This window comes from Delphinus delphis, chromosome 2 (genome assembly GCF_949987515.2).
Source record: "Delphinus delphis chromosome 2, mDelDel1.2, whole genome shotgun sequence".
Lineage (NCBI taxonomy): Eukaryota > Metazoa > Chordata > Mammalia > Artiodactyla > Delphinidae > Delphinus > Delphinus delphis.
In genome coordinates, this window is record NC_082684.1 from 152,176,958 (window position 1) to 152,321,136 (window position 144,179).

The window sequence follows — 144,179 nt, forward strand, 5'->3', positions numbered from 1 at the left end:
ATTTAAAGTGATGAAAGGCAAGAACCAACAACCAAGATTACTGTACCCGGCAAGAATCTCATTCAGATTCGGCAGAGAAATCAAAAGCTTTATAGACAAGCAAAAGCTAAGAGAATTCAGCACCACCAAACCAGCTCTACAAAAAAATGCTAAAGGAACTTCTCTAAGTGGAAAACACAAGAGAAGAAAAGGACCTACAAAAAAAACCCCATAACAATTAAGAAAATGGTAATAGGAACATACGTATCGATAATTACCTTAAATGTAAATGGATTAAATGCTCCAACCAAAAGACACAGGCTGGCTGAATGGATACAAAAACAAGACCCATATATATGCTGTCTACAAGAGACGCACTTCAGACCTAGGGACACATAGAGACTGAAAGTGAGGGGATGGAAAAAGATATTCCATGCAAATGGAAATCAAAAGAAAGCTGGAGTAGCAATACTCATATCAGATAAAATAGACTTTAAAATAAAGAATGTTACAAGAGACAAGGAAGGACACTACATAATGATTAGGGATCAATCCAAGAAGAAGATATAACAATTATAAATATATATGCACCCAACATAGAAGGACCTCAATACATAAGGCAACTGCTAACAGCTCTAAAAGAGGAAATCAACAGTAACACAATAATAGTGGAGGACTTTAACACCTCACTTACACCAATGGACAGATCATCCAAAGAGAAAATTAATAAGGAAACACAAGCTTTAAATGACACAATAGACCAGATAGATTTAATTGATATTTATAGGACATACCATCCAAAACAGCAGATTATCCTTTCTTCTCAAGTGTGCACAGAACATTCACCAGGATAGATCACATCTTGGGTCACAAATAAAGTGTCACTAAATTTAAGAAAATTTAAATTATATCAAGCATCTTTTCTGACCACAGTACTATAAGATTAGAAATAAACTACAGGGGAAAAAATGTAAAAAATACGAACACATGGGGGCTAAACAATACATTACTAAATAACCAAGAGATCAATGATGAAATCAAAAAATACCTGGAGACAAATTACAATGAAAACATGACGATCCAAAACCTATGGGATGCAGCAAAAGCAGTTCTAAGAGGGAAGTTTATAGCAATACCAGCCTAACCTTAACAATCTAAGCTTAAACCCTAAGGAACTAAAGAAAAAAGAACAAACAAAACTCAAAGTTAGTAGAAGGAAAGAAATCATAAAGATCAAAGCAGAAATAAATGAAAAAGAAACAAAGAAAACAATAGCAAAGATCAATAAAACAAAAGCTTGTTCTTTGAGAAGATAAAAAAAATTGATAAACCATTAGCCAGACTCATCAAGAAAAAGAGGGAGAGGACTCAAATCAATAAAATTAGAAATGAAAAAGAAGTTACAAAAGACACTGCAGAAATACAAAGCATCCTAAGAGACTACTACAAGCAACTCTATGCCAATAAAATGGACAACTTGGAAGAAATTGACAAATTTTTAGAGAGGTATAACCTTCCAAGACTGAACCAGGAAGAAATAGAAAATAGGGACAGACCTATCACAAGTAATGAAATTGAAACTGTGATTAAAAATTTTCCAACAAACAGCAGTCCAGGACCAGATGGCTTCACAGGTGAATTCTATCAAACATTTAGAGAAGAGCTAACACTCATCCTTCTCAAACTCTTTCCAAAAATTGCAGAGGAAGGAACACTCCCAAACTCATTCTATGAGGCCACCATCACCCTGATACCAAAACCAGACAAAAGATACTACAAAAAAAGAAAATTACAGACCAATATCACTGATGAATATAGATGCAAAAATCCTCAACAAAATACTAGCAAACAGAATCCAATAGCACATTAAAAGTATCATACACCATGATCAAGTGGGATTTATCCCAGAGATGCAAGGATTCTTCAATATATGTAAATCAATCAATGTGATACACCATATTAACAAACTGAAGAAGAAAAACCATATGATCATCTCAATAGATGCAGAAAAAGCTTTTGACAAAATTCAACACCCATTTATGATAAAATCTCTCCAGAAAGTGGGCATAGAGGGAATCTACCTCAACATAATAAAGGCCATATACGACAAACCCACAGCAAACATCATTCTCAATGGTGAAAAACTGACAGCATTTCCTCTAAGATCAGGAACAAGACAAGGATGTCCACTCTCACCACTATTATTCAACATAGTTTTGGAAGTCTTAACAACAGCAATCAGAGAAGAAAAAGAAATAAAAGGAATACAAATTGGAAAAGAAGAAGTAAAACTGTCACTGTTTGCAGCTGACATGATACTATACATAGAGAATCCTAAAGATGCCACCAGAAAACTACTAGAGCTAATCAATGAATTTGGTAAAGTTGCAGGATACAAAATTAATGCACAGAAATCTCTTGCATTCCTATACACTAATGATGAAAAATCTGAAAGAGAAATTAAGGAAACATTCCCATTTGCAACAAAAAGAATAAAATACCTAGGAATAAATCTACCTAGGGAGACAAAAGACCTGTATGCAGAAAACTATAAGACAAAAAGGAAAAAAAAAATCCATTTTGAGTTTATTTTTGTGTATGGTTTAGTTTTCTTTTTTATGAATTTTAGAATTTTATTTATTTTTTTATATAGCAGGTTCTTATTAGATATCCATTTTATACATATTAGTGTATACATGTCAATCCCAATAGCCCAAACTATAATTCAAAAAGAGTCATGTACCAAAATGTTCATTGCAGCTCTATTTACAATAGCCAGGACATGGAAGCAACCTAAGTGTCCATCAACAGATGAATGGATAAAGAAGATGTGGCACATATATACAATGGAATATTACTCAGCCATAAAAATAAACGAAATTGAGTTATTTGTAGTGAGGTGGATGGACCTAGAGTCTGTCATACAGAGTGAAGTAAGTCAGAAAGAGAAAAACAAATACCGTATGCTAACACATATATATGGAATCTAAAAAAAAAAAAAAAAGGTGATGAAGAATCTAGGGGTAAGATAGGAATACAGACACAGACCTACTAGAGAATGGACTTGAGGATATGGGGAGGGGGAAGGGTAAGCTGGGACAAAGTGAGAGAGTGGCATGGACATATATACACTACCAAATGTAAAATAAATAGCTAGTGGGAAGCAGCCGCATAGCACACTGAGATCAGCTCAGTGGTTTGTGACCACCTAGAGGGGTGGGATAGGGAGGGTGGGAGACACAAGAGGGAAGAGATATGGGAACATATGTATATGTATAACTGATTCACTTTGTTATAAAGCAGAAACTAACACCACTGTAAAGCAATTATACTCCAATAAAGATGTTAAAAAAAAGAAAAATAATTTGACTACATTACATTTATAGATGCAGTTTGAAATGCTTAAAGGTATTTAATTAATCTACAAGCTTTAGATTATGGTTAAGAACTTGAGTTTTTTATTTCAGTAATTTGATTGATTTAGTATTTAAACTAATGTAATACTGGAATGACTTTTACTTTGGCCAAAAATCTATCCTTGTAGACAACCCCTCAATCCCTGTCCCAGAAAAAAACTTAACAAGAAACCACCTTTCGCATCAACAAGTTCACTAGCAGATTCAGAATTTAAAATATGGTAATAATTTATGATTCAAAAAAGCTTTCATAAAATTTAACCCCTATATATGATATGATGTGGGGGGATGTTCTCAGAAGCTTTAGGGAAGGAGCACTAGAAAAAAAATTTTCTTCTTCACTCATAGACAGTATATCTCAAAAGTCTACAGTAACCCCAATACGCAGTGGTGAAATCTTAGAATCATTTCCACTATGAGTTGGGAGCAATATCAGTCATCAAGTTCAATACCAGATTTTCTATTTAACATCATCTGGAGGTGCTAGACAATGCAATAATACACGAAAATGAAATAACAGTTATACAGCTTGGAAAAGAATAGTAAAATCTTAATACTTCACAAAATGTCTCATTTTCTACTTAAAAAAATTAAAATAAGTTACAGAAAAATATTAGAGCTAATAAGAGAATTTCATCCATTGCGGCAGCATACAAAATCAATGTACATTGTCAATGGCATCTGCAAACACTAATAAAAATTGGAAGACATGATTTTAAAAGATATAATGTAATACCAAAAACTATACATGAGAATACATATAACTAATTCAAAGAATTTTATATAGAATAAGTAAACATATTGAGAGGTTTAAAAGACGATCTAAGTGAATAGAGAGTGAATTCCATATGTGTCCTGGAAGAATAATTTTGTAGAGATTCTAACTCTCTCCCAAATTAGCTATAATTTCAATGCTATTCCAACCAGAATCTAGTAGGTTTTATTAGACATGTACCAATAAACACATGAAATGTGTATTAATATGCATATGAAAAATACAGGGCAAAATAATTTTTAGAAATCTACATCTGTGGGGAACTTACTGAGTGTCAGACACTTTCCTAAGTACTTTAAATATAGTAACTCTTTTGAATCTGTAAAACCCCTAGGAGATAATGATATCAACTACATTCAGAGGAGCTGATTGGTTAAGCAACTTGGCCAAGATCGAAGAATCAGTGTCAGAGCAAGAGTCTGAACTCTTTATTACTTTGCTTCTTCAGTAAACAAACAAAAATATGCAGCTAAGAACAATTTAAAGAAGAACAAAGGAAGACTCATTTCACAAAGTATCTATACTTAGTTAAATGCAATGGAAAAGAGACATCCTAGTGGAGGGATAGAAAAATAGACCAATGGGATAGAAATGAAAGCCATGAAAGGGACTCATTTATACACCAGGACTCCACACATGATAAAGACTGAACTACATGTGAGAATTTAAAGGAGGCGCCATTCACAAGTTGTCTGGGAATACCGTCTATTCATTAGAAATCCACATTAGATTAGATCCCTACCTTGCAAGGTGCAGAAAAATAAAACCAAAATAGACTAAAGGTCTCAATATAAACATACAAATTATAATGATTTTGAAGTAAAAGTAGGAAAGTATCTTTGTGACATTTGGGAAAGAAGAATTTTTTTAGGGAAATCTTAGAAACCAAATACTATGGAGAAAAATAAAAGATTGATAAATTTGATTTTATTAAAATTCAAAACATCTCCAAGAAAAAGATATAATAAACAAGCTGAATAAAATAGACCACACGGTAGAAAAAGATGTCTACCATCTATTTAAGCAAGAAAAGATTACTAGAAGAATAGACTGAACTCCTACAAATCCATAGAGAAAACTACATAGGAAAAGAGATGAAAAGGAGAGTAACAGAACAAAAAGTGGAATTGCTAATAAACTCATAAAAGGTGATGGTTGGCTTCATTAGTAATCAGAGATATATAAATAAGCCACAAAGTAAATACAATTAAATACCCAAAACACAGGAACAGATTAATGTCTGATAACAGAGTTTTGTCTCAAATGGAGGAAACAGGATTGTACCTTGTTTGAGGGGGTGTAAATTGGTACAATGGTCTCAGGCAGCAACTTGGCAATATGTGGGAAAGCTGAAATGCACATATGCTAACCAGCCATCCTTTAAGTTAATGGTGGACCTTAGAGAATAGTCCCATCCATGTTCACTACATGCACAGAACTACTCTTTGTAGCGGTGTTTGAGAGAGGGCAAAAGTGGAAACAACGTAACCATCACTTAGAAGGTGAGCACATAATAACCTGATTTATTCATACAGTGGCATTTCATACAGCAGCTAAACTAAATGAACTGAATCTATATTTGCTTAGCTAAATCCCACAATTATGAAGTATAGAGCAGAAAGCAAAGTTGCAAAAAGATATAAGCAAGAATAAAATATATATAACTTTTAAAAATTTCTGCAGTGTATATTATTTACAGATGCTTTTTCTAGGGACTAGAAGTACAGATGCAAATATAGGAAAGGTAAAACTATAATTCCAAACAGTGGTTAATTCTGAACTGTGATGGGGAGTGAAAAGATCATGTGAGGATTTTGTTTCATTTTTTAAGAACGATACAAAGATGTAAAAACTTGAAGGGATAAAGAGAAAAGGAGAAGGCCTATGTGTGTGTGAAATGAAGCAAATTGTTAATGATTTTTTAATCTCGGTGGGGGATACATAAGCATGTCTGATACTATTTTCTGCATTTTGGGGCATCTTTAGAATGCATCAGTAATTATAAAAAAATATGTAAACGGTTTATATCAATATACTCTAGAACTATATAAGTACTTTAGAAAAAATGTGAGGTTGTATGTGGGTGTATGTGGGAAACAAGTGCAATAGAATATATACAATAGTGCTGATTATACCAAATGTTCCTTAAATCTAGAACAGAGTTTCTACATTATTTTGATCTAAGTTTAATGTAAAATAATAATCTGATTTTATAGCAATTGCAAAGATCTTGGAGTATTAGTGTAACAGTTTTAACACATGCAATTGCTGCTGTCATTTCCATGGTATGCCTGGGCAAGATTTATTTTTGAAAAATGTATAAAGAGAGAAATATGAAATCCAGATGTATATAATGTGCAAATAATTTTAAAAAATAACTACAGCCTGCAAAAATAATATTTAATATAATTTAATAAAAAATGCTACTGAATTTTATTGAAAAGTGCTGAGTTTATCATGATGGAAGATTCACTGAAACATTCTGAGAAAGTACTTAAAATATTAAGTTTATAGGTATATATAATGTATAGATATACATGAGAAAGTGAGAATGGGGAGGAAGGGAGACAGGGAGGGAGGGATGAAGGGAAGGAGAGAGAAAGACAGAGAGACAGAGATTCAGAGAGAGGATGATTTGGAAAATTAAATGTGCTAGATTATATATTTTTAAAACCTCTTTGAATGCATCACATATTGGGCAGGAAGTAAGGACAGTCTTCAGAGGCTCCTCAACGACAACAGAGCAGGAATTCCAAGAGATGGGGAAGCCCAAACCAAAAGCTGCTTCAGTTATCATCAGAACCTGTGGTCTGCAGCAAGCACGGGGAAGGCATGGGGTCAGGAGATAGCCTGGGGCTTCTGCAAACTGAGAAGTGAGCTCGGCACCCCTTCCCCTAGCTTCCCAGGGCAGTCATCTCCTGGGTACCTGGAGAGTGACACCTTTAGTGGATAAACAAAACACAAAATGAAAATGGAGGCTTCCGGGAAAGCTGCTTCTCTAGATCTTGGAAACCCTATAACCTCAGGCTGGCTTTTGGTAGCAATACCAACCAGGTTGCTTGGCCTTCCTCAGTCAACAGAAATTGACTGGAGGCCAGAAAAGAAACTCAGGCAAGGCTTTATTGGGGCTCCCGTGCCGGCTGCAGGAGGGAGTGAAAACAAGTAACAGGTTCCCTTCCTCGCTCCCCAAGGAGGGGCGAGCTCGTTCCCTATATGGGGTGAAGGTAAGTGTGTGTCCAGGGGTCAGGCCGGAGTGGTGGCTTAGGTGGTGTGCCCACCCCTTTGTGGTGTTGAGTGCAGGGGGGCACGTATAGTACTCTGCTGTTGTTCTGACACACAGTTTTTGCTCCTGGCTCTTCAGAAATGGCAGTTGAGTTTTTTTGTCCTTTTGTATCTTTTGGGTCCAGAATTTGCCCCATCTGAGCATGCACACAGTTATTTTTAGTCCCATACAGTTTCTCTGTATTTTGTAGCTTGAGGAGAGGTGTGTTCAGCTGCAAGCATTACAGCACTGCAGCAAAGGGTTCCAGGTCCCAGCCTGTCTCAGTAATAGGAGCTAGAATTCCCACCTTGTTTCAGGCTAAAAGGAAAATGGGATTTTAATGTAAAGTAGTCCTGGGTTAAAACTGTGTATGTAGCGCAGGCACCTGGAAGAAGCAACCACAAATTCTCTCTTAAGGAAGGTACCCTAAAGCTCCATGAAGAAATAGGAAATGTCAAACTCCAAGCACTGAAAATATTTAAATTTTCCGACATAAATACATAAAAGAAGTCAGTCTAGAAGGTACAAAAATATAAATGAAAATATTAGCGAAGTGTAAAAGGCTGCTAAAATGAAACAGACTTGAAAAATAACCTACAAATTTTACAAGTAAAAAAATAACTGAGATTAAAAACTGATTGTAATTGACTTTAAAACCAAGTATGTGTGTAATCCAAGCAAAAATCTTAGTGACTTGGTAAGTATACTTGAAAAAAAAAAAAAGAATTCTCTGAATGTAGGCCAGAAACATGAACAAGGAGCATTTATAAAAAGGGGAAGGAGCAGAAGCACACATGACAGACTGAGAATGTCCAACGTATATCAAATTGGACTTGAGAAAGAGAACACCAAGAAAATGGTGGGGGAGACAAGGTTCAAAGACACAATTGCTGAGCATCTTGAGATGCAAAGCCAGTAAGCCCAGTGAACTCCCTATCTGTGAATACTGTAGACAAGCCATAGGGCACCAAAGGCAGTGAAGATATTTTATACTTCAGAATAAATAACATGAAAGACAAGTTCCACAGAGTAACGACAATGAAACAGATAGAGGACTTCTCATCAGCGACAGCTAATGCCAGAATGCAGCGGAACAGTCTCCTCAAAATGCTGAGAAAAAAATCTGTCAACCTGGAATTTTATACTCAGTGAACTCAAGAATGAGAACAAAATAAATAATATGTTCTTTTAAACAAAAACTGAGAGTTTATCACCAACAAACTCTCATGATAGAAACGTTTAGAAGAAAAGCAAAATGATTCCATATGGACAATGTGAATACTGTACAGGAGGTGTGGTGAGCAAAGAAGTGAAGAATGTGTGTAAATAGTTTACAAAGGCATCACTAGTACAAAGCAATAAAAGAGTGTCTAATTTGTGACATTAGAATATGACCAAACTATTTGAAAACATTGTATGAGTTGAAAAAGCTGATCACGGTTAAAGTAATTTAAGGTTCTTGAGTTATTTGAGAGTGTGGTATTAACAGGGCTCAAATTTTGACTTCATGAAGTAAAATGCACATGCTAAAATTCCTATGATACCCTTAAACAAACAGAAATTTGAATTTATAGTTTTTTAAAGGGTAGAGGAAAAATAGGGATAAACTCCCCAACTAATCCACACAATGGCTGCAGGAAGAAAAGTAAAACATAGAAAAAGCAGGAATGAGATAGTAGAAATAAATCTAACTATACGGTAATCACCATAAATGGCAAAGAACTGAGTCATCCAGTTAAAAACAAAGATTGTCAGGCTCGATTAAAAATATCCAGCCATATGCTCTTTACAAAAGACACACCTAAAATAAATTTGAAAAATTTGCATCGTACAAAACACGGAAAGCAATCCAGCTAGTGTGCTTACAAAAATATAAATAAGCAAACAATTAGATATCTAAAATCATTCTGACAAAATGCTATCTCAAGAAGAAATAAAAGTGTAAGTTATCCTGTATCATTAAAGAAATTAACTCAGTAATTCACAACATTTCCACCAAGAAAATAATAATCTCAGAGAATATTTTTGAGATCTACCAAACATACAGAAAATCTAATTCCTTTTAAAGAAATCTTTCCAGAATACATGAAAAGAGGAAATGTTCTTAAAGTATTTTATGAGACAAATGATGCCTTACTATCACAACCAGAATAATGCAATAGAAGTGAGGAAATGTGATGTCCAATCTCACAAGTACGTCAAAAAAAATGTAGGATCACCCCTGCAAGTTTTTTAACATAAGAAAAATAATTTAGGTAATTTACCACATCAACAAATTAACAGAAATAAGCCAAGTGATCACCTTATTAATGCAGAAAAAATATGTGATAAACTTGAACAATCACTCATGATAAAAATGTTAGCAAATTGAGAATAGAAGATTTCTTTAATCCAATAGACATTATCTACAAAAATCCCTGTAACAACCATCCTGTTTCATGGTGGAATGTAAATATTCCCTTTACTATCAGGTCATCTGTGCCCAAAACAAGCATCTTTGCTTTTCTCTGCACCATTGTTAGCCATTACAGTGTGATTAGAAAAATCAAAATTATGGGGATTAAAAAAGAAGCTACACGTAAGCTATTGTTTAGAAATCACATGATGGTTTTAGCCCAAAACACACACATATAATTGGGATTAATAAGACACACTAGCAGTGTTTTAAGACATAGAAATAACACAAAATGTCAGCAAAAACCAATACACAATGAGATTTTTAAGAATACCTTTTTTTAGGAAAATGTAAATGTATTAGGTATCTAAAAGTGAATTACTTTAGAAGATGTGAAATAATTATGGAGAATACTATAAAATCATTTTAATACAAAAAAAAACCCTTGAAAATATCTAATACATGAAGAGTTCTGCCATGATCTTACATATTTAATCCCGTAAAAAATTCAGTTATCTCCAAACTGTTCCCTAAATCAGTGTAATTCTACCAAAATTCCAGCCATTGTTTCATGAATTGTATATTCTGTTTGTCAATTTATATGAGAAAACAAAGGGCCAAAGATATCCAATACATTTCTGAAGAGGAACTAGGCTGGGGTGGTAGTGGGGATCTCCCTTCAACAGGCATCAAGAATTGACAGCAAGCTATAATGATGAGAAGAATTCAAGAACACTAAAATACACCATGAAAACAGTACAGAGGTCAGAAACAGACCAAGGCCTAAAGAGAAACCTAGGCCAGGTGCCACTGCAGATCACCAGGAAAAATCTGAGCCACTCAATAACGTGCTGATCATTTCTTATATAAGTGTGAAAAATATTAGACGTCTATTTTACACCATGCCAAAAAATATATTTTAGATGTATTAAAGATATGACCATGAAGAACAAATATTTAAGCTTTTAGAAAAAAAATATTTAAAAAGAAAATCATCATTTGTATCTCAAAAAGCGTTGCTATGGAAAACCACAGACCGCCTCTCCTAACTCTTGCTCTTCTGCTAGGGAATCAGGTCTAGATCTTATTATTTGATATCTTGCTGTAACATAGAGCTGAGTCGACAGAATAATTCTTATTCTTGACAATAATTCTTGTCACTTGTTACAACACTAACATCATATGCAATCAGGTGAGAGCAAGTATGTGCGAGATTTCTTCCTCTGATCACACGAGAGGAATAGCAACTGGGGTAGAGTGGGTTATTATCGGGTCTGCAGACAGACACCTGATGTGGCCTGGTGTTCAGGGCTGCTTTTACAACACATAGAGATATGAAGGCAATAAAGAATTTAAAATTCAACACTATCCATTCCATAGGAGGGATCTGAGATTCATGAAGCTCTATATCTGTTGCCAAATCATCCTTCTAATATCTTTTGAGGATGAGAACTTAGGTCATTTCTAAATTACAAAGATGAAATAGAAAAACCTGCACATTGAAAATGGCATTGAAAACATATTCAATGGTACCCTCCAAGTTTGTGTGGGTATGTATATGTGCAAACTTGGAAATTCATATTTGGCCTATGACAAATATGCTCTGCTCATTCAAATAGTTAATTAACCAGATAGGTACAAGTATTATTATATCATGGGTGCTGGGCAATCAAGAATTCTTAGAAGACAGCTGCACATGAAACTCTGTAGCCCTTTGCTGGAAACGCCAGGAATACAGATTGAAGGCTCCAATCACCCACAGCTGGCAACTCTATTCCTCTTCTGTGCAGCTTTCAAAAGGCATCAGAGCATCATGTATCATACTAGTCCACAAAATTACAGATGACATTAGAAATAATAATGATTTATGATATAATAAAAGGAAATCATTTTTATGAAATTTAACAATTTGTGTGTGTATTTAATCTTCAGCATGTGCCCCAAGCCCCTATAATCACTAATGAGAGTTATGTTTTGATGTCACACGGAAAACAGACCTTTGAGATTATACTGCCTGAGCCCTTAAGAACCAGTGGTGTCTTCTGAAAATAAAACAAACCAAAAGCCTTTTTAGCCATGCAATGCAAACTGGACAAAATCTTTAATAATTTGGGAATAAAATTATTTTAACAAATACTTTAAAATAGTTTACCAGTTAAATGTTTTTACGCGTGTAATGGGATATTTGGATGCAAGGAGGGTATGCAGTCAGTGGATAAAAAACAAGCATTTCATGTACTATTATTTAACAAAAACAAGGTTATTTTGATTTAACTTGTGCTATTTGTTAAATAGACTTGATTTTTAGAGCAGTTTTAGGTTCACAGCCAAGCGAGGTTAAGGTACAGAAACAGGTATACCCCCTGCACCCACACAGGCCCGGCCTTCCCCACTATCAACACTCCCCAACAGATGGTATGCTCGTTAAATAAATGACCCAACACTGCAACATCATTATTACTCAAAATCCATAGTTCACATTAGGGTTCACTCTTGGTGTTGTGCATTCCACAGGTTTTCACAAACATATAATGACATGTATCCACCATTATCATATCATACAGAATAACTTTATTGCCCTAAAATCCCTCTGTGCTCCAAGTATTTACCTCTCCATCTGTCCCTCCTACCTGGCAACCACTGATCTTTTTCCTGTCTCCATAGTTTTGACTTTTCTAGAATGTCATAGCATTGGAATCCTACAGTCTGTAGTCTTTTCAGATTGGCTTCTTTCACTTATGTATTTATAAATATGTATTTATAAATATGTATTTATATTTCCTCCATGTCTTGTCATGGCTTGAGAGCTCATTCATTTTTAGCTCAGAATAATAGCCCATTGTCTGGATGTGCCACAGTTTATTTATCCATTCACCTACTGAAGGACATCTTGGTTGCTTCCAAATTTTACCAATTATGAATAAATTATGAATCCATGTACAGGTTTTTGTGTAGACATGTTTTCAGCTCCTTTGAGTAAATACTAAGGAGCACAATTGCTGGATCATATGGTGAGATTATGTTTACTTTTGTAAGAAACTGCCAAACTGTCTTCCAATGTGGTTGCATCATTTTGCATTTCCAGCCGCAATGAATGAGAGTTCCTGTTGCTCCACGACCTCACCAGCATTTGGTGTTGTCAGTGTTCCAGATTTTGTCCATTCCCATAGGTGTGTAGTGGTTTGTCTTAATTTGCAATTCTCTCATGCCATAGGATGTGGAGCATCTTTCATGTGCTTATTTGCCAACTGTATATTCTTTGATGAGGTGACTTGCCTTATGTTTTAAACCCCTACATGATGCTAAAATGTATATGCCCCTTTCTACCAGCAATAATTCTTTATCATTTCACTGGAAATAGATACAAACTTATCTTAAAAACACCTTGCTGATCTTACACTCTGATAAAGCATACGCTTTATATAAAACGTTATAATGTTTAAAACACTTATATAAAGCTCACACTTTCCCACTGAAGATGTGTCTACAAGGGTAAACATCTTCATACTACTGGTAATTTCTTTATTTGACCTCAAAACATTCATGGCAACAATTGTGAAATTCAGATTACAATTCAACACCAATTTGACCATTCAAGAAAGTGATTCTGTATTAAGACCAAATTCAACTGAAAGACTAAATTCTGTCAAAAAAATGTACATTGCCCTTCATCCAAGCATTACAACATATTACTATGTTCAAGTAAAAAAACAGTACTTTTTGTAAATCAACTATACCTCAATTAAAAAAGAAAAAAAGAAAAAAAGAGCACTTCAGAAATAATTCAACTTAAAAATCTGAATAAAAGTTCCATTTAAAAAAAAACAGAACTAAAATTATAACAGTATTAAACATTGTTTAATGTAACACACTGACTAGTCAGTTTTACACCAACTGCTGCATATAGTACACCAACTGAGATGTAATAAAAAAAATTAGAAGTGGTTCTTTGCATAATTTTGATACAGAAACATACAGCTGACACCTTCTCTGTAGTATTCAATAACCTAGTATTAGAATTTTCATGCAGGAAAGACGGACTGAATTGCTGCCACACAAGGCAGCTGAGACCAGACCACTTCCAGTATTGTGGGGAACTTGCATTGTAACCCTGATATTGTAATAATCTACTTTAGTTACAGAACAAGGCAGATCTGTGAGACTCTATGGAGGATGATATTGTCTCCACTGACAGATGTCCTGGATCGAGACCCAGATGTTTTCACAAGAGGATATAAAGAAAGAGAACTGTTTAGTCTTGTGTGAATATCCATACATACATTGATCCAAGTAAGCCTCCTTGAGAACTCGGGGCCTTGCAGGAGAGCAGCCTCTCTCACAGACTCTGATTAGTTCAGTGTAGTTAATATCAATACATGTTGCATAGCTGTATAGTCACGTTTTCTTGTCTTACTAAACAGTCAGTTCTTCTGCTAACCAGTCTCATGATTTGTGCTGCCTAAGTTAGCCTGGATTCCAAGCAATTGAGTTAGTCTTTTGGTTAAATTGATTTTTCTACCAAGGCCGTCAGCCCTCTGCTCAAAAGGCAGAGGGAGGCAAGAGTCATTACTTAGAAAGGTCCAGGTAAAAACCCTTGTTCATAGGATAAAAATCACTTTCTGTATCTCTTTTGGTGGTTAGATCATTGAGATACATGTCAAAATATGAAATATTTGCAAAACATAAATATAGTGACATGTATTGCTAATATGGATTAAACTTTTCTAAACAGAAGAGTAGTGGCTATTCGGTAACCAATGTATCAGGAGTATTTTCAGAACATGAAGCTGACAATGACATATATGATAGGTCCAAAGGGAGGGATGAGTTACAGTGGACACATTAACCCTGGAAAAAGGTAATTAAAAGCTAATCACCCTGGTGATGGTGGAAAGGAAGGGCAGATGTCAGAACCATTTAAGAAATTAGCCATCAGGCTGGGGAACTCTTCAGATGTTCCTTCTTGGGGAAGAGAAGAAGGGTTCTGCATGACTTCAAACTTTCCACCTTGCTGGCCACGCACGGCAGTGCCTCCATATTTGCCTCTATCTCAGGCTGTGTTTCCACACAACAGGACCACGTGGCTCCCTGTACAGATGGAATTTTGTCAATTCTCAAATTGTGTGATGAATGCATGAAAAGAACCAACTTGCTTCCAAAAATTGGCTTCATTACTCAAACCACTGTTATCATAATCCTTAGGTATTTATTTTCCTTCTGATAAAAGGTAGTGGAGAATACAAAGGTATGTGTAAAGTAGCATACAATTCCGTTTTTACCCGTTAGAAAATTCAGATAACCTATAATGCTCCTGCCCTCTATAGCATGGTGCTTAACCAACTACCAACCTCTATTTTTTCAATCTAAATATTCTTAACTCCATCCTCCTTCATTTTTTCTGCCTTTGTCCTAAACTTGGCCATCTTTCCCAAGCACTGAAAACCAATTCTTATTTCAAGAAAGATAGGTAAGTCCTTCTATCCTTTTCAGATATAACACTGTCTTTTCTAGCATCTCTCTACACTCCTACTAATGAATGGGCCTCTGTTTCCTTCTAGATATTCAGCCCCCACCTGTAGTCCACTTGGAACTTTCTGATTTCCTGAGTGAAAGTCTCTGTCCTGGAAACGTGTTTAATATCACAGGATGGCAGGACTACAGCCCTGTATCAATTTTGTCAGTTCCCCCTCCAGAAAGAAGAGTGTGACAAACTGTCTCTGGCCACAGTGGAGGGCAGGGAAGACATCTCCTGATTCCAACTAGTCTGCAGTTTGCCTGAAACACTGGTTGCCTTTTAGCACATTCTCCAGACAAAATGTTCTTCATGGAATAATGCCCTCAACTTTCTGCTGGACTAAAGGGGAGTCCATTCCTACGAGCTTCGGGCCCTGTCAGGGGTGAGTGCACGCCAGCTGCCGCTGCCAGCCAAGGGTCTGCTCCACAGGAAACGCCTTGACAGAAATGGAAATAATCCAAAGGTAAACGGGTTTGGGGGAGAGGATGACTCACTCAGTAGTGGGTCTTTTGAGTTTGATATATTATGAATATTCATCTTAACAGCTATGAAAATACCATCTTAGCCAAGTGTCTGAGAGCCCACAAAGCTTGTTACACTATAGCACCATGTGCCTGAGAGAAACTGACCTAATTCTGCTTATTTTTCTTGTCTCAGTTTCCTTGGGAGTTGTATACGTGAGAACACATAAAATATGTTTTCTGTACCTTAAGACATTATTTGAAGTTTTATTTTGGGTATCGTGTAGACAAAATATCGGGATGACTGACGGAAACGTTTCTTTTCATTCAGACTAAAATATTCTATTTGATTGATCTTAGAGGTACCAAACAATTGAATTCCTAAAAAAATCATTTACGAAATCTCCAGGATGCAAAATGATTGACTGCATTTTCACCTTTAAAAGCTACAGTTTGTTTTCTTTTTTTACTGCAGTCTGTCTTTACTGGGGAGGGAATGATGAGAGGCGGGGCAGGGAGGGGGGCATCCAAAAGAGAAGTGAAGAAGAAGTGATGGGTTGACATAATTCAGAAGTATTTCATAAGGCACATAGACGATGAGCAATTTTACCAGCCGTAAGAGGTTATTAACAAGACTCTTCTGGAATAAAATACAGTGGTGCTTTTTGCAATATCCTCAGACAAGTAAAAATGTAGATTTGGCCTCATCTCTAAATCAAGTGAATATCAAAAGGAAAGCAAGCGACTGTGACAAATTCTGCAATGCCCAGTGTCAGCAACAGAACCCGAGATCCAATTCACTCAGTCATAACTACAGAGAAGGTATGAAATGAAATACACATTCCAAATAGGTCCCAGACCATCGAAGGCTTTAAAGGTAATCACCTAACCCTTCGTTACAAGTAGAAATCTAGCATGAATTAGTAAACTTCAGTATTTATTGCTCAGGGTTACTCCCCTGCTTAGAGTACATAATTGAATCAGAGAGTTTTGAAATTTGCAAGTTAATAAAAATGTGTGTTTATATCTATACCTTTCCCCAAGAGGAAGATTTGAAGAAGCATATCCTTGTAGATTAGAGACAATCTTTGTAAAGCTCCCTTTGTATTCTCTTTAATATATAAGAACTATTTAGCAGCAGAGAAAATGTTCTATGTGTACAAAAACAAAACCACAAAAAGGAAAAAAAGGAGAAATCTCTAAGCTAGAAAAAAATAAAGGCAGGAAGAAGAAGAGAAATAAAACAATAACAGTACAGTGTTGCATACATAATTAAAATGGTATAAATAGGGTTCTTAATATAGCATATTGGTAATTAAATTTTAGTTTCTGGCAGGTTTTACATGAAGATTTTTAAAATTATTTTTATTAATTTCATGGTAGAATACTAATTCTATTCTCAATCATAGATATTTACATAAAACTAGAGAAAAAACAAAACAAAAACCAATTAAAAATGATTTAAAATGTGTTCTACACCAAGTCTGTGTTATATCTAACATACCTTATATATCATATCATATGAATCATATTCTAATTCAAAATACCTTTAAAATATCATTGGTTTGAAAACTGTTTTATAAGTTTAGGCCCACCAAATCATGGTAATTGTTTTGATAAAATGTACTTCCTTACAGAATACAGTGGTTATTTTAAATACACGAAGATGCACACCCTACCCCCCCTCAAACATACTGTCTGTGATATTGAAAGTAACTTTAAAATCCCATAACATGTGATTACTTTAGACATTTTTGTGAGCCCTTTCTATAAGATGTTCTTGCTTTTGTTCCGATAGCTAATCAAGCTATCAGAGATTATAATAACCAAAAGTCAAAACTAAGCATTTCATGAGGATACGAAACAAATCTGTGTGAATGATCATGACGTCATGCACAAGATACAAAATTCTAGATTAACTATGTTCTTATTTTGGTTTACAATTATGTTATCACCACTGACTAAAATTAAAAGGACACACAATGTCAACAAGAATGGGAAGCACTGGAACTCTCAAAAATTAGCAGTATCAACTAAAACTGAACATATATCCCCTTCTGGTTCATTCATTTTACTCCCAGATACATATGCAATAGATGGGATACCTTTTGTCTGCCAAAAGCAGCCCTGCTCACAAAAGTCCCACAGTGAGATCAACCTCCATACTCATCTCAGGAGAGGGATACATGAACCTTTGAATATTAACACCGGAGAACACCCCACAAACCACTGTGGCTTGCAACAAGGCAAGCCTGACTAACGTCATGTTGAGACATTGTAGTCAGACACAAAAGCACACATTCCATTTCTATGAAATTCCAAAACAGGCAAAATCATTCTTTTGTCTAGAGATCGGGATAGAGGTTACCTTGAGGTGGGAGTTATTGTTGGGAAGTAGGGTAGGAAGCCGGTTGGAAGCCGAGGAGTGTCCCGGATCAGGATCAGGGTTATGGATCCAGGATGTACATGCCTGTAAAAGTGCATTGGGAGGGACCTTAAGATCTGCATGTAGTTGTAACTCAGTTAAATACACAAACACAGGAGTAAATGCCTGAAGGAATTAAAACAAAACAATAATCAAGGTTAATTTCGTGTGGTAGGACTGTGACTGGGGCTGGTTTCCTTCCCTATACTCTTTTTCTTCTCTCAACTTTTAAAATGAACACATACTATCCTACTTTTATCATCAGAACCAACCCATAAACATTTTTTATAACAGAGAAGTTGCCATAATGAGAGAAATTAAGGCAAGAATAAAACTTGCATTTTATATATTTTATAAAATTGATTCATCCTGTTCAAAGTCCAGGTCAGCATGTTTTTGCTCATTTTGTACTTGTCATTCCTAAGTTTTAATTTATGGGAAGGAACATGTATAAAGAGTGGCTTACTATTTAGTTTACAGAATAGATTTTTTTCTTTTTTCTAGAACAACATGTTATCTGTTTCCTGGAGGCCTTTTGTCTTTTTCAATGCATTCATAAAAACTGCCCCCAAAGATTTAACTCATATGGCTTCGGGGAGAGGTCTTTACTGAAGATGAGAAGGGCCGTGTTGTCTCTCTGAACGTCACTGTGGTTTGTTCAAATTGAAAACAGCTGTGCAGAGGAAATGGCTCTCTAATTAGAACAATGTGTGAAGCAAGCCAAGGGAGGTGGGAAGGGTGATTGAATAGCTCTTGAACCAAGTTCCAAGACTTCAGGATAAGTTTTGTGTCTATGGGCTGATGTTGAGCACACATCTGTTTCCACCCACTGTGGACTCCTTGGGTTCAGAACAATGGACTTTTATCCAGATATGCCTCTTGAAAAACTGCTGCCTCACCTGTTATGTTACTTGTACTTTTAAATTGAGATGTTTTACTGAGATAAGTGTAGATTCACATGCAGTTGTAAGAAATACTTTCCTCATTGTTAACATTTTGTAAAACTACAGTACAATATTATAGCCAGGATCTTGACATTAATACAACCCGTCCATCTTATTCAGATTATCCACATTTTATCTGTACTTGTGTGTGTGTGACAATTTTATCCCATGTATAGCTTTGTGTGTCCTCCACCACAGTCAAGAACTGAACACAAGGATCCATCATATTGCCCTTTGGTAACTATACCCACCCACCCCCCATCCTTAAACCTTGGCAACCACTAATATGTTCATTTCCCAAATTTTGTTATTTCAAAACTGTTACGTAAATGGAATAATGTGTATGTAACATTGTGGGATTGACTTTCTCCACTAACTCATCATAACTTCCTGGGGAGTCATCAAGTTGTTCCATATATCAATAGCTCATTACTTTGTAGTGCTGAGTAAATACTCCATGGAATGTGTGTTGTAGACCAGCAGTCTCCAACCTTTTTGGCACCAGGGACTGGTTTTGTGGAAGACAATTTTTCCATGGACAGAGTGGTCGGGGGATGGTTCAGGCAGTAATGTGAGCAATGGGGAGCAATGGGGGAGCGGCAGATGAAGCTTCACTCCCTCAGCTTACCTCCTGCTGTGCGGCCTGGCTCCTAACAGGCCTCTGACCGCTAGGGGTCTGAAGCCCCAGGGGTTGGGGGCCCCAGTTGTAGACTATTTAACCATCCACTTGATTAAATACATCTGAGTCATTTCCAGTTACTTGGCTGTTACAAAGAAAATTGCTCTTCACTTTTGTATACTGTTTTACCTATGAAAATAAGTTTTCATTTCTCTGGGATAAATGCCTGAGTGTGTTCACTGGGTTTTATGTTAATTGCATGTTTAGGCTTATACGAAATTGCCAAACTATTTCAGAGTGGTTGTGGCATTTCACATTGCCACCAACAATGTGGGAGTGATCCAATTTCCATACTTCCTCACCAACCTTTGGTATTGTCACTATTTATGTTTGTTTTAGCTGTTCCCATAGGTGTATAGTGAGTGACCTCTCATGGTGGTCTTAATTGGCATATTCCTAATGGATAGTGACATCAAAAATATTTTCATGTGTTTATTTGCCATCTATATACCTTTATCAGTGAAATGTCTCTTTGTGTCTTTTGCCCGTTTTTTGAACTGGATTCTTTCTTTTTTTGTTGTTTTTGGTTTTGTTTTGTTTTGTTTTGTTTTGCAGTACGTGGGCCTCTCACTGCTGTGGCCTCTCCCGTTGCGGAGCACAGGCTCCAGACATGCAGGCCCAGTGGCCACGGCTCACGGGCCCAGCCGCTCCACGGCACGTGGGATCCCCCTGGACCGGGGCACGAACCCGTGTCCCCCGCACCGGCAGACAGACTCTCAACCACTGCGCCACCAGGGAAGCCCTGGATTCTCTCTTTACTGTTGAATTTTGAGAGTTCTTTATATACTCTAGTTACCAATCTTTTTTCAGATGTGGCTTGCAAACACTTTCTCCCAGGCTGTATCTTGTCTTTTGATCCTCTTCACATGGGCTTTCATGGACGAATAGTTTTTAATTTTTAAGTCCAATTTATTAATTCTTCCTTTGAGGATCATGCTTTTGGTGTCAATTGTAAGAACTCTTTGTCTAACCTTCCTCAATCCTGAAAATTTTTTACTATCTATTTGTTCTAAAAGTTTTATAGTTTTACATACATTTCAGCCATTATTTCATTGACTAATCTTTCAGTCCTACTCTCTTTCTGTAATAATACAATCATTGGATCTTTTGCTAGTGTCCTGTAGGTCTCTGAGTCTCTGTTCCTTTTTTTCTTTTTCAGTCTATTTCTTTTGTTGTTCAACTTGGGTGAATTCTCTTGATCATTGCTCAAGTTCTTCACTCCTACCCTCTGTCATCTGCACTCTACTATCAAGCCTATCCAGCAAGGTTTTCTTTTTTGTTGTTTGTTTTGGTTTTTTTGCTGTTATTGTAACTTCTGGTTCCATAATTTCCATTTAGTTAATTTTTCAGTTTCTATTTCTTTGCTGAAATTCTCTTTTCCATCTGTTTCAAGAAAATTAGTAATTGATTATCTAAGCATTTTATGATGACTGCTTTAAAATCATTGTCAGGTAATACCAACATCTGATGTATCTTGATGCTGGAATCAGTTGCTTGTCTTTCTCATTCAAGTTGTGGTTTTCTTGGTTCTTGGGTTCTTGGCATGATGGGTTATTTTTCATTGTACTCTGGACATTGTCTTATGTTAGGAGATTCCATGTCCTATTTAAATCTTTTATTTTAGCAGGTGATTACCCTATTTAGATTTATTACACTGGTACTGACCTACTTTTGTGTGTTGTGCTTCCAATGACAGTTTAATTTTCAGAGCTTTTGGTGTGTCATTTTGGTAGAATTGGTTAATCTGATGCTACCGTGTTGTTCCTTCAGCCCTGGGGTTCCATGTTAGTTCAACTTCCTCTTACCACCTTTCAGAGTTCCCTTTCAGTTGTCTTTTGCATAATTTCCAGGAATTATAGTTGTACTTAGTGTGAAGAAGCAAGGTGAAACAAGTCTATGGCATCCTGTTCAGACTGAAAGTCCTAGCTGTTTGTTTTTGAAAGATAATTGATAGTTTATATATACTGAGAAAAATCCAATATCTATTGATGTTATTTCATGCGCTACCACAAAATGCTAATAAAAAAGTGTGGTCTCAGTACTTAACATATACAGTAAAGAAACCATGATGCTCCTTTTCAAAATCCAAAAACCTTGACTTTTGAAGTGTTTTTTCTTCTATTTTACACAACTTATTTTTCACTTATTTGAGTGCTGGGTGTAATGCACATAAAATGCAAAAGAAATGGAAATGAGTTTATTTTGTTGCTGCTGCTCCTTCTCATATCCTTCTTCATATATTAAATACGATACTGAATCCTATGTAAATGAAAATGCCCTGGATCAGTGGTTGTCAAGGTGTGCTTCCTGGATCAGCAGCATCAGTATCACCTGGACATTTGTTAGAAATTCAAATTCTCAATTCCATCCCAGAATCAGAAATTGTGTGATGCATGGTCTACCACCCAATGTTTTAACAGTATCTCTAGTTGATTCTGATGATGCTAAAGTTTAAGAACCACTACCCTAGACATTATTCAAACCTAATTTTCAAATTTAGTAATATTTTATTTTTAAAAAGAAATCATCAAATAAGCTTATTATTTAGGTGAGGCTACTCTCCTAGCAGATTATTTCTAGAATTAAAGATGTGTGATATCTGCAGAGGAAAGTGAAATATGCCATTAGAACTTTAATGTTTAGTCCATACAGACATGTGGACATCATACTTTTTCATATGTATATAGTCATTTAGCAAGTATTTATTGAGGACTACTATGGTCAAAGCACTGTTCTAGGCATCCAATACAGTCATAAAGAAGATAGATGCAACCTCTGCCCTCATCAAGTCTGTGCCGCTTGATATGCAGAGTTGTGACCTTTTATGAATGCTTTGACAGATTTAACTGGGCTATAATTTACTGCAAGTATTTTTACTGAGTTCTCAGAAGTGTTTTGGAAACTAAGATGGATTCTGTGTGAAAATACACAATTTTGAGACAACTATTATTACTTGAAAATGAGCGTATTATGGTAGATAGGAATAGTTTTCAAATTTCATGTAATCATATTCCTATTAATTTCGTTTAAACTCATTTCAATATGACACAGTTGCTATCATGGCACATGACTGGTTATGAAATACTGTCCATAATTATATTGCTCAAAAAACTTCAAATGAAGACAATTATAAAACATGATATTATCAACAAGAACATTTTAAAAGAATGATTTCTACAGAACTATTTTTCATCTACTTAGTCAAGATTTACATTCGCCATAACATAATTGGAATTTTTTGAGAGAAATGGCTACCGTGATGGAAAATTATCATTCCTTAGCATGACAACCTCATGGTGTAAGAGCTGTACTGTGCCAATACACTCAGTACATAAGAGTGTATTGTACCTTCCACTCACAATGGCTGCTTCATAGACTGGTGAAGGGAGTAAATAGAAAAGGAATCTGCTGAGAGCTGAAACATCTGATAATTAATATATTTCACAGACATCATATATTTTCCCTTAGTTTTGAGAGACCCATTAAGAAATTTAAAAAAGCAACTTGAAATACTTTTCCTTGGCAAGCCAGGCAAGTGGACAATTGATAACATTTCTCTACAGACTTACACCTATTTTTCGATTTGCCTTCTAACCTTATGTGCTAAGAAAAAGAGAGATTTTATTTGTTTCTTTTTTTTAAAAACAAACCTGTAATTATTTAAGGGGAAGAGTCAACAGACCTTACTGGTTGAGTGGACATGAGTGCTGAAGGCAAAGGAGAGGCCTGGGGGAGATGGGGACATTTCAGTAAATATGAGGAACAACGGGAGACAAGCAGTTTAGTGGGGATTGTCATAAATTCTATTTTGATCGTGTTGCTTTTGAGGAGCCTCTGAGACATCCGAGTGGAGACGTCAAGTGAGCATTGTGATCTGTGAGATGGCCCCCAGAAGAGAAGTCAGGGCAGGGAGTGCTGGCATGCTGGGGGTAATTGAAACCAGAGACTAGAAAGAACTGTTTGTTTGGGGGGAGCATGCAGGGAGACAGAAGAGGAGGGCTTGGATGGTCTTAAAGACTTCTTCATTCTGAGTCAGGAGGATGGTGAGGAGCCAGGAAGGGATATAAATAGGACCCTGCAGTAGGATGCCGTCAGGAGAGTGTGAAATTACAGATGCTGAGCACGGGAACTGTTTAAAAGAAACTATAAAACAAGAGACTGTTCTGAATAGTGCTGAAAGGGCTGGTTAGAAAAGCACCTCACCTCCCTCCACCCTTTTCAAAAAAATTCTCAATAGGCCTGACTTGGGTAGATTCAAGGAGACTGGAAAGGGAGGAAGTGGAAACAGAATAGATAAAACTTTCAAGGAATTTGACTTTGGAGATGAGAGAAGACAAAGAATGCTATCTGGAGATGCTATGGGTTAAGGGGAATTCAACTTTTTTAAAGGTAGTACTGCTTCTTGAGTTTGCTTTTTAATAGTATAACTGGCAAGTTCAGGAGACAGGGGATAGTGCAAAAAGAGTGGGGGAAAGTGAGATTCAGGGAGAGGGCTCTGATTTAGACATCAAAGTGCTCACCTACCTCTTTCATACAAAAGAAAGAGGGAAGCGTGGACACCAATGCAAGCATTTTGTAGACTTCAAAGAAAGCAGTGAGGTTTACTGGCAGATGCATTTATGTTTTCTTTTCTGTGAAATTGAGGATGAGATCATCTGTTGAGTTTGTTTTTGTTGGGAGATAGCTGAAAAAATGTGTAGAAGGTATTAACAAGTAATTTTGGAGTTTGGGAGAGTAATTTGCTTAGGGAAATAGAGTATGAATACGTGGCAGTGTCATGGTTTCAGTTGAATTTAAAAAAGAGTATATTACAAATCCATTGTGTAATATAATGTTGTGCATATTTTTATGTATATATATCAATGCGTGTATGTATACACACACGCATAGATACACACATGATTATATATATAAATATCATACTGCCTAGATGGATAATATCTATATATCTTTCTATGTAAATGTGCACAGAGAAATGTCTGGAAGCATTTGAATGCAAAGCATTGGTCAATGACATAATATGTTTACATGCATACAGACGACCTTCAATGATGCATTCGCATATCCATCTATGTGATAAAATTTAAGATAGTTTCACTCTATTTCTTGTAGTTTTATGCATTTTTGCACATTATGAATGAGCATGTACTGCTTGCTCACTAAGGCAAAGAAACAAGAAAAATATTCTGTAAGTTAAATTGACTATGTTATTGGTAAAATAACTGACTGCAATAACCTAACTCTATACCTTATAGTACTCATTCAAGTCTAAATATTCAGAGGGGCAATGTTTCAACAGGCCCCAGCCTCTTTTAGGAGCTATGGCATGAAACCACAGTGACATAGCTCCTATTTTATAAAACCTTACTTTCCTATAGTTCCCTTTTTACATACTGACACCAGAAAATATTTAATCAATCAGATCTCCTTTTTATGCTAGCTGCTACAAAGTACAGGGTCAAATAATTAATATCCATAGGATTCTCTGGCTCTATTTACCACAGCAGGTTGACAAAAATCTAATTCTGGGGTATAACTTTAGGTATTGGTCAAGAAAAGATTCTCTGATGTGTTCCAAGTTTGGGAAACTGTGGATGAAGTGGCGCTGAATATCAAGTCTGGGTCTTCTGGCTTTTTATTTTTACTTCCGGAGTTTTCAGAGCCTTTAAAAGGCTGAAAAGTAGAGTTTGCAGTATTTTCCAGGCTTCCTTGTCTCAGAAAGTGTCCGTGTGTGTGTGTGTGTGTGTGTGTGTGTGTGTGTGTGCGCGCGCGATGCACCTGCATGGGTACTGCCTCATGGAACATATTTAGCAAACTAGGGAATGCTGTTTGATACTGTATCTTAGTTTATACTTCTCCCTAAATTTTAAAATTCCTTCTATCTCAGATACTTTAAATTTTTGTTATCTTGCTTACTTTTCTGTAGACAGTTTAATTTTTTTTAACAAAGGAGAATAAGCAAACAACTTAGTATGTCATGATAGGATAGCACTTTTTTTTTCATACCAGTGGTCAGGATTATCATAACAAGTCTTCTAAAAATGACACTGTCTTTTAAGTGATTTTCAATCTCCATGATAAAACTGAATTATATAATATATAGCTACATATTGTGTAATTTGATTATGTCAATTATTAGATATGTCAAAGGGCAAACTTCTCAAAATAATCAAAAAATACTGATAAAGACTTCAAAGAGATGTGGAATTCAAGAATTTTCTATCATTTTTGATTGATGACTGCCTTGGTTATTTAAGAAAATAATAAATAAGCATAAAAATACTGTAAGTTGCAGTCCATTATTTAATCCTTTTAAATTAATTTAAGCATGCAATATTGGGTCATCAAATGATTTGCATTGAATCAATAAGGGGAAATCAAAGCATTGAAACAAATAGGAAAGAATGGACCCATGATAGCAACAATATATCTGAGAACTGACAACATTCTTCTTAGTCATCCTTACATGTTTAGATATAAATATAGACACAGATATAGATATATAGACATCTATATATAAAGAATACCTAAGTAGTGCTCAACTGGGTCCAATAAATATTTTAAGTGATTTTCAAACAGTCTGAATTTGGCAAAACAAAAGAAGTTTTAGCAGATCATTCTTCCTTGAATTTTATATTCTTTTGAATTGTAGGGAAAGTCAGTCCATGTGTTTCTGACTCTGAAACGTTTAACTCATCAAAACACTTGCTTTGTAAATAATATTTATTGCCCAAAACCTTTTGAGGTCTTATAATAAGTTCCCAACCCAAAAATTTCGGGATAGGTTTTACTCTGAAGAAACTAGTGAGAAAAAATGGTTCAAGATATTGGTTTGGAATATTTAAACCAAAGTTTAAAGAGTGAATTATTCTTGGAAAATTTTCCCCTAATATTATATTTCTAAATTATAGTCTGTATTAAGAAAATATACACATTCATTTTTCTTATTTCTGTAGATGATCTTCCTAGTTTATTCACTGTATGTAAGAATATACATTTTTAAGTTCCTGGAGAACATAAGATGGAAATAATGTCTAACCAAAATTATAGTTGAAAGGTAGAAAGGGACCCGGGAAAAAGCAGTAGAAATTATATGTACAAAAAATGAGATTTTAACATGTAAATGTATTATCCGTAAATCCAAGATAATTCTTAAGCAGTGGTCTTGCTTGAAATGTCTCATATCCAGATTTATGGAGCTACATCTAGGACTAAAACTCAGACATCCAAAAATGTTTGCTTAGTCATTTTTAATTTAAATATAGCCATAATTTAATATTTTATAAGCTGGAGGATATAATTATTTAATATCAAGCAAAAACTAATGCCCTAATTTTAAAAGAAATGAAGCATATAAGAAAGCAAGTATAGATTTAACAAATTTCTGGGTTAGCTAAATTCTGGAGAGATCAAATTGATTTAAAAGATGTTTCAGGCAAATGAGATGTAATAGAGTTAGGAAATTCAGACACACTAAAATGAATCTAAATTCATTTATTACTAGGCATTAATTACTTTAAAGAAGATTAGGTTTTGTTAAAATAGAAAGAACTATTATATTATGTTCTATAGCCTTACATATATTCATATATATTCCATGTACATAATATATATCTACATATATATATATTTTAATCTGACCTCCTTTCTTACATCTAATCAATATTCATAATAGAAAAATCTATACCTATGTTTATGTCTACACCTACATCTATATATGTAGACATACATGTTTATCTATCATATACATAAATCTAGGCATAACCATTTTTTTTTTTTTTTTTTTTTTTTTTTGCGGCATGCGGGCCTCCCACTGTTGTGGCTTCTCCCGTTGCGGAGCACAGGCTCCGGATGCGCAGGCTCAGCGGCCATGGCTCCCGGGCCCAGTCGCTCCGCGGCATGCGGGATCCTCCCGGACCGGGGCACGAACCCGCGTCCCCTGCATCGGCAGGCGGACTCTCAACAACTGCGCCACCAGGGAAGCCCTAGGCATAACCATTTTTTAATGGTTACATAATATTCTACAGTACGGATTGATCAAAATTGTTTTACTAATTGTTCCCTGTTTTAAAAAAAATCACCTTTTAATACACTATCTTATCAAAGGATTTTCAGAAATTTTGCTACTTGCACCTGTGAATAGTCTTGTAAATTTCTTCTCTTAACATGTGAGGTGGTTTTTATTAAAAATATTACCAGGAGTGGAATTGCTGTTTCGTATGGAATACAAATATTGTACTTAAATAGAAATGGCACATTTTGTTCCATACTGTATGTACAAATTTACTCCCGATAGCAATATATAAAATATCCTGTTTATCCGTACTCTCCTGTTATTTTCAGATTAAATTAGATGCCAAATGAATGAGATCTCATTGTGGTGTTGGTTTTATGTTCCTAACCACCACTGATGTTGAAAACTCTTTACATTTTTATTGCCTATCTGGGTTTTATTTTTTGTGAAATGTCACTACATATCTTTGGCCCACTTTTCTATTATATTTTTGTGCTTTTTGTATTAGTTTGAAGTATTTACATATTCTTGATGCTAATATTTTCTGTTGTGTGTATTGTGTACATGCCCTCATGGGGCACACAGTGCAGGGGCAGATTTTACATATCTGAGAAAAATGCTAATAAGAGAGACATGGGATTATACCAGATTATCATGGGGAGTTTGAAGTATTCAGGGAGGTCAGGGAAAGCTTTGTGGGGAAAATTACAATTTGGTTGATATCTGGGAGTGAATAGGGGTTAGCGGTGGAAGAGGAGAAGCAATTTAGGTAGGAGGAAGAGCATATACACACACTGGAGGTCAGTCAAAGCAGTGTGGGCACCAGGGGATGAGAAGAAGGGCAGCGGGGCTGGACCTTCGGGGTGAGGTATGAAGAAGGCTGCTTGTTCCTCAGTGGGCTGACCACACAAAACCCTAAAGCCATTTTAAGTGTTGTGGTGTTATCCTAAGATCAATGGGACATCAATGGACTGTTCTGATTGGGTATTTAACATCAAACTTGTGTTCTAAAAAGCTGCCTCTGACTATGGAATAGAGAATAGATTGTGAAGTGTGCTGCCCAGTGGCCCTGTATATCACTTAGAAGACTTTTTTTAGTAAGAAATGTTTGTAGGTTGACCTGTGCTGTAAGGATGGAGAGTGAGAGAAAAGAATGTATTAGAGAAAAACTATACAATGAAATCAACAGAACTTGTTTTAGTAGAAGGTAAATTTGGCTCCAGGATGAGATCCAAGTTCTAGGCTACAAGTGATTACTAAGAAACTTGTTACATTAATCACTTAAAAGGAGAACTTAAACAAAAATCTTTTAATTAAATTACTATCTGTTACTATGAAACTGATGATTAATGAAAGCATTAGGTGTCTAAGACTTCAGGCACCGGGTTAAGGATGTCTTCATTTGGACCCCAGATTCACCATTTACTCTCTCAAACCTCCATATCTCTTTTTGCCTGTACAATGGAGCTGCCAACCTCACGTCGTTGTTGTGAGAATTAAGTAATGAAAAAAAGTGCTTCATAGACATTTGGCACATCCCAATGAGCTAGATAAATATTCGTTATTATTGAAATTATTCCATTACTACCATTATTAACTGGGGAAAGCACTGTGATAAAAGTTAATTTTAAAAATACAAATAGAGGCAAGATTGCAGTTTCTATTGATTCAAATGTTATTACCGGGGTTGGAAATTCCCTCTCCTTAAACATGAACATGCAATGTAAATGGAGGATTTTGAGGGCTAATGGTAGGGAAATCTGTTTATCTTTGACATTCCCCAGGGCACTTGGGCAACTCTGAGCATCTCAACTGTTCACTTGTTTGCCTTTGGCTTACTCAAGGAACAAGGAAATCGTGAAGAGATGCTGTTTCGATTTCTTGGATTAACACTGTATTGAGCTGCATAATTATTATAGAGATAATCAGAACATAGCAGATTTATTTCTAGGATGAATAGAAGAACATGGATTTCCATATTAATTGGTAACATTTACTACAGATAACATATACTAATATTCACTTCAGATATCTTCCTGTTATTTCATTAGTCTAGAAATTAAACATTTTTTGTTGTTTTAAATCCTCAGTTTAGTCATCCTACTAATTTAAAATTGTACAATTTCAGCCCAAGTATTGTAATTGGTCACTATGGGGTACCAATCACTACTTGAGCTTGCAAGGTGAGAGCTATACCAAATACTTGATGCTAATATATGTGCTATGTCTTAATTCATCTTTTTATTTTAGGATAAAAAGAAATCAGGGGAAACGTGTTTGCCAATAACCCTTAATATATTTCTCCCTAGAGCAATGATTATAAGATTCCATTTCAAGGGAATACAACGGTATGGACACTAAGCAGTTCAAATATGTCAATCCCTACTAATTTGGTCAAAGTCAAGGATTTTTAAAAAAGGGAAAAATCAGTTTCTGTTGAATTTCCTTTCATGCCTCATTTTAGAAATTTGTAAAACTGTCTTTTGCTACCTCTCAGATAGTGAAATAACAATGAATTCTGCTCCAGGCAAGCTGCTTTCCAGGCCAACCTGTCAGGAGAGAGACAGACAGCTGAGGGTAATTCATTCTCGCCACTGGGTCTCAAGTGACTTGTGAAGGGATGTGGAATTTCTAAAATATAAATAGCATTAATTTACAGCAAGAAATAGAAAGTGTTCTTCATGTTTGCAGAGAGGCAAAAGATGAGCTGTAAGCAAGGGAAAGCTAGCCAGGTGGGATTTAAAAATTAAAATGCGGGAATTCTGTCCGATTCTAAAGGACACACCTTAATCAAGAATTACTTGGAGTAACCGATTCCTAGTGTTTTACAAGTCTTTTATTCCTCAAAATGATCTCAGTATGCAAATAAATCATATGCAAATGAGCTTTGGATGAAGATATGAAAAGAAAATATGCCAATGAAAATAAACTGAATGGAGAGAACTAGAAATAGCCAAAATAGGCTCAAACCTCTTTTTTGCTAATTAATTCAGCATGCAACTCACATTCCAGTAGTAGCAGAGAGACTGAGCCCACACTCAAACTGTCAGTGAATCCTAAACCAAAACTGCAGTCTGGGCTCTCATTAGGGTCGTGCTAGCAGAGCCGCACAATGAACTGACTTGCTGCCAGGGCACCAGTGTTCTCTCTTGCAGAGCTCCTGTGGGGAAGAAATCTGATACCACTTCACAGTGGCAAATGCTATTACTTCCAGTATTCATCCCACGGAATTCATCAATCTTTGTTTGTATTTCTAACACTAGTATATTGAAGTCCTCGGGAAAAATATGCGAAGATATAAATGAAGGCAAGACTCCAGGAAAGTTTCTTTTTTTCCTTCCCTTCTTTAGTTTTTGCTATTAATTCACATGAGAACGTGTCTCAGAACCGCTTGTCTTCAGTATGTCCTAGAACTAGCTCCCTTTGGGTTAATTTGGCAGAGATTACTGAGGGAAGAATCATGAAAACACTCTTTAGATGTGAATTTGTCATCAAGGACAGACCAACAGGATGGAGAAGTAATGATGCCAAGTTCACACCTGCTTGTCCCTGTGTCAAGGTAAGGCAACGTCATGGTGTCGGACTCTGGATGTCCATGGTCATTTCATTCAACGGGCTTTCCTACCCATGTCACATGAAGCAGTTTGGGGCAACACATTTCCAGTATCAATGGGGACTAAGACTTGGGCTGCTTAATGACCATAAAGAAGTAAACGCACAACTCAAGCCAATCTTGTTAGAATACAGCCTGCCCAGCTAGCAGGCTGGTAAAGAGTTCCCTTTCCTAGAAGTCAGGAGCCTGGTGTTAGTTAGCATGGGTATACACCTAACTACTCCAATCTTTTCCCATCTAACCCTTTAACTTAACTGCAGAAACTGGGTGTGCAATTTTATAAATACTCACAAAGCTGAATTTATTGCTCACGTTGTTAAATTTTTATTTGATTTTTCTGTTAAAGCTTTTATCTGACTATGAATTGCCTATTTCTCATGTAATTTTGCAATTACATACTATATATATTTAATTTTTCTCATTTTTCCTCAGTTGAGCAATACAAATTGATCCATAACTAAGTGTATTGATTTTTCTTCTGTCATGTCCAATCTGTTGTTAAACTCATCCAGTGACTTATTCCAGGATTATATTTTAATGGAGAAAATACATTTGTAGTCTGATAATATACTCTATTAGACCTGCATGTTCTATTGTATTTTTCTAATCTCAGGTTACAGCTTCGAACCCTGCAGTCTGTAGTCACACGTTCTGTTCAGGTGTGACATGGGTCAGACCGTGACATGACTTAGATTCACTACAGACACGACACTTGGCAGATGGGGGTCTCCCTGTCCTCCTCCAAAGGCTCTCCTATCTGAGGATGATACCCTTTGCCATCACCATCTGCCCTCTCCTGGTTATGAATGACACCAGTGTGTGACCATTAGCACCCCCAGTTCCCAGGGCAAGTCTTTTATCAATGTGTCTTAGTCCATTCTGTTACAGCTGCCCGAATGCACTGAGACAAGGATTAGCCTACATGTATTGAAAATTAAAATTACTACCATTTTCCCCATGAGACTGTGTCTTCGATGTCAGCAAATATATCTTGGCTGACTGTTCTCCACCAATGTACCCTCATCTATGGCACAAGATAGTTTTCATTGACTATTAGTTGAACAAATACTCTCCCTCCTCTGACCATTTTAAGAACATTGTCTATCAATGCTCTCACACCCATTCTTCCCTAATCAGCACAGATTGTGTATTCATTATCCTGTACCATACAAGGTGCCTAGCAGTTACAAAAATGTTGGAAGGTAGCTCTTACCCTCTCAAGGAACTTACTGGGTCCGGCGAGAACAGGACAGCCCTTGGCTCACAAAATGAGAAGTTTAGGGAGAAGAGCCACTGCAGGCATACCCGGGTTTAGCACCCGTTCATGTCTCTGACCCACTTCACCAGTTTGCCTCCTTTCCTGGCTCCATATGGCAGATTTTGGTATCATTAGTCTCCTATCTCTATGACAGCTAGTCCAGAGGAACAAGAACTTCTCTACTCAAAAAACACACATAAAACTACAGGTCTCAGGTTTCACCTGCCCTATGGCCTTGCCTTGCATATGTTCTTATCCTGAACCAACCACTCTAGCTCGGGGGCTGGACCACTGCTGACTGGTTTCCTTCAGACTTGTGCTCATTTCTGGATCCTGCCACCGGACTCCACACCACCTGTGAATGTTAGTGAGAATATGGTAGGCTGGTGTTTCAAGGACTCTCATGTGCTTTGTATTCACTTGAGAAGCTTATTAAAATGTGGATCCAGATTCAGCAGATCGAAGGCAGGGCCTGAGATTCTGCATTTCTAACAGGTGCGGATGATGTGATACTGCTGGCTGGTGGCCACCCTCGGTCCTAGAGCAAAAGAGTGAGGAAGTATTCCCAAGGAACAACTGGGAGATTCCTGCTCCAAGAAGTGGGAATGGATGGTGAGTGGCAAGAATAACAAAATGTGTTCAGTCTAAGAGCTGAGTGAGTTGAGAAGAAGGAGAGCTTAGAGTAAAGATGCCCAGAGTGCTTCTAGGCAGCGTCCCCTCCACAGCGTGGGCTGGAGAGCCAGCTGCCTGCCTGCCGTGGAGCCAGGGCTGCCACTCATAGCAGCAGTGACCTTGCTTCTCTGGGCCTTGGTAGCTTCCCCTGGAAAATTGAGGCAATGTCACTTTTATGTTATAGGGCTGTCACGAGGATTAAACGATTAATATTTCTAAAATACTGAGAACAGTGCTGGGCATACAGAATGTACTGTTAGTTTTCTCAAATAAAAATAAAGTTGGGGCTATAAAGAAGTAATTATCAGGGGTGTTTTTTAAGAAGTCAGTATCTAAGGCTGGAGGCAGGGAGGCTTGTGAGAGAGAGGTGACTGGGTCTCACCCCAAGGTTTCTGACTCAGTGGATCTCAGGATGCGCTTGAAAAATGGCATTTCTAATGAATTCTCCACTGATGCTGATGCTGCTTGTCTAGAGGCCCAACTTTATGAGCAAGTGGGCTGGGACCCTGGGTCTCAAACTTGAGTGCATGTTGGATCAGGGCCGGGAAACGGATTAAATACATAAGTGGAAAAGATCTTAAACTCTGTATAATGGTATAGTTTAAAGTCTAGGCAGCTGAGAAAATTATGCTGTGTCATGCTTTTTATTCCTCTAACAGTTTTTACCCCTACGGCTTCTAATGCACAGTGGTGGTATAGGACAAGAAATATGACAAAAAACAGAAGGACTTCCTTTGTATTATATAGACTTGAACTACCTTTTCAGATTTTAAGCTCAAGAAATAGAACTCTTTCCCCTGAAAATCCTGATGATTTAATATTTTATTCAGTCTTCTAATTTTGTAATAGAAGTAGTCTAATTCATCTCCAGGTGGGATAGACTCAGTAAAGGAATGGGAATTAGGAGACATCTCTTCCACTTAAATCTCGGCCTCCAGCTCGTGGCCTTGCATACACCACTCATCCCCAGGAGAGCCAGGGTTCTCATCTGACAAATGAAGAAGTAAACTTAATCATCTTTATATTTGACACCTCCTTTGGTGGCTCTCAAGACCCAGCAGTTCACTTTCTCCAAGAAAGACTCTAACTGTACAAAAGTAGAATTTGAGTAGCCCCTTCTGTTCCTACTCAGAAAACAGAAATAGGCTTTCTAGTAATAGGACCCTTGTTCTAATTTGGGCCATCTATGTTCCTCCCAGGAATTTGGAATTTACACTGAAAAACAATAGGTACAGATTTCTTGGCTGCACTACCATGGCAATGACAAAACCCTGAAGTGAAGACTTATAAGGTAGGCTGGTGCCCCTACACTTAAGGATGGGCTTTTTAAATTTCCCAAATCTCATCAAAAACCCTTTCCCTATACTAATTTTTTTTGATTATATTAACTACAGTAGAGTCTTTTGAATGCAACACAACAATAGCAAACTTTATTTCTGCGATCTCTTCGTTCTCTGATAAATTTTTGTAACTTTGAATATGGATGGATTACACTGAACTTCTAATAGCTGTAAATATACTGAATAAAGGAAATTATAAGTATGCATGATATACCATGGTCTTCATTAGAGCCTTATCCCATCCCACCCCAACTTTCCAAAGAATTCTTGGAAATATGAGAGGTAATTGAATTTTCCATCAAATATGGGATGGAGATTTGAGTACTTTTATGTAAATTTCAAAGGACAGAATGTCCTGAGAGTGTAAAGGTTTGGCAATAATCCACTGCAGTGGTATGCTGAATACATAATAAACTGGAAAAACTCCTGAAATCACCTCCACTTTTACAAAATGCTTTTTGGAGTGATAGTTCTTCTAACCCCAGTAACTTATAATGATCGTTTTCTTCCAATCCTAATGGCTTACATTTTTTCCCTAGGAGAGCTCAGCTTAGTAATCATTTTTTTAAATTTTTGCTCTATTTTTTAGTGTAACTATACCTCTAGGAGCAAGAATGTATCTTTCAACCTTTCTAAAAGGGACTCTTCAGGAAAATCCCAGGCATTATTGGTAAGTGGATGTAATTTTAAATAGTCAGCTAGAGAACACAGCATAAAGACCTAGAGAAAATAACATCAGATTTGTTAACAACTTGTTTGGAAAACTTGAAATTCTAACATGCATATAATGGAAGGAGGATCAAATAAAATAAATAAGCATTAATAGTCAAACAAACAAAACTCCTTAGTCCAAAGGGACTAGTGCCACCAAATAGATGCTGTTTTTTCTAGACCCTGTTACTCTCGTGTGTCTTATAAAGAATTCATGTCTCATTCCAAATCTAATTCTACCTCTTCTCTGTAAGAATCATTTGAAGAAGCTACATTAAAAACTGGCTGAACAAGAGAAGTGCTTATTGAACATTTGCTACATAAAAAACACAATGCTAGTTCTTATGGACAATAAAAATGAACAAACAAAACACTGAACATGACAGGTTTTATGTTCCAAGGCTTCACAAGCCATTGATAAATCCATGAGAAGCAAGAGAGGAAGCGAATGACCTCCACAAAGGTAATTTTGGGATTCAAGAGAAGCTGAAGTATTTCAAAGCAAGCATTTTAAGGATGAAAAGGGACTCTGACATACAGGTTAACAGGAAGGCAAAGGTTTTCCAAGTGGATGGAATAAACATAATTAAATGTGTGAAGACGAGAGTAGTTTCAAGGAGCTTGTGGGTTAAGACATAGGGTGATCCACTTAGAGTTTAGAACATTTGTACATGGCAGGAGCACGCATCAGAAAAGACAGGGAAGGAATTGCTAACTAAAGAGGATGACTTTTACATGATATGCACAGCAAGCTTCTGAAACAGCACAGGGTCAGGGGACAGTGAGTGTTAAGTGTACCTCTGGCAGTGCTTCCTTGCCTTGAACAATTCCAACTTACTATGCTAAGTCTTTCCAGTGCAGAAATAAACAGAAATAAACTCACAAGGATATGCTGTGAAGATCGGGGAACATTTCTATTTCTATCTATCCTTAATAGATCAATATTGAAATGTCCTTTGTAGGAAATCTGTCTCAAGCTGATCCTTCTTCTCAATCACAGTAACAGCCCTATTAGGACATGCCTATACACATAAATAAATCATAAATAAGTCATAAAGTCTTTAAAGTCTACCACCAAGGCCATTAAGATCTTTCTCTTTTGACCTTGGAGAAAACCTTTCTCCACAACAGGGATTCAGTCCCTGTTGTACAATGAGTGTGAATCATTGCTTAAGTATATACTAACAATCGAAATACTTTGAGTTCCAAACTTCAATCTGCTTTAGATTTGTTGTATTATGCTGGGAAATGCCTTTGCATTTCTCTTTTCTGGTTCCTCCATCACTAAAATGGTGTTAATAAAAGTCATCACCTGTCTGCCTTCCAGGGATGTTGTGAAGATAAACTCACATCTTTAGTCAAGCACGCAGCTAATAGAATTCTCAATAGTAACTGTATTAATAACCATGACAGCAGCAAGGAGACGTTATTATGCTGTGGGTATTATAATTTATTGGCCTGGGAACTCAACTGGAGGTCTGCAATTACAGAAATCTACGAGGAGGTGAAGTTTTCATTGGCACTCTCTTTGGAGACGTCTGTTTCTCTAGCTTTTCCACAGAGATTAGAAATGTTTTTCTGCATTTGGGAAGGTGGGGAAAGAGTTTATTCTCTCTCACAGCCTTACATTTAATAATAAATGATGGTACATCCTGCTTACATCCACGCATAATACACTTTTTAGGATAAAATAGACTGGTCACCTTATTTTTCTTAGTATTTGTCTTTTAAAACATTGACAGAAATTGTAATGGAATGCACACAGGATCGACCCATCTGTAGGCAGCAGGATTTGCTGAAGGCTAAAGCCCTATAGCCTTTCCTTGACATGCCTCCCGGTATGACATTTTCAGGATTCAGTCTTCAGGGATGGAGGCACTGTTCTGTGAGAGAGCCTCACACACTGGTAGGGTCTGTTGGGGTGGCAATACGGCCAGAGGAGGTGGGGAGGTACAAAGCTGCTCCACCTACGTGGGTCTGCAAGGGCCACACGAGCCAACTGCTCTAACAGACGCTCCCAGCAGCTTTGCCCAATACACATTTCCTTCCTGCTCATGTGGCTCTTCAGGCAGTGTCTCCAGGACAGCCTCCCTTGTGATGTTCCAGAGACCCAGACCCCTCTACTGTGTGCTGCTGCTCTCTCCTGTGACCCCGAGTCCTTCCTTCAGCCTTCAGATAGGGAAAGAGAGGGTGAGGACTCCGTGAGAAAGGTTTGGTGGCCTGACCATGAAATGCTAACATTCCCCAGGCCAGAGCTCAGGTGGATGACCATCTCTGACTTCGAGGGCAGTGGGGAAATAGTTCTTGCTGTGTTTCCTAAAGGTAATCTCATCAGTCTCTTTCACAGGCCCTAGGATATAGTAAGAGCATGTATAGGTTTTGCTGTCAGACAAACCACATATCTGGCTATTCTACTAGCCATGTGACCTTGGATGACTTGTTTGATATGCTACATAATAGCTGTCCACTCCTCTTTGCCTTCTCTCTCTCTCCCACTTTCATTTTTTTAAAAAATATCTCAGCCATTTTTTTCTTTTGGGACCTTCCTCATAGGGTAGTGTTGAGAATTATATTCAGTAAAGCATATAAAAATCACCACTGTGTCTGGGACCAGACATGCTCTCAAGGACTCATTACTTCCCATTATTTTTATGTACCCTGGAAATCTTTGGGGTGGTGGTAACCAAAGTGGGTCCAGACACCTGAGTTTCTCTCTTTGTCATATGACTAGAATGAGTTTAAAAAGTTTCAGACTTTTAGGCATCAAATAATGATGATATTAAATGTGTATTAAACTACACCCATGGTCCTGAAAGACAGTATGTAGAGAAAATTGGAGGCTGCAAAATTCAACTGTAGTTATAGCATTCCTTACATATGTCGTTTCCTTTCCAAATGTTTTGAAGAAAATGTATCAGTGTAAGGAAATGAGCCATTTTAAAATAATAAACTGCATGAGATCCTAGTATCTTTTGGGATTTGAGCTTATATGCTCTTCAGCCAGTCTATCTAGACTAATTGAATCCGCTTAATTGAGCTACAAATCTATGAGGATGAGTTCTTAAGGGATTTTCCAAACATCCTGCTTACAGATAAATCAGAATGATTACAAAGTAGTCCTTCTGACTGTGCTTGGCTGCAGGAGACTATGAAATGAAAAACAAGATGAGAGGAAATGTGCACACTCTAAAATATGGAAAAGAGTTGGTGCAGGTTCAGGATTAGCTGTGCACAGATGTTGCTGTTGGCTCCTGGTTAAAGAATGTTTTCTCACTTTAAATCTGAATGATGATCTTATGTCTCCTGGAAATGGGACATAGATTGAGATATTTTCCCTATCAATTGGCCTTCTTGCTCTACTACTAAAATGTTTAAAGTGTTCTGAACAAATAGTAATTAAAGATGCAATTCTTTTGGAAAGGAAGATAAGTCACAGAACCCTGAAGTTAATGTAATTTCTCAGCACACTTTATCATCAGTATTCTGAGATCTACCCACAGCTAAAATTCATGGAATGAAGCTTTCTGAATTTCAAAATGCTTATTATTCTACCAGAAAAACAAAAAAGAGATGTGGTTAAAAACCAGGTGTTAAGAGGCCAGCTGACATCGAAGTTTGGCTGTTCCTTGGCATTTTAAACACTATGAATGATGTAAACTCTGTTTTCTGAAAATGCTTCAAGGAAAAGAATTAGTGGTCTAATCTGATCTCTAACCACTACATCCTTCCCATTTTCATTCACTATTTACAGATGCAAGAAATGGAAGTCACGTATTTATAATTTGTCAAGCCAAAATATAATGAATTCCATTGTTAGATGAAATTTCATTTGTACACCTGAACAAATGACTTTGTTTCTTTAGCTTCAATATTCTGGGTTGTAGACTTTCCTATATTTTAACATGCAACCTAGTAATAAAAGAGATTAGTTTTTCTGCAAAATATTAATGTTGGTACATTTGAATATTCTATTTCTTAACAGTAGAATATTTTCTTTGAAAAATTAAACTTCAGTATCAAAATGGGCAACCTAAGTAATGGGTTTATAAAAACAGAATCCATCCTCTTCCCAAACACATGTTACCTATAAGAACATAAAGAGGATCTACACACAAGCTTTCCAAATAATTTTTTTTTACAGTTTATTTTAAATATTGATCATAAACCAGGTTGGGAAACTCATACCTGGCTTGAAGGGGATGTCTTTGAGACTTAAAATGTTCCAATGAAATATTATCCCCTGACACAGTTAAATTAAATTTCATAAAGTTCATCCACTAGCCTCTTGGCCTCTACTTCCAAATTTGTTTTATCATATGTACCATAAATTGAAAAGCAACAGGAAAAATCATGCTGAGCAGCTGTCCTGCTTACATAAAAATTATGAGAATGAAATTAACTACAGTTTATGATTCCGTTTCAGTCCTGATGATGAAGAAGACACATTATAAAGGAGATTTCCATTGCTGCCATTTACAAATACCCAGGAGGACAATGCGTTGATGGTGTAAAACATGTTCTCTACACACACATAAGTAAGCGGAATAAGGCATTTAGATTCCACAGACTGCCTATGAGAGGGACTAAAAGACCTTGAAAAACCAATGTTTTCTCACAAATTCACATAACTCCTTAAAATTGCCCCTATTACTTACAGCTTTGGCTCATATCATTTTAGGGCCTATGAGATCTTTAGTTTAAAAAATATAATAGCTTATATTTGTAGGGTGAATTGCATATAATGAAGCAGTTTCATACCTATTCTCTCTTATGATCCTCATACCTTAGTTTTATAAAGACAAGGGTGGAAGAGAGTTCCGTGGAGATGAATGGGCCCTGAAAAGCACATGACTGAACCCAAGGATTTTAATCTAGGCTGCTCTCTCTTTTATGATGACAATGATATCTTTACTCATATTTCATTGTATATATTAATGTATCTTATCTGGAAAAGCTAGGAAGGTTCATTCTGATGGAGGGAAAAAGGAAATAATGCAAAGCACTGATCCATGCCAAGAAAGACAGGCCAGTTTGAATGGGAAGCTCAGGAAAAGAGACAAGGTGACAAAAAGTAGAGGAGAAAGGACACCTTTCAAATACCCTGAACAAAATAATTCCACTTAAAACAACTAAAAATGCTGGAAGAAAATTTAAACACGCACACTCACACACACACACACACACACACACACACACACACACATTGCATTACTCAGTTGTCAAGAAAGTGAGGCATTCTGAAAAATGAAAACAAATGTAAAAATGTGAATCCAAGAGAAAGCAAAACATTGATTCTGCATTTCACTCTTAGATATCTGATAAAACCTGGTGAAATGAGTTTTGATTTAAAAGCTGAAGACAAAGAAGGGGCATGACCAAGGGACAGAGTCTGAGAGTACCCTAGAATCTACATCTCAGTATAATGGTGCTCTGGAGACAAACCTGACCCACAGATTAAAACAGGAAAAGGTCTTGGCCCAGGCTAGAGGAAAAATAAAATAACCTCTTAGAATTCATAAGACAAGCCAACCAACATATGAAACTAAGTTCTGAATTTACACCATCTATGTGGAAAACAAAACATCTCCCAAAGAAATGTATTCTTGCCCTAGGTTTATGGTACACACAAAAGAATGTGTTCTCCTGTTTGGTGTTAGGGTAATGCTGGCCTCATAGAATGAGTAGGAATTATTAATTCTGCTTCTATTTTCTGAAAGAGATTGTTGAGAAATGGTATTTTTTTCTTTAAATATTTGGTGGAAGTCACCAGTGAAACCATCTAGATCTGCTGCTTTCATTTTGGAAGGTTATTATTAATTCAATTTCTTTAACAGATATGGCCCTATTCAGATTATCTTCATCTCTTCATGGGAAGTTTATTACATTGTGTCTTTCAAGGAATTAATACATTTCATTTAAGTTATCTAACTTTAGGTCATAGAGTTGTTTATAATATTCTTTTATTATCCTTAATGTCCATAGGATCATTAGTGATGGCCCTAATTTCATTTCCAATATTAGTAACTTTTTCTTCTTGTTTAGCCTGGCTAGTGGATTACCGTTTTATTATCTTTTCAAATAATCAGGTTTTGATGTCATTGATTTTTCTCTGTTTTCCTGTTTTCAATTTCATTCATTTCTGCTCTAATTTTAATTCTTTACTTCTATGCTTTTTAAATTTGTATTCCTCTTCTTTCTCTTGTTTCATAAAGGAAGATTACATTATGGATTTTAGCTCTACCTTCTTTCTGATACGTGAATTCAATGCTATGAGTTTTCTTGTAAATATTGCTTTTGCTGCATCTCACAAATTTTGATGTTTTATTTTTAAATTCAAATTTCAATTTGACTTTGAAAAAGTTTAATTTTTATTTATTTGGTTTAAAATATTTTTAATTTCTCTTGAGACTTCTTCTTTGACCCATGTGTTTTAGAAGTGTGTTGTTTGATCACCAGTATCCTACGTTTTCCAGTCATCTGTCTGATATTAATTTCCAGTTTAATCTCACTATAAGAGTCTACTTTATACTATGTCTATTCTTTTATATTTGTTAAGGTATGTTTTATGCCACAAAATACGGTCTATCTTTGTGACTGTTCCATGTGAGCTTGAAAAAAAATGGGTAATCTGATGTTCTTGAAATCCAGCGGATTGATGGTGCTGTTAAACTATATCCTTACTGATTTTGTGCCTGATTTATCTGTCCATTACTGACTGAGGTGTCTTGAAATCCCCTGCTATAATAGTAAATTTATCTATTTTTCCTTATAGTTTTATCACCTTTTTTTTCATTTATTTTGATATTCTGTTGGTAAATGCATATACATTATGGATTGTTATGTCTTCTTGAAGAACTGACCCCTTTATTGTTATATAATGTCCCTTTTCTTTTGACATCCAAACGGTTTATTTACATGATATAAAAAGCATATTTTCAACAGTGCATCAAGTATCTGAGAATAACATTATTTTTAATAAAAACAAAACCTTCTGGAGAGACCCTCCCTCTTTCAGGTCAGGCAGCTCAAATGTCCACCATGTCTAGCAGTGCAGAGACATGGAGCTCAGAGGCAACTTCCACTTCCCCTGAACTTGGGATCAGCCTTTCCAAGTGCTTCAGAGATGTGCCTGTTGCCTCTGACAGCTGCAGTGGCTCCTGTCCTTTCATCCTGAGGGCTAGTAGTTGCAAATGTTTTCATCCCAGCTCCAATAGTCTAAGGCAGAGATGGCCAGAATCTGAGGAAGGTCAAGGGGAAGGGAAGTTGAATCTGTAAATCCTCCTGAGTTTTCAGACAACCACTGCTGAAATTGATCTTCAAACCTCTTTCTCCAACAGCAGATTCTGGACAGACGCTGGGTGGGAGCTCCTGGCCAGAGGCTCCACACACCACATTTTCAGCACTGGGAAGCCTCCCCTCTTGGCCAGGCTCCACACTCATCTTCCCTGAAAACTGTTTGCAGAAGGATGACAAGACTTTATCCCCAAACTCCCCTGACTTAGCTGTTGTGCCTTCTGTGTCTGGCTGGTACCCAGGACAAAGGAACATCATAGTCTTTCAAGCGATTTTTTAACAGAATATACACATATCTGACCATCTTCACTCAGTGCCTCCGATACAACAAAAAGCCAGAGGGCCGTCCAGTGCCCCAGCCTGTGGTTGATGCACAAGGCAATGACCTCCTCCTGTGGGATCTGGCAACCGAGGACCCTGCCTGAGCCAAGAGAGAGGCCTGGCAGGGAGGGGTTTGGGGGAAGGGCAGTGCATTTTTTTCCAGACTTACACTCTGCAAAGCGGGTTCTGACCTGTGACTGGAGGATGGGCTGCATCTGGCGAGAGCTGAGGCTCTGGAGGCACAATGGACTGGACAACCAGGGAGCGCAGGGGGGCCCAGGAAGCCGCAGGGCGGCAGGGCCATCCATAGAAGCCAACTACAGCCCGCCCCGGCCAGGCCGAGTGCTCTGGGGAGTGCTGGTGAAGGTGAAGAAGCAGCCACCTGCCCACCCACCAGTCCCAACCCAGCAAACTCAGTGATGGGCCAAGACAGGTCGCAAGCTGCTCGGAGGTCAGGCCAGCCCACTGTTCAACAGTTCATTAACGGTGTTGGGCTCCTGGGACGAAACCCGCCAGCAGCCTTTCTTCCGTCACGAAAAACCTGCCACTAAACTCCTGGCTAAGCCCATTTTCCTCGAATGAAAGTCTGGCTGCAAAGGGGCCCCGGGGCAACGGGAGACCAGGCGTCGCTCGGCCTGTGAAACCTCAGTCGGGCATTGGAAACCATTCGTGCCATCAGAGATCTCAAAACCGGCATAACTGGAAACCAGCTTACCTGAAACCAACTTCTGCATCATCAGAGCATCTTCTCCTCCTTCTCTTCTCCCCTGCGACTGCACCGGGCTGGGCGCAGAACCTCGTGTTTGCGCTGAGAAGAACGACATCCTGCAGAAGAGATGCTGGAGCGCCGGACACCGCGGAAACCCTGAGCTTTTACCACACGCTGCACTGTTTCTTCTCAAAATAAAATCTGACCAAATTGAAGTGGCCGCGTGGCCTGAACTGTTCTAAGGAACCACAGGAAGATGTTGAGAAACGCCAGGCGGCCGGCAGTCTGAGAGGACTAGCGGGCTTCGGCTTCTGACCCGATGACTGAGGGTTATAAATCCGGGGAGCACAAATCAGTCCTCTTCCCGAAGCAGCCTGCTCAACCCGGGAGCTCCCTTCACCTTCGTGCCCGGCACGCCGCCCGCTGCCCTGGGGCCACGGCCCAGCCGGAGGCGCAGGCTGCACGGCTGCCACACGGCGAGCCCCTCACAAAACCCAGGGCAGGAAAGGCAGCGGACTGACTTCCGATCCCCGACTTCCGGTCCGCCCTGCATACTGGGGCCCGGCGTGCTGGGTCCCTGCGCTCAGGTTCTGCTCCCCAGCCAGGCAGGCTTGGCCTGCAGTGTCTCTCGTTATCGCTGGTAATATAGATGAGATTTACTGTATGGAATTGGTTCACGTGATTATGGAGACTGATGAGGTCCACAATCTGCAGGATGGTCAACAAGCTGGAGATCTGGGAGAGCAGATGGTGTGGCTCCAAGTAGGAAGGCCCTCAAGCTCCAGACCCAAGAAAAGGCTTGTTTCACTTGGAGTCCCAAGTAGGTGCAAACGGCAGTGTCCCAGTTTGAAGACTGCCAATAGAATTCTATCTTACCCAGGGAAGGGTCTGCTTTTTTTGTTCTATTCAGGCCTTCAACTGATTTGAGGAGGCCCACCCACATTGGGGAGCACCCTCTGCTTTGTTCAGTCTGCTGATTCAAATGTTAATCTCATCCACAATCACCTTCACAGACAAACCCAGAATTATATTTGACCAAGTGTCTGGGCACCTCGTGACCCAGTCAAATTGACATGACAAATTAACCATTACATCATCTTTTTAAAAAAATTAAATTGGAAAAAGAAATACAAATGAAAGAGAAGAGGAGGAAATGCATATGCAGTCCAATATCAAATAGGTTTCTAGACGATGGCTTCTTATTCATTTCTTGCTTATTCAACTATATTTAGCCACATTTTACTGGGTTTATTTTCTTAATCCCACTTGTCATGCTATTCAATGAGCAATGACAATGTGCAGGTATCGACAACTGTTGAAATTGTGGTTTCAGTACTGAAATATGCTCTAATTTGAAATTTTTATATTAATCAAAATTAATTGTCAAGATGAAGTTCAACAGACATAATGGACATGTGTAAACTACCTGGTTTATTTTATCAAAGTACTCTATATATTTAGGGGTCTTTATATAACGTTTTTAATCTTGACCACCTGTGAGATTCTTTTTACAATACAATTTACACCATTTTGAAAATATTACAGTTGGGGATAGCGAGATGAGTAGGACAGGAGACCTACTTTTAAGAAAGCTTAAAATCGAATACAGGTAATGCTAAGGATACCACCTGTGCATATCATACACATGTTAAGTGCTATGGAAAATAATATTTTATAAAGCTAAGCTTTTTATAGAAATATTAATAAGTATGAAGTTTAAATTTTACTTGGGAAATCATGTTTTTGTTTAATCTTTGTAATATATCTATTATTACTCTCTAACTTTTTGGTTATTAGTTCTGTGTCTCAGCTGTTTATTTTCAGCTGTTTATTTTCACTCTTCTCCATTTTTTTCTGTTTACAATATAATTAAAGAGTTAATACAAACTATAGAGTATTGCAAAAATATATCTTAGGATTGTGGACTTAATCTTTTATTTAAGATATAGTCAGTGAAAGATTCTAGTTTGGTTGCTAAATTTTGTATGGTTAGAGCTTCATTCATAAAAGGAAAGGATTAAAGATTACTCTTTTAATTCATAAAATAGAAATTATTTCAAGCATACTTAATGTGTAAAGTGTATATAACAGAGAGGAAAGAATTCTAATTACATGCTTGACTTGAGGAACTTAATTTAGTTGCCTGAGAAAAGTTAGTTTGATAAAATATTTTTGTTGATGTAATTTCCACAGACCAACATGGTACTTTCACTCATAGACTGATTAATTGGTGACAACTGATATTTTTATTTTTGTTTCTAAAAAGAGTAATAATAGATATTTTAGATAATAACATATAATAGATATGTTACAAAGAATAAACAAAAACATGATCTCCCAAGTAAAATTTAAACTTCATATTTATTAATATTTCTATAAAAAGCTTAGCTTTGTAAAATACTATTTGGCTAATTGTAGTTCTGAATGAGAAAGTTAAAACACTGACTCTTCCTGGGAAAATATAGGAGGAAATCGCCATTGCCTGGGTTAGGTAAATATAACACATTAAGCAATAATCATAAAGTTTAAAGAAAAAGATGCATTGGTCTCCATTCAAACTAAGAAATTCTTTTTATTAAATCATGCCAGGAGCATGAAAATATAAGCTACAACATGGATGGATTTTGCTTCTAAACGTGACAAACTAAGTCTCTACCAGATAACCCTCTGCAAAATGCAACTGAAAATCTTGGACATAATAGGAAAAGCAACTACCTGAAGAGTGAACAGCAACAGAAAGACTCTGGTGAGGAATGCACTTTGAGAGGATTAGAGCCTGGGAGCTATCAAGGTTCTTTTGCTTGTAGCCTTGGGCCAAGTTCAGTCTCTGTAGCATGTACCGTCTTTCTGGCCAGAGATACCTGGAAAGTGGGGTTGGGAAACACTGAAAGCTGAAGAGAGGGGAAGAATCCCCCAAATATTTCTACCCACATCTCCGACTGACCCCTGAAACCACATTTATAGGATGGACTGAAAACATCTCGGCTAAAGACAAATGATCTGGGCTAAGACCCAGCTGCATCCTAAGGAATACAGTTTACAGCTCAAACTCAGTGAAGAAAATTATTTGCTAAAACATATGAAACAATATTCATCAGAGAAATCTTACAGGATTCAGAATCTCCTTAAGTTAATATTCATAATACCTAGGGTATAATCCAAGATTAATAGACATATGAAGAATCAGGAAAATAGAACACATTCTCAGAAGAAAATCAATGGAGTCTGATCCTGAGATGACCCAGATGTTTCAACTAATAGACAAAAATTTTAAAGCAGCAGCTATATGTATTTTTAATAAATAAAACATATTTTCAACGAATGAGAAAGAATAAGTATTAAGAAAGAAGTAAAAACAACGAAGTTTTATTTTCATTTCAAATGTCAATTCTGCAAAGAAAAGTAGAATTTATGGAATAAAATATTCACACACAATAAAATTGCTAAAATTAAAAAGCAGTTAACACTAAGTGCTGAGGAGGATGTGGATCAGGAAATCTCATACATCACTGGTGGGGATGAAAAATGTTCTGGAAGTTTCTCAAAAGTTAAACGTATATTTAACAAGTGACTCAATAATTCTATTCCTCGGTATTTACCAAAAAGAAATTAAACTATGTCAACAAAGACTGGTACATAGCAGCTTTATACTCAACAGCCTAAACTAAAGCCAACTCCAATGCCCACTAACGGAACAGATCCACAAACTTGGTCTCCTCACAATTATAATAGTATGCAGCAACAAAAGTGAGTGTTGGGCTTCCCTGGTGGCACAGTGGTTGAGCGTCCGCCTGGCAATGCAGGGGACATGGGTTCGTGCCCCGGTCTGGGAGGATCTCATATGCCACGGAGCAGCTAAAAAAAAAAGTGAATGTCTTACTTTTATTAATAACATGTATATCAAAAAAAATAACATGTATATCGAAAACACTTTAATGACTGAAGGTAGACAGATACAAAAGAAGATACGTTATAATTCCTTTAGTATCACTGAAACTGGTATTCAGTGATTCTGGTATTCAGTGATTAGTATTCTGAAACTGGCTAAACTGTTTTGTACTTACAGACTGCAAAGCAATGTCTACGTGGGTTTGGGATGGAGGAGCTAATAATGTTGTGAAGCACAAAGGGTCTTTGTGGGATGAAGCAGTGTTGTGTCTTTTTTTTTTTTTTTTGTGGTACGCGGGCCTCTCACTGTTGTGGCCTCTCCCGTTGCGGAGCACAGGCTCTGGACGCGCAGGCTCAGCGGCCACGGCTCACGGGCCTAGCCGCTCCGCGGCATGTGGGATCTGCCCGGACCGGGGCACGAACCCGTGTTCCCTGCATCGGCAGGCAGACTCTCAACCACTGCGCCACCAGGGAAGCCCAGTGTTGTGTCTTAATTGTGGCAATAGCAAAATATTTTAATAGGCAATCGAAAATATGTAGGGTTAGCATCAGAACTTACTCAACTGTTGACGAGTTATAGGATATTAAATTTAAAAATTTGTTTAAATGTTCTTAACCCAGGTTTCCTTTGCTTAAATGATAGAGAGTCTTTTCATTATTCTTAAAACCTGTCAGCATCAAGGAACATATTTTGTGAAATGCTGCTGTAGGGGGATAGAAAAATAACAAACCAAGGAAACTAAGTGTAAGCCCCTTACTCCCTTGTAGAAGATAGAGCAGGAATACAAATATCTCTATCACATTTAGTGCTAAGTGCTATAAAAAGATTTTTTAAATGTGCTAGAAATTTTAACAATGTATCTCCCATGTCCCTTCTTAAATGCAGTTTAAAGACACAAGAATGAGACCTTCTGAGCTAAAATTTCCCCTGGTAGTCTCTGTTTTTAATATAACCTACGTGCTAGAAATATTAACACCTTCCTAATAAATTTAGATATGAAGAGAATTCCCTTACAAGGAGAATTGTTTTGATATATAATTATTTAGTTGTAGGAATTTCAGAGGAACATAAAAATGTTGCTGAGTAGGTACAAAATTCTATAGGTTTAGAGACAATGACACGGACCCAATTTATATAATCCTGTATAACATCAAGGGAACTCTTAAGTTCTGTTTTGCTAATAAAGTAGAAGCTAAAAGGTGAAACAGTTTCACATATTTTCATGTCCAGCAGTCTAAATAAAACCTAAAGGAAAGATTGATCTGTGCTTTATGTTCTTCCCCCACCTTTCTCAATGTCCCTAACAGAATTGATTTATTTGAGCATCTAGTTTTTAAAAGAACAGTTTCTAGCAAAGCTTATGCCTATAGTAACCTTTGGCAGTTTGTCATTTAAAAGGCATGGTAACCCTTGACCAACAGATTTTACAACTGTTTATCTTTCTTTGAACCTTACACACATTGAACCCAATTTGCTGAGTAGGTGTGTTTTTCCCTTGTTCATGTTTTTAACACATTTTGCCTTCGTGGTGTTAAAATAATAGAGTTTCCCCAAACAACTATATTATTTTCATCACATAGTTTACATCGCATTATTTCAAGTCCTTTTTCCCATCCTAGTTTACCATCCTGAGTTTGAGCTGCATAGCTGAGCCAGCCTTAGGCAGGTTGCAAATCGCACACCAAAGCACCTGGGCCCAAGGTCACCGCTGACTGCAGGACCTCTGATTCATTCCTCACTGCAACAGCAGGGCCTGGGAACTCCTGCATTCACTCCAGTTCTTGACAGAGACTAAAGTAAGGGGTTCTTTCCAAGCATGCCATGATGTCCAAAAACTTTTGTGCATTCCTAAAATGTTGAACTGTTTGAAAAGGCTCAATAAAGAATGAAAAATCTATACGCACAAAAGCTAGCATTAGTTTGGAAAGACAGAACATTCCAGGGCTGTCCTGTTTCTGACTCTAGTTATTGGGAAATCTATGCCTCGTCATGGGAGTAATTTTTCTTTGCCTTGCTCCCACCCTCTCCAGCTCCTAGTCTTGAGTTATATACAGCTTGAGTTATATACGGCTTTGGTCATGGACTCAGAGAGACTCCATTACTGCAGACCCACACAGGCCACTGAGGCAGAAGTTACCACTCGCTGGGTCTTCCCTCCCTTATAACATTTAGTTTTCCTGTTCTTCTATAATGTACATGGAAGAAAGTTGGAGGAGAGTATCTGTTTTCACATTTTACACATAGCAAAGTATGATGAATGGCTGAGGTATTTAAGTTCACATAATAGTTATCAGCCATTCAAGGTATACGGTGTCTTGACTTTCTATTTAATTCCTCACTAGATCATATTGTTAAAAAAGACTCTATCATATGGTTTTCAAATCATTAAACTCAGAAAAAAATTAAAATATCCCAAAAAAATACTTGTAATTGTACACAGGAGATTCAACTGGCTACCAGAGTTTTAAATGCTTACTTGAATATTTTTGGCCATGTGTGAATATAAATTACATGCAAACGTAGTCTTTGTCATCAGAGTGAAATAGCTTATTATGACTAGGAGTACTGAACTAATTTGTTACATTTATTTTATTTTGTATTTTGAAGTTCATGTTAATATGAATGTTGGAATATAAGAGTCCTTGTAATTGGATTACCAGACTATCTGAGTATTAAAAAAGATGTGAAAAAATTGCTTCCAGTTCAATTAGGTTCAAAAAGATTTATTGAGATCCTGAAATATCAGACTTGCCAAAGGGGAGAACCATCTTCCAAACTCATCTTTCTTTTCTAAATTTGGTTGTTCAAAATCACTGCATTTACTGCAATTAATAAAAAATCTCTGGCAAGGCATAAGAGTGTTCCTGATGAAAGCTGCAAGCACTCTCCCCAAAAGACTTGGAATGACACTAAATTAATATGAGGGAGGAAAGGAAGAATTAATTAGTACATGATAGCAGAGCATTAGATGTTGATTTATTAGTCAGGACCAGCGTTAGCCGAGTTTAGTTTATAAACCTCAAACCGTATCCTTCCCAGGTTCGTTCTCATCACCACCATAAATTGTATATATATTAACTGATAATAATTTGTCAGAAACAAACATAAGGGGCTCTTAGTCAGATGGTGACACAAGTGTGGATGTGTATATTTCCTGTTATTAAAATGACCAGAGGAATATAACAGTGATGGGGGAAATTACATCAGCATAGAAAAATGAAGTTCCCTAACATAAGCAAATAAAAATAGAAACAAAGCAGGGCTCATAATATTATTGCCAGACATAGTAGTGTTCAAGGCAATAAACTTGAAAGGAATAATAAGGACTATTTTCTCTTGATAAATGTTAATGCACATGAAATGTGGGGTTTTCTTGGTATAACTAGATTTTATCTTTCCTATATTGCCGATTTTATAATTCTGATTAATTAGAATAAATGCTGACCTGAATACGTTTTATGTGTAATATTCAGCTAAAATGAGTTTTATGTGGAATATTCTGGTGCTTTAATGCCCCCTTTTTTGGAGGAATGGGTAATATTATTTTTTACAGGTGCAGAAGGAGGTGGTAGTGAGTAAGACCATTGAACTAAAGGAACTATGTACATGTTAGTCATTCACTACACCCCTTCACAGGTACAGAACAATGGGTTTTGTTAAACTGTATCACATAAATGCATACAGAAATCTATTTAATTGTTACTAGCAAACTTTACTGGGTCAATAAAATTGGAAAAATCTGAGAAAATCATAAATTGTTGTGCTAAAGAGCATGTAATAAAAAATGTAGGGCAAAATATTTATAAATACAAGGATAATATAGGACAATTTAAGCTACAAAATAATTAATGATAGTGATGAATTATAACTAATAAAATAAAACAACTATCCATGAGTCTCTCCTGATATAAATAATCACATAAATAAATAAATAGGAGAGAAGGGAAAACTGTGCCTTACAGTATAATTCCAACATATAAATAGAGAAGGAATGTGAAAATGGAAAATCACCATTTACAAACACCACACAATCAAATTTGTTTCAAGCAAAGATGATCATAGATGCTAAAATTAGTGGGCAAAAGTCTGAAGAGACACAGAGTATTTCCATGCTCTAAAAATGTCACTACACAAGATACGTTTTAATAACAAAGGGAGAAATTAAAGTCGTATTTTATCCAAGTTACCATAGTGAACATTATAAGAAATGAGAGATATCAATGCCCATACCTCGTGATGTGAGGCACTGAGAAGGGTACACAGTCTGTGATATTCTGGCAAAAACATACCTAACCTGAATTTAATCAGAATGAAACATCAGACAAACCTAACCAGAGGGGCATTCTAGAATATAACTGGCCGGTACACTTCAAAGTGTCCAAGTCCTGAAACACAAATGAAGGCTGATCAGCTTTCCCCGACTGGAGGAGATTAAAGACCCAAACAACTAATAGGAACAGGGGTCTGGGATCATCTCCTGGAGTAACAACAAAAAAAGAGCAACAGTTTAATAACTGACAAATTCAAATAAGGTCTGTAGATTAGTGGATAGCATCTTATTGATGTGTTACTCATAATTAAAGCAACCTCATACATTCATGCCGATATTCTCATAATATAATCGTATGATACACAGATGTAGCATTAGAAGTAATTTTAAGCCCTCTTCTACAAGAGAAACCAATACATTGAAAAACCTTACTCCTGTTCTTGGACAAGTTCAAGTCTTGTGGGTCTGTTTCTCCACCTCAATATGGGATCAATAACATAAATTTCTTGTTTTCAGTATCAAATATATAAAAATAAGTGCCATAGGAAGTTCTTGTAACACAGTAGCACTCAAAAATGATAGTAGGGGGCTCCCCTGGTGGCGCAGTTGTTCAGAGTCCGCCTGCCGATGCAGGGGACGCAGGTTCGTGCCCCGGTCCGGGAAGATCCCACATGCCGCGGAGCGGCTGGGCCCATGAGCCATGGCCACTGAGCCTGCGCGTCCAGAGCCTGTGCTCCGCAACGGGAGAGGCCACAACAGTGAGAGGTTCACGTGCCGCAAAAAAAAAAAAAAAAAAGGTAGTAGGCTCTTCATTTTTTCTCCTATTTATTATATTGTAAATCCTGATACCTCAATTTTAACTACAACCGCTTATGAGATCTTCTTGACAGTCAATTATTATTGAGAGACTGAATATGCAAATGAACAATGGCCAGACCACACATGACAACAGAAGTCTGACCCACAACCTCTGCAGAAATCACTCCAGGACTCCCAGACAGGGATGACGGCTGCCATCCATCATGTTTTTGCCACCATCTCAGGACCAACCAGAGAAAGCCAATGTGCTCCTTCAATAGTCACATACTTCCTTTTCCTTCCTTTATTTTGATCTTTGACTATTTTCTACAATTAAGTCTACTAACAATCCTACGTAGAGCATCAAATAATGCACACAATTTTTAACTGTTCTCACATTAAAAATATTTAATCTTTCATTTGCCTGTGGTTGTTTCCCCCCGCAGTTTCTAAAGACAAATTTTTCCCGTAAAACTATACCTCCGAGAAATCTGATGATGCTGGCATAGTGTTCTGGACTCTTGCTGTGGTACCACGGACAGCAGGATGCTCCTTTATTAAAAAATGTAGAGCTCGCTTGCAGCCACTCTCATAGCCAGAAGATCGAAAGCAAGATATTTTTAAACACAGGTTTTTATGAGACATGTATTTTATGGAATTACATTAAGACCAAATAATAAGAAAATCACTATGATGCTCTGAGCGTGGTGTAGATTATCCTGGCTCTGGTTGTGCCATTCTGTTGGCTTGACAGTACCACCCTGTGCATGTAAATATATGCAATGGTCTGTGGAGGCACCATGTGGCTTGGCATGCCAGTTATCACTCTTCCCCCACAAGATGTCTTATCTGGAAAGGTCACTATGGCAGGAGATGGGCAATTGGTGGGAATCTATGGTAGAAGAAGACTTCACGAATCTTTCTCCAACATTACAGCCTCCTCCTAGCACACAGCATCCCTTCCATAGACAGGGCAAACAGCAGGTACTTAACAGGACCCATCTGAAAAGCTGGCCCTAGTTTGGTTTTTGGTAGGATTAACCTAGATGTAAGCTTATGTTCCTGTTCCTCATTTGGAATTTTGTATGTAAACTTCGAAACAACTTCAAAAATGTTCATTTACATAGAGGTCAGATTTGTTGGATTTTTCAACCAGTTCTAGATTGCAATATCAACTCCCCTCAACTTGTGATTTTCCTCTCCATTCTGCCTCCTTGAACGGTCATCCAGTTCACAGAGAATCATATCTTTGGATTTGTTTTTTCTCTTTCTCATTGTCCAAATCTCGGTCCTATGTACATTCTTCTTCCTACTCTTTGCCTCCACTGCATTACTTACATTCACTGGGGACTAAATTTTACCAAGCATGGTCCAAAGTGCTGGAGATACAAAGATACACAATCCCTGCTATTCATAGTATCACAGTTCAGTCAGGAAGGTAGGCAAGGAAAGCAGCACCTACAGAGAAGAAGAACGGGGTCAAGGTGTACATAGGAGTGGAGCGTTACACAGATGGTGGGAACGTGTGGTCAGGCAGGTTTCCTGGAGGAGAGGCAGCTGAGATGAGCGTTAAAGGGTCAGTAAAGGATGAGGCAGAGCCAGCTGCAAGGAGAGGGACCTGCGTATGCACTCAGGGCCCGCACTTAGAAAGGACCCCTGCTTGGCTTAAAGCTCTGATGTCATCATCTTGAAATTCTTAGTCATTTTTGGCCAAGAGGCCCCACATTTTCATTTTGCATTCGGCTCTACAGATTATGTGTCTAGTTCAGGAACGAGGGAATACACATGGAAAGGCACAGAGGCATCAAAGAGCATGGTAAGCTGAGGCATGGCAGTGGGTTCAGTGTGACTGCAGGGAGGTGTGGGGGGGGGGCCTGACTGGGCAAAAGTTTGGTGAATAAGAGGAGAACCTAAGGTGAGGGCGGGCCACACTTACGGAGTGAGAAGAGGGCTGCACTAAGCTCCAGAGAGAATTTCCGTGTAAAGAGATAACAGGTAGAGACATCTGCAGAGGAGATAAAGGAAGTGTGTCCAGAGAGAAGGGAAGGGATAGGAAGTGGAGAATTGGTGAAGTGAGACAAATGAATTTGGTCTCACTTGAGAATTTGGGCTTGCCATATGGAGGATACTGAACAAGAGTGGACATAATTATAGGAGTAATAAGGAAGAAGTCAGGTTTCAGTGGGTTCGTGGCTATGCTGAAGGAAAGGAAGAGATTAGAGAGGGCAATGTTAGAATTACAGAAGAGGAAGGGAAGGGAACGATGATGGAGCAAGTTCCCAGGAAACAAGGCAGAGAGTCCTCATCCCCTTGGACCTAGATTACAGGAGGGGATCCCACTAGCATCTCCCCAGCATTAGCCCATATGTACATCTCTGACAGAGCGGCCTCATCCAAAGCCACATTCGGTGGTGACTCCTCTGTCATGGCACTAACTGGCTCCCTTGACTCTTTACGTCTCTACTTTCCTCATCTCAGCATAATTTTTATCCATCCTTCACACTGAGCCCTTCCAAAGACTCTTCCTAAATGATGAATTTTTCTCACGACTCTTATTGTAACTGTTACCCGTAGTTCATAATCAACTAGAGTGAACTATCCCTAATGTACTGCATTTCTGCTGTGCCCACTAATCCCTTCTGAGAAAAAACACACCATGTTTCTTTAGTCATCCTTAAGTTCTTCTGTGTCAGGCAACCTACCATCTTTCTTGTTAACACGGTTCAGAAACTGCATCAAGGTGCCCCCGGGGAGCAAGCCAACTTGTGTGGGCACCGCAATATATTTTAAACTTTTGAAGGAAACGCAGAGATACTTGACATCTGTCAAACACTGCTAAGATACTAGCTTCAATAATTAGTGGTTTCAACATGAGATCACACTATATTACTTTCAGTAATGTCACATCTTTGCAAAGCAGAGGTTTGGGTGCTTGCTGTGAAAAAAAGCATGTGCAGTGAAAATCAATGCAGATCGAGAAATGAGGATTAAGAAATTGTGCAATGCCCAACAGGTGTACATTTTCTAGTACTGAGTAAGGGTAGTTATTTAACTATAAAATAAAACTATTATTTATCTTTCAACTTACGTGTATTATTTTTTCTAATGGCCACTAAGTTGTTAAGACATAAACACTTAATAAGTTTTTTGGACTCAGCTACTTAGTAAACGGAGCTGTGTTTATTTTGGAATAGGGTAATGCAGACAGAGACACCAAGGCAATGTGTGGATTGACCAAGCTTGAGGATCTCTGCCCTGTGTTTTTAGACTAGGGACCCAGACTGAAGCCAACTGTGGCTCTCTGGCCAGCAGTCCGCAGTGGATCTGCTATGAGATCACAGTCCAACAGTGGAGAGAGCTGCTGAAACCAATCAACCCCAGCAGATCTGCTCTCCATAGGAGAGTCCACATGAAACGCACAGATGAGGACCCCGTAGTGGAATTGCCTTGGGATAGAGTGGGGTCAGAAAACATGGTGGAGAAGCAGGAGGCAGCAAGTGTTTGGACTGTAGCCCTGCCTGTAACTAACCCACCTTCAGGACTGAGCACCAAAAAAGGAAGGAGCTGGCCATTCCACAGTGGGGCAGACCAGTCAGGGACAGGGAGAGACAGGCAAAGACTGACCCCTAGGAGCAGCCTGTGTAAGCTGCTTCATTACAGCTGTCCTTTTACTCTGTGTGTGGACAGATGATGCCCCAGGTCCAGACCATGAAAGTGTCTTCTTATGTTTCTTTATAAATCTTTACATCCTTATACTAACTCCTCCCAACACACAGATCTGCTGTAGCTAGTGTGTTCTTGACCTTTGCAGTCCTCAAGAGCCTAATTATCATATTAGCACTTCGTATGTGTTGTTTTTTCCTTTAGTTGTTTTATATGTACTTTTAATTTCCTAAATTAAAGTTTTTGTTATCAGGAGACCTATTTTTATGTAAAACTCACAATATTAGCCACATATTTTTTATTATAAAATATGATTTAAAGTATAGCAGGCTGTGTACTTTTGAACCTTATCAATTCTGCTGCATTATTTTAAACATAAGAAAAATCGTGTCACTAAAAGTAAAACAAAAAGGCCAAGATGATATATAATGAGTCACATGACCACAATTCAGCCTTAAGGCTTTGATTCCAAAGCAGCGTTTCCACTGCGGCCGTGGGGTTAAATGTGCCTACTGAGTTGTCGCTAATTGAGCCTTAACCTCCGTCAAAGGTATCAACTAAAATCCTCTTAACTGAATGTAACATTATGTAATGTAGTGTAGAATTTGGTAAACGTGTCTTAGCCCAATAACACTCCATCCCATAAAATTAACGTTTCAATTGTAATACAAATTAAAATATTAATATTAAGAGGTATTTGCTCAGCATGGTTCCTAGAGCATTACCTGTTAAAATATGTATTGAGTCCCAGGGAGATCTACCAAGGGAAAATACCAGTTAAGTATCTTCTCTTTGCCAAACTTATCAAAATTTTTTATGATTCTCTGTTATTAAAAATATATATATATATACACACATACACACACATATATGTTTTCATTTTGTATGTTAACAAATCTTGTCATCTAGAATTTTTTGCCAGTTTGCTTATCATCTGCTCCATTATGTGTTCTTGTAGTCTGTGTATTCTTCAGAGAGGTTATTTTTCTTTAGAAACTCCATTGTCTGGTGGTGAAACGTATTATCCCCATGTTGTGGGAGCCAGATATTCACCGACCCGAGATCACTCATGATTAATGACACTCAGATCTGAAGAATGTTGGCTTTGCTTATTGGGCTCTTATGCTACTTGTGTAATTCACATTGTGTGTCCTGAGGGAGGGGAAGGCAAAGGCTATACGAACATTTATGAAGACATAAATATATCTGTTCTTGTAGAACTGTTTCCATTTATGTAGACTGGTATATATTTTAGATATCCATTTAATGTCTAATCATTGCAATAGTCTGTGAAACATCTTTCTTACATAGGCAGCTACGCATATTTGTTTTCATCTTGTGACTATATTGCTTAATTCTTTAAAATGTCTCAGGGTTGCGTTGTCAGAATACTGTGCGACTCATGTAATTTAAGTCATGTGTAAGGAACACATTTTCTAACATGCACTCAAGATGGATTTGTAGTTCAGCATGAAAACACAAATATTTATCACTTTTCTTCCTCCATACTCTCTAGGTGAAAATTTTTTCTCATGGTTTTTAAATTAAAAAATTCCTTACAGCTCTGTTAAAAAATGTAATCACTAGTTCTGCATAGGGCAAATAACCATGATTTATATTATGTTACCATGGATTGGTCACATTTTCCAATTTATTGATTTAATTATTTTCATTTCTAAACAAACTGGCCTGAGATTGAAACTTGATGATAATTTAAATGTAGTACATGCTGGGTGTTCACTAAGAGGATTGTAGTTTTTTGATCAAAATATTTTATATTAATGTATGGTTTTGACACAGTTTATTTGTTTAACAAGTATTTATTGAGTACTCATCTTGTGCAAAGCCCTGCAGAAGTGTGCCCTAGAAAACGAGTAAAACCTAAACCTTACCCTCAAGAGAGATTAAAGATTCATTGTGAAAATCAGCAGATACATAAAAACATACACAAGATTGAGTAATGACATGGAGACTGGGGCACAAAAGGAAAATGTTGTGTGTGATTGAGAGAAAGGGGATTCTGTGTCTACCAAGCTCTGAATTATAGCATCATTTAGACTATGGAATAAAATATATGTGTAATATAATATAGTGTATATGCATATATGTGAAATAATGTTCATATAATATTATATATGTATATTTTAGTTAAAATAAAAGTTTAAAATTATCAAAATTCTACTAGTCTACCAAAAATTGGGTTAATAATTTTGTATATTTCATTCCAGCCTTTCTCCTATGAATTTAAGTTTTACATAATTGTAATTGAAGGCAAAATGTAACTGTAATTCTTTAAAAACTATCATTGGTATAGTGTAAACATTTGCACAATGCTACATTTCTTCATAACCATCATTTGGAATGAGAGCATAACATTTTTCTTCCAGAGGATGTACTATATTTTTTCTAATTTTCTTCTACTATTATTTATTTTGGTTGTTTATAGAAGTTCACTCTTTTATATAGCTGGTTTTGAAAAACATATTCATGCATATAGTTTTGTCCCCTCTCAGTTTAAAGCCTTTCCTTAGAAGAAGTTCCAAAAAGTGGGACAAATGTTATACAAACTATTATTGAAGTGTCACTTTTAAGCTGTGTGCTATCCTTTACATCTTTGTGTCATTTAGAACATTTTCATAACAGAAGAATTTCAAGGAAACCTACCAAAGCCAAAATATGTATTTATGCTGGTAGATTTTCAGGGCAATGGTTCAGAACTGAGGGGTTTATACTGTGACATAAATTTACTCCCTAAAGAGGGCATTGTAAGTGAGCACTATAATTTTATGAATAGATTCATCTCATCATACAATTTTTATTATACTTTTAATATGTATAATGTTACATTTTTCTTTGGATGTCAGCATTATTACATGAATTTAAAAGTTTTGTGCTTTGAATTTTTAGAGTGAACATTTCAGTTCGTGTATTCATCTTTTTTTAATAAAAAGCTTCTTAAAAGTTTTTCTACAGCTGAAAATAATTAAATCCCTTCATAAAATTAAAGTGTGCAAATTCATTGGTAATACAAATAATTATTCTGCAGATGACAATGCGCAGAATCTTGTCTTCTTAAATTCCAGGTGTTTCTGAGCCTTACTTTCATCAGGTTAAACTCTTCGTAATTTAGAGTCAAATTTGCAAAGATAAAGCTGGTGGTTCCTCCTTGCAAACAAGTATATAATGAACCCTTATTTCAAATTTGTACAAAGCTTTTGGCTACTAGGTAACTTTCAGGGTCACTTATATTATATTAACATCAGGGAATTCCATTCTCCGTACTTTCATCTCTGGCACAGTGACCTTGTCACCAGGTGGCTTCCTGTAGAGAGGTGAGCAGAGACACCTTCTCAGTATCATTCAAGGACATGTTAAAGGTCTTAGAGCAAAAGTGGCCTATTTTTTCATGACGACATCAGTATGATCAAAGAATATGATTTATTTTTCTCATTAAGTACATTACCTTATGAATACTTCAATTGAGTTTCCATTAGTTGATTTGAATCATTAAATGTAAACTACAAGAAAAATTATTCTTTTAAAGCTCATTTATTTAAATTTTTAATAATCTGTCAATGCTTCCCTTCAATTTCAGATATTAACCCTTAACATTCATAAACTGAGAATGATTAGCATTTTCTTTAGAAGGGAACCACTCACACCACCGTTTAGATATTTTACTTATATAAAGTATTTTACCTAATTAAGTGCTTACTCATTAGCAATTATTCAGATGTCTCCAAATTCTTATAAATAATGCATTAATGACAAATGTAATTATTTCAATTAAAAAATAAAAACAATTCTGACATTGGTTCCCTAGTCATTTTCTTGGTTCTAAAGTGGCTCCAAATCTCCTTTGAAAAGTTTTTTTGTGTGTATTTAATATATACATACTATCAATGACCAAAACAACCAGAAGAACACTATTTTTACTTTGTTTTTTTCTGATTGAAATATAAAGTAGATATGCGATGTGGAGTTTACATGTTGGTAAATTCAGCATTTTTCTCATATTTCCCTTGTTCCTTACAGAGTATGCCCACAGTTTGGAGGTTGGTCTGCTCTGAGCTTCTTTTATTCCTTTGAAGGCATGAGGCAGGGAGAGGACATGAGTGTTTATAGTGTCACCGTAAAAGTTTTCCACTGAAATTATGCAATTGAGGATATGTGATTATAATTTCTGTCATTACCAATCTACTTACACATCACTTTCAGCTATTTCAAATCCAGCTCCTCTTTGTTTCAGTCCCTGCTGCCCGGCCTAGCCAATCAAAAGTCCAGTGAAGGAGGCCTGGCCATGGGCTCTGTGCCCAGGACAGAACTATTTAAATAAATAGGCAAATGAATCAATGAGTGAATGAATGGAAAAATGAATTGATGTCCAGGAAAAGCAGATTTCAGAACAAGGAAAATTATCAGGGATAAAGATGGCAATTACATAATGATCAAGGAGTCAGTTCTCTAAGAAGACATAACCATCATTAACGTGTATGTGCATTTGAGAGACATCAAAATACGTGAGGCAAAAACTGATTGAACTGCAAGAAGAAATACAGGAATCCACTATCCTAGGTGGAGACCTCGATACCCCTCTGTCAGTAATCGGCAACTCCGGCAGCCAGCATATCAGTGAGGACATAGCTGAACTCAACAACACCATGAATCAACTGGTTCTAATCAACATTGTTAGAATACTTCATCCAGCAACAGCAGATGACATATTCTTCCAAAACTCACATGGAGCATGTACCAAAATAGACCAGATACCAGACTATAAAACAGGCCTTAACAAATTAGAAGAGTATTAATTATACAAAGAATGTTCTCAGACCAATGTGGAATTAAACTAGAAAACAGTGACAAAAAGATAGCTAGAGAATACCAAAACATTTGGAGATTAAAAAACACATTTGTAAATAACACATGGGTCAAAGAAGAAATCCCAAGAGAAATTTGTAATGTTCTGAATTAAATGTAATTGAAAATACAGCTTATGAAAATATATGGGATACAGCAAAAAAGCAGAACTTAGAAGGAAATTTATGGTATTGAGTGCATATATTAGAAAAGAAGATCTAAAATTCAATAATCTAAGCTTCTACCTTAGGAAACTAGGAATAGAAGAGCAAACTAAATACAACACAAGCAGAAGAAAAATGAAGAAAAATTACAGCAGAAATAAATGGAACTGAAAATAGCTTTATTCATTTATAACAGCTTTATAATTAAAAAATTGGAAGCAAATAAGATGTTCGTGAATGGGTAGTTGGATAAACAGAATGTGGTACATCTATGCAATGGAATATTATTCAGTAATAAAATAAATGAGCTATCAAGGCATGAGAAGACACAGAAAAACCTTAAATCCACATTGCTAGTCTAAGAATACAGTATGAAGATCCATATGTGGTAGGATTCCAACTATATGACATCTGAAAAGGCGTAACCATGAAGATTAGGGGTTGTCAGGGGCTGGGGGAAGAAGGGATGAGTAGGCTAAACAGAGGCAGCTTTAGGGGAGTAAATCTATCCTGTATGATGCTATAAAGGTAGATATATGGCATTTGTCAAAACTCCTACAACTCTACGACACAAAAAGTGAACCTTAACTATTTATGGACTTTGGTCAATGAAAAAGTATCAGTATTACTTCCTCAGTTTTAGCAAAGGCACTGCACTCATACAAGATGTAATAATCAGAGAGACTTTGTCAGGGATGGGGGAGATTATATGGGAACTCATTTTGTTTTCTGTACAGTTTTTCTGCTAAAACTGCTCTAGAAAATAGTCTTTTTAAAATACTCATTGAACTCTACCCTTAAATGGGTGCATTTTATGCTTTTAAAATTTTACTACCAAAAAAAGGTGATGTAAACACTTGAAAAAAAATGAATAATGACTGAATAAACTTTGACCAATTCTGTATAGCTCTTCTCTCAGTAACATTTTTACACTATTTCTTAATAATCACAGGCTTTTTGGTGAGGGGGGTGGGCGGGGGACAGGAATATGGAAAGGTTGATATATAGAGTTTAAAAGAAACTAGAACAAAGATGGATAGGAGCCGTACAAAAATTTTAAGTAAAAAATTAGCTGCAGTTAAATAAAGAGAAAAAAACTATGTGCTTCACAGGACTCTAAAGGATTTGTCAAATTTTGAAATAAAATCTCAGTGTGGAAATGTAAGGAATAATTAATACTACTAATTTAAGCAGTAACTATATCAGAAGATGCAGTTAAACGTTCAGAAAATAGAAGTATATCTCAAGTGAGAAAGAACCAGGATGAATTTCTCACTGGAAGTAGTTACAGGAGCAGTGAGTGCGAGTTTGGGAACAGAAGTGCTGGATTCCTTTCTCATACCACAGTTTACGAAGTAGATTTGAAAATTGTTCAAATTCTCTGAGACTCAGTTTCTTATCCATACAAGGGGGATAGTCGTAGTAGTTGCTCTTAGAGACATTTGAAGATTAAATGACATATAAAACATTCGACACATCTCTTATTTTAGTACAAAGTCAGTAAAATGTGTTATTATTAGTAGTAATATATTATCAGGAGTATTTCTTTTAATATGTTCCCCCACCCTTGAGATTTCAGGAAAGAAAGGATGAACCTTGTAGAGGTGGTTAGCAAGGTCTTAAGACATGTGTATCAGTAGTGATTATAATGCAATTGGCATACTAGGTTTATAACACTGAGTTTTTCTGTCAGTTGTTCCACTTGAACTTGACCAGCATGATTTTTAAGAACAATGATTTCTCACCACATTGCAGACAGTCATGATTTTTAGTTATTTATATTCAATGACACCTTAAATGCTATAATATATACATTTAATTTCAGACTTATAGAAACATTTTAAGAATAGTACAAAGAATTACAAAAAACAAACAAAAAAAGAATAGTACAAAGAATTTCCAAACACCTTTCACTCCAAGTCTCCAAATGTTAACATATTACTACAATTGCTTCATCCATTTCCCCTTCTCTCTCTACACATACGTGTGCATATTATTTTTCTGAACTGTCTAAGAGGAAGTGGCATATATGATGATCCTTCTTCCCTAAATAATTCACTATATATCACCTGAACACAAGAGATTCTTTCTCAAAACCACAGTATAGTCATCAAATTCAGGAAATTAGCATTGATACAGTAATACTACTAATACACAGACTAGTCCAGCTTTGGCTAATTGTCCCTGTAAAGTCCTTTATAAACAAATAAAATCCAAGATGATTGGTTTCATTCAGTTGTCACGTCTCTTATGCATCACTTAATTTGGAAAAGTTGCCAAGTCTTTATATATTTCAATATACTGATGTTTTACAAGGATATTAGGCAATTATTTGTAACACGCCCCTCAATTTGGGTTTATCTGATGTTTTCTCGTGGTTAGATTCAATTTACGTATAGGCTTTTGGCAGGAACACCAAAGAAATGGTACTGAGTTTTGCTCAGTGCATGAATGTAAACACGTCACATAGGTTTTTCTTGTTGGATAAGATACTTTATGTAAAGAACTGGGAAAGCATTCCTTACATGTAAATATGATAGCTACTGCTTTTTTCTTCTAGGTTTTATTTCACATTTATGTAGAAATTTCATTCTTTCACATATCAGTCACAGACACATACTCTTCTATTGTATATTGCATGAGAAATTTATTTTCATATTTTATTTCAGTTGTAATGAGAGAACATGATTAGAGAGAATGAAAAAAAAAGTATGTTTCAATACAATTATTCCATTCATCTTCCTGTTTCTCAGGACAAATGTTTCTGCTTCGTTGAAGTCACAGGTTTCAAACTGAATCTAAAACAGCTCCCACTGAATTTGCTCTGTTGGTGTTTAGACATCTTGTTTTCCTTATCTTTACTCTGGTTGATCAAGATATTTCAATACTATTATTTTCAGAATGAACTGTAGTTAAACAGCGTTTATCTTTTGGGCTTTATGTTAATTCCGCAATCGCATGTAATCCCGTATTAGAATTTGCAATTTGAAGATTGCTATTTAAGGTATGTTGAACTCCTTCATAATATGGATGGGCACATAAAACATGTATATTCACATTACAACAAAACTGATATACTAATTAGGTTTAAAAATTTTTATATGTTAATGATACAGATAGTAAAAAATAGTCTTACCATGTTTGTAGTAGAAGCCCAATTAAGACATTTGGAGTCAATGAGAGAATCTAGAACAAATGCAAGACACATTTTCAGTGCTCAATATATATTTTTCAAATACATAAGCAAATGGAATAAACAAATAAATTACATGGTTAATCATGTTTAATTTCAATTGAGCAATAATTTTTCATGGACTGCAGCCAGGAAAATATTCCATAAGAAGAGATGTTGAGAATAGTATACGTTGACATTAGCAAACTCACTAAGAACATATAATTTTAAAAACTTTTAATCTTGATTTTTTTCTATTAGTTTATACATTCTTTTAAGGCAAGAACACCTTTTTATTCCACATTTATAGGAAAAATGTAGAAAGTATGAACTTCACATTTGTTAATAAGATTATCATAGAGGATTATTTGATAGCTGGGAACTTTACACAAAAATAAAGATTCACCATACTAGATCTAGGTATTTCAACTATGGCATTTTTTAGATTTCCATTTTTTTATTCTTTAAGAGTTTTTATCGTGAGCTTCTAATACAATTACAACCTTAGTAATCTGGGCAAAGCATATCTATGTTTCTACTTCATCTATTTACATATCAATACTTAAAAACAATTTAAATGTCTCTTGTGTTATTATGCCTAGAAAACAGACATTGAAATCAAAGTGTGCCTTGTTTTTCAAGTAAAACTGACACAAGTCTTACCAAGTTCTTAATTTTCTCTGTGTGAGTTAAAAATGCCACAGCACATAAAATCATGTGAAATTTGGACATAATGGCTAATACATAATTTAATATTTTTTTCATTAGAAATCAATTTTCATTTTAAATTTCTCTTTTACTGTAAGGAAATACTATTCTCTGGCTTCTCTGGAATAGCCTGCTGGTTCTGGCCATGGATGAAATCTTGAAACTCTAATTAAAATTCAGTCACTGAATTGTGAGATTGGAGGAAAAGTCCAACATTTGCTCCTGTTTCCAGTGGCAAATTCCATCTTTAATTGTCCTGACCTTTTCTTGACTTGTGACTCAATATTCAAGTCATACACCATATTTTTTAAATGTAAATTTCTGTAGTCATCCTATTTTAAACTATCTTTATAATGAACCAAGTACGAGTTTTAAAAATCTGTACTGTGTGGAGAAAGCCACTATCATGTTTTGACAAGAAAGTAATGAAACAGTTCAACTGTTCATTTTGTAGTTGATTCATTGAGAAAATCAACACACTGGCAGGCTTTCCATAGCCGATTAAATGCCACAGCACATAAAATCATGTGAAATTTGGACATAATGTCTAATACATAATTTAATATATATCATCTCCAATTCCATGCCTCATCCTGTTTGTTATGAATTGATAACGCTTGTATTTAAATGGGCTTCTTTTTTTTTTTTTTTTTCGGTACGCGGGCCGCTCACTGTTGTGGCCTCTCTCGTTGTGGAGCACAGGCTCCGGACGCGCAGGCTCAGCGTCCATGGCTCACGGGCCCAGTCGCTCCGCGGCATGCGGGATCCCCCCGGACCGGGGCACGAACCCAGGTCCCCTGCATCGGCAGGCGGACCCTCAACCACTGCACCACCAGGGAAGCCCTAAATGGGCTTCTTTTTAGAAACTCTGTTGGAATCATGAATCACAATTAGTATTTTTCTTATCAGAGCATCAGAGTAGTTGATGGTCAATATTGTCAATCTCCAGTCCAACTTCAGGCAAGAGTCATGTGACAGGAAGTACTATTAAAAATAGCATATTTAACTATCCGCTTCCAAACAAGGGCGGAGCCAAATTACCGCAAAGATGGTTATGTTCTTTATGCTTTTTGTGAAAAAAGAGAAACATTTGTTAGTGTTTTGAACTAATAGTTAACATAGTTTTGAAAGATTTTTACACCAACCAATGTAATACTTTCTTGAAAATTGAGCATGTTGCTCAGTTTAGTTCTCAATAAACAAAAGGAAATAAAAAATCTGTTTCATCTGAACATTTATTTTCAATAGTAAAATCTACCAGCCTCTCCATATTGAAGCATCTTTTTGTTCCCCTCCTTTCTTTTCTGCCAGGCTTTTCCCCTCTGGCGTCCACTCGAAGTTTCTCTATATTTCTAGCATTGTCCAAAACCTAAGAGTCTTCCCCAAATATCCTCCCTTTGAATAAATGCCTCCAACCACACACTGAAGAACTATTTCGCATTGTATTACCTCAAGAACTTGGGAATCAAATGCAAGCCTCATAGCCCCTCTTAGTTTTGTCTATGGGACTAGAACTAGAAGGTACTGGAGAAAGTTGTGGTGGTCTCACACAACTCACTGTACATATTAGAGTCAAAATCCATATAGATTGGTTCTTGAACTTTACTCCACCTTTACTCCAGCTCAGGAATACGCCAGTAAAAACTCTAGTGTTCGTAATAGTCATCAGTTTACATATGGCAGGAAATTCCCAGATGCTGTTTTACAAAGGAAGCACAATTAGATACATTCCTTACATCATGGGCAAAACTGTTTACCTAAGATTAGTTGTTGAAAACAAAGCATTTTTTGATCTTATATAAAATAAGTGTGCTGCCTCAGAAGGATGTGGTGTTAAGCGCGATACAGATGCTAGGGAATGAGGGCAACCACAGAGCTCAGAACACTGCAGACATTTGCACTCATGGATAACGTCTCTGATTTGACTGGCCGCATAGCTTTTATTTATGTTTGCTCTCTTGAAATAATTTGATTTTTAGTTTTTAGATTTTCCTAATACACTTCCACTAAATTGAGACAGATTTGGAGGAAGAAACCATCCCCAGTTAACCTGTGGCTCCTTAGCTGCTAATACAGGATCTGGTAGCCAGTAGGTACTCAATACTTGGTGATTCCAGGAATAAAATGCATTTTAAATACACTAAAATGTTTTTTTTTCTAAAAGCATGATAAAATATTCCAAAAATCTTTTAAAGATCACATTTTTTGGTAAAGCATGCTGTAAAAATGTATGCACGATGTGTGAATTCCATTTATTTGTAAGCATCAGAGTTTTGAAAAACTCATTTCTAGATCTTCATGAAGTCTTCAGTCAGACTTTGTTTGGCACACGCTTGGTGTCTGCATTCAGATGTGGCCATAAAATGGTCGTGCACAACCTCCACCAGCGCTGCCATCAGCTAATTGCCACTTCAATCAGCCACCTGTCCCCCCAGAAGCTGAGCCAGCACAAATGGATGCTGGCAAATAAAACATGAAATTTCCTGAAGAGCCACAACAAGCAGGAGACATGTCCCTAGACCCAAATCATGTGGGTCTCATCAAAGCATAGCGTAGAATCATGAAACAGTAATAACAATGCAATATTAGCTCTGAAATCTAAATACAGTCCATTGCCTGTCAAGTAGACACACAATTTAAAAGGTAACATTTACTATTGTTAAATAAATATCAAGCATTAACAAAGTAAAATTAGCAGATTGAAACTCAAATAACAATTTTAAAACAAAAATTCTTTGGAAACGTTAAGCTTACATTAAATGAATGAATAAATGCAAACACGCATGAGATGTGAGGAAAAACAATGAATCCATCATATGAGCATTTAATATATGCCCAGAATGTAGAATATAATGCCCTTAATTCCAAAGTAGTATTAGCATCTCTGTTAATGCTTTCTAAAAAACAAGCAAATCTGTTACCTTGTATGAATTATTCAGACGATATTATAATAAGTTTTATCCTCATGGCAGGAAGAAACACCTTAGATTTCACAACCACTTATAATCATGACTCAAAATCTCAATGCTATCCTAAAGGCACAATGGTTTGAATGGCCAATTATCCACGTGTAGAATTTCTCTTTATCCCTCTCACCAGCTCAAACTTCAGCATCCCAAAAGAGTACTTCACAGAATGGAATGCCCTAAAATGAGATATTCTGCCTATGTTTTAGGGGTCACTTAATGGCTTTGCAAAAAGTACTTTTGACTCTGAACTATTTTTGCCTTATGTGCTGATCTTAAATTTTACCTTTTTAAAATGGGAAACACCTGTGTTTTTAAAAAATCTCCAAATTTTCACTGGTGAAAGTCACAAGATTCTAAAGTCAATTATTTTGAATAGTTTAATTTTTAAATTTGTATTTATTTCATTTTTTTTATTAAAAATGGGCAAATGTAATGTGTTTCTGGTAGTAAAATGGATGATCAGTAATATTCTTTTAATTTAATTTTGACCAACACACATTACAACTTCTGAGTTTTTTCCTCTGGAATTGCAGAATTATGGCTCCCTTTATATAGTGTTTTTATACTGTTTAACCTTATACAGCAAACAGTATCTCTCATGAGTTGCATATTCTTTAGTTGCTTTATGTAGAACTGGGACTAAAAACACCTATGTCACTGGATGTAGAGAGACAAATTTTAAAAAGATAAAACAGCTGACTGTTTAAAAAAGAATTCGATTTCTCACTCCCTTACTTTTTTAGTTGAAGGATGTATATTGGAAATCAGTGCAGATGAAGTCTTTCTAGAATAGCATCATATGAAAAAACAAGAAAAAATGAGCTTCCCTAATATTAATGAACATCAGTAGAGTGCGTATTATTTTAACCAGTCATTGTTCAGAATGGTTTACCTTAAATGCCTTTTTAGTCTTCAGAGCCTCCCTATGAGATAGAATATTAACACTGTCCCATTTTACAGAAGAGACAAACGAGGGACAAAGAGAAAAGACGGGCCCGAAGCCACAGAACTGGATTCGAACCAAGGGGCCTGGAGGCAGGGCCATGGATGCAGCACCTCCTCATCTCGATACTGACTGGACGTCCAAGATAAGGAAAGTATCACTGTTTCAAAATGTTGAGGAAAATCATGAGAATCAGAATCAGTGTTTCCTTCTCGACAGTTCACCATTCCGTTGTGGTTCCTTTTGTACTAATCCAGGCAACATTGCTTTCCGGTTAGTATCATGCCGTGGATTCTGAAAGATCAAAGCATTTCAGAAATTCTGAAGCCCCATAGCAATGTAATCTCCTAGGAGAGGGATGGCCAGGGACAGCCTGAAAATTCAAGCAACCCCGCTGGGAAAAAATGAGAAATGATTACACTGGGCACAGGGGAAATGCCTTTGGCCAAAGTATTTCGTGTATACACAAAGGACAGATTACACCGCCTATTGCTCCGTCCAAAGCAGCACTCGCTGAGACACTCAGCTTCTCCACTTAGATGAGATGAAGAGCTGCGTGAACTCAGCTGGAAGCGAGCCCATTGGTTCCAGATGGTGTAGACAGTTCAGTCCTGGCGCTCCTGAGGCAGTGGCAGCGCACAGGGTTTACTCCAGGAGAAGCAGTAGGTGTTTGCCAGGGCGACCTTTACTTCTTTGGTGTATGAACAAAAAGCACATCAATTTCAGGAACTATCTCTGCTAACAAAGCAGAGCACAGACATGGGGTGATTATCTGCGCAATCAAGCTGAAAAAGTCTGCCTTTGACTCAAAGACGGGTTATTTTGAGCCCCGTCTTTAATAATCTGTTCAATCGCTTTGCTAAATTATTTCACTTCTCTGTAGAGCAAGCAATAAGAAGTTATTTGCTTACTTGAGGGGTGTGTGTGTGTGTGTGTGTGTGTGTGTGTGTCTGTTTAATGGTAGATGCGTCCCTATACTGAGTCTGGGTGCACTGTGAACATCAGGATGAATTGTGCCCCGGCCCTCCGGGCTGTAAGTCCTTAGAGACAGAGCCACAGGCCAGAAGGACTGCCATGCTGCCCCCCATGTGGTGTTGCTCCCGCCACCTGTGTGACGACCTCTTGTGGTCACCAAGCACATGGTTACAACCACTGTGTGTGGGTTTGGTTTTTTTAGCTGTTTGTTTGCATTTTTAGTTTTTCAGCTTTACTGGGGTAGAAGTGACAAAATTGTAATATATTTATAGTGTACATCATAGTGATTTGATATATGTATACATGAAGGGATTCCCACCATCCGGTTAATTAACACATCCATCACTTCATATATTTATCCCTTATTTTGTTGAGAACATTTAAGTTCTACTATCAGCAAATTTTAATTTTACTATACAGTGTTATCTACAATGGTCCCCTGTTATACAGTAGATCTGTTTTGTAGCATTGTTTTTTAATTGAAGTATAGTTGATGTACAGTAATATTATATAAGTTGCTGGTACACAATATAGTGATTCACAATTTTTAAATGTTATACTACATTTATAGTTATTATAAAATATTGGCTATATTCCCCATGTTATACTATATATCCTTGTAGCTTATTTTATATCTAATAGTTTGTACCTCTTAATTCCTCCACCCCTATATTGCCCTTCCCCGCTCCCCACTGGTAACCACTAGTTTGTTCTTTATATCTATGAGTCTATGAGTCTGCTTCTTTTTTGTTATATTCACTTGTTTGTTGTATTTTTTTAGATTTCACATATAAGTGATATCATACAGTATTTGTCTTTCTCTGTCTGACATATTTCACTTAGCATAATGCCCTCCAAGTCCATCCATGTTGTTGCAAATCGCAAAATTTCATTCTTTTTTATGGCTGAGTAATATTCCATTCTCTCTGTGTGTGTGTGTGTGTGTGTGTGTGTGTGTAGCTTCTTTACCCATTCACCTGTTGATAGACACTTAGGTTGCTTCCATATCTTGGCTAATGTGAATAATGTTGCTGTGAACATTGGGGTGCATGTATCTCTTCAAATTGGTATTTTGGGGTTTTGGTTGTTGTTTTTTAAAAATATATCTCTTAGGAAATGGAAGGAATACTTCATGCACTGATGGAGGTGTATTTCTTGCTATGGGGGGAGTTTAAACAGTGACTATAAGAGCTTCAGTGAAGAGAAGTAAACATCCGCTTGGAGGGATGGAAAACTGACTTCCCTAGTCTGTTCTGATTCCTAGATCTCTGTTTCTGTACTTTCTGTTGGCAATATGCATATTAGTGCTACAATTTTTAGACTCCAGAGCAATAGTTTGGAGATTGATCATATTACGGCAGGTAGGATAAAAGGCCATGTAGCCATACCTGGACTGGAAAATTTGTTTGAAATTAATCACAGAACTTTTAAGGTAAGCAGACTTTTTAGGAAAATAAATAACGTGATATTACTGATTGTAAATGGATGTTGTCTGTGCATATATGCAAAATAGTTCTTGCTAATGGCTTCGGGGTCATTTCAGTCAATTCCTAAGGTTTGGCAGATCATAATTCAATTTCTATTTAGTGTTCATTTTGACATATTTACTGGCTGTGTGAATTTAGACAAGTTATTTAATATCCATGATCTCAGTCTCCTTGAGAATGGACTGGGGAGACTGGCACCTGCTGCCTAAAGATCTTGAAGGTTCCAAGTTTTATCTATGTCCACAGTACCTCTGGAATACATGTAGTCAATAAAGCTCTATCCCTGTGAGTATGATGGTCTTCAAATCCATTATTATCTGCTCCTAGCTGATCACTGTAAAAATGAGGGAGTGTCTCAAGATATTCTGCCTTGGATTATAGCTCAATGTATTTTAGTAGAATAGTACTTCTCAATTCAAAATAATTTACTTTGCCTGATTTGTTTCATTTTATTTCCCAATACTTAAACTCTTTTGTTTTTCAAATTTTATATTTGCATGTATTTCTTTGTCCTCTCCATTAGTGAACAGAACACAATTTATTTTGAGAGAATGCTATTTATGGATAAAACATTGAGACTAATACATTTTTCTCCTTTTTAAATGAAAAATTATTTATATCTTTTTGATTGTGTACAACTCCTTATGCAACATTTCTGCTTATTGTTGAAGATAAAAGTTTCAGCTACAATTATTCTTTATAATTTCCTTTCTCCTTGGCCAAATACCAAATTTGTTAGATTATGATCACTTTTTCTATATATAATACTAATTTTCAGCTATTAAGATCCTAGTTATGATGAGGTAAATTACTATTCAATACTCATCTTTTTTTATTCAGTTTCTCCTGTGAAGTATGATATTCACTATTTTCATTATGCAGGTAGAAATTTACTTTTAAGGATATAATCATTTATTTCCTTTGATCCACTTCTTAATAGGCATTGGTAGCCTCAGGGTATTTTTTTCTCATTCTATTTCTCTCAAAACGTGTTGTGTCTATTAAATCTGCTTCTCAGTATCTCTCAGATTCTCAGTTCTACAAATTCCCTCTTACTGAGCAAAAGATCAAAACTTTCTTTCCTGTGTGATGACTTAAATTCAGCAATGGGGACTTCTCTGGTGGTCCAGTGGTTAAGACCTCACCTTACAATGCAGGGGGTGCGGGTTCAATCCCTGGTTGGGGAGTTAAAATTCCACATGCCTCAGGGCCAAAAACCCGAAACATAAAACAGAAGCAATATTGTACCAAATTCAATAAAGACTTTAAAAAATGGTCCACATAAAAAAAAAAAAAACTTAAATAAATTCAGCAATGAATTTTATATCATAATTTTCTTTGCTTATTATATATTCACGGTGCTATAAAATAAAGAAATAGGAAAGAGAATTTCTTGCAAAACCGTTAAGTTAAAATACAAAGTAATAATCAGTCCTTACCAACAAATCAGTGATGAAAGGGGAGCACCTCTTCCTTTTCATAACTGTGGAGACTGGAGAATTGGACTCCCAGTTAATTGTATGTCTCCTGTCAAGTCCTTCCCTTTAAACTGATGCTTTACAGGGGACTACTGAACTCTTCCCTGGACATCACAAATCTAAATTAACCTGAAGTACAACAGAGGTTTTAGGAGTTATATCACAAGTCTGGAGGAGAATTTGAAAATATCTCTATTTCAGGAAGCCTTATCTTAATTATTTTCTTATCAGTGTAAGCATAACATTTTCAAACAATGAACGAGAAGCCTAAAACTTAAATACATATCAGCTGGCTGCTCCTGTCCATCTAGTTCCCTCCACAAAATTCTAGACACCCGTCCCATCCCCCACCCCCGGACAGAGAGGTTTCTCTAAGTAGCATTTTGCTTTCCCATAATGCCATTTACTAATTCTACCACCATAAACCTACCATAAAATGATCAAAATTGCTCTTTTATACAATGAAATACTGCATTACATGGACTGGCTAAACTCATGGGTTAGAAAATGGAAACAGTGCAACTCACCGTTTGGCTCATTGGTGAAATACAAAATACGTAAATATCCATAACTCCCAAAGCAAAACAAAACAAACAAAAAAGAAAATAATTGCAAATGCAGGTTTATTAACTTCTTCAGGGAAGGTCATGGTAATGCTACTACAATGGATGGAAGTAATACAGGCAATTATCCCATCCTATCAGAAGAAAAAAAAGTTAAGCAAGTTGTCTAACTGAATTGACTGGTTAGATGACTAATTATTACTGTTGTATTTAGACAGACCCATAGGAATAGTTAGGAATTCCTAACATTCCATTTAGACTGAAGAGACTGAATAATGTTTCTTCCCTTTCCTGTGGTTAGTGCGTTGAAAGCCAAGTAAAATATTAAACTGAAAATTCTCTTTAATCCACATCCTTTACACTACATGATTCAAATGAAATGACCTCTTTGCAGATCTGGTCTCTCAATTTAAAATAAAGGCAATGAGGGCTTCCCTGGTGGCACAGTGGTTGAGAGTCCACCTGCCGATGCAAGGGACACAGGTTCGTGCCCCAGTTCGGGAAGATCCCACATGCCGCAGAGCGGCTGGGCCTGTGAGCCATGGCCGCTGAGCCTGCGCGTCTGGAGCCTGCGCTCCGCAATGGGAGAGGCCACAACAGTCAGAGGCCCACGTACCGCAAAAAAATAATTAATTAATTAATTAATTAATTAAATTAAATAAAGGCAATGAGATACCTATTCTGTTCCGTGTCTTTCAGTTGAATAGAAGGTAAGCCAGGGAAGGGGGACCCAATGGCAGATTCCAGAGAACTGGGACAAGTGAGTGCTCATCAACGATTGTCTGTTAATAAACCACCTGTGATCATTGTTTACAAGTTTAGTCTAATTCCACAAATGTAGAATAAAAAAAATTCAGAAACACACTTTAATTTTTAACTCATGTTAACAGAAGAAGCAAAAGCACATACTTACAAAATATCAGCAGTACCATAAGATGGATTTAATTTTAGTGCTTATGGCCCTTTTTTAGTATTAAGTTAGCATAATATGTTAAATTTGTTTATTTAAAAAAAACTAGTAAGAAGACAAGCCACAAACTGGGAGAAAATATTTGCAAAAGACACATCTGAAAAAGTACTGTTACCCAAAATATAAAAAGAACTCTTAAAACTCAACAGTAAGAAAAAAAAAAGGATTAAAAGTGGGCAAAAGACCTGAGTAGTCACCTCAACAAGGAAGATATACAGATGGCAGATAAGCACTTGAAAAGATGTTCCACATCATATATCATCAAGGAACTGAAAATTAAAACAACAAAGAGATAACACTACATAACTATTAGAATGGCCAAAATCCAAAATACTGACAAACAGCAAATGCTGGCAAAGATGTGGAGCAAAAAGAACTCAAATTCACTGCCGGTGGGAATGCAATATTGTGCGGCTACTCTCAAGACTGGTGGGGTGGCTGGATAATATAGTAATTCTATTTATAATTTCTGAAAACTACCCTATTGTTTTCCATAATGGTTGCACCATATTTACATTCCTGCCAATAATACAAGGGTTCCAATTTCTCCACATTCTCACTAACACTTGTTTTCTGTTTTGTTTTTTACAGTCTCCGGACGCGCAGGCTCAGAGACCATGGTTCACGGGCCCAGCCGCTCCGCGGCATGTGGGATCTTCCCGGACGGGGGCACGAACCCATGTCCCCTGCATCGGCAGGCAGACTCTCAACCACTGCGCCACCAGGGAAGCCCAAGTTACTCAGTAATTTAAAGCAAATCCCAAACATCAGATCTTTCATAGCCATCCTTGTCTTCTAAAGAGATTTTTCTCTTTTCAACATGCAGAAATCCCATGTTATTTCCAGGTATTCAAAATATAATTCATCCATACCATTAATACTTTGTAAAACTACCCAATTGGATGTGGAAACATTTGTAATAGCTATAATATTTTTAATAAATGTCTATGTCTTTTAAAAATGGTACACACAATACATTTTGCTGAGTATAGAAGCTGGAACCAATGAAATTATGAACAAATTTTTCTTCCCATGGCAGTTTAAGCAGTTCTGAGTCTCATGACAATTTTGAAGAGGATGAGAATAGGAATGTTTGGTGATAATTGAAACAGATCATGTCTCATTGTTTTCAGTTTCATGTCAGTTTCGAAAATGAGGGGATGCCAAGGTCTGAGGTTCTCTGGTCATAGGGAAATCCAGTGTGCACTCCTGTCCTGAAGGATTTTAGGGCTGACATGATTTCCTTGAGAATTTTCAATTCCAGATTACCATTTTACAAATGCATATTTCTATTATATGTCCATGTGTGAGTTTTCTTCCTATTTGGTAGAAAATTGAGGTAACATTTAAATATTTTAATCTAAAATTACTGTATATATTTTTTCATTTTGGAAGCAGGAAGAGGAAAGAAGGAAAGCAGTAAGGGAGAAGGTAACTTTCTTTCACAATTCCAGTAGAGCCTTGTAATTCAAGATTTGTGAAAACTGTAATCTTAAAAAGTTTCAAGATCATGAAAGACAAAGAAAGTCTGAGAAATATTTCACACAGAAAGAGACTAAAGAGATAGAGCAATTTAATGCAGCATGTCATCTGAATTGGATCTTCTACTTTCCCAGGGGATATTGGAACAGTTGGCAAAACTTGGATGGGTCTCTAGATTAGATGGTGATAATATGTAATGTTAATTTCCTGATTTTGATGTATTTTGGTTATGTAGGAGAATGTCTTTGTTTGTAAGAAATACCCACTAAAGTGTTTAAGTGGGATGGGGCATTATGTTGGCAATTTATTTCCAAATGATTCAGGGGAAAAAAAAAGAGACTCTTTGCTCTAGCCTTGCAAATAACTTTACATTTAAAATTATTTCCAAGCCACAAATTAGACAAAAAAAGATAAACTAAAGTTATTTTATTAGACAAACAAAAGAACAATTTGCAAAAACAGTGGAAACTTTTATTTATCAAAACTTTTAATTAAAAAAGGGAAGGTGATTTATTTCATTCCAAGGCAACTAACCTGAAGTGGTATTATTACATACATTTATTTTGACTTTGTATTTTATAAAGTCTGCAGATGTCTAGGTCAGAATTGTCTGATAAAGGAAAGACATTTATTAGGTATTTATTCCATGTTGAAAGGTGATAAAAAGGTTGACTATTCTGTTAGAAGTTACTTAACAGAAATCTTGATATAATATCTGTGTAATTCTTGTTCCTTAAGAACATCTTGTATTAAAGCTTTATCACGCAAAGCTCAAATGAACCTTGGAAGAGAGATACCAAAAAGAATATTGGGCTTCCCTGGTGGCGCAGTGGTTGAGAGTCCGCCTGCCAATGCAGGGGACACGGGTTCGTGCCCCGGTCTGGGAAGATCCCACATGCCGCGGAGCGGCTGGGCCCGTGAGCCATGGCCACTGAGCCTGCGCGTCCGAAGCCTGTGCTCCGCAACGGGAGAGGCCACAGCAGTGAGAGGCCCGCGTACCGCAAAAAAAAAAAAAAAAAAAAAAAAAAAAAAATATATATATATATATATATATATATATATATACACACATTTAGAAGTGTTGTGAGCATCAGAGGAATGCTATAGTCTGTCGTAGATAATAGGAAAAAAAGTGTGGTGCTTAAAATAGGTGATTCAGATTATAGTAAATTAGCAATTTTCCATAGCTTGGGGTGAGCATGATAAAACCTTTCATGACAAATGCACGCTTTCATTCTTACTTACCACCAAATACTAATTCACAGTCACTATTAGACAGCAAAAATTATTTGATGAAGACATTGCTTAGCCCATCAGAAATGTGTTACTCAATTTTCTAAAGCTATTAGTGCTTTGAGAGAATAAATCCCTTGAGCCTTTTCCAGTTTCTCCCGTGTTGGTGTATTTACGTCACGTTTTGAATTACTTTGAAGCTATTCAGATGTTTTAGTCGCTTATAAATTTGCTTTCCTGAACATTTGTTTCTGTGCTGTTCATTGTGACGGATGTGAGTTTTTTGAGGATAATTTAAAACGTGGGATTACTTATTGATTATTCTCATGGTCATTTGCACTCATGATTCCACGATAATTCTTTGTGCACAGAACCCTTTTGTATTTTACTTACAAGTTTTTTTAAAAAAACATGTTTATTTATTTTCAGAATGAAACACTTGGAGAAGAAAAAAGCAAACCCGAAGAGCAGATGCTTTGAGTGATTTCAGAGACCCATCTGGAATGAAGGGTCTTAGCGAAGACAACCTCTATATGTCTGCTTCACACTTCTCTCTGCAGCTGGCTTTGCCTGTCTCACTTAAGGCTGTCAAAAGCTTCCAGCATGGTAAGGATACAACCTTGAGAAAGAAATTGCATCGGTCTCTTAGCCCAGTTCTAAAGTCCTTGGGAATGAGCTGTGATTAGCCTAGTCTAAGTCAGTTCATTGCAGCCAAAATGCAAGACCATTACACATGCTGGGAGTCACCCATGTGACCATGTGAGTTTTCAGAAGGGTCAGTTCTCAGTAAAAGGATTGGGGGAGGGGAGTGGGCAAGTAATCCAGCAATTGCTTGTTATAATTATGATGGAAAACAACATTAATAATTATGGAAACACATCTGATTAACTAAAACACCAATTTAATAGCATACCCAAAGCTCTATTTGTATTAAAAGTAGATTCCTATCAGGACAGAACATCTCCAATTCCACATTTCTTCAAAGTCAAAGTTAATTTCAATGCTCATTTGAGTATATATATGGTACCACCTCAAAAATCTGCAAGAGACCAAATGTTGGATTTGATGACCCGGAAATTCATACCACAAAGCACAGTCAATTTTGTCTTTCCATTCCTCTCCATCCTAACAGAGAGCAACATCTGGATTGAATTTTTGTGTGTATATATATATATTTATATATAGTTTTATATATATATATATATATGTATAGAGGCTTGGAATATAATAAATGTCAGAACTGGTCTGGATTTGACAAGCAGAGCTAGAGATCTGAGTTTCCTAAAATTACAGCATGTACCTTCCTAACAGTCTTTGTAATTCATTCCAGAGTTCAGCTGCCCCCTCATGAAGTAAGCCTGGCATGATTTCTAAAAAGACCCTTGTACAAGGATGACCTCAATTGTGAGTGAGGATTTTGAAGTACATACCACGCTTTCAACAGGAAAATACATTTAGAGTGTTTATGGGGACAACTCTTCTCCACTGTATTAGAAAGCAGATTCAGAGCAGAATGGGTCTCATGCAATAGCACCTAAGCAGGTGTAACACTGGTACTAATACTTCTGTGATGTTTCTGTCGGTGCTGTTTCTACACAGAAAAGTTACATGCCTTTACTGGGCGTGCTTGCCATCACGAATGGATACAACTTCCAAAATCAGCACCTGTTTCCTCTCTCCTCACGGGCTTTGAAATCCTACTAAATCTGCTGCCAATTTCCTTTCTTTTTTTTATACTCAGTGAAGTGGGGAAGTAAGGTGATAACAAGATAAAATAAATGAGAAAAAAGAACCTCTCTTTAAAATAATGCTACCTATTTTTGCTAAAATCAGTACTCTACATGTATTCTCATTTATATATTTTTTATTTCAAATTGGAGCAAATATTTCAGTACAGTAGAATTTAAGTTAGAATTTTTAAACTTTAATACAGTATTAAGAAGCAATATTGGATTTCTGGAAGTGTCAACCTATTTTCAGGTTTGACTAAAAACCTATTAATTAAGAGGAAATGCAAAAAAAGTGTCATAATATAGTACCTTGAGATGTTGAAATAGATTTGCAGATCCCCCAATTCATAAAATCACAGAGTCATCCATCCAGATCCTTTGACTTTTAGCCTTGCATTTGAGCTGTGTATTCAAAGCAAGAGCTGTTTTTGGAAGATTCTTCATGGAAGACCTTTCTATTACTGAATTCCTGGCAAAACTCTGGGCTTCCCAAGCATCAGCAGAGCATCACTTCCGTGTGTAGCTTGTGTGATTTCTACTCCAGGATAAATGTATCTTTTCAAGTCCAAAGTGAAGATAATAGCTTGTTACCATGCCCATATCCATAGACAAACTTTCTGAAACTAAGGGGACTCTGGTTAAACTTTAATTTCTATGATTATATTATTGTAGGCCCTATATTCCATTTTTATATGCCCCTAATTTTATTTCAAATATATATTAAGGACCTCAAATGGGAACAATTTTAAAACGAGGTTGTCGACGGTCAAATTAAGTCAGCATCATGAATGCATTAGGACTTTCAAGACATTTTCAGACAGCTGAGTAGGTTCCAGATCAACAGTAAAATTAAATAAGACGTGTATGAGAAAATGTGGATTGGACAGTGAGCTATGATAAGCTCCAGAAGTCTCTGGCTGTCCACCGCAGCTTCCGTCTTCTGAAGCAGAAGGAGGTGGACGAGGCTCGGTGACTTCCCAGCCATGGGAGGTGAGGGCACCTTGCAGTGTAGTAACGGTCTCAGGACTCCACTTTTAGAGTGAGCCAGCCTGACCCGGCCGCAGTTCTAAATGAATCCACTTGGAGAACTTGGGCAGGTTGTACGGCCTCCCTACCTCTAATGTGGAAACAGTAATTGTACTGACCACCCAGTGTCATTTCGAAGTTATAATGAAGTAATGCTTGGAAATCACAGTGTTAGACACGTAATGCATGTGAAATAAATGTTCACTGTTGTAATTATTTTGAAAGTCCCATTCTCATCTCCTCGGCTGGCTGGCTCAGAGCTCCTCAGAGATAGGCCAGAAGCAATACACCATCAGGCTAACACCCCGGGTCAAAATAGGATGCACTTTCCTATAAAATGACCTTACATTGTCAAAGCAGCCCTGAAAAACATCAGGACTCAGCTTCCACCAGATGAATTCAGGGAGTTCCCTGTATTCTTCCCCCAGATTGTCGACTTAGTCAACAGTAAAGAAAGGTCAAGGGATAAATGTGTGGGTCATTCTTCCAATCTCAGAAAAAAAAACCAAGCTCAGACGACAAGAGTAAGGCCCTACTGCTTTTGAAAACAGTCATATCCCAGAAGGTAGATTGTGCTAAAATAATAAAGGTCAGATGTCGAAAGTTTCTTAGTCCTTGTAGTGACTTGACTTAAAAAAAGTATCTGCTCCTTCTTTTGTCTTTCCACAGCCTTTCTGAGCCTACCTGAAAAGAAAAGATTTGGAGTCTTGGTTGGGAGATGATCTTTTCCTCAACGAAGGACCCGATAGATAATCCCTAGATATGTCAGATCTGCTCCAGCTTTGTCAGGTCATATGCAAAATAAATAGGTTTTCTCTGTAAGGCCTGATGTGGAAGCTGAGGGGGAAAGGAGGGTTAGGGAGGGTGTATAAACTTGCCTTTTGTTCCCTCCTTGGTGATATGCGAACTTGGCTTTGGAAGATAGACTTCCCAGGGCCATGCAGTAAATTCATACTCTGTAGGTGCCCACAGCTCCGGACCATCTTGAATTCCTCCATTTGAAATGCATGTTGCAAGTCTCAGAGGTGAAGTGCATTTCATCTTTTGATCCAGGTATTTCAGTTCACTGAAGCCCTGCCACCTGCAGAGAGAAAACATCTCACCAAATCCTCATTGGAGCTCCAGTACATACAGGCTGGTGTCTCCCTGTTAAAATAAGCAAATTCTTATCAGTCAGCATCTGTTTCCCTTTTTTTTTTTCCAAGAGCCTGTTTACCAGATTTTTCATTGAGAGACTTCCCCGTGGAGTATAATTCACTTCGTTTTTGCTCATTCATAAGATTTTTTTTTATATATCTCCCAGCTGCAACTATTTTAGGCACATTTCTGAAGACATAATTGAATGTGAGTCGTTTGAGTGAAGCAGAGCTGCAGTGCAAAACTGAGGCAGTCTGAGCTCTTTTGAAATACAGTAAATGGACACAATACGTATTTGTTGGTATAAGTACGTGATTCATTTGGTGAAGAAGTTTCTCAATAATGTCTTCTTCACGTCTATTCAAAAATGAAGTGGATTGTTTTTTAATATGCAAATGTCTGGAAAAGACTGTTTAGTTTCTTTTTTTCCTCCAGAAGTTGCCAGTGCAAGGAAAATAATCTAGACAAAGTAAACTCATCACTTTCATACAACACAAAATCAAATCTCTATTGCCAGGCGTTCCCATGGCAACTGCCTTCCTAAGCAAACTTCTCGACAAAATATACAGCTGTTATTTTATCTCGTTGCTAAGTTCCCTTGACAAAACCACACTATAATAACCACTCACATATATGTGGTTAAAGGGGATAAAGCTCCCATGGGCCTCACATAGCTTATCTTTTAAATGATAACTTAGGAATTCGACCTTCCATCTTCAGCACCATATGGGTCTTTTTTATTTCTTTGCCTTGAAACTCTGCCATATTAGGAAAAATCCATACAAATCTTTAATATATCTTACTGTTAGTTGTGTGAGTAGAATTTTTTCTTTGTTTTTTTTCATTATCTAACAATGGAAAAGTATTTTAAATTTCCAAATTTTCATTAAATGAGATGATGATGTGTTCTAACATTTTATATCTACACAGTAAATATGTATCTATCACTATTTATTCTCATTTTTTAAGCATTAGCATGACTGAACTAGTCTTTGGGTACCAATTATTCTGCCCGTCTCTAGAGAGGAACCAGTAAGAAAATTGAACTCATTTTATCAAACTGCCAGGAGAGGGGACGGACTACCTATTACATGTCCAACCATAACATATTTTAGCACCAGCACAAGCTGTAAATAAGCCAGAAGAAAAATAGGCTCAAGCCCTAAAGGAAAGTCAGATTGCCATGAAATATTCAGTGAGATTCCCTTCTCTCACTAGTGAGGCGGCCCAGGATAGCAGGGGAGGGATGTTCCATATCTCGTAGGAGGAGGTCAATGAATGACGTCCCCTTGACAGTAGAGCTCGGGGCAGTGACACTATTAGCCTGCTGCATTTCTCCATTACTTTCCTTTGAAGTAATGATCTTTTTTTTCAGCTTAATTTCACTGTATTTGACAAGAAAACTGGTTGTTGATGCTCCTTAAGATTATGCTATAGCTTTCAGAAAGATTCATTTTTGGCAGTGTTAGAACATAATATTTTATTTGCAAATGAGAGCCAAAAATAGCTTATCCCCACAGTGTTTTCATAGAAGTAAAATGCAAGGAAAATCCTGGTTGTAATTCCTTATCTAGGTCAAAGTTGGTCATCGAAGCCTCTACTTTCATTCTGGAAACGGACAGAGTGGCATTTTCCCTCCACAGTCTGTCTCTGGATCCATACCTATATGCATAAATTAAAAGGGACCCTAGTAACTTCATCTTTCTGGAAATACACATACACACACACACATTAGCTTTGTCATCGTCTCACATGGATTAAGGTGAAATCATGGTTTATATGAAGGACAAACCTACCTTCAAATTCACATCTGGATCAGTATTCTTTCAGATTCTTATTATTTATTTATTTATTTATTAGTTTCAAGTGTACAGCAAAGTAATTCAGTTATACATATACATGTATCTATTCTTTTTCAAATTCTTTTCCCATTTAGGTTATTACAGAGTATTGAGCAGAGTTCCCTGAGCTATACAGTAGGTCCTTGTTGGTTATCTATTTTAAATATAGCAGTGTGTACATGTCAATATAATAATAACATTTATATAATTTATATACTATTGTTATATAATATTTACACACTGATAATATATTATATACATACTATAATATTCTCCCATGCACTTCAGTGACATTGGAACCTTGACAGGAGGAAGCCCCAGTCCTAGTGAGCAACTCCACTGTGATGCCTGTCAGGTTCTGCAGGAAACTGTTAGAGAAATATTCTGGAATTGTGTCTATCCATCTCCATTAATTCCAGAATGCAACCTCTTCCTCATTGTAGAAATTAGAAGTTTCCATATTTAAGAGAGTTAGGATATTTCAGAGTATTTCATAACTCTGTTTCTGACCACAATTTTACTATTATCAATGTAGTCTAGAATTTATCAATTTAACCTGTAATTTGACCGTTTATTTCCCAAATGCTACATCACACAATTTCCAAAAGTATAAATTGGCTCAGGGTTTTCTCAATTGCTTGTGTGCCCTCCACTATACTCAATAACAATGCAATCTTTCATTCATTCATTCATATATTCATCCAGTATTCAGTACGAACTATGGGAAATACAAATGACAATAATCCAGGGTCCTTGCCTAAAATTACAACTTAGTTGAGAAGGTATTATCAGCAAATATAATGCAAAGAGAAAAACACTCTCATAAAGTGATGAGTACAGTGCTGGAGAGTGCCACAGGAGAGACTTTGAGAACACTCATGGAAGATGAGACCTAAACCAGGTGTGATGGTTAAGTCAGATCTCAATAGACACAGAGAGAAGATGGCACTTCGAGGATGAGAGAGCAAAAGCAAAGTGGTACCAAATGTCAGGAATATTCAGGAAGAAGAGTGGAGTCCAGTGTGGCAGGATATAGGATGTGCGAGGTTATGGCAGAAGACAATGCAGAAATGAAAGGCTGTTTCCAAATTGTAGAATGACACAAACACCAGTATCGTGTGTGCAGTGGGGATCCATTGACTGTTTTTGAGGCATGAAAAGTCCTGAAATATTTAAGCACTTAAATGCAGTAGGAAAGGCGATCAGAGTACCTGAGTTGAGGGCCAAGGCTATGGAACTCAGTGAGGTTAAAATGATGCCTATGGGAGGGCCCTGGAACTGATAAGAAGAAGGTTTCGATTAGAATGGGTTTGAAACCCACAGCGGTTTGTTACTTGTGTTTTCTTGGCTGGAACAGAGATTGAGGGAGTCACAAATGTAAAAATATTTCTAGTTTTGATATTTCTCAACAGTCCTTCCTAGAGATAGTGTACACTCAGAATGAGAGCATAGCACCTGAAATAAAATGAAATATCAGACTATGTTTCACCTAACATCTTTCACAGACCATTGGTGATATGCACACCACCCCTTTAGAAACAGTTTACTGTTGTTTCCTTATACTGCAATTCACATTTTATGCTTAGTAGCTTTTGATGTGTGTATATGCTGGTTCCCCCAAATAAATGATCAAAGGAAGATAAATGTCCTGATTGGGAATGATCACTTGGAACCTTGATGCCACAGCATAAGTTTTAAGGGGAATATTAATGAGTTCAGAATTGGGAATTTTGAGCTTTGTCATATAGGCAAGAGAAACATGGAGATAGGAGAGAGTTGAGTATTTGGGTCTGGACTCATGGAATGAATATGGTTGAGAATAAAGGTCACCAGCTTTAATAATTGTATATATTACCTAACACGAAGTCTTATACATAGGTCATCATTAAATGCTTTGACTGCTAATAACATCAGTAAAAGCTTGTGGTTCTCTAAGTCAGTTTTAAGCATTGATGTTTTATTGATTCAGAGAAACTTCATGTAAAATCTCTGTTCAATGACACAGTACTCAAGATGTAGACATTTACAACCTCAGAATAGTACCCTCGAGAGAAATTTGCCAAGAACTAATAATCGAGATGCTATACAGTCAGCCAACTGTGATCTTTTTTAGACAGTAGAACCATGAAATATGTTTCCTATTTCAGGACCTACAATAAAGATTTTTTCACTATTGTAATAGGAAATAATTCTGTTCACTACATAGCATGTCAAGAGGAAATTTATGTTTGAAAAATATTTCACATTCTGTGTATTTTAAAGAACATCTAGATTCTCATTTAAGGCATTGGAAATGTGCAATGTAATAAAAAATAATAAATTCATATTAACCTTACTGTTACTTTTTTCCTAAGGGAAATTTAATAAATGTAAAAGGGATAATGGGGAACCATTCATGCTCTTCCTAACATTAATTAAATTAGATGAAGATCAATTAATGAGATATAAATATATTATAAATATATTCATGTATGTTTAATATACTTTTTTTAATATGATGAGTGTAGGAAATCATTTAGATGCAGTTGGTTATGGATACAGAGAAAAAGTTTCTCAAGGCAATGTAGAAAATGAGAAAATGAGATGGACATATGAGACAAATTGAGGAACTTATTGACAATCTAGTTTCTAAAAATAATTTAATGATAAAAGTAGTGATATTTTTATGGAAAAATATATTTTCTATATTTATCTTCCATCTATCTATCTATCATCTATCTATCATCTACCTGTCATCTAACTATCTATCATCTATCTATCATCTATCTATCATCTATCATCTCTCTCTCTCTCTCTCTCTATCTATCTATCTATCTATCACCTATCTATCAAGACTTGCATACAGAAAAAACAAACCCTTGGCAACCACCTCATAGATACACATCCAAGGACATTCAAGCATTTATTTTCCTCTCGGTTTCCCAATTCACACTCTTCACTATTTAGAAGTAGGAAAACTGATACCTGGATCCCTCAGCTGTTACCCTCACCGGTTGTGTGATGCTAGTCAGGCCTCTCCTTCCTGTCATATATAAGGTTAAATTCAACCTCATGCGTTGAGGGGTGGAGAACACCCTGAATATGTTTAAATGAATTCTAGACAGATGTTTAAATGTGATTTAGTCTTCATTGTATTTGCTCCTACTGTTCTTCTTTTATTTCTCTGAATTTAATTCTCATGGCATACATTTAAAGTAGATGGCCAGGGCTTCCCTGGTGGTGCAGTGGTTGGGAGTCCGCCTGCCGATGCAGGGGACACGGGTTCGTGCCCCGGTCCGGGAAGATCCCACATGCCGCGGAGCGGCTGAGCCCATGAGCCATGGCCACTGAGCCGGCGCGTCCGGAGCCTGTGCTCCGCAACAGGAGAGGCCACAACAGTGAGAGGCCCGTGTACTGCAAAAAAAATAAAAATAAAAATAAAATAAAATAAAGTAGATGGCCAATACATTCAGGTTTGGCAATGAGGATGCATAGAGAGTATCATTGTTATAAAATAAAGTGAAAAAAAAAAAAAAGCAATAGATTCTCATTAGCAAATGGTTCCTCCATGGGCAAGTAGAAGACTGACAAAAGGTCCATAGCAGTCCTTGTCATAATAATTAATTAAACAGATAAAATAAATATACTGGATGAAATAAACACTTTCAGAATATTAAAACAAATGTCAAAAGAAAGAGTGCATGAGCAGGCAGAAAGGTAGGTGCCTGGAGTTGTCTCTCATCCTCCACAGCCAAATACTTGCAAGCCCTGCAAGGAGCCTGCACACCCCTTTCCTCTGCTGCTTAGTTCAGAACATCACTCTTCCTCTTTGCCTCTAATCGCACCATTTCGTCAGCCTTCTAACTAGACAATGAATGTCTTTTTTTCCCATTACTTTTTAAAAAATGACTCATCACTATTTAAAACACTTAAACAGACCCCCTTCCTCCGGGATGGAACCCATCCCCTCTGGGTGGCTCATGAGGATTTTCATCATCTGATTCCTGGAATTCCTGCCACTCTAGGTGGAGACCACATTCTCCAGCCTTACTGAACTAATTACTTCTCACTGAGTCTATCTTCATTTCACATCCCTATCTCCTCCCACTTAATGTTTACTCTCCTTCTTTTTCCAGGTAACTCCAAGGTTAAGACTCAGTTCATGAGTCACACATTCAAAAAGGGGGTTTGTGCTGTCTGTTCGTTTGAACACCTCTTTTAATGGGCTTATGTGCGTGTATATGCAAGTTTATCCATATCAGCATTACAGTGTACAACTGACAAATCACGGTGTTAGAATCAGGTGGGTTCAGATGCAGACAAGAAGATGGAGTTTTGTGGTTTTATGATGACTGTGTTCAAAGTTGATTCATGGTCTATTTTTTAAGCCTCGGGTTTCACCTCACAATTATGTTATAGATTTAGAAATACTTTGTTGTGATGTTTTCACTGTTATACATGATTGTAATATAGTACCAAGAAAAATTATTTTTCTTTGAAGGACTATATCTGAACAAAATCTAGATGAGCATTTGTTTCAGTATAACAAGTCTAAATTGAATTTTTTGTCTTCTTTTTCTTTCCTTCTCATTAATTTGACTGCACATCAGTGAGGAGTGTGTTTAAACAATCTAAAATAAATAAATTAGTTGTTTGGATTAATTTGGGAAAAAAGATGAAAAAGAAGGCGATCAAAGCAATAGATGTCCAAGAGTACATAAACAAAAGAAAACAAAGAAAGTTGGTGAAATAATCAGCAGGGTTATGCAAGAAATAGAGAAAAATCTAAAATAACTAGGAAAAAACACAGAGCCATATATTTGATATGAAGAAAAAATCTGAAATAAAAGCAAACTGTATACAATGAGAAAACTTAGAAAATGGAAAACATTGTTAATGTAACAGTGACAAAATTCTGTTCTCTCACAGGATAATATATAAAATATTTAGAAGATATTTTCTTAGTAATAGAGAGTGGGAAATAGAACAGAATTTCGTTTTGGCTTATTTTTAGTTTGAATAAGATGTGACAAATTTCTTCTCTTAATTGTTTTCCAGGATATCTAGCATTCATGGTCAGGGATAAATGGCAATTTGTTGTTAACTTTAGGTGTTTTGTAATTTATATCTTTCCAGAATATCTAAGTGTCTCTTAATGTTCCCATATATGAATTGTATATGACCCCATTCAACACCCATGATCACATATATTTTTCAAAGTGTTATTAACTGATAAATCTCTGGAGACAAGAAGAAAATGGGACACAAATTGAGTGCTTAATTAATATATTTTTATTGAGTGAATTTTATTTTATGGTCATACTCATTTAATCTTTGACATTAACAATAGTAAAGGCAACTCCCAGAAAAATAAAGTAACAAAACCACACTTCTTTTTACTTCTTTCCTGAAAAGAGATAAGATGGTCAGGTAATTTTATTTCTGTGTGATGAAACAAAAACACTACTCTAAGCATGCCCAGGAGATTTTCCTGTCATGAGTCACATCAGTGACAAGGCATTGTACCTTTAAGAAATTGATTAGTACCAATCACTTCAGAAAGACAGTCTGTTCTTCGTAAGGGCATGTTGAACTGGACAGTAGTTTTACTGTTGCCCGGGGTTGCCCACACTTGCCCCACGTGTCTTCGAGGGATGCTTTAGTTAAATCTTAAAGCACATATTCTGTTCTTCTGTGAGAGAGTTATTGTATGTTTATTTATTTATGTAATTTTTGCTCGTTCTAACTTAGATGTTATATTTTTTGCTTTGGATGCACGTAACAGATATAACTCACACTAACCCAAGTACAAAGTGGGTTTAATGTAAGAATGCCTGAAGACGGAGAAATTCAGTCTCATTCAGGCATCTCTCAACAGAGACAAATCCAACTCCTGAGCTACATTTCCAATTTCAGTCTTGAAAAACATAGCCAATGAATCGTGTGGTCCAGTTCATCTTTCTACCCATGGTCATAGCGTTCCGGCTGGTCTGCTTGTTGGATGCCCACTCCTAGTGCGATCCACTGAACCGAGGGTGAGTTCATTCCTGATGCATAAACTATGGCTGGAAAACAAGAACAGGTGCTGAATTTAATTCTCATGGCATACATTTAAAGTAGATGGCCTTAGCAGGTTGGCCTTAGAGAAGAATGTGAGAAGAACACTTCACTGTCATGTATATTGAATACTAGAGGTGGCGTGGCTAGTACTTGTTGAGTACTTGTTGATGAGATATACCCATTTTATTCACTCATCTATTCCACAAATATTTGTTGAGTTCTGCTCTCAGCAGGCATTGGATTAAAAGCAGGCAAGCCACCTACTTTCCTCACTCCTACAGTGTTGAGTAGAGGCAGATATGAATCAACTAAAATATGATCAAGATAATTGCAGATGGTGATCAGATGTATAAGGAAATAAACAATCATATTATGAAGCAGGGTCAGCAAACTTTTTCTTTAAAGGGCCAGGTAGCAAAGATTCTAGGCATTGCAAGACATATTCTCACTGTGTCTGCTATTCCACTTGGTCATTGCAGGGTGAAAGCAGCCGTAGGCAATATTAAAAAATTAGTGTGGCTGCATTCCAATAAAATTTTGTTTATGAAAACAGGCAGTGAGTGCAATTTAGCCTGAGGGCCATAATGTGCTGACCCTATGTCATAGAGAATAACAGAGTGATGGTGGCTCTAGATAGTATAAAAAGAGACCTCTCTGAAGAAGTAATATTTGAGCTACTTTACAAAAGATGAGAAGGAACCAGTTATAGGTAGGACTGCAGGAATTGCTCACCAGAAAGAGTGACATGGTAAAGGCCTCGGAGGGAAAGAACTTGGAACATTTAATGAAGAGAGAGGAGGCTGGGATGACTGGAGTTTAATGAGAAACTGAGAAAACATTATAATTAAGTTTTGAGAGATAGACAGATGTCAGCTTATGTAGCTCATCAAACTGGAGACAAACCTGAATAACCTGTAAGAATCAGAACCAGGTCAGCCAGAACTAATGGGCAGTCTTCCTGGGGCATTGATATGTATCGGTCTGTATGTATCCCCCTTCCTGTCCCTTCATAGGATTCTAATTCCTTGGAAAACAATCGGATTGTCGTTTAGTATACATGTTGAGTCACAGTCTACAAGACTGCACAGAATGGAGGAAAGGACATTTCCCAAAGTGAAACTGAAGGAAGGATATATGGTGGGCTTGCAAGAACACAAATGCATACCCACTGCTGCTCTTTAGAGAGTGCCCAGAATGGTAAAGAAAACTTTGATCTTCATTATACTTATTTAATATTTATTTAACCCTTATTGATTAGCAGATGAAGCCAGAATGATGATGCACTGAACCATTCTTTATTGTTAAATGACTTTCTTTATCCCTGAGACTATTCTTTGCTCTGAAATATATGTTGCTTGAAATTATAGCCATTTCAGCTGTCTTTGACTCAGTAGTGCCTTGGTCATGAATAATTTTTGTATCCCTGTAAATATTTTTGAGCTGTGTCCCAAGATGCAGTTTCATTACTTGGTCATAGTTCAATCTTTTGGAATCTCACTTTTGATCCTTGTTAGGTAGGACCAGTGTACCATTGTTTTTCTAGGTCTAATTTTCTCCCACTCCTTGAGGGAAAACCCTGATGATTATTCCACCCAAAGCCTTGTGAATAATAAGATTTTCTACTTTGGTTTTGGTGAATAGGAAATATTTCTGACTCTGTGTGTTTTCAGAGATTGCTTTTTCTAGACCTCGCAGGTGGTTCTTTCCCCAGCCATGAGTCCTTTCCTCACCACTTGCACTGATGATCAATACCCAGCGGAAGTTCAGGATGGACCCTCTGCAAAGCACCAGAGCTGTCTCTCTGTCCACCTGTCCTCTGGTGCTCAGTCCTGTGTACTTGAGCTGCCTTGGCCTCTCCAGGTTTTGTTTCCTTAACTCGGGCAGTAGGTCGCATCCCTCTGCCTTCCCATCTCGAGTTTCAGTCTGGAAACTGTCTCTAAGCAATAAAGGACAGCAATCCCGGAGCTTACCTCATCTTCTTCCTTTCTCTTTAGGATAGCTCTACCGTGATGCCTCCTGCCCTGTTCTTAAAAACTGTTGCTTCTCATGTTTTGCCTATTTTTAAAATTGCTTCAAGAGGGAGGGTCAATCTAGTCCCTGTTACTCCATCTTGGCTGGAATTAGAAGTCCTCAGTTGCTATGATTTTTTTTCTCAATTTTTCCATATATACCCCCAGGCACTTTCATTTGTACACATCAGTTCCTAGGTGATCACATCATGACTTTTAAGGAATCTTGTAATCTGAAAAGTTTGAACAGTTTCCTAGAACTCTCCAAAGGTGCTGTGAGACCAGCATTTAGATTCCAAGAGGGAATTAATGAATAATAATGTTATTTATTGATATGTTTGCAAAAATATCACTTCTAGGTTAAGAGAACTTTTCATTTTAATAAAGAATTGAAGATCTTAAAAATGCAGATGTCAGTAATTATTTCTATAATACCTGCTTGAATAATTTATTTAATAACGTTTCTTTTGGGTCTTTTATACGAGTTTGTATAGATGACAATTTTGTCTTAAAATAAGAACTCCCTGGGCCACTGTTTGAAAATGGATGGCACGTCTATTATATGCTTTATCGTAAGATAATCCAAATTGATAGTGCAGGGGAATATAAAGATGTACATTTTGTAAGAGTCAACTCAGTGTCTCGAAATTCCTTCCTCTCCAGCCCTCTTACTTCTAGCATGAGGTGGATGAATGCCTTCTCCATGGAAGAACGGAGGTCATTTCTCATGGTCAATCTAAAAAAAAAGTATTTGAAATCGTTGAATAAATTTTAGAGTGTTAGAACTAGAAGGTATATCAGCTAATCTAGCTGGATCATTGATTATGATATATTTTACCTAGTAAGCTTATAAACCACAATGCAGATTTTAATAATTAAGCAAGAAAGAAATTATTCAATATATCATCAAATGTAACATTCCATCATGCATCTATATAAATTATTGAATAGCTCCAGGAATGGAATTTTTAATAAATTATATTCAAGGATACCATGTTGGTATCCTCATAGGAAATAAAAGTGTTTAAGACAAATTAAAAATTTTTAATTTTTGTGCTTTTTTTTGTAGGCAATACACCATTTTTTAAGAAAGTGATGATGTGATACTGATCAAGGAGCTCTATTTTAATGATTTTTATTGGTATTGAACACATTTGATAATTTCACCTTTTATATATATGTATATATATCTTCTTATATATATACGATATATATGTATTTTAGAACATCAAAATAAAATTACCTTGTTATTTTGAAATACTTTATAACTTTTATATGTTATACCAGATGTTTAAATATATATTATATATACTGTTTACTTCTCAAATGTTATTATATATTCATCTCAATTTTCAAATTAAATAAATGCATTTTATTTATGCATTTATCTTATGCAACTTACAGATGCATCCAAAATATTAATTAATCGCATGGATTTTTGCCTATGTGTCAGTTAGCTATTGCCATAAAATGTCATTTAAGACACCATCCCTAAATTTAACTCCTTACAGCAGTCATGCATGGTTATAGCCAAGGCTCAGAAGACACGCCAGGCTTGGCCAGGTGGAGCTGCTGGTCTTGACTGGGCTCTATCACGCATCTGGTACTTAGCTGCGGATGGACTGGTCAAGGTTGGGCTGGACTGCGGTGTTCTAGCTCCCTTCCAGGTGTCTCTCATTTTTCTTCTGGAGTCAGTAAGCTAGTCTCATGAGAGTGCAGGGCAGTGGCAGAAATGCAAGAGAACAAGCTTGACTGTTTCTCCTCAGCCTGTCATTCTCTCCCTGCTGTTCCCTCTTCCCCCTCCCCCCCTTCTCTTTCTTGTTCTTCTTCTTTTTCTCTCTCTTTGTCTTTCTGTCCGTGTCTCTCTATCTCTGTCTCTCTCTCTCTCGATAAAATGACATTTTATTTTTCTGCTAAGTTGACAAATTCAAGTAAAGATGATAGCTTTTAGCCTAAGCATTTAAGTAACATTTTAATAATAATTTTTAAAACTCTCCCTTCAAAGATTTTCTGAAGTAACACAAATTTATTGTATTACTTACCAAGGGTCGTTTTGGCTCCACTCCACCCGTTGCTTCAAAAGTAATGACTTAAATGAATCTTGCTCTGTACCCATGAGCTAGTCAGGTTCTGGAGGCACATCAAAATGTCTAGCTTGAGCTGCCGGTAAACTGTGTTTCATGTGACTGTGCTGACCTTTGCCCATGCAGGTGATAATTTGCTGTCTTTATTTTTATTTTATTTCTGATGGATGCTAACTACAGCCAACATATATGATACCAAGTTGCTCTTTTTGAAATTGCTTTCATTTTTCAAAAACCTAATTGGCATCACAGACATGTTTTCTTCCCAAACTCCTTCTCCAGAGTTCCAAGTATATACGGTCCTACTCATTAGTTCAGGAGTCTCTATTTGCCACTTAAATTTCATACATTAAATTTTTAAAAAGCACGGATCATTGTATTTTTTTTTTGCTATTTTACATTTTTCAGGTAATTTGAGAAGACATACATGGATGGTTACATTAAAAAAAAGATTCCTCATTTTAAAAAATTACTAATAAACTTTCACCTGACTAGAGAAATTAATAAGAATTTTGTATAGATAGGCTGATTTTCTTCTACCATTTAATTTTCTTAAAGGGTTGAACATAATCATTTGCCTGGCAAAAATTAATACAAAGGAGTTTTGCTATAAAACTGCTAAACATAAGGATAACTCCTTTCATAGAAACCTCTTCAGAAACACGTAATAATTTTCTTTCACTTCAGAAGATATTGTGTTGGTGATATTTCAGTGAGGTCACTTAATAGTCAGTGGCTTTGCATTCCCAGTATCCCCCCTTCCCCCAACCAATAACAAAAGCAAAGTTGAGTGATTAAGTGGTTACTTTTAAGGTATTTCAATTTACTTTGAGCACCAGTGCTCAGATACTAATTAATCCGATCAGGCAGAAATAGAGTAAAGGATACTTTTAACATATAGTCATCTCATTAGACCTTTCCTAGAATTCATACTGATAGACATGTGCTATATTGAACCTGAACAAAAGTTCCTTAATTCATTGTTTGCAGAGCCGTGGTTTATATCCCATTCCAGATATTAGATTTGCATTGCAATTGAATGAGGTATAATCCTGATACATGGACTAAACTGAAACTAATGTTTAGTGAACTTGTGTTACACATTACTGCATTCTGCTCAATTCTTTACATCTACTAATTCATTTAATTATCATTATAATTCTAGGGTACTCCTCTTTTTGCAGATGAGGAAACTGCAGACTGGAGAGTCCAAATTATTGGTCTATCAAAACACAGCCAATAGGAAGTAGTACTGGGTTTTCAACCAAATCTGCCTAATCCAGGAGTCTGCTTTCTTTCTTTCTCTCTCTCTCTCTCTTTTTTTAAATCGAAACTTTCCCTTTTATTCTTTCCTTGAGTGCACATATAATGCTTGGATTTGTGGCAGCCTTCATGTGGCCATACAATAAGCATGAGAATGAAAAGCCGATATGCAGAGGATGGTAGTGAAGAAGATATAAAGAGTCTGGATCCTTGACTGCATCACTAAGCAGCTAAACAAATACCAGCAGCCACTTACCACCAGATTGCTTTCTTTCTATTACGTGCTGGGACTATAGTGACATTTGCTCTTCAGTTCTTTTATGACTGAGGCAAGAAAGCCTCACAGAATAGAATTTTCAATGGCAAGACTCATGGGCCTCTTACTCCAGCCTACACTTTCCAGTTTTGCACCTGTGCTGGTCACAGTTTACCTGCTCAGCCTCCTGCACCACGTCTCCCCCCACAGACCTCTGAGCCTCACTTCCGCCTCATCTCCCGAGCTGCTGGGCAATGGAAATGCCACCCACACATCTCACCTGACCACCAGCCTCTCTCATCTTCTCCTTCAGAAAGGGTCCAAATTATTTATCCACAGCTCTTTGTTCTCGCTGCTGACATGACAATTAGGCATCTTGAGGACAGTGACCAGGTCTCAAGGTGTTTATGAAGTTCCTCTCAGGGCATGTGATAGTGACTTAGTGCCCCCAGGAAAAATAAATGTAGGACTAAGAACTAGAGACCTCAAATTTCAGTTGGACAGTAACGTACTGTATTCTAATATTGTAGTTACACTGCAGTACAGTGTGAACTGCTCCGGTCTGCTCACACGGGGACTTGTTTCCATAGTAAATCTTGCAGTGCTATGCGATCCGCGGTTGGTTGAATCTGCAGATGCAGAACCAGGGATGCAGAGGAGCCAGGGATGTGGAGAGTATATGCGGGTATCCGATTGTGTGGAGAATCAGTGCCCCAACACTCAAGTTGTTCGAGGATCAACTGTATATAAATATACTATAATATATAAGTTGCCATAATTATAATAGTATAATTCTATACTCACACAGTATAATTGTATTCACTTTCATTTCAATCACTCTCGTGGGCCCTTTCTTACTCACCATGGTACGTGCTCTCTGTGCAATGTCCGGTTCACCCATCACATCAACACTCTGACAAGTGTCAATATCCCCATTTCACAGATGAGCTGGAAGATTAGCACATTAAGTGAAATTGCCACTGACACAGAGCTCCTCAGCAGGGAAGCAGGGATGTCTGATCTAAAGCTTAAATTCTACTCCACTGAGTTTCGCTACCTCCTGGAATAGCAAATAGGTTCAGGGATGTCAAACACCAAACAGCCAATAGCAATGGTAGCAGTTTACTCCCAGATCCTGCAAGGCCAGTATTTATTTTACCTCCTCAGGGTGGCCTTCCTACCATGTATATCCTTGTAAGTCATTTAGAAGATGCTGGCTTGAATTATTGTCAAAGGAAAATGGTTCTCAAAGGAGCAGAAATTTTTTCTTCCATTTCCAACTTAGCAATCAAGATATTCCACAATCAAGATGGTCCGGGCTAACATTAAAAATCTATATTTCACTTATTTGTATTTATGTATCTTTATGTAGACCCGAGCAACAGTATTGGGGAAGCTAGAACGTAGGAAATCTACAGTACAGGCATTTTGAAACTTGTATTTGCCCACGGGCCAAAAAGAATGCAGCCACTCTCATCACTCACGTTTTTAATGGCTTGGCTCCTATTTGGAGTTTGTGCTATAAAGTGCAAGGTCATCTTGTCACTCTGACCTTGATTCTAGTTTTCAAACCTAGTTTTAGAAAGTTGCTTTGATGGGAGCCTGAACTATTCCATTACAGAGATTTCCACCTATAATTTCTCCAATAAAACGACTTCAAATGAATCACAGCCATTCTAACAATTTGTGGCCATGCCCCTTTGGCCATAATTCAGAACATAGCACAGGGCTGTCACATGACTCTAAGGTTAACTATTTCTTTAAATATCAGGTCAAAAAAAGCAAGGGCTGCGTAAGGATCAGGATGGACATACTCATTTAGGCAAGCAGGAAAAGTTTTTATAGAGAATTAATCACTGCTAATAATTAATGATTCACACATGCATTAACTTTGTGATAAACCTCAGCCTTGCTTTGCCAACAAATGATAAATCACTTTAGATGTGACAGAGTCATTAAAAATAGATTGCTACTGTGTCTATTAAAATTTCCATACTGTCCCTTTGTATTTGATTATCTATTTTTTTCCTCCAGCAGTCACTTCAGAGTATCAATTGATTTTTTTATACATTTCTTGTAATATTGTTTGTAAACAAGGTTACTAAGAAGGTTTTAAATTATACCAGCTTTTTCCTTATACGGTTTTAGATCTGAATAAAAAACTATCACTATGAGTGAATTCCTTCCTAAGAGCAGCTCACAAGAAGCTGAGAGGATGTGATGGTCACCACTGACCCAGCAGCTCAACGATGTGAAATCCCACGTCTTGGTGACACCCTCAGCTCTCTGGATGTCACTACTTCCTGGTCCCATCAGAGCTGTGACACCTTCAGGCATCACCTCTGTGTTCAAAGCAGGAAGAGGTGGAGAACTTTGCCAGCCTCGTCTCCACATTATATGGGCAAAGCAAGAGAAGCAATGCTTTTTCCAGTAAATTTCTATTCCTTTTTAGGACCAGCATCAAGTCTCTCAGCCACCTGGTAACTGAAACGTTTAGAAACAGTTTGCACAGGCATGGTGAAAATAATTATTTTATTCATTCAAATATGTGTTTAGGATCTACCACGTGCCAGCCACAAGGCTGTCTGTAGCCTTACCTAGATGACCCTTGGAAGCTTTCTCAGCTTAGGGGTCTGTGAGGACCTTGCTTTCTTTGGTTCAAAGTAGTGACACTGAGGGCTTACACATGGAGATCCCATAGAGGCCAACGTGGGAAAATGAATTATTCATGACCCTGCATTAGTGTCTGGGAGGAAGTTGAGAATGTTAACTGTAGGATTAGATGTGTGGCTTTAAGTACAAAGCAGGAGTACAAGCTACATGACTGAGTCAACACCTTGGTGACCCAAGATTCACGTTCAGTTTTTCTACTCAAAAGCAAAACTGCAAAATTGGCAATTTCGGGTGCAGGTTTCAGACTTCATCTCAGTTTTTCTGACTCTCTGACTACATCTCAACTTCTTCACCAGTAGTATATATTGCTTAGTTATTTATAAAGGAATACAGAAAACTTAGAACAAGTTAGCAAAGCTATCAGAAAAGCAGATGCTAAGAACAACATTCGACTGTATTATGGACTGAATGTATCCTCCCAAAATTCATATGTTGAAGACCTAACCCTCAATGTGATGGTATTTTAAGGTAGGGACTTTAGGAGGAGTTAGATGAGATTAATGAGTGTGGGGCCCTCAGGGTAGGATTAGTGACCACACCTTATCTTGGACATCAGCTTCCAGAACTGTAAGAAATAAATTTCTGTTGCTTTAAGCCATCCAGTCTGTGGTGTGTGATAGTAGCCCCAGCTGCTAATATAGGCTGGGTTAGATAGTCTCTAATGAGACATGCAAAGACCATCACGGTTTGTTTGGGAAGCTTTTTTTTGTGGTTGCTCTTGTTCCTTTAGTCAACAAGTGTGCCACTAAATGTTAGCCAAGCAAGTGTATGCGACTTTCTACACAAGCATATAAAAGAGAAGCATCCTTCAGGGTGGGCTCGAATTTTCAATCCTAATGAAAGAGAAGCTACTGATTAAGGAAAGCAGCCTATGAGAGCTGGTGCCTGCTTTATAGATACGTGGTTAACATTTAAAAAAATTGATCCATTAGTGTGGCTTGATTTAAATAACAAAAGTTGGATGAGTTTCAGGGAATGTTTGGAATAAATTAGGAGGGGAGAATGCATGTTTAAAAAAATAGTTTTATTTTAGATATTAATTGTAGACATCTTTGAAAAGGAGTCATCATTCACTTAATACATATTTATTAAGCACCAGTTATGCACAAGGCACTGTTTCAGTGTCTGGATTTATCGTTAAACAAAATACAAAGATATAGCTGAGGGAGACAGATGATAAATAATAAATATGAAAATGAGTAAATTATGTACTATATTATAAGTTAAAGAAAAACTAGTAAAGCATGATAGGGAGATTAGTATTTCTATGGTAGTTATGATGTTGAAGAGAATGGTCTTATTGAGAAGGTGAGCTTTGAGCAAAGCCTTGAAAAGGTGTGGGATTTGCCAATTGGGTGTCTTGAGGCGAAGGCAGAGGACCAAATGCATGTAACGTAAATTGTACGAGTTATTGTAACCACATTTATATTGTATGCAGTCTACTGAGAACCCCATTAGAAAGCTATGGAAACCAGAACAACAACAAAATTTAATTTTCAAAAATAAAAATTTGATTAGGAAGCTAGATCAGACAACTGAATTTTAAATGACATCTAAGAAACATTGTGCAAGTATTCATGCTTTCAATTTCCGCTACACTCAAGTTCCATGAGTGTAAGAGAAATCCGTCTACTGGTACCACTCATGACCAATAATTATTCTTCTTTATTTTGTCTTTAGGGAGGTATACTGTAGACATCATGGGTGTTTAAACATTTGGTTAAGGTAGAAACATAGAATTTTGGAGAAGAAAGAAATGCAACAGTTACACTTATTTTACAAAGGCAGACTTGTTACCTGCTCTTATGAAGAATACATTCTAATAGAGAAGATTGACATTAATCATATAGTTTCTGTCAAGGGTGCATAATGCTTGGAAGGGAAAGAACAATTGTTATATGAAATTGTACAGTAATGAAGAAAACTTCACAAGACAGGAAAAGCTTCCCTGGATATAGATCTGCCTTAAAGTCTCATGGAAAAAAGGGTAATAAATAGCTAAGAGTTTTAGGATGGCAACTGCAGAGAGACGATGGCCTCATGGCAGAAGCGAGCCTGGTGTGCTCTAAACCCTAAGAGGCTCAGCACTGCTGTAGTGCAGGGGTGAGGGGGCAGAGATACCAGATGGAGCTAAAGGGCAAACAGGGGCCAGAGCTGGGAATTTTGCTTTATTTTTCTCTAAAAGTAATGACTGGCCATCAAAGTCTGTTAGTGGTGGACTGGAGTGTCTCAAACTTGCCTTTTGGATAGATGCTCTGATTGAAGAGTGATGAATGTTTTGGAGAAGGTAATGAATTAAGAGGGTGAAACCTATAACCTAAGGTGGAGATATTAACAGTTCAAACTCAGGGAGCAGTGGAGGGAATGGAGAAAAGTTGACAGATTTGAGAAATGCGTAGGAGAAGTAAATCCAGAGAGGTTTTGTACATGTGGTGTGCAAGGGAAAGGATGATTTCAGGTCTAGGATGCTCCAGATTTCTAGCCTATGGACCAGGATGAAGGGTGGAGCTGCTGATGTAGGGATTGCCCTTAGCTGATGGCCGGGCCTTGACCAACCAGACTCTAGGATCTTGTGGACCTTTGATGGCTTAATGGTCAGAGAAGATGGTTAGTGTATGCAGATGTGTCTAAAAACCTTTGGAACACACTGAAAGCAATTGCATAAGTCGCAACACTAAAGCCCATCAGGCCAGGATCAGAGGAACTTGCTGGAATGAATGGGTTTTATGGGAATCTCCCCGTCTGTGCTGCACTAAATGTTCCAGTTTTCTATCCTCTTTCCCTGTCGAGAACCACCTTAAACATTCCTCAGAGGACCAAATTCCTAGGAGATGAAGTGAAACTAAAAAGAAAAAAAATTCAGGACCCTGAAAGCTGTGGATTTAGTGGGATCGGCATGTGCATCTTTGCAGGCATGTGTCAAAACACAAGTAGAAACCAAGCTGCCGATTTTCCTCATTAGTAGATATTTGGAAAGTTAATCTCTGATTTTGATTAGGGGAAAGGAGGGAGCATTTGAAAGCCCCATTAGCCTTCAGTTGAGGTGAGATGCAGCCCAAGTAAGCTTACTGGTTAGACGTTGGTGGGTTAATCTGGGGGAGAGTGGGAGCTGCTTTTAAGGATTCAGTTGGGTGGATGGAATTAAATTTGTAACGGTATCGCCAGTGTAAAGTGTTGCCATTGGATTTAGGATATAAAACACACCAATATTTAATGCAAAGCATGACTAAGTCCATTTTGTCTGATCAGAGTTCAGCAAACACACTGCAATTATTCTAAGATCAGTAATACGCTGCTATAAATAATTATATGATTAAAGGAATGAGTGTTGATTATAGCACATTTGCATTTCTTTCCGAACTTTTAGTGTTGGAAACCAATAGATGACTGGATGCCAGTCCTCAGGACAGGGGTGACCTTAGCCGGGTCCCTCACTCCCCGTGTCCACAGCTTGACCATCTGTAAAATGAGGCAATGATGGCACCTCTCTCATGAGATCGTCATCAGGTCTGAGACAATGAGGAAAACACGGCAGCAGACAGCACTGACGATAGAAATGACAGCCACATACGAAATTTAAACTTTGTAGGAACCTTTTTAAGAGCAGAGAAAAAGACATCCAGGTGAAATTAATTTTAACGTTTGCTTTGCTTAACTCAATATATGCTACCATTCAACACATAATGAAAATTAAAATTATTGCTATATTTTACATTCTGTGTTTTTCATACAATGTTTTCCAAATCCAGTGTGTATTTTACAACACATTTCAGTTTGAACTAGACACATTTCAACTCCTCTGTAGCCAAACATGGCTAGTGGCTACCCTATCACAAACTTAGAACCATGCCTGGGGCTTAATAGGAATTAGCTACTAGTATTTTATTTATTTTATTTTATTTTAGCTAATATGTCCTTGCCTAAGTTGATGTTTTAATAACTTTTAAACACCCTAAACTTGTAGTGTAAATATTACATAGTTTTAAATTCCTTCTATGACCTTCCTTCTTACATAAGCACACACACACAAACACACACACAACTTTTAAATAAAAGGGGTTTTAAGTTATTGTTTGTATTTTCTTAAAGAGAAAATAAAATTGAATTCTAACTTAACATAAATGAATTTGTCAAAATATCAATGTGGAATTTTCATCACATCTGAAACTGTGGATTAAAAATTTTAAATTTGAGACATTTCAGAACAACTAACATTTCACTAGAGGGAGTTTTAGGTCCCCATTTTGAAGAAGTAGAGTTATTTGTATAGAGTAACTATATTGAGCTAAAATTTCAGTAGATAAATTTAGCATTTATATATTAGTTTGAAAATGTTTCATCCTAGAGGAATTAAAATATGCTTATGATACTTTTGAATGGAAATGTCAAATAGGTTGGCTTTTTCTGCATCACAAATATGTAGAAAATAATTTTTCTCTCTGAGACAGGTATTTTTGTCATTGTTTAGAAGATCGATAGCCATTGGTATTATTCAAGGTAAATAAACACAGGGCTTTTTTTTTGGACTGCCTCTTTTGACCATCCAGGACCTGTCCAGCCTGAGCCTGAAGGGCCATCAGAATGTCCAGGAACAGGTCAATATCCTTACCTGAGGGCAGCTCAACCTTAGAGTTAAGGGAAAGATAAATGCTCTCTGGATACATACACATTCAGTTGAAGAGCATTTTCCAAGTAAGAAAAGTAAGGATGTTTGGGCCTGATCAATAATAATGTCATATTGTTCATATCATCTGGGGGAAGTTTCACTGGGTCCCCAACTTGCTTGTCATTTCTGGTTCTGTGCTAGTGGGCTCTCTCCATAGTTCAGGTTTTGGAATGGAATCAAGATCCTTGGACGATAATGCCTCAGTCTGACTCTCATGTTTAAGAATGAGTGTTGGCACGGTGGGGTGGGTGGCAAAGCTGAGACTCAAACCCAAGTCTTCGTCCACTTAGTGAGGGGTCAGTCTCTCCAGTGCTGCCAAATGCATCCTGAACTGAGGTGTGATATATTTCAGGCTGTGTGTGTGTGTGTGTGTGTGTGTGTGTGTGCGTGAGCCTGGGGATGGGAACGGTGTGGGGTTGCATCTTAGTCAGCTCAGGCAAAGTACCATAGACTGGGTGTCTTATCAACAGCAGACATTTATTTCTTACAGTTCTGGAGGCTGGGAGTCCTAGATCAGGGCACCCGCATTCTTGGGTTCTGGTGAAGGCCCTCACCCCTCAAAGACCTCACCTCCTAGTACCATCACCTTGGGGGTTAGGTTTTAACACATGAATTTTGAGAGACAGAAACATTCTACAGCAGGTGGGGACAAGACCTTTAAGGGTTAAAATGTGCTTCAGAACAAAAGGAATAGCACACGTCAAGAAACGGTGAGAAAGCTGTGATAAATAAATATTACAGGCTCCAAGAAAGTAATATAAAAACTTGTCATTTTCATAATATTTTGGTTCTGTTAAATTTACCTAGATATCTTCAAATGATCCAATTGACCACAAAAGCACTAATGTATACATTTTAATAAATCGAAATGAACTCAAGTTTCATAGAAATTGTCTCCAACAGATGCATCTGCCATAATACACAAGTGTCGGCTGATACTTGAGACCTCTGTCTCTACACTGCGAATAAGAACTCTTGCCTGTCTAACCAACCATGTGATTGTGGGAATTAGAAGTCTCCCATGTGGCAAGATGGTAGATTCTTTTTAGGGAGTTCATGAAATTTAAAACTGCAACCATAAGACCATCAATTTGAGCTAGGAAGAATGGAAGCAGCTTCCCAAAGAAGCCAGCCTGCCCGTCTATTAGAGTATTTATTTGGCCTTTGGATTCCTAATTGTGTGTGCAAGACATGGAAAAACCTGACAGCAGTTTAGGGAAAAGCAATGAAAATGATGAAGGGGCTGTTTGCATTGATTTATGAAGACACGTTAAGTGACTGCAATATGAATAAATGTCCTCAATGACGACTGGGGAAAGACAGAATAAATGTCTGCAAAAATCTGCTGGGTGTAAACCCTGAAAAGGGAGATAGATGAGGATGCAGAGGAATGTGATAAGGAATAATGAGATGGAATGGGGAGAGTTTCCACAAAAAGAAATTGTAGTCATTTTCTTCTCCTGAAAATTGTCCATCAATGAAGAAGCTCGATACCGCGATTAGAAGCTCTCAGACTAGACACAGTCAAGGCTGCGGAAATATATTGTAACAACGTGTGCAAGTGAGTGGGGAAGGCGGTTGATGTCTCTGCCGGGAGAGAGAGGAGCCGGGCGATCGTGCTCACGATGCAGTCACGCTGGATCCACGTTTTCTTCTCTCTCCTGCGGGAAAACAAGCAGGGACTGAGAACTTCTGGGTCTTGATTCTGCCTCGTGTACCTGCACTTCTCTCTGGACTCCCTTAAAGAAGCACAGAGAACAGCTCTGCTAAGCAAGCAGCCTTGTATAAGGTTACTTGTTTTTGCAACGCTCACTCCTCTGACCCAAGGGCGTGAGGCGTAGTATTAATGAACTGACATAAGGTTCCTTTCTTTTTTTCACTCGTATCCTCTCTCTCCTGTCCTCCCACTCTGAGGTCTGAGTCTCTGTAAGAAATAGAGAGAAGCTAGGGGAGGGGGCAGAGCATTGGACTCAGAGTCTCCTCAGCCTCCTTAAATAAAGTGGGGAGCGATGTGGCCGATAATTTCTGACTTCAGCGGAGACAAATAATGAAGTTTCAATAAGGCCTTAACAATTAGCATCGTAACCACCATCGCGTGGGAAGCGAAACGTTAGATTAGTTACGCTTGTAGGAAGTAATCAGCTAAGAATTACTGCACTCATTTTTAAGTGATCATAGAATTACCCTGTTTGCTTCTATTGAGACTTCAACTGAGAATCCCAGCCCGAGTCCATACCACAGCCAAAAAAGGGCAAAGTATAATCATTAAAATGTAGCTTTGGATTCACTCTTAAAATGAAAGCGTGATGATTTAAAAAGAAGTTGTACTAATGTCTGTTTAAATGTTTGTAGCTTATGAGGAAAGACGAAAGCAGCCTCTACATCAATCAATTTGTAGTTAAATGTTTTGAGCCAGAAAATTTTGTAGAATCCAGACAGGTCATAATTCTTTGTCACATTTTGCTATCAACTGTGACCCTAGCAGGAAACTTTGAGCAAGTAAATAACTAAAAGGTATCATTTCTCAGATGGCTTATACGAGCCAAGATTAAAATGGGAGATTCCCTCGTCGGTGAGATAATCATCAGCTGTATGTTGCCCAGAGTTATTGGATTTTGCATTTTTTATATTTACCATTTTTATTCTTAATATTATGTTTCTATTATTTTGTCCTGTGGGTGGGATAGTTGAATGCATAGTGGTCAACATTTTTCCTTTAAAAGGTAACTTTCACGGTTTTAAGAGTGTTTCTAAATAAGCTAGAAGAAGACATTATGAGTGAAATACATATGGTTTTCTAAGAAAAAAAGGCATTTTAGAATTTGTTGTGAAACAGGAAAACGTGGGGAATCACTCTTATGGAATTAACCCCGGGGAAAAAGCATTTACGAAATTTAAAGGAAACAGATTCTAACATGTACAACATGAAGTAAAAATACAAAACTATTTAGCCATTTTTCCATCTACCCATCATTTATCCTCAGTGATGATCTAAAGCTATTTAGTTACCAGTTGCTCTAAAGCCCATATGACATTCATTTTGAACTTTTAGGTCAGGAAAACTTTCCCTTGCAAGCCAGAAGAATCCTACTTTCATGTGAACTCTTGGGACAGTATACGTGCTTATGCAGAAACTCTCCTTTAATTTCGCATGACTATCTAATTAAATGAATGAAATCCACTTACATTTAACCATATAGTTTCCAGGGATTTGAAATCTTGCTCAGGGCTCTTGAACTTTAATTCAATGTCTGGCTATATTTAAGTCTCTGGTGTGATTCTCTGAGTGTCTACATATCTAAGTTTGTGAATGAAAAGAGACTTGCTTCTATACAAATGAAAATGAAGAATTGATTTCTTAATGCCTTGAAAAGTCCAGTTCTAATATTGTTGAGCTCTATTTAATGTCCTTAAGTAGATGGATAATCAGCCAGTTTGCTACGTCAGATTATAAAATATTCTTTTTTTTAACTGAAGATTTTTTAAATTGTATATTCTTTATTTTTAATTAATTAATTTTTTAAACATCTTTATTGGAGTATAATCGCTTTACAGTGGTGTGTTAGTTTCTGCTTTATAACAAAGTGAATCAGCTATACATATACATATATCCCCATAACTCCTCCCTCTTGTGTCTCCCTCCCACCCTCCCTATCCAACCCCTCTAGGTGGTCACAAAGGACAAAGCTGATCTCCCTGTGCTATGCAGCTGCTTCCCACTAGCTATCTATTTTACATTTGGTAGTATTTATAAGTCCATGCCACTCTCTCGTTTCATCCCAGCTTACCCTTCCCCCTCCCCGTGTCCTCAAGTCCATTCTCTACATCTGCATCTTTATTCCTGTCTTGCCTTTAGATTCTTCAGAACCTTTTTTTTTCTTTTTTTTTTTTTTTAGATTCCATATATATGTGTTAGCATACGGTATTTGTTTTGCCCTTTCTGACTTACTTCACTCCGTATGACAGACTCTAGGTCCATCCACCTCACTACAAATAATTTTGTTTCTTTTTATGGCTAAGTAATATTCCATTGTACATGTGTGCCACATCTTCTTCATCCATTCATCTGTCAATGGACACTTAGGTTGCTTCCATGTCCTGGCTATTGTAAATAGAGCTGCAATGAACATTGTGGTACATGACTCTTTTTGAATTATGGTTTTCTCAGGGTATGAGCCCAATAGTGGGATTACTGGGTCATATGGTAGTTCTGTTTTTAGTTTTTTAAGGAACCTCCATGCTGTTCTCTATAGTGGCTGTATCAATTTACATTCCCACCAACAGTGCAAGAGAGTTCCCTTTTCACCACACCTGCAGCATTTATTGTTTGTTGATTTTTTGATGATGGCCATTCTGACTGGTGTGAGGTGATACCTCATTGTAGTTTTGTTTTGCATTTCTCTAATGATTAGTGATGTTGAACACTCTTTCATGTGTTTGTTGGCAATCTGTATATGTTCTTTGGAGAAATGTCTATTTAGGTCTTCTGCCCATTTTGGGATTGGGTTGTTTGTGTTTTTGATATTAAGCTGCATGAGCTGCTTGTATATTTTGGAGGTTAACCTTTTGTCAGTTGCTTCGTTTGCAAATATTTTCTCCCATTCTAAGGGTTGTCTTTTCACCTTGTTTATGGTGTCCTTTGCTGTGCAAAAGCTTTTAAGTTTCATTAGGTCCCATTTGTTTATTTGTGTTTTTATTTCCATTTCTCTAGGAGGTGGGTCAAAAAGGATCTTGCTGTGATGTATGTCATAGAGTGTTCTGCCTATGTTTTATGCTAAGAGTTTTATAGTGTCTGGCCTTATATTTAGGTCTTTAATCCATTTTGAGTTTATTTTTGTGTATGGTGTTAGGGAGTGTTCTAATTTCCTTCTTTTACATGTAGCTGTCCAGTTTTCCCAGTATCACTTATGGAAGAGGCTGTCTTCTCCATTGTATATTCTTTTTTTTTTAAATTAATTATAATTAATTTACTTTTGGCTGTTGGGTCTTCGTTTCTGTGTTGGGTCTTCGTTTCTCTGTGAGGGCTTTCTCTAGTTGCGGCAAGTGGGGCCACTCTTCATCACGGTGCACGGGCCTCTCACTATTGCGGCCTCTCGTTGTGGAGCACAGGCTCCAGACACACAGGCTCAGTAATTGTGGCTCACAGGCCTAGTTGCTCCGCGGCATGTGGGATCTTCCCAGACCAGGGCTCGAACCCGTGTACCCTGCATTGGCAGGCAGATTCTCAACCACTGCGCCACCAGGGAAGCCCTCCATTGTATATTCTTGCATCCTTTATCAAAAATAAGGTGACCATATAAGCGTGGGTTTATCTCTGGGCTTTCAATCCTGTTCCAATGATCTATATTTTTGTTTTTGTGCCAGTACCATACTGTCTTGATTACTGTAGCTTTGTAGTATAGTCTGAAGTCTGGGAGCCTGATTCCTCCAGTTCCGTTTTTCTTTCTCAAGATTGCTTTGGCTATTCGGGGTCTTTTGTGTTTCCATACAAACTGTGAAATTATTTGTTCTAGTGCTGTGAAAAATGCCAGTGGTAGTTTGATAGGGATTGCATTGAATCTGTAGATAGTTTTGGGTAGTATAGTCATTTTCACAATGTTGATTCTTCCAATCCAAAAGCATGGTATATCTCTCCATTTGTTTATATCATTTTTAATTTCCTTCATCAGTGTCTTATGGTTTTCTGCATACAAGTCTTTTGTCTCCTTTAGGTAGGTTTATTCCTAGGTATTTTATTCTTTTTGTTGCAGTGGTAAATGGGAGTGTTTCCTTAATTTCTCTTTCAGATATTTCATCATTAGTGTATAGGAATGCAAGAGATTTCTGTGCATTAATTTTGTATACTGCTACTTAACCAAATTTGTTGATTACCTCTAGTAGTTTTCTGGTACCATCTTTAGGATCCTCTCTGTATAGTATCATGTCATCTGTAAACAGTGACAGCTTTACTTCTTTTCCAACTTGGAGTCCTTTTATTTCTTTTCCCTCTCTGATTGCTGTTCTAAAACTTCCAAAACTATGTTGAATTATAATGGTGAGAGTGGGCAACCTTGTCTTGTTCCTGATCCTAGTGGAAACGGTTTCAGTTTTTCACCACTGAGGACAAGGTTGGCTGTGGGTTTGTCATATATGGCCTTTATTATGTTGAGGAAAGTTCCTTCTATGCCTACTTTCTGGAGGGTTTTTAATCACAAATGGGTGTTGAATTTTGTCAAAAGCTTTCTCTGCATCTATTGAGATGCTCATATGGTTTTTCTCCTTCACTTTGCTAATATGGTGTATCACATTGATTGATTTGCATATATTGAAGAATGCTTGCATTCCTGGGATAAACCCCACTTGATCATGGTGTATGATCCTTTTAATGTGCTGTTGGATTCTGTTTGCTAGTATTTTGTTGAGGATTTTTGCATCTATGTTCATCAGTGACATTGGCCTGTAGCTTTCTTTCTTTGTGACATCTTTGTCTGGTTTTGGTATCACGGTGATGGTGCCCTCGTGGAATGAGTTTTGGAGTGTTCCTCCCTCTGCTAGATTTTGGAAGAGTATGAGAAGGATAGTTGTTAGCTCTTCTCTAAATGTTTGATAGAATTCGCCTGTGAAGCCATCTGGTCCTGGGCTTTTGTTTGTTGGAAGATTTTTAATCACACTTTCAATTTCAGTGCTTGTGATTGGTCGGTTTATACTTCCTACTTCTTCCTGGTTCAGTCTCAGAAGGTTGCATTTTTCTAAGAATGTGTCCATTTCTTCCAGGTTGTCCATTTTATTGGCATATAGTTGCTTGCAGTAATCTCTCATGATCCTTTGTAGTTTTGCAGTGTCAGTTGTTACTTCTCCTTTTTCATTTCTAATTTTTTTGATTTGAGTCTTCTCCCTTTTTTTCTTGATGAGTCTGGCTAACGGTTTATCAATTTTGTTTATCTTCTCAAAGAACCAGCTTTTAGTTTTATTGATCTTTGCTATTGTTTCCTTCATTCCTTTTTCATTTATTTCTGATCTGATCTTTATGATTTCTTTCCTTCTGCTAACTTTGGGGGTTTTGGTTCTTCTTTCCCTAATTGCTTTAGTTGTAAGGTTAGGTTGTTTATTTGAGATATTTTCTTGTTTCTTCAGGTAGGATTGTATTGCTATAAACTTCCTTCTTAGAACTGCTTTTGCTGCATCCTGTAGGTTTTGGGTCGTCATGTTTTCACTGTCATTTGTTTCTAGGTACTTTTCTGATTTCCTCTTTGATTTCTTCAGTGATCTCTTGGTTATTTAGTAGTGCATTGTTTAGCCTCCATATTTGTTCCTTTTACAGATTTTTTCCTGTAATTGATATCTAGTCACAAAGCATTGTGTTCGAAAAAGATACTTGATACAATTTCCATTTTCTTAAATTTACCAAGGCTTGATTTGTGACCCAAGATATGATCTATCCTGGAGAATGTTCCATGAGCACTTGAGAAGAAAATGTATTCTGTTGTTTTTGGATGGAACGTCCTATAAATATCAATTAAGTCCATTTTGTTTAATGTATCATTTAAAGCTTGTGTTTCCTTATTTATTTTCCTTTTGGATGTTCTGTCCATTGGTGAAAGTGGGGTGTTAAAGTCCCCTACTATGACTGTGTTATCGTCAATTTCCCCTTTTATGGCTGTTAGCATTTGCCTTATGTATTGAAGTGCTCCTATGTTAGGTGTATAAATATTTACAATTGTTATATCTTTTCTTGGATTGATCCCTTGATCATTATGTAGTGTCCTTCTTTGTCTCTTGTAGTAGTCTTTATTTAAGTCTATTTTGTCTGATATGAGAACTGCTACTCCAGCTTGCTTCTGATTTCCATTGGCATGGAATATCTTTTTCCATCCCCTCACTTTCAGTCTGTATGTGTCCCTAGGTCTGACAGCATATATACGGGGCTTGTTTTTGTATCCATTCAGCCAGTCTATGTCTTTTGGTTGGAGCATTTAATCTATTTACATTTCAGGTAATTATCAATACGTATCAATACGTATTACCATTTTCTTAATTTGGGGGGTTTGTTATTGTAGGTCTTTTCCTTCTCTTGTGTTTCCTGCCTGGAGAAGTTCCTTTAGCATTTGTTCACCCACCGCCTGCCCCAGTGGGTGAACAGACAAGCCTCTCGGGCTGGTGAGTGCTGGTCGGCACCGATCCTCTGTGCGAGAATCTCTCCGCTTTGCCCTCCACACCCCTGTGACTGTGGTCTCCTCCACGGCCCCGAAGCTTCCCCCCTCTGCCACCAGCAGTCTCTGCCCACGAAGGGGCTTCCTAGTGTGTGGAAACCTTTCCTCCTTCACAGCTCCCTCCCAGAGGTGCATGTCCCATCCCTATTCTTTTGTCTCTGTTTATTCTTTTTTCTTTTCCCCTACCCAGGTACGTGGGGAGTTTCTTTGCCTTTTGGGAGGTCTAAGGTCTTCTGCCAACTTTCAGTAGGTGTTCTGTAGGAGTTGTTCCACATGTATATGTACTTCTGCTGTATCTGTGGGGAGGAAGGTGATCTCCATGTCTTACTCTCCGCCTTCTTGAAGTCTCCTCTATAAAATATTCTTGACACAAGTAAGTTGTTTAGGGTAATGTTTCAGTCAAATATAACTATCAGCTAAGCAAACATCAACATTTACTGCAAAAGAGGATGGCACACTAAAACACCACACTTTTTCTCCAAAAGTCTCTATATTCCTGTTATCCTGATTCTTTTATGTTCCCATCTCTTCTATAACGTTTGCCAAAAATCAAAGCACTTACTGTGCATAAATGTGTGCATTGAAACAGTTGCTGTTTACAAAAAGGTTAACACGTGGACTGTTGGTTTTCAGGTTTTATTAATAATGAATAATCTTTTCTGTCTTACAAATTTGTGTGTGTGTGTGTGTGTGTGTGTGTGTGCACGTGTGTGTTTTAATATTAACTTTGCCAGAGTCCTTTGGTGGGAAGAAGAAAAGGCACTGAATTACAGGTTCTATAAATTATTATCAGGACAAATTCTCTGTACAAGGGCATTTCCTCATGTGAGTCAGAAAAACTACTTGGTGTCTCAGGTTCTACCTTCACAAGAGGCATGGGATTTGCTTGTGGCATGTTGAGATTGATTTAATAAACATTTGCAAAATAAACTGTGACTCTTACAAAATGGTCATAAAGTAGAAAAGCCATACCCACAAGTGTAAGGCTGTGTATCCAGCCCCATGTGGTTATTAACATAAAGTTTCTGCATTCAAAGAGGGGACTTGCTGTGACAAAGGCTGGGGGCCAGCATGTCTAAAAGCACTGGGTAAGGGTACTATGTACTGAAGAAAGACTTCTCCCTGGTGGCTGAGCTAGGGCTGCCCATGCCAGGGGTCATGTCCTTCTACAGCAAGGTCATATAGTACCACACGCCTGCAGTAAATGTGATATGAATTATCTATGTTTGCAGACAACTCATTTCTGCTTCCTGTGTAGCAGACATCCAGAGAAACAGTGTATCGCAGAGCTGCAAAGAGATAATAAATTTTAGATGTTTCTAATATTCCAGAAAACAAGGTCAATGAATGCTCTCTGGGTTTATCTTTGTATTTGCCTTGTGAATTCCGTTTTGTTTTTCCAAGGATCCTCAGCTTCTTAGATTTTTGAAAGGATGAGGATAGGAATTGGAAACCCACGTAGCAGCAGGATTACCTGAAAGCACATGCAGAACACTCTCAGAGCTGTTGTCCACTGTGTTCTCTTTGTCAGGTGTAGATAAATCACGTGTTGTCCTGTAAATTGGGTGCCCAAGGTCATGTGAGTGAAAGAAAGCTCCCACAATGGAACAGTGGAGGCCCAGGCTTTGAGTCTGAGTCTAATGGCCTCAGCACCACTTACTTCAGGTAGCTGACCACCTGGCCACCGATTCAGACAAAGGAGATTGCAGAGGGGATAAAAGCAAGACCTGCGTAATGGATGCACAGCACTCACAGGTTCTGCCTGGATGATAGGAAAGCACTTTGTGGAAGGAAAAAGACCATCTTTTGGATAAAAGATCTTTCTGTTGGCCAAATGGAGTCGCTTTTATCGTAACAGTTCACTCTTGACTAATTGTCCTTCATTTCTAAAGAGCCTGCCATCCTTCTGTCTCCATTTTCTCACCCAAGTGCCATTTTCAGATTAGTTTTTACTCCCTCAATGACATTTCAACAATCATGTATATTCCTTCTTCTGTATTCACTTTTGTAATAATAGCTCTCGGGACCTAAATAGAGCCCAGGAACTACAGCTCCACCTGTGCAGGAGTGAAGGAGTCCTCTCTAAAAGCACAGAACCTGGACTGTAAGGGAGGCTCGCATCCTAGAGAGCGAAGAAAACCAGATTGTCTTCTGCCTCTGTTGATCAGGTTACCATCGAGGTCACTTGGCTGCTTTCTTGTAGGAAGGAATCAGTTCTAGGACGTAATGTACAGTGCGGTGACTATATACATGGAATCAATTCTCAACGCATTATGTCAACTCAGACGGAAATTCTAAGCAAACACATTTTGGTGTGTGTGTATGTGTGTGTGTTACTCACTTGAAAATAGGTGCAATCGAGAATTATATGACTCGCCTGTTGGAACACAGAGTTTAAAGGGAAAAAAATGGGAAAGTTAAAAGGACACTAAAGCATTAAAATAATGATGATAGTGACAACCAATATGTTATTAAATATAGTGTCTCTCCTAAGCCTCAGCTCAGCTTTGCAAGGGAGGTTTAATCTCAACAGTGTGCACTGTGGGGATAAACAGCTAATATGCCACTGTCGGTCTCCTTGAAGAAACAGTGACTTCCATGAGTTTGAATTCTTTAGATTCCACATATAAATGAGATCATGCCATGCTTGTCTTTCTGTGTCTGTCTTGATTCCCTCAGCTTAAGGTCCTCCAGGTTCATCCATGTCATCCAAATGGCAGGATTTCCTTCCTTTTTAAGGCTGATTAATATTCTGTCCTGAGTGTGTATATATATGTATATATACACATACCACATAGAATGGTGGTTGCTGGGGGTGGGGAAATGGAAGATGCTGGTCAAAGGGTACAAAGTTTCAGTTATAAGATGAATAAGCTCTGGGAATCTAACGTTCAGCATGGTGACTATATTTAACAATACTGTTTTCTGTTCTTGAAATTTGCTAAGAGGGTAGACCTTAAGGGTTCTCACACAGAAAGAAAACGCTAATTGGGTGGTGATGAATATATAATATAATATAATATTATATTATAGCTTGATTATATAATCATTTCACAATATATATATGTTAAAACATAACATTGTACACTTTGAATATACAGAATTTTTGTCAATTAAACCTCCATTATATAGTATTGTGGTGGAGATGCTAGCAATGCCTTGATAGAGTAAGAGCAGGGAGAGGACAGCTCTGGGAGCTAGATGTGTTAGAACAGATCTGCTACACAGAGCCAGAGGACGCACCAGCTGACTGTGTCCTGGGAGGGCCCAGAGAGCGTTCCAGCCCCACAAGCAGTAAAGGAACCCAGAGGCTATTTGTTTGATGACCAGTTCACCATCACTGCCATGTGGTCAGCATGGCAGTGGAGTGGGATACTGTGGACCAGAGACCCCCCAGCATCCATGGGAGTGGCAGGATTCTGAAATGACAGAGGCCAGGTGGTAGCCCTGGCAATAGAATGGCAACTAGTGGATCTGTGGCCAGGGCTGAGGGACAGGGTTTCCATAGGTGTGAAATAGATGGGCAGCCAATTAGGGGACTGCTTGGCCAACAGAAAAAAACAGGTCAAGAGTGGGTGAGCCAAAGACTTATGTTAGTTACCTCAAAGAAAAATCATGACGCAAGGAAGGAAGAAAATCTTGTTTCCCCTACCCTCCTTGGTTCTCTGTCTGGGGAGTCTATAGATGAGACTGACAAAAGACAGATTAACAAGAGAAAAACAAAGATATTTATTAACATATGCAGAGCTCATATCCACAGGAGAATTCAGCAATGAGTAACTCAAAAGGGTGGTTAGAACTTGGGCTTATATAGCATCTTAACAAAGGAATAATACATTTTTAGAGAAGTGACAAAACAAAAGAAAAGGACTTTGAGTTTCTAGGGTAGCAAATGATGGGAAGGTAAATATATGGGGGAGTTAATGGGAGATAAGGGCTAGTTAGTAAGGTTTGCTGTGTGGATTCCTCTAGTGCCGGCTCTGGGCTGATCAGGGTCTAGAGTTGTCCCTGGTGGTTAACTTCTGTCCTTCCTGGTAGAGCCGGGAGGGGGACACCTTTATACATTTATGTCCTGTTTTTAGGCAAATGGGGGAGGACAGCTTTTCTTGTATCTGTTTCTTCTCACTTGCCTTCAGCTCAGAATAATCCCTCTGCCACAGTGGCATATTCTGGGAGGGTGCATTCTGCTGTCCCACAGAATGAAGTAAGGAGTCCCAGGTGTTAGTCAAGAGTGTAGGGACCTGTGCGTGGGAATGGGCAGTGACATCCTCTTGAAGGTAAAGAACAAGTTTACACCTTGCACCTCTTATCACAAGGAATGAAGCACACTGCTTTTGTAGAGCCCTTTGGGTTTGGAGCCAGTATAATCTGAACCTGGAAATACTATGCCAACCCATTATCAGGTGCCTGGGAAGGATGCCTTTTTGATAAGGGCCTAGAATAAGAGTTAACATTGAAGCATGTTCAACATGCAGTTAAAGAAACCCCCCCCCCACACCAGCTTGAGCCAATGAAACAGCAGATCCCATTGTTGGGAGGGACCTGTGGTCCATACGCATGCTGTGTAGACCTCTGCTCAGCCTCAGTTAGAGCATCGCAGTGTAGACCTCTAGAGTCCTGAAGCCTAGCTGACATCCTGCAGTGGAGAAGCTGTGATTTCTGAGTGTGATAGAAGAAGTGGTGCCAGCAGAGACTTTCGATGCCCTGTCCTGGGCTGGCAGGGTTAAGAGCTGTAGCACCTGATGGCAACAAGTCTGGCGGCAGTGTCCTTATGGCATGTTTGAATTTTTAGAAACCACTGCTTTACTGTTTCATAATTAATGAAAAACATCACAAAATTATGCATAACTCAATACTTTAAAAATCATTGTTTTAAAGAAACATGGCATGTTTCTCTGTGTTCCTGGCTCTGAAGATTCTAAGCATGGCTCTGAGCACCTCTTGAAATTCTATGGACTATACAATATTTGTACAACAAATTCCTTTACAAGCCTAGGCCATCAGAGCTGGTGTCTGCTGCTTGTCACAAAGAATTCAAACATTGAGCAATGGTAATGATGATCCAGTCCTTTGCTAGGAAAGTTCCCAGGGGATGCAGGAATAAGAGCTGTCCCAAGATTGGTCTAATGTTACTGGTATTTTAGAAATCATATTTTCTACCGCCCTTATTTTGCACATTAAGGGATGAGTCTCCTGGAAGTATAGTTTGCTGGCATTTTCATGAGTGCGCCTGGTCTTCTTAGTAAAAGAAGCCACGTCTCCTAGTGTCCAAGCCAGACCACTCTCGGCCCCCTGACTCCTGTGATGCTTCTGTATCTCTGCAAACACACAACCAGAAGTGACTTTCCCTTGTTCATTTTACTAACCTCCAAGATGGAGTCGAATATTATGCAAATGGAGGTCATTCCCCTTATGTCTGAAAAATAATGGTGTTGCGTATGTCTTGGTGGCTATCGAACTCCTTATAGATTACTTGTACGATAAGATGAAAGACTTTAACAATTTTGCAGTAATGATAATTGGGTCAAGGATAAATCAGGGAGTTAATCAGAAGGGTTTATTAATCAGCATATCTCCAGTGGAGCCATTGGGACTGATTAATAACTTGGTACACAAAGGGAATGTGAAGTTTAAAAATCAATGACCCAATCGACAGCACTGTGTCTTCTGCATCAATGGCATTGAAGCTGTATTAGAAAATTTTCAGATTATTAATCATTAGCCCAATATCCCTGAATAGAAGCTGACCAAAGTAATATGTACCTAGAGAAAAACAGCTAGAAATGCCCTAGGAAACTTTCTATGAATTTGTTTATGTTAGAGCAGAAGACTGTCTCTTCATACCGATATAGCTGTACTGTCTAATTTTAGTTTTAAATAGCAACAGCAATTAGTCCACTAAAAGAACTAATTGCTTGCAAATTTTCATATTTAAACATAAAGCCATTTTTTAAATGACAGTACTGAATAACATTTCAAAGTCTAGGCGAACAATGATTTTTAAAGTATTGAGTTATGCATAATTTTATGACATTTTTCATTAATTATAAAACAGTAAAGCAGTGATTTCTAAAAATTCAAGGAAAGAATGAAAGAAATCATTACTTTGAAAATTTTTATAAATCAGAGAACATTACCAAGAGTGTGATTATAATCAAAGCCTATCTTAAATAACCTATTTCTTATTAACAAACATCATTCTAGGCATGTATGCTAACTCACAATGGACTTGTAATGAGAGGAGCATTTTTTCATGAAATCTACTCCTGAAGATTATAATTATTTTTACTGCTCAAAAATGATAAACTTCCCCCCCCCCGACCCAATTCAAACCCATTCCACTACTGCCCTTCCTTTCTTGAAAATACCTTAGGTGTTTAGTTCACAGAAATAGAATGAGTGACCACATACTTGCATTCATTGGCTTGCCAAAACTTCAGATTTCTCAGCATTAAAATGGTCCTTTTGGTGAAAAGCTGTTCTTCGAAGGCCCTTCCTTCTCCTTAACCGGATTTCAGAGTTTATGACCAAGAACTTTGGAGCCAGCCAGACTGGGTCCGATCTAACTCTGGTCTTAATTAAATGTGACCTTGGGTAAACTGCATACTCTTTTAAGCATCAGGAACCTCATCCATACAAATAATTGGACCACATAATCCATCTCTCTAGCTATGGTCAGGATTAAATAAAATAAGCCTATAAAGTAATTACTCAATAAACGTGTGCTTAATGTTTGTATTAATATTTCATTACTATGAATAAAATAACCATACATTAGAGAAATGGCATTTTATGACCCTATTCTCCATAAACAATGGCCAAGTAAAGACACAAGGATAAGCAACTGATAACAAGATAGTTAGGATGGGCCTCTAGTTAGGAGTACATCCTGAGTTCTTTTAAATGTCCTAGTCTTTAACGTCTGCCTCCAAAAGGGGCAAAAGAGAAAAATGAAGGATGGAAAAACAGGATGCTGGTGCTTTAAATCCGCTGGAAGTCAGGTCAGCTGGTCTGGGGGGGCAGCAGCAACAATGGCACTGCCTCTTTGTACCTCTGTGATCAGAAGCAGCAATCCCAGCAAGATCCCTGATATTTAGAGTACAGGGTCCTTTTTTGTCCATCCTGGCTCCTGCTTGCTGAGTGCAATTTCTCCTGGAACACCTGGACAGGTGTCTACTAAGGAGCTGAGGGTGGAGGACGGGTAGCTGCTACTGTGCTAAGAGCTGAAATTGACCACAAGTGACTGCAATTCGCCATCCAGTTCTTCCCCTGGAAGTTGCAAGCCTTCAATAGAGTCCAGAGTTCCAAATAGTTACATCAGACAGATTCTGCCAGAGCAATTATTATCTGGATGGGGAAATAGATTCCCGACGCTTCCTACTCTGCCATCTTCCCAGAACCCTCCCTGAATGATTCGCTTTTAATTCTTACATTTGTTATCCTTTATACACATAATATGAACAAATATATGGATAATAAATGCAGAAATTGCATGAAATAATGCAGTCCCATTTCTTTTCATATTTTTCTATTGGATTTGAAAATTATGTTTAGTAAATCACATTTTTAGTATTTAAGGAGATTTGTAAAAATGATTTTAATTTTTAAATAATACTTTGTTAGAAATGTCAATGAATTGTATCCTTTTTTTTGAAATCATCTTTGTAGAGCATTAAAAAGGATTTAATTTAGCTTAGTTTTGTATGACTTTCTTAGAATTTTTTCCACATTACATGGTATTTAATGTTATGTTATTTTTACATTCTGAACATAGGGAAAATATTAATCCCTTTTCTAAATTGAAACCAAAAGAATTTTAGCTTCTTAATTCAAAAGTGTTCTCAGGTGTATAACAAGCTTATTGTAAGTCTGAGCTCTTTCCTGTTTACCTCTCATTTAAAAAAAATGATGGCCAAAAAAATGCTCAAATTTTAGTGTACATGGGAGTAACTGGGAATTTTGTGAAAATGAAGATTCTGATTTGGTGGGCCTGGGGTGAAGCCTAGGGTTCTGGATTTCTAATAAGCCCCCAGATTATTCTGATGCTATTGTTCTGCAGACCACACATTAAGAAGTATAATATTACCTCAAACTGGTTACCCTCTGGAGAGAAAATAGGAGAAAGCTTATGTACCTGTTCAGACATTTGTTTCCTCTCACCCACTAAAAGTAAAGACCCAGATAAGAGTATCATCAATCTGTCCACCATCCACCCATCTATCCATTCATCCTTTTATCCAGCTACCTACCCATTCATCCTCCTATCCACCCATTTATTCACCCATTCATCCATCCATATTTCCATTTACCACCCATCCACCAATCCATCCTTTCTTCCATCCACTCATTCATCCATTCATCCAAGAAATATTTATTGAGCATCTTCCATGTACAAGGGACTATTCTGGGTCCAGGCATCAAAGTGCATATCATAGTGAACCGTAGCTTCTGATAGGGAAAAATAGAACATAAATACCTAAATAAATACATGAAAAAGATCATTTTAGAATTTGATGATTGCCATAACTAAACTAAATCAGCAGAAAGCAATGGAGAGCGATAGAGGCAGTATATCCACCACTTGGGTCCCCAGGACTGGATTTGTATTTGTATAAACGTACACAGATGACTTGATGGGTCAAGGCTACATATTCGTTCTCTTACAGCCTCCTCTTTGAAATGCAGAATGATTGAATGAGATGATCCAAGGAAGGACTTGGCAACATGCTGAAAGCACTCGATAAGTGTTAGCTGTTATTATTTTCTGAGGAGATGATATTTGCGAACCACACTTTGCAGTAATACAGAGAAAAGCCTCTCATGCAGAATGAGAATTTATGAAAATGTTAAAACACCTCATATGCCCAGAGATTAGAGAGCAGTGAATAAATTGAGAAGCTCGATGTTTCAAAAACTGTAGGGTGAATATGGCTGGAAATGAGATTTTGAAGGTAGTTAAGATGATAAGAGTTGGATAATGAAAGAGAATTGTGTCTCATACGAGAGAGTTTGGCTATTGTCCTGATCTATAGGACCATGGTTTTCAGGCTCTAGGGTGTAAAATAATGTGGGGGACCTTGTATTCACCCCAGAGCTTCTCATACATTTTGTTTTAAGAAGATTTTGAAGCAAATATTCCTTTGGGCAGGAGAAAGCCAGTACCGGCAGTTTTTAAGCCAGTTTTAAAGCAGTGAAATATGTAAAATGCTATAAGCCAAAATGTAATAGTGCTAATATAATGATAAGCTGTAAGAGAAAGACCAAAGATTTACCTCGAGCAGAACATAAACAAAAATAAGTTCTATGACCTGAGAGAGAATAATAGAAAGACATTTTGAGCTGACCAGATCAAATTATAATATCAATTGTTAAGAAATGATACTTTTATAAGTAAAAAGAACAATGGGCCAATAGTTAAAACCAGCAGAGAGTTCAAATAGAAACTGTCTTGTACACAGAAAAGTTCTAGAGATATGTGGTCTTTTCTATGATATGTGGTCACCTGAAGGAAACTGGGCGAAGGCACAGAATATGAGCTGACCTCATGTGTTCATCTCAGAAACATGAGAATCACCTTTGCAGGTTTGAAAATAATCAACATTACTTTCTGGTAATATTTGAGAAAATCAATTTGTCAGAGATACTTTCTCCTTCCCCACGTCAGAGATCCTGAATATAACAAGGACATTTACTTGAGAAGAATAAAGTGGTTTTGGAGAAGACAAAGATGAAAGAACTCAGGAATCACCTTCATCTCTGGGTACATCGATTGACTAATAGAACACAGGACACATGGAAACATTTAACCAAGATGCCTGGTCGAGTGTAAAAGAGCCATTGAATGGGTCTGGCAGAAGACCTTCCAGCCTGCTTGAGGATGAATCTGCCACCTGTTTCTTCATCAGGACAAGAGTGGCCACCATTTTTAACTATCTACAGAGAAACCTATGTGTGAGTGTGCTTTTCTGTATAAGAATCTTTAATGCTCTGACTTATAAATACCTCGGACTCAGATTTCTGTATTCACCAGTATTTCAGGCAGATTCTTGCATTTATAGAAATCATTTTTTCCCATTTTATTGGGTTGTGGCAGTACTATCTTTGCTTTTGGAGGAAGAGGATTCTGATACCAGTGTGGTAGATAGACTGGAAATGCAAGAGTGCTAGTATTCTGATAAAGCAAAGAACAAAAATCAGAAACAAAAGACCAAGCCTCAATTTGTAGTGTTTGTGGATTTCCATATGTAAATTATCCCACTATAGTTAATTTCAAGCTAGCAATTATTTGACACCCAGCTCACAAAATTCATGAACATTCAGCATTGGGCTCCTCCACGACAGCCCAAGCTGTCGCCAGGACTCCACTGGACAAAGCTCCTAGCCAGGAGGACAGGTAAGAAGCTATGAAATAACACAAGATATTGAGGACTAGTGGTAAGTGACAAAGCTAATGGAATGGCATTAGAATGGGGGAAAAACATCTAGAGTTGATAAACACTTTTGAGTTTGATAAAGTTTGCTAAAACTAATAGATAAAGTTTGGTAATTGATTGCATATTAGAATAAAGAAAAAAGACAAAGCACAGGGCAATACTACAGTATATGTTTTTAATGTGAAAGATTGACTGGATGGTGGTGACTGTGATTGTGAAAACGGGGCAAAAATTTAGGAAAGAAGGGTGGTCGGTTTTATTTTCAACATCTTAAATTTTTTAAGCACTACATATGATGGTCTAGGCTTGGGAAAGAGGACTCAGCTATGAGATGCTTTAACGTATAACCAGCATAGAGATATTTTAATTACTAGGAAAAACTTCTCTCTCTAGCAATTCTAATAAACATCTCTAAGAAAACATATTCAATGTACTATGAATGTCCTTCTATAAGTAAATTTACTCTACCCTTTATGTTCTGATTTAAAATTAAGGTATCAGGACTTCCCTGGCAGTTTAGGACTCCGCACTTCCGCTGCAGGGGGTGCGGGTTCAATCCCTGGTTGGGGAACTGAGATCCAGCACGATGCATGGCGGAGCCAAAAAAAAAAAATTTTTTTTAAATAAAATTAATGGTACCATCTACTAACCTTTCAAAGTAGATCTTGAAGGTGTCCTTGAGTTTTTCATCGCCGTGGTGTCATTCCATAAAGCGATCATTACTTCCTTTGATTCTGTAAATAGTCAAGGATTTACTCTCTTCTCTCCATGTCAACTGTACTATTTTAATGATCACTCATTTCAGCCATAACCATTAGTTAGGGGGTCTGATTACACCCCCTAGCAATCAGTTCTTCATGTCTCTTGCACATTTAACTTCTTTTAAAAGTCACAATGCCCTTGTTAGGAAAGTTGCGTTATTTGGAGCATAACAAAATTGTGACCAGAATAACACAGGAAGGGCACGTGAGCTGGCGTTTTAGCCTGGAGGAGAGTGGGCTGGGATGCAGGGGCATAGGATGATGGAGAGGGAGGAGACGTGGTGGTTGTCATCAAGCATTAAAAAAGGGTCCTCTGAACGAGTTATCAACCTGTGGGTCCAAAGGAGCAAATCTGAAGTGCTTGGGGAGGACAATAGCGAAAGGATTTTGGTTTTGTGATGGGGGCTGCCAATCAGAGCTAGCAAAATGTGGATGGGAGGGTCTGGTCAGGGAAGGTATTTAGAGGGTTGGATAATCAGCCAGGAAAGTCATTTTAAAAGGAAATGAGCAGACAAGCAGTATTGGGCTGAAGGACCCTTAAAGACCCATTTAGATGGAGAGATCTATGATTCTCTGAAGTCAGCTTTCTCTACAAACTTTTCGTTTTTCCTGGTGAAGATGTTTGTGCTTTTCCCAAGCACTTTAAGGAAGTCTTGGTTTGTGAGCCAGTAACACTAAAGAAACATTAATATTCTCTTTGGCAATAGATGTATGTTGACTAAAAGACCCTTGATGCTAACGGAGAGAATGTGGGCTTTCTAGTTTGGTCCATGCAGACAGTTCATTAGTTCTAAATTTAGACATAAGTGTTAGTGTTGGAGTGACTCCAAGTTTGACTAATACATCCGAAGATGTCCTTGTTAGAAAAAATAAATGATGGAGAATTCTATTTTTCTACTTTGTGTTTGTGGGTGGAGACGGAAAAACATGCTCTTTTATATTAGCTGATTCCATCTGTTCATGATTATTGAGTAGATGTGAAATTTAATGATGTTAAGTACACAGTAGGTATGCAACTGATGATTTTACATTACAGAATAGTTCTTACTTGGCAGAGGTGAATCAGCAGATTTTCAGAGCATCCTGATTCACATCAACTGCTGTATGTTTCCCCATGTCAAGTTCTCCAGAAATGGAGCAGTGGCCAATGATAAGATGTCATCTTGTTTCAGCAAAGTTTTCTTGAACACCTACTAGGTTCAAGCATAAGTAAGCAAAGATGAACAGGCTGCTGCATTCAAATTTCTGCTCTCAAGGAACTTAGTCTTGACTGAGAGACACATTTCAATGAGTAAACAGACATGTCACTATTACTGCTCAAAAAGCCTCTTATTTGGCATCAATTCTCCCAAACCTCTTAAAAAATAACTGCATGGATAATTCAAAATTTTCTAAACTACATTAAGCATTTAGCATTATGCTTAAAAGCATTAGATAACCTTAAATAAAATAGAGTTCTACTTTTCATAGATTCTCTCTTCATTAATATCAGAATAAATAATAAAAGATAATTTGTTAGAAGTTTTATATATTTTAATAATTTATTTAATAATAATAATAAATTATTATTATTTAAATAATTTAATTATTATTAAATAATAAATTTAATAATTTATTATTAATAAATAATATTAAATATCAAAAATAGCCCAAGATAGTTAAATTTTAATTTTTATTTGGAAAACACAATTATTACCAATAGAGATGTTGGTCAAAGGGCACAAACTTCCAGTTATAAAATGAGTAAGTTCTGGGGATCAAATGTGCACCTTGGTGACTATAGTTAACAATACTCTATTGTATACCAGAAATTTGCTAAGAAAGTAGATCTTAAAAGTTCCTCTTCTCCTTTAGTTTTTCTTTTCTAACAGGACTCCTATGATTCAGACATCAATGTTTCCACTTGTGAATGTTTATCCATTTCCGCTATTTTTGCTAGGCTTCCTCACCTGCATCTTTCACCCCAATCATTCTGCAGTTTTACCCATCTTACTTCTCCCCCCAGTGCTTGCTTCCTTTATTTCAACTCCTACCTAATACTTCTGTCCAATATTTTGTAAATTCTTATTTCTATTTCAGATGAAAAATAACCTTCATCTTCTTGAGAATTTTTTATCATAAACTCCTTGTCTTTCACAAACATTCAGGCTCCTATGGTCTATGTTGGTTCATCCGTTGTCACTTTGGTCATAGTTGTAATCCTCAGGATTTTAGTCGTTGGCATTTGAGCTTGTTCTCTCTGGGGATCTCACCACCATGCGAGACGCGTGTAAGGTGTGTCAGGGAGAGACCAAAGGCAGGTGGTTGTCTATGACCCTCCAGGTGAGATTAAGTAGAATGGAGAGGAAGGGCCAAAGTAGGATGTGCAGAACCACTACTGATAACATACCTCCATTATGGTGGACCCGTCCAGCCACTGTTTCATTTTTAAACTTTTCAGGGGGTGCAGAATCGACAGGCAAATTTCTTTAGTTTGTGTTCCTCCAGCTTTTTTTCTTTTGAAGGGGGTGTTCTTCAGCAGTGAACTCCCAAAGGCAGCTGGTCAACCTGTTCTCATCAGCAGCTTACCCTAAGATGACTTCTTTCCAGTTTATGTAATAATTGGACAGCAATAATCAAATAATCATCCTGACGTAGAACGGGGGACAAGCAAGAGCAGATTTTTTTTTCTCCTGCAATTTGTCTTTTTCCACTGCTGTTTCCAGACAACAAATGTCACACCCTGTTCCCTGCAACCCATACACACAACAGCTTACCTCAGGCCTTGCTGTCTCCCTGGGTATTTCACTGTGTGTGAGTGTGTGTGTGTGTGTGTGTGTGTGTGTGTGTGCATGCACACACGCGTGCATGCTGCTCAGATCATATTTTCCTCCAAATTTTGTAGCTTCCTCAAGGTTGATTTGGGGAGAGAACTAGTCTAGCAGCCTGTGCTAATTCACCATTTTGTCCTGGTTTTACCTCCTTGAAATACAGATTCCATTGTTTTATTCTTCTGTTTGAAAACATCCAAATATGGTCCTTTCCCAATGAATCCAAACTCCTGGGCAGGATTTTTATAAGCTCGACTCAGCCAATTTTGAGCTTTACAATCTGCTGTTCTCTGCCATTTACTGTGTGATCTGGTCACCCACATTTTCTGGCATTCCCTGATAGGCCACAGTCTGTCACATCCTCACGCCTTTTCAAGTGCTATCTGTAATTTACAATATTCCATTCTCTGTCTCTCTTTTTATTTGGCAAAATTATACTCAGTTTTTAAGATTAAAGTCAAATTGTTCATTCTGTGAAATATCGCCTCTTAGAGTAATAGAATTATGTTTTACTTTCTTGACGTGGTGAGAACATGGAAAGAACACCAGCATAACTTTCTTGCTTAGTTTTTAGATATTGTTAAACCTGAACGATTGTTAAACTAAGCTGTAAGTTTACTTCTGTTAATGCATAAGCACCAGGTAGATTCAGCTCCTTAATTCATAAGCACTAGTCTCTAATCTTATAAATATTTATAACTTTTGCTTGAAACCTGATCAGTGTATCAGCATGTTCTTTAAAATTAATAGCCAAAGACCAAAACTAGGCAAATACTGGATGCCTGAAGGTAACTCATTTTAATAAAAGAAATATTTTAAAACATTAAAATAGACTCCTTAACTATTAAGTTGCCTCAGTAACTCCTATCAGTAATAATTCCAAATAAATTCACTTCTCTGTGAATCTCCACGTCGGCTAGATATAGCCATGATCATTTCTTACCTGTGCAACATCAAATAGCTGCCCAATGATGCACCTGTTCAGGCTCTGACTCCTTACAATTCACTTTTGACACCACAGACAGTGTAACTTTTCTAAAAGAAAATTGTGATCATTCCACTTCCTTCCTTTGTATTGTTCTGTGGTCTCAAGTGCATTGAGAATACAATCTTCAAGGACTTGAATGTCTTGAATCTACACCCCCTGGTTGAGTACAATCTAGACATACTATCAGTTTCTCAAAACTCTTAGCAACGTTCTGCTTTGGAGGCCTTTGCACTTTCTCTGAAACTGAACTTCTCTCTGGAATGTTCTCCCCCAGATATTCACGTGTCTGGCTTCTTATAATAGAAGCCAGACTTAGTATCTGATCAATTGCTAACTTTTCCAAGAGACTACTCTGGAAACTATACTATATCTGGCTTTTCCATGAGGACGCTCTGTGATAATATCACAGCCCAGCCAGCCCCTTCCTTGCGCTACATCCAGGTTACATGGCGGTGACCCTGCTCACTTGCTTGTTTACGTGCTTGAGCTGTTTTTTACAATCTAGAATAGATAATCCATAAGAGCAGAGAAGAATGGGTCTTTATCATTCTAAAACCGGGGCCAGCCACAGGAAATACCACATAGATAGTCTCAAAGTCTTATTAAAATATTTTTTGTTGAATGAATAGGTGATACTTAATTACTTAGAACTTCCGTGAAAGCAGCTTTTCACTATCTTTTCAATATATTTAATGATGACCAGGATTTATTCTTCATATTATCTATCTTATTTTCTGGGACAGCAAAAATATCCAATATTTGGGGTATCTATTACACTAAGTAGTGAAGAGCTGGTAAGAAATGAAATACTGTGACTGTCTTATGTAGTAGTTTATCCCTAAGTGCTTCCCATGATATCTGGAATAGGAGGCGATCAAAATATCATGCGAATAAATATGAGATAAATTATAAATTATTAAACATTCTTTTTTTATTTTATTGAAGTATAGTTGATTTACAATGTTGTGTTAATTTCTGCTGTACAGCACAGTGACTCAGTTATACATACATATATATATATATATATGTATATATATGTATATATATATCCTTTTTCCTATTCTTTTCCATTATGGTTTATCACAGGATATTGAATATAGTTCCCTGTGCTATATAGTAGGACCTTGTTGTTTATCCATTCTATATATAATAGTTTGCATCTGCTAATCCCAAACTCCCCATCCATCTCTCCCCAACCCCCTCTCCCCCTTGGAAACAAGTCTAAACATTATTTTTTCAATTTAATATAGAATTCATGACCAGCAATCACTTCAAATTGTATTTGTTCAGAAGTACAACCAGGGATTTTTAGAAACTTCCCTGTAGTTGCTCATGAAGTTCTGTTCTTCTGATGAACAACTTTCTTGTTTAATATTGCTTGTCATATTCTCCAGCCCTGTATTTGCTGTTACTTCATCTGCTATTAAATGATGCAACACTATCTGATGTTTGTCAAATTCAAAGCTGAACTATGTCCATAGCACCCTTTCTTCTCTCTTGGATCATGTGAAGACCCAAACTGCCAGGCGCCCTCCTGGCTGCCACATGTAGATTGAAATGATCCATGAAACTCATGTCTGACAATTTTTGTTGTTTCTTCAAAAGTTTTCTTTCTTTCTAGACAGGGACGGGGGAGCAGGAGAAATGGAGCACGTTGGAAATAGGTCCTGATTGTGCTCAATGATTACAACACAAGGAAGCCCAGCAGCTTCAATAGGGCAGATCGTTCTAGTACTTTTCTTTTGGAATTCAGTAGCAAGTTTAACATTTATAACTTGGGAGTCACTTTTTCTTTAACATACAAAATTCTTTATTGATGCACTCTGGACATAGAAAATGTTCATTTATCTTCCATAAGTCTGTGATTTATGAGAGGAATAAAATACGTATTAATCATTGGAATTCAGGATATGAAATAATTTTTCAAGTTGCCCAGACGAGCCCATCTGGTGAAATTCTATCATCAATTGTAGGAGATGGAAGAACCTTAGCCTTGAATGTCAATCTGTCTTGAGACACAGTTTTAATTTCAGCCTCTACCAGTGCATCAGTAACTTGACAGTGAGTTATGAATTTCCACTCCCTCAGCTGGACAAGCTGCCCACAGATTTTCTGATAACAGGACCATATGCTGGAGAAATTATCATAGATGAATGTGATTGTTTTGATGAACATAAAAATCTCTCTTCTGTACTATGTGAAAATCGTGTGTGTAAAATTAGTTATATGACATAGCATAGGAACTGTATTCACTGTGCATTTCTCTCTGTTGAAAAATCTTGCACTGCATACTAAAAATCAATTTTCATCAGTGGAGAAGAAAACCTGTGTAGCAAAGTAATATCATTCTACTAATAATTCCCATAGGCCAAAGGCAGACACCACTGCCAGTTTACTCCCCAAAGTGACAGTATAAATGGCAAGAATGCATTTAAATACACAATTTGATGTGATTGCTGTAGAAGACAGAAAGGAAAATCAATTAAATGTATTGTCCGACACTGATGAGAACACAGAAAAATAAAATAGAATGACAGGATTTATTTCAAAGGAGGAATTTGAGGTAAGTACCTTTTAATGACTCCTCGTTCTAATAGAAATCAATGGCTGAAAATATTTTTTAAAATAAAACAGATCAACTGATGCTGAATAACTTGAGGAAGATGTATTAAGCTATGCTAATGGATACCATCTACAGCCTTTAAGGCATTAGAAGTTGAAGTTCTCAGTTTGTTTGTACATCCTGCCCAGGTCTATATATACCTCGAGAAGACATTCCGTGTTAAGGGTAAAATTGGACTATGCACGTGCAGAATTTAACACAGTGTTTTGTGTGTACTGGGTGCTCAGGATAAGAAAGGTATTATTGTATTGTAGTTACTATTAATAAATTACTTTGCATACCATTTAATGCCAAGCTATTCAAGTAACTACATATGAAATATCCTTCTGAATGTAATTTCTTTATTAAAAGGTACTGGCTCTAAACCAGTGGTCCTCGACTGAGGATGATTTTTGTCTCTGTAAAGATGATATTTGACAATGTCTGGAGACAGTTTTGATTTTCTTGTTGAGGGAGGAGGTTGTCACAAGAATCTAATGGGTGGAGGCCAGGGAGCCTGCCAAACATCCTGCAGTGCCCAGGGCAGCCCGGCAATGACGAGTGACCCAGCCCAAAGTGTCAATCGTGCCAAGACTGAGAAACCCTGCTCTAAATCATGCATGGGATTTCTTCTCTTTCCGTAGCTGCTGTGGCAACTGGGGAAAGTCATAATGAAAACTTGAGAATACCATTTCAGTTTTTCTCCCTTCCCCTCATCAATGCTACAGGAAAGCTGAGTCAGAGGATGTAATAAAGGAGGAACTACTTTAAGAGAAGAGGGGAGAAGCAAATGAACAAATGAGTTGATTTGCCAAGAAAATTAATTAATGCTTCTTCCTCCAAATTACCATTGTGACACAATGGACTAAAAGTGAATGTAAACATTTAGAAAGCAAAAATTCAGAAATCTAACCAGGATTCACAAACACGGTAACCCAACATTGGCCCTGAAGGCCTATGGGAATATGGAATGCACAGAAATGTAACCTAGAAATTATGCATATGGAAATCCAAATTGGAACACAAAGGTGATTATTTTTTAAATACTACTGCCTGCATGTACTGACTTAGTCTGTTCTGACTGCTATAACAAAATACCACAGACTGGGTGGTTAAACAACAGACATTGATTTCTCACTCTTCTGGAGGCTGGGAGTTCGAGATCAAAGTACCCGCAGATCCAGGGTCTGGTGAGGACCCACACTTATACTGCAGAAGGATACCTCTTGTGTCCTCACATGGTGGAGGGAGCTCATGTCTCTCATGCCTCTTGTAAGGGCACTATTTCCATCATGGGGGCTCCATCCTCATGACCTCGTCACCTCCTGGAGGCCCCACCTCCTAACACCTTCACACTAAGGATTAGGTTTCAACACATGAAGTGGGGGGGGGCACTACATTCAGTCCATAGCAAGCACCATGATCAATGCCATAATAAAGAAAAAGTAGATATTAATTCCAGAAACTTTCTGTATATTATTATTTATATAATTACTTTATCCTAGATTGTAAATTTCCTCACTGAGTGTTCAGTAATGCTCCATTTTTCTGCTCTGTCAACAAACTCATATCAGTACTGTTAGAGATAATTCTCAGCCATGTGGGTACCACATGATGGTTTTGCCAACCAACATGATTCGAAACATGCTAGAAAAAGCACTCTCTAAAGAATGCTACATTTGCAACGTCTGTTCCAGGTTGTGTGTACAGACAACTCTCTTGGCTAGTTTTTTCACACTCATTTGTAAAGCTGAGTGTTATTAGCTACAGACAAAAAATATTTTTAATCAATGCTTCTCATGAATTTGGAGATGATGGGTATACAAGAACCAAGAGGAGAGCAGAGACACTTAAGTGAAAAACAACCTGAAATAATTTGTAAAAGTTTATGTTCATGGTGGTGGGCACCAGCAAGGTCTCCATCAGAGAGCAGGTGAGGGAACAGATATAACAACTTGTATACAGGATGGGTTACATGGGGTTTGTAGATTACGTGTACCTGCCCCATCCTATATTTTGGAATAACAAAGTATCACATAGACTATGGACATGCTTTGGTGAAATAGTAAACCATGAGTATTTTCAAAATGCAAACATTAGAGAAGGATTTTAACAATTATTTTAACTTATGGGCACACACGCATATATTTTTAATCTCACTTTGTTTCCAAAAAAATAAATAAATAAAAGCTTTGTGATGGACTAAACATCCTCATAATGGCATTTGTTCCCAACAGTGCTCCGGTGGATCAGCTCACAGACCTGATAGATGTTGTCAGAGCTGATGAGATGCTCAGGAAGACAGAGCAGTGATAAAAGAAAGGCTGAGGGTGAGAGAAAGAGGAGTGTGGCCAGAAGCTCTCCAATCTTTCTCTTCTTTGTAGGGAGGTCAAAAAGTCTACCAGGAATGATGAAAATTTTAATTAAATATGTTTAAATTCGAGTTCAAAATGTAGTTTCACTATCCATTGAACTCTTTGAAGTCTCCAAGAAGATAATAAATCTCGGTTGCCATAGGAATTTCACTCCCTGAAATGTGATTAAAAGCAGTTTTTTGTTATCTAGCAAAACTCATTATATGGATTAGTTGTCAATAATGGTAGAGAGGTTTCCTGTTTGAGGCAGTGAGAAGGAAGGAAATTGGCATTTGTTGAGTGGCTAGTAATGTCAACCACAATTACTTGTTTTTCAGGCATGATACCACTTGCTTCTTTTTGCCATAATTGCAGGTGAGCATTACTATCCATTTTATACGTGAAGAAGTTGATGCACAGAATATTTTGTACGGGATCACATAGCCAAGAAAGCAGAAAGATCCAAGGCTCTGAAAGCTTGAAGTTTACTCCACACTGTTTGCTTTCTCCAATAATGCTGAACGAAATGCATGGTTTACTTTCTAAAATGGAACTATCAAAATTTAAACATACTATTTGTTGCAGGTCGGAAGGATACTACAGAGCAACAAAATCTTTAGACACCATTAAAGCGAATTTTAAAGATATTAAACAAATTTGCTCAAGGAGCTATAACTGTTCTAGAATTACTGGGAAATATGACATCATGGATTGACCATGTCTGTACACAAGCATTTTGGCTTCAACAAAGGGAATTTCAAGAGAAAGAAATCCTACAAATGCAATATCCGCTTCCTTGGTCCTGAGGTGTTGTTTCTTTGCTTTTAGCTTTATACCATGACATCATTCTAATCAGAAATGGAAGGACGCCATGCCAAATTTAGAACATACTTGAACTTTGTGATTTCATACATTAGAAATAAATTCCAATCTTTAGAAGTCAGCTGGTGAACTATAAAATAAAAGAACATTACTTCCTTTTTCCAAGAAAAGTACCTCCCAACAGTTTCTTGGACATCACATTGCCTGCACAAAACCACACTTCCATGAGCTAAGTGCAAGTCAATTAGAAACACATGTACTATATTGTCCCTGGATCTAAGGGTTACAAAGGAAACACTCAAAGGCTATCATGATAAATGCACCAATCTGGGGATTTGAGTACATATAAAATGGGCTAAAAACTAACTTAACACCCTTATGGAGTATATGTTACTTGTGTTCACCAATTAGAATACTTAGTGCTCATGTTACTGATTTTTGTAAAACCAAGTCAGTACAAGTTAAGATAAAACATTCCCTTGTGGCAGTTCTTCGAAGCAGCAAAACCACTGCAAAATGGGAAAAACAAAACAACTCGAAAATATCAAAAAAATCCTACTTTTCATATAGGCACTTCCATTTAGGTTTATCTGCAAGGTGAGATAGAATGAGATATTTTGTATATTAGAAATAAATGGTTATCAGGATTTGATGTTTGTCTTAGAGATACTAAATTGATCTACACTTGATAAGTAGGGTATACCACGGTACAAACACAATAAGAACTTATAACACTGTTGTATTTAAACATCAACACTTATCAACTCATCAGCACATCTCCCAAGAAGTTCACACTCTGATTTATTTCTGTTATTGGGAGCTGACTGTAGTCGTTTTCATTAGTAATTGAGAATGCATGTATTCCCAAAAGATTTACCTTAAAAATCTGTATTTTCACAGGATTTAGAGTGACAATAGCTATCGTTCTCTTGATTTTATTTTTGTGTGTAATTTTATCTGTGATCAGTAGTTCTGAAAAAAGTTAAAGAAGTTATGCAATCCATAATAGTATGTCCCAATTCTCACTCCACATCTTGACATTGGCACCCCAATTGTATGATAGCATCTTTGACAAACTCTGGGCTTTACTCACCTCACAAGGCATCATTTCAGAAGCAGTGCAGCCAGCCTGGTGGATTTTATCAGCCGTCACATACTGGTGCAGTTCCAGGGCCACATTACCGTGTTTCGGTGAAGAGCAATGAAACTTTGAGTACGTGGATGATTTAAAACCAATGTAATCTTTCATAACAGCTCCAATTTTCCTTTTATTTTTTAAGTCTCCAAATGATAAAGATTGGTCATTCAGCTGACTCTAAAGAGATCAGTAGATTGTTTTTATAACTGATGTTTCCTTCTTAATTCGGGCCTTTATGTTTTTCTTGTAATTGGAACAGAACTTTCCCTTCAGTAGGAGCCAGGGGACTGTGAGAGCTGTGGCTTTTGTACATTTCTGTGCACCTTGGCTTTGTTGAGACATGGCTGTGTTACGATGACATTTAAGGAGGAAAAAACAAGCTGTCCTGAAAAACGTCAGTCTCACTTGTAGTCTATTTTTGAACCATGTACTGTAACGACATTCCCATCCACACAGCACTGGTGATTTCCCCTCTGGTGGGTTCTAGCCTTCTAGCTACTTGGCAATAAATAAAGTCAGAGCAGAGAGAGAGTACAATTAAAAATTAACTGCCCCCAATTGGCTCCACACTGCTTTCATCTTTGCATGCTTGTTTGATGAGGTGCTTTTCAAGTGTCTTAAATTGCAATATAAAATAAGGCCTCCAGGGCTTCCTTGGTGGCGCAGTGGTTGAGAGTCCGCCTGCCGATGCAGGGGACGCGGGTTTGTGCCCCGGTCCGGGAAGATCCCACATGCCGCGGAGCAGATGCGCCCGTGAGCCATGGCCGCTGAGCCTGCGCGTCCGGAGCCTGTGCTCCACAACGGGAGAGGCCACAACCGTGAGAGGCCCGCGTACCGCAAAAAAAAAAACCCAAAACAAACAAACAAACAAAAAAATAAGGCCTCCAGTGAACAAAAGCTCTAAAATAAGGAGGAGGAGGTCATCCACCTTGGTTGTCCTCAACTCTTCCTTCCCAAATTTTTACCCCTTAACCTTGAAGCAGTTCCTAACTCCTGGGGGGGATGCTGGACTAAGGAAAAGCTGGTGCTACCATCACCAGATCGAGAATCCAGGAGCTCTGATTTTTCTACTAACTCCTAGCTTGCTATGGAAACGTTCCTGGCCCTTTAATTCAGCCAAGACAAGGTTAGACAGGTTCCAGAGATGTGCCTCAACAACTGAACGAGAGAGGTGGTGGGAGTGGGGAAATGGGGGCAAGTGTACAAAACAGAGAAGCAATTCACTCCTACACATTTCTAAAATAATTATTGGTCATAAATGTGTTCAGTTCTATTCACCAAGGTTGACAGGCTATTGCTCCTGCTGAGAGCCCAGTTCTAAAGGAGAGACCAATTCCAAGCATCCTTGGACTGCACCATCCCAGGAAGGACTAGCCCTTTATCCAATGGCAGGCTGATTACATTAGACTGTTGATAATGTAGAGGGAAACTCTTTATTTTATAATATTCATATGAATTTTCCTTCACTTGCTGCAACACTTCTGCCAGAATCACCATTTGTGGACTTTCAGAAAGACTTGTTAATCACTAACAATAAACACCTCATTTTATAGCAAAGAAAGGAGACAGGGGCTCACACCCAAGACATTGACTAGCATTGCCAGCTGCCTCTTATCCTAAAACAGGTAACAGAATGGTAGACCGAACTGCTGAAGGCTTGGCCAAGGGACAACACCCTTTGAGTTGGGGTTGTGGTCCTAAAATATTCTGTTTGACTCTCAAATCCACAGTCAGTGTATTGTGTTGTGGACGCCATAGGGAACAGTGAGAAAGAGGTGAGAGCAGCCCCCTCACTGTTACAGTAATAGACCACTAGTAAGTGTTTTGCTTTCCATTCCTACAATCTTGGGTCTTAACAAGGTTTAAAGGTTAACATTAGCCAAGAGAACAATATTTCACCAGAGAACACATATACAGTCCTATCAAATTGTAACCAGGACAGCCCACATAGCCAATCAGGACTCCTGGTACTGTTTTTTTGTTGCGTTTTTTTTTAAAGATTTATTTATTTATGGCTGTGTTGGGTCTTCGTTGCTGCACTTCGGCTTTTCTCTAGTTGCAGACAGCAGGGGCTACTCTTTGCTGCGGTGCACAGACTTCTCATTGAGGTGGCTTCTCTTGTTGTGGAGAATGGGCTCAGTAGTTGTGGCACATGGGTTTATTTCCTCTGAGGCATGTGGGATCTTCCCAGACCAGGGCTCGAACCCATGTCCACTGCTTTGGCAGGCAGATTCTTAACCACTGCACCACCAGGGAAGTCTAGGGCTCCTGGTACTGTTGGAAAACAGATGAGGGGGAACCTTCAAGATGGTGGAAGAGTAAGACGTGGAGATCACCTTCCTCTCCACAAATACATCAAAATTACATCTACATGTGGAACAGTTCCTACAGAACACCTGCTGAACACTAGCTTCCCAAAGCAGAGGACCAGTGCCAACCAGCACTCACCAGCCCAAGAGGCTTGTCTTCTCACCCGCTGGGGCGGGTGGGCTCTGGGAGCTGAGGCTCAGCTTCGGAGGTCAGATCCCAGGGAGAGGACTGGGGCTGGCTGCGTGAACACAGCCTGAAGGGGGCTAGTGCACCACAGCTAGCCGGGAGGGGGTCCAGAAAAAAGTCTGGACCTGCCAAAGAGGCAAGAGACCATTGTTTCGGGGTGCGCGAGGAGAGAGGAATCCTTCCCCATCTGCTCACAGAAGGCAGAGCACAGCCTAAATGAGCTCCACAGATGGGTGCGAGCCATGGCTATCAGCTCGGACACCAGAGACAGGCGTGAAACTCTAACGCTGCTGCTGCAGCCACTAAGAATCCTGTGTGCGAGCACAGGTCACTATCCACATGCTGCCCCCCGCCCCAGGAGCCTGTGCAGCCGACCACCGTCAGGGTCCCGTGATTCAGGGACAAATTCCTCGGGACAACACATGGTGCGCCTCAGGCTGTTGCAACGTCATGCCGGCCTCTGCCGCCGCAGGCTCACCCCACATTCCAATTATAACTACAGTACCCCTCCCTCCCCCTGGTCTGAATGAGCCAGAGCCCCCTAATCAGCTGCTGCTTTAACCCCATCCTGTCTGGGCGGAACAGAGGCCTGGGGGTGACCTACACGCAGAGGTGGGACCAAAACAAAAGCTGAACCCCAGGAGCTGTGTGAACAAAGAAGAGAAAGGGAAATTTCTCCATGCAGCCTCAGGAGTAGCAGATTAAATCCCCACAATCACCCTGATGTACCCTGAATCTGTGGAGTACCTGAATAGACAAGAAATCTTCCCAAAATTGAGGCGGTGGACTTTGGGAGCAACAGTAGTCTTGGGGTTTGCTGTCTGTGACTGACTTGTTTCTGATTTTATGTTTATCTTAGTATAGCTTTTAGTGCTTCTTATCATTGGTGAATTGTTTATTGGTTTGGTTGCTCTCCTCTTTTTTTTATTATTATGAGGATTTTTTTTTTATTTTAATATTTTTTTCCTCCCTTTTCTTCTGAGCCTTGTGGCTGAGAGGGTCTTGGCACTCCAGCCTGGTGTCAGGCCTGAGCCTCTGAGGTGGGAGAACTGAGTTCAGGACATTGGACCACCAGAGACCTCCTGGCCCCAAATAATATCAGTTGGTGTGAGCTCTCCCAGAGATCTCCATCTCAAAGCTAAGACCCACAGGGAGACTAGCTCAGTGCTTTGTGACCACCTAAAGGGGTGGGATAAGTAGGGTGGGAGGGAGAGGCAAGAAGGAGGAGATATGGGGATATATCTGTATGTATAGCTGATTCACTTTGTTAGAAAGCATAAACTAACACACCATTGTAAAGTAATTATACTTCAATAAAGATGTTTAAAAAAAAAAGCTAAGACCCAGCTCCACCCAACAGCCAGCAAGCTCCAGTGCTGGATGCTCCATGTCAAAAAACTAGCAAGACAGGAACACAACCTCACCCATTACCAGAGAGGCTGCCTAAAATCATAATAAGGTCACAGGCACCCCAAAACACATGACCAGATGCAGTCCTGCCCACCAGAAAGACAAGATCCAGCCTCATCCACCAGAACACAGGCATTTGTCCCATCACAAGGAAGCCTACACAATACACTGAACCAACTTTAGCCACTGGGGGAAGACACAGAAAAAAACGGGAACTATGAACCTGCAGCCTGCTAAAAGGAGACCCCAAACACAGTAAGTTAAGCAAAATGACAAAACAGAGAAACACACAGCAGATAAAGGAGCAAGGAAAACACCCACCAGACCAAACAAATGAAGAGGAAATAGGCAGTCTGCCTGAAAAATAATTCAGAATAATGATAGTAAAGATGATCCAAAATCTTGGAAATGGAATGGAGAAAATATAAGAAACGTTTAACAAGGACCTAGAAGAACTAAAGAGCAAACAAACAATGATCAACAACACAATAAATGAAATTAAAAATTCTCTAGAAGGAATCAATAGCAGAATAACCAAGGCAGAAGAACGGATAAGTGACCTAGAAGATAAAATAGTGGAAATAACTACTGCAGAGCAGAATAAAGAAAAAAGAATGAAAAGAATTGAGGACAGTCTTAGAGACCTCTGAGACAACATTAAACACACCAACATTTGAATTATAGGGGTCCCAGAAGAAGAAGAGAAAAAGAAAGAACTGAGAAAATATTTGAAGAGACTATAGTTGAAAACTTCTGTAATATGGGAAAGGAAATAGTTAATCAAGTCCAGGAAACACAGAGAGTTCCATAGGTGATACATCCAAGGAGAAACATGCCAAGACACATATTAATCAAACTATCAAAAATTAAATACAAAGAAAAAATATTAAAAGCACAAGGGAGGGGCTTCCCTGGTGGTGCAGTGGTTGAAGGTCCGCCTGCCGATGCAGGGGACACAGGTTCGTGTCCCAGTCTGGGAGGATCCCATATGCTGTGGAGCGGCTGGGCACGTGAGTCATGGCCACTGAGCCTGTGCGTTTGGAGCCTGTGCTCCGCAATGGGAGAGGCCACAACAGTGAGAGGCCTGCGTACCAAAAAAAAAAAAAAAAAAGCAGCAAGGGAAAAGCAACAAAACATAAAAGGGAATTCCCATAAGGTTAACAGCTGATCTTTCAGAAGAAACTCTGCAAGCCAGAAGGGAGTGGCAGGACATATTCAAAGTGATGAAAGGGAAAAACCTACAACCAAGATTACTCTAGCCAGCAAGAATCTCATTCAGATTCAACAGAGAAACTAAAACCTTTACAGACAAGCAAATCTAAGAGAATTCAGCACCAACAAACCATGTTACAGCAAATGCTAAAGGAACTTCTCTAGGCAGAAAACACAAGAGGAGGAAAAGTCCTACAATAATAAACCCAAAACAATTAAGCAATGGTAATAGGAACATATATATCGATAATTACTTTAAATGTAAATGGATTAACTGTTCCAACCAAAAGAGATAGACTGGATGAATGGCTACAAAAACAAGACCTGTATATGCGCTGTCTACAAGAGACCCACTTCAGACCTAGGGACACATACAGACTGAAAGGGAGGGGATGGAAAAACATATTCCACGCAAATGGAAATCAAAAGAAAGCTGGAGTAGCCATTCTCATATCAGACAAAATAGGCATTAAAATAAAGACTTACAAGAGACAAAGAAGGACACTACATAATGATCAAGGGATCAATCTAAGAAGAAGATATAACAATTGTAAGTATTTATGCACCCAACATAGGAGCACCTCAGTACATAAGGCAAATACTAACAGCCATAAAAGGGGAAATCAACAGGAACACAATCATAGTAGGGAACTTTTAACACCCCACTTTCACCAATGGACAGAACATCCAAAAGGAAAATAAATAAGGAAACACAAGCTTTAAATGACACATTAAGCAAGATGGACTTAATTGATATTTATAGGACATTCCATCAAAAACAACAGAATACAATTTCTTCTCAAGTGCTCCTGGAACATTCTCCAAGATAGATCATATCTTGGGTCACAAATCAAGCCTTGGTAAAGTTAATAAAATTGAAATTATATCAAGTATCTTTTCTGACCACAACACTATAAGACTAGATATCAATTACAGGAAAAAATCTGTAAAAGGAACAAACACGGAGGCTAAACAATGCACTACTAAATAACCAAGAGATCACTGAAGAAATCAAAGAGGAAATCAGAAAAGTACCTAGAAATAAATCAAAATGAAAATACGATGACCCAAAACCTACGGGATGCAGCAAAAGCAGTTCTAAGAAGGAAGATTTTTTCTTTTTTTTTTTTGTGGTACGCGGGCCTCTCACTGTTGTGACCTCTCCCATTGTGGAGCACAGACTCCGGACGTGCAGGCTCAACGGCCATGTCTCACAGGCCCAGCTGCTCCACGGCATGTGGGATCTTCCCAGACCGGGGCACGAACCTGTGTCCCCTGCATTGGCAGGCGGACCCTCAACCACTGCGCCACCAGGGAAGCCCTAAGATGGAAGTTTATAGCAATACAGTCCTACCTCAAGAAACAAGAAACATCTCAAATAAACAACCTAACCTTACACATAAAGCAACTAAAGATAGAAGAACCAAAAAACCCCAAATTTATCTGAAGGAAAGAAATCATAAAATCAGATCAGAAATAAATGAAAAACAAATGAAAGAAACAATAGCAAATGTCAATGAAACTAAAAGCTGGTTCTTTGAGAAGATAAACAAAATTGATAAACCATTTGTCAGACTCATAAAGGAAAAAAGGGAGAAGAATCAAATCAAGAGAATTAGAAATGAAAAAGGAGAAGTAACCACTGACCTGGCAGAAATACAAAGGATTATGAGAGATTACTACAAGCAACTATATGCTAATAATATGGACAACCTGGAACAAATGAACAAATTCTTAGAAAAGCACAACCTTCCAAGACTGAACCAGGAAGAAATAGAGTATATAAACAGACCGATCTCAAGCACTGAAATTGAAACTGTGACTAAAAATCTTCCAACAAACAAAAGCCCAGGACCAAATGGCTTCACAGGCGAATTCGATCAAACATTTAGAGAAGAGCTAACACCTACCCTTCTCAAACTCTTCCAAAATATAGCAGAGGGAGGAACACTCCAAAACTTATTCCACGAGGCCACCATCACCCTGATACCAAAAGCACACAAAGATGTCACAAAAAAAGAAAACTACAGACGAATATCTCTGATGAACATAGATGCAAAATTCCTCGACAAAATACTAGCAAACGGAATCCAACAGTACATTAAAAGGATCATACACCATGTTCAAGTGGCGTTTATCACAGGAATGCAAGCATTCTTCAATGTACACAAGTCAATCAGTGTGATAAACCATATTAGCAAATTGAAGGAGAAAAACCATATGATCATCTCAATAGATGCAGAAAAATCTTTTGATAAAACTCAACACCCTTTTATGATAAAAACTCTCCAGAAAGTAGGCATAGAGGCAACCTACCTCAACATAATAAAGGCCATATATGACAAATCCACAGGCAACATCGTTGTCAATGGTGAAAAACTGAAAACACTTCCTCTAAGATCAGGAATAAGACAAGGTTGCCCAATATCACCACTATTATTCAACATAGTTTTGGAAGTTTTAATCACAGCAATTAGAGAAGAAAAAGAAATAAAAGGAATCCCAATCGGAAAAGAAGAATTAAAACTGTCACTGTTTGCAGATGACAAGATACTATACATAGAGAATCCTCAAGATGCTACCAGAAGACTACTAGAGCTAAACAATGAAATTGGTAGAGTAGCAGGACACAAAATTAATGCACAGAAATCTCTTGCATTCCTATACACTAATGATGAAAAATCTGAAAGACAAATTAAGGAAACACTTCCAATTACCATTGTAATAAAAAGAACAGAATACCTAGGAATAAACTTACCTAAGGAGACAAAAGACCTGTATGCAGAAAACTATAAGACACTGATGAAAGAAATTAAAGATGATACAAACAGATAGAGAGATATACCATGTTCTTGGATTGGAAGAATCAATCTTGTGAAAATGACTATACTACCCAAAGCTATCTACAGATTCAATGCAATCCCTATCAAACTACCACTGGCATTTTTCACAGAACTAGAACAAACAATTTCACAATTTGTATGGAAACACAAAAGACCCCACAGAGCCAAAGCAATTTTGAGAAAGAAAAACAGAGGTGGAGGAATCAGGCTCCCAGACTTCAGACTATGCTGCAAAGCTACAGTAATCAAGACAATATGGTACTGGCACAAAAACAGAAATATAGATCAATGGAACAGGATAGAAAGCCCAAAGATAAACCCACACATATATGGTCACCTTATTTTTGATAAAGGATGCAAGAATATACAATGGAGAAAAGACAGCCTTTTCAACAAGTGATGCTGGGAATACTGGACAGCCACATGTAAAAGAAGGAAATTAGAACACTCCCTAACACCATACACAAAAATGAACTCAAAATGGATTAAAGACCTAAATGTAAGGCTAGACACCATCAAACTCTTAGAGGAAAACATAGGCAGAACACTCTTTGACATAAATCACAGCAAGATCCTTTTTGTCCCACCTCCTACAGAAATGGAAATAAAAACAAAAATAAACAAATGGGACCTAATGAAACTTCAAAGCTTTTGCACACCAGTCAGAATGGCCATCATCAAAAAATCTACAAACAATAATTGCTGGAGAGGGTGTGGAGAAAAGGGAAGCCTCTTGCACTGTTGGTGGGAATGTAAATTGATACAGCCACTATGGAGAACAGTATGGAGGTTCCTTAAAAAACTAAAAATAGAACTACCGTATGACCCAGCAATCCCACTACTGGGCATATACCCTGAACAAACCATAATTCAAAAAGAGACATGGACCACAATGTTCATTGCAGCTCTATTTACAATAGCCAGGACATGGAACCAATTTAAATGTCCATCACCAGATGAATGGATAAAGAAGATGTAGCACATATATACAATGGAATGTTACTCAGGCATAAAAAGAAATGAAATTGAGTTATTTGTAGTGAGGTGGATGGACCTAGAATCTGTCATACAGGGTGAATAAGTCAGAAAGAGAAAAAAATACCATATGCTAAAACATATATGTGGGAAAATAAAAAAAAGGGTTCTGAAGAACCTAGGGGCAGAACAGGAATAAAGACACAGACATAGAGAATGAACTTGAGGACATGGGGAGGGGGAAGGGTAAGCTGGGACGAAGTGAGAGAGTAGCATTGACATATATACACTACCAAATGTAAAATAGATAGCTAGTTGGAAGCAGCTGCATAGCACAGGAAGATCAGCTCAGTGCTTTGTGACCACCTAGAGAGGTGGGATGGGGAGGGTGGGAGGGAGACGCAAGAGGGAGGGGATATGGGTATATATGTACACATATAGCTGATTTACTTTCTTATAAAGCAGAAACTAACACAACACTGTAAACAATTATACTCCAATAAAGATGTTAAAAAAAAAAAAAGAAAAACAGGGCTTCCCTGGTGGCGCAGTGGTTGAGTCCGACTGCCGATGCAGAGGACACCGGTTCGTGCCCTGGTCCAGGAAGATCCCACATGCGGTGGAGCGGCTGGACCCGTGAGCCATGGCCGCTGAGCCTGCGCGTCCGGAGCCTGTGCTCCACAATGGGAGAGCCCACAACAGTGAGAGGACCACGTACAGAAAAAAAAAAAAAAGAAAAAGAAAAACAGATGGGAAATGTATTTGTTCACAGCGCTTTTCGTTAGCATAAAATACATACTCATATATATGTAAATATTAAAGCAGATGCAAATTACATATATAATATAGGTATATATTATATTAGAGACATTATATATTATAGGATTTATATTATAATATATTATAAGCACGATTTGAAAGAAAAAGAGAGAAATGCATTCATATATAAATTATTTGTTTAAATAAATTTTAAGAATAAAAGACTTAGTACTTAGCTGTCTGTTTCCCTAATGAGTTCTACCATTTATTAATAGTCTGGCTATAGGCAATTGACTTAATTGCTTTTGACTTGATTTCTATGACTGCAAAATGGGACAGTGGTAGTAGTTATCTCATAGGGTTATTAAGAAATCTAAATGATACAATTTATATAAAGTCATAATTCATGTGAAGTGATTAGCACCTCTTTCCAAAGAAGTGCCCAGTAAAAATGATCTATTATGCTCATATATTTATAGAGATATATTTATGCACAGATATGCATATACATATCAAACATAGATGATAGATATAAGTAGAGTGACGATTTATCATGTATTTTTTTGAATATTTTGTTTCTAAAAAAATCAGTGGAATTCTAAACCTTCCTTAATACTTTTCAATTTAAAATTTACAGTTTAAAAATGACAGGCATGAAAGTAACAAATTGTTTTCTATATATGTAATTTATTCTCTGAACAATGTCAAGAGGAGCAAGCAAATATATTAATGTTTATGGAATGGAAATTTTAAACCTTTAATATATGCTTAGCTACTTTACATTCTTTGTATCATGCCCAGGATGATTTTTCATTCTGCACTCTAGATTCTTGTTAAGTATTAGTAATGATGTTAAAATTATCATTTCTAAGTGTTTCATGGAGTTATACATTTTGTCAAACATCAGATTTTCTCATAGTTTTAGAATTTATAGGGCAGATTTTGCTAGGAACACATTTATAACCATTTTTTAAAAATGCTTATATGGCTTTTCCGAAGTGTAGGTTGAAATTGGTACAGATTTTGTTTTAGTAAATCACTCCCCTTGAATGTCATTATTGGGATGACAGCTCTCTTAGTCCAGCCTTCTAACCCACAGACTGCCTTGGTGTGGGAACTGCAGGACTATAATTAATCCTGAAGCAAACTGAAATACCCGTGATCATTTCATGGAATGTATTTTAGCTGTATAATTCCTCCCACACTGGTGTTCAGTCTGTGCGTTTTCCAAATATGGTTGTCAAAGAAAAACCACTGATGAGAATAAGCTTGAAATAGACAAGGTCAAGGGAAAGTAAGTGAATTTAAAAGTTTAATGAGAACCAAAATAAGTTAATGGAGTTAGGAATTCTTTGCCAGTTTTTGGCCAATTGCAATTAATCAAGCCAGCTGTCATTAAGACTGAGAAGGGGGAACTTCCTGTCTTAAAAAATTTTAGGGCCACACAGACAGTGAATGAAATATTTTAAGAGTTATAAACTATCAAAACTGAAAGAAAACATTCATATTAAGTAGTCAAAACCCTCATTGGACAGATACAAATACTAAAACTTAGAGATGTGAAGTGATTTTCCTAATAGCCCTGCATGTTATCAATAAAATCAGGACTAAATTCAGGTTGAGTTTTCCATCCAGGGGTCCACATGATACACTAGACACCAGACATATATCTACTGTGCTATTGTAGCCATAGCTCAATATTTATAAAGCTAATTTCAGTGAACATGATTAAATTAGCTTTAAAAAGTGGAGGTAGGAGAGGGAAAGCCTTATTTACGGTGCAATCCCAACTAATAAATGCAGACAGAATGATGGAGGTACTGAAATCACCAGTTTGCAACTGCGGCAGTAATAATTGATCCAGGCAGGAGCCATCAATGAATGCTAAAACCATTTCGTAAAAGTTTTCTGGGATCAAGATATTTGAACAGCCTCAAGGTATGTCCCCAAAGGTAGCTTATTCATGACGATGGGAAAACGTAACTTTGCAACAGAGAAAGCTGACAGATGCCACCGTAACCCCGTGACTACAGTTCATATCCACTAGTGGGACAGATACGTGTCTCCCAGTGTGGTGAGCTGAGGGTGTTGCACAGCTCAGGGAGCATCTCTGCCAACAAACCAACGACATAGACCCCTGAGTCTCACATAAGGAAGCTGTTAGAAATCCGCAAATGAAGGGACAGTTTGAAAACATTCCTCAAAAACCTAAATGTCATAAATTACAAAGACTGACGAGTTGTTCCAGAAGAAGACA

General features: G+C 37.6%; 2 long non-coding RNA genes and 1 pseudogene across 2 annotated transcripts; all 3 read right to left on the reverse strand.

Annotated features, from left to right (window-relative positions):
- Positions 1 to 18,186: 18,186 nt before the first annotated feature.
- Positions 18,187 to 73,846, reverse strand: LOC132419865 (uncharacterized). Its single transcript, XR_009518262.1, has 3 exons — positions 73,686 to 73,846; positions 64,563 to 64,612; positions 18,187 to 18,273 (listed from the first exon to the last, which is right to left on the reverse strand). It is a non-coding gene; the product is annotated as an uncharacterized lncRNA (long non-coding RNA).
- On the reverse strand, positions 42,485 to 43,288 carry LOC132421194 (germinal-center associated nuclear protein pseudogene; annotated as a pseudogene).
- A 29,829-nt stretch (positions 73,847 to 103,675) lies between the features above and the next one.
- LOC132419866 (uncharacterized) lies at positions 103,676 to 132,273 on the reverse strand. The gene is made up of 4 exons (XR_009518263.1): positions 132,183 to 132,273; positions 122,562 to 122,703; positions 121,403 to 121,486; positions 103,676 to 103,791 (listed from the first exon to the last, which is right to left on the reverse strand). It is a non-coding gene; the product is annotated as an uncharacterized lncRNA (long non-coding RNA).
- Positions 132,274 to 144,179: the final 11,906 nt, after the last annotated feature.